The sequence below is a fragment of the Melozone crissalis genome, unplaced genomic scaffold (genome assembly GCF_028551555.1).
Source record: "Melozone crissalis strain CALT ecotype California unplaced genomic scaffold, PUWL_Pcris_2 ptg000110l_1, whole genome shotgun sequence".
NCBI lineage: Eukaryota > Metazoa > Chordata > Aves > Passeriformes > Passerellidae > Melozone > Melozone crissalis.
The window spans coordinates 528,682-650,749 of NW_026535887.1; the positions used below are offsets into that span (position 1 = coordinate 528,682).

Below are 122,068 nucleotides of genomic sequence, written 5' to 3' on the forward strand. Positions count from 1 at the left end.
ATGTACACATAGATAGTGATTGGACATGGCTTTAAACTAAGAGAGACTTAGATTAGTTATTAGGAAGAAAATTCTTTCCTGTGAGCGTGCTGAGGCCCTGGCACAGGTTGCCCAGAGAAGCTGTGGCTGTCCCCCCTGGAAGTGTTCAAGGTCAGGCTGGACAAGGCTTGGAGCACCCTGGGATAGTGTAAGGTGTCCCTGCCCATGGCAGGTGCGTTGAATGAGATGATTTTTAAGGCTCCTTCTAATCCAAACCATTCTATGGTTCTGTGATCTTCCAAATAGCTAAATAGTCATCTTAAACAGATCTGAATTTGAATCACTGTGACTTGAGTGCACAGGGCAAAACCAGCCCATCTTTATGGCCCCCACAGAAATGTATTTGTAGCCAAAATTTGCAGATGAAAGAAACCACAGACACAGAGAATCAAATGGAACAGGATCTGATTCTAAAGAAGTTGGTAGGAAGATGTTTTTCCCAATTCTAATGGATACAAGGGTTTTGCAAAATAGATCCATGTGATCTGATTAACACAAGTAAATTAAGTCCTAATAAAGGTTAAGTGGGTGCACAGCAATGGCTGCTTGAGCTTTGCCATGTTTGCTGTGGAACATACAGGTAGACTTAAAAATCACCCCAGACAGGATGGGCTTGTGGTACATGAAGTTTACATTCAGTAAAATTTGGAAGACATTTCTCCATTGCAAGCTGTCACCGAATTAAAGCATTTTCATCTCACTCTCTCACTGGCTCAGCTCAAGCCATTGCACAGGTCATGATTATATTCCCTAAACATCACAGGTCATGGTTATATTCCCTAAACATCATCTCATGTATTAGAGAGCTACAACTCCTTCAGCGGAGTCCTCAGCATGAAACTGATGAACATCCTTGCTTTGGGAAAGTTTTTTTTGGTGTGGTTTTTTTTTTTGGGGGGGGGTTTTTTTGGTCAGAAATCCTGAAAACAAAAAAATGCAGCATTTAGCCAGCCAAGACTGAGGGCTGGAGGGATGTGGTTCCTCCTGAGTTGTGGCACTGCAAATCCAGCAGATTTTAGAGAGTAGGTGGCACTGAGAGCCAATGGTTGGGTCGGGTTATTAGATATCAAGGCAAAGTCCTGGATTTTGGGCTTGACTGAGCATCTGTCTTTGCAGAAAATATAGAGAACAACAGCATCACTTCATCCACAGCACCTTAATACGTGCCAGCTCCAAGCACCAACGCAGGCATTTCACAGCCCACAAGGCCCAGAGAAGGCAGCTATTGTACGAATTATGAGAGGCGTGTTTTGACGTCCCCAAAGTAATTTTAAGCAAGAAGCTGCTTCTCAGATAAACTCCACCAGATATCCCTGGAAGCAAAGAAGAGCTAGTAGGAAAATAAGTGAGTTCAGCTTGGCTCCTTTAACAGAAAAACTCGAAATCAGTGAAGGAAAAGAGAGTTGGTTTCATGTTGGAAAAGTTATTGGAAGAGGGTCAAGCAAAGCCTGCAAAGCCAAAGGATCTCTGGTTCTGGAGATGGTTTCCAGTTCCCAACCTCAATGAAAGCACGTTTTCAGCTGAGGGGCAGGTTCAAGGACAGTTCTGTCACTGGGGAAGCTCCCAATGGCTCTGTAGTTTTATCCAGCCCTTGTGAAGGGTGTTATTGTTATTTAAACCATGGGAAGGTCTGGGCTTCACAGAGCAGGAAACGTTATCCTCCTCCTGTGGATGGAAACTGGGACACGCTCTGATCCTGCACCTGAACACACCACGGCAGAGCTGAGAGCTGTGCCCAAGCTTTCTTGGTAGCAAGACCAAGTTTTTTCCTTTGAATCCATGCAGCGGTGACCATTTGGACAAGAAAAACCCACAAGCAGAGGTGTATCCCTAAAAAGACAATTCTGACAGCATTTAACAAAAAGTGCTGTAAATGACAACTCAGTTAAAAATAAAGCACTACACACCATCTCCTGTCCCTATTTCCTAAATAATTTTTGTAAAAGGAAAAAAAAAATTTTTTCTAAATCTGGATGCCAGATTTAAAAAAATCCATTGCAAACAGTGACCAATCCCACACCTGGGGAAGGATCACCTTGAAGGAAGAAGGATGAAGGTCACTTGCACACAGTTAAGCAGCAGTGGCATTGGAGGCCCCAGGTGACACCAGGGCTGGTGACATGCCATCACACTTGTCATTAGTCCCACAGCAAGCAAACGACAGGCACAGCAAGATGCTGGCTTAGGGAGGAATTGACAGGAAAGACTTTGGAATTTGTAAACCAAATTCCTGCTCATGATAGGTGATGAAGCCTAAATTTTTGTAAATATGTTCCAAGTCTACTTCTCTGTCATCCCCTTGTTTAGGCAATAAAATAATCAAATTATTTTCTGTTTGGTTTTGTGAAGCTATTTCGTAGTCATTATGGGAGCATTCATATTGAAAACATAACAGGGAGTTGTGTTCACATGAAATTATTTTCTCATTGTGTTTTACAAATTGCATGGAAAATCTTCTACCTATTCTAGGTTTACCTCACATTTTGTTTTCTGAAGGAAATTTCCCTTCTTTATCAAAGCTTGAGGCAACATTAACTGAATAATAGAAAGGTTTGGGTTGGAAGGGATTATTTATGTAAAGATCATCTATTTCCAACCAATGTTGCACCAAACCTCAGCTGTGAGAATGTTTGGGGTCACCATTCTGGAATGGAGTCCCCACTTCTCAAGGCACCCAGCAGCTGCTGAGCTGTGTTGGCTTTGGCACCTGACACCTGAGTTAAGGGGCCAGGACTCTGGAGCAGACAAGGACTAGAAGGAAAATTTAAGGGGTGACTGCCAAGGGGGTCTGGAAGGCCTCAGCTCTCCTCTGTCCATGTGAGGGGTGTCACAGGATTTAGTGTCTTGGTGCAAAAGGTCACTCCATAAAGCATCGTAGAATAATAGAACCCTAGGATGGCTGAGGTTGGAAGGAACCATAAAGATCATCTAATTCCAACCCCTCTGCCATGTCCAGGGCACCTTCCACTAGACCAGGCTGCTCCAAGCCCTATCCAACTTTGACATGGAAAGTTCCCACAGATAGGGCATACACCACCCCTCTGGGTAACCTGCTATAGTGTTTCACCACAAAAACTCTTTTCCTTACACTTAATCTGAATGAACCCTCCTTTTGTTTTGTCCTGCCACCACAGACCCTGTTAAATAAAATGTCTGACCCCCTCCTTCACCCACTGCAAACCTGGGAGAGGCTGAAGCAGCACCTTGGAGGGAAAGCACCCTTGGCTCGGCTGCCCCAGCTCACAGTTAATGGTTTCTGCTCACAAGAGCCAGGTACAAGAGCTGTTTGCTGGCTGCAAATCTCCCGTTACAGCCTCCTCTGCCACCCAGCACACATGGATTAATAGCAGCTTTCTACTTTTGAGGTTACAGCTGATCCAAAAGTCCCCAGAAGAAAGGGCGAGTTTCCTAAGCGGCATGACTGACAAGACGGCGAAGAGGGAGTTTATTCAGAGCATTATCTAATTCATTCCCCAGTGAAGGAAACTCATCTACTTTTGAGACTTAAAACTTCTAAAGAAAACTGCTATGATCTAAAGAGATTGGCCATAAAACTATTTGTATTGAAAACTTAGCCAGCATGCCTTTAGTGAACTTCATTCATTAACATTCTTCCTGGCAAGGTTTCCATATCTCAGCGTTCATTTTATACTTTAATTTGGTTAGTAGGTCTTTGTTTAATCATCCTATTGAAAGGAGAACAAAGAAGGTTTAGGTGATACAGTGAAGTAATACACTATATTTTATCTCTGTAAAGCCCAGACAAAGTCAGCAGGCTCTGATACCCTCCGATTTGGGGGTTTTTTTAAATTCCCTTTCTCTTCCAGGACATTTGGAATCACAAATCAGTTGCAGAGCATAAAGATCCTCACTGTACTTAGCTGTGGACACCTTCAGAAGAGAAACACCTTGTCAAGCAGAGAAATGATGCTCTGAGCACAACATACAGCACCAAAGGAAGATTACCTTGGGAAAAGGGCATTCCCATTACTACAGGGATGGATGCTCTGCTTTTATATCTATGTCCTCCAATAAAAATCAGCTTCTTCCATTTCTGAACTTTGTGCTTACTGTCTCGATATCAACTCCATGTTTTTTTCTGGATGCAAAACTCATTAACAAACTGCAAATTTGCCTAATGACTAACCTGCTTCACAGCCAGCACCCAGCATAGCGACCTACAGGCACTGGATAAAAAAGATGAGAAGGATAAAAAGGATAAAAAGATGAAAAATTCTCCAAACGGAGCTGCTCCCCAGCCCCAACACCGGCTGTGCCAGTGGGCAGCTCCTGGGCTGCTGTAAACTGACACAGCTCCAACTGACTCCCAACTGACTCCAGATAAAAATCTGGCCCCAGAGTAATGGCAGGATTCAACAAGCTTTTCTCACGGAATAGTTTTCATGCTCCTTTCTTGAATATTTACGGCCCATCCTCACTGTCCTGCTTAAATCCACTACACACGGTGCATCCATAAAGGGGGAAAACTGTACCTGTCTACTCTTTAAGTGTAGCAGCTGGTGAGCTGTCTCCTCACTAAAAACTCTTTAATTCTTTACTTTCTAAACTTTACACCAGTTCTATTCCAACTCTCCACTGATGCTTCCCTTGATGAAGCTGCACTTAAGGCAGGAAAACCCTTCAGGGACGTGGATGTTCTTCCACGACAAGCAAACCAACCTGCAGCCCACCCATTGTGCCCTCTTCTCATGGATGGTGATGTCCAAAACACAAATCATAAAAGGACTCATATCCCAACCCCAAAATCAAGCAGTGACTCCTGGGAGCAGCCCCAACTGCTCCCTCATTTTCCATACACAAAGTTTATGGAGAAGACATCCAACCTCTGAAGTTATCAGCAGCAAATACAAAAGTCTGGGCTTGCTCAGGGCTGGGTGGGGCCAGGGGCTGTAAAGAAGGTCCAAGTCACACACACTGGTCAGGGATAACCATTTCTGGAATGATTATTCATTAATGCCACTGATTCCTGATCCACAGCAGCATAAGTGAAAGGGAGGCAGGCTCAGCACCAAGCGTGGCTTCAAACTGATGACCCGGAGGTGAAGGGCCCCTTCTCCTGTTACTAATCCCCTCAGCCACACAAGCCTCCTGAAAATGATGCTTTGGTTTTATTGCCACAGGGGTCATTTATAAAATCATAAAAGCCAGGTTAAGAAACCAACCCAGCAGCAGCAAGGCCAAGCGTGCAGAGAAAGAGCTGAACAACTATCCAGTGGGGCAAGTTCAGCCCTCCCATGGCATCCTGAGTAATTCAGCTGATTAAATGTGAGAAGTTCTGATTCATGGAGAGGAGGAGGAAATGCATAAACAACTTACCAAAAGCTAATTTCTTTATTATTGCAACCAGAAATGACCAAAGACGGTGTATTTTGTATGTCTGCACATTACATGTGGAAAAAACCAAAAATCAGCATTGCAACATCCAACAATTCAAAATAAAATAGAATTAAAAAATCAAACCCAAGAACTTTCTTGACTGGTAATTAACAGGGACGGAATATAAACGAGATGGCATTGAACAAAGCAGGTAACAGTGCACTTGTAATAAACCAATTTCATCCATATCACCACTGATTTGCAATTTAACAGTTCTATCAGCAAAGCCTCATTTCCCTAACTAGACTGGTACTTTTAAAAACATGACTAATTCACTCTCATTAATATCAATTTGGATGCATTTAAAAAATAACTCTTAATATCTGCACAACAGGCTAAAGGGTCATATTTCTCCAACATCAGACGTTCTCACTGCATTGGTTTAAAATACAAATATCCCCAAATTAACCAATGCAATCTAAAATTGATTAGAAAACAAAAGGCATGAATTGTTTTCAAGATTTATTCTTATTTAGCTCTGAGACCCATTGCACCACAATATCTAACACTGACTTTTATTTCAGTTTCTCTGCACCTTCCCCTCACATTTTCAAGGGGGAATGTGTCTGGGATCCAGTTTACTGGTCTTTCCAAGGGGATACACAAAGCAGAGGAACACACCTGCATCTCCTCTACCTAAATACGATGCTTTTGGCAAACTCACTAACCACTTAAAAAAAAAAAAAAAAAGAGAAAAATGAAAAAAAAAAAGCCCATTCCAGCTACAGATTAACAGGCTGTAGCTGCCACCAGAAGTGCAGAGCCCCCCTGGCCTAAGCTCCCAATTCAGAAGGCATTTAAGCACATGTATAACCAAGTGTGGGAACAGGCTCCTTGAAGGCAATAGGATTACTCACTTCTTAAGAAGTTACCACATGTTTAAGTATCTGAATCAAGGCCTAATTATGGTGTTGGCCACCTCCTCGTGCACGCACAGCTGGGGCAGAGCTCACCAATCCCTCACAGCCATGAGGACAGGCGTTTGTCACACGGGCTTTTAGTAGCTGCTAGGTTTGTATTCTCGGGCAAACGACAACAAAAATCCTCAAGCCCTAAAAAATAATTAAAAAAAAATTATTTATAAATATCAGCTATTTACACGTGTGAAAATCTTTTAATGGGAAGTGTTTTTACACACTGATGAAATGTACAAGCAATGAAAAGTTACGTTGACAAAGACTTTAAAAAAAAATCAACAAAACAAACTAAAAATCAATGTATAAAATATATTACAGGTCCACCAAAAGAAATTCACACGGAAGAAAAAAATTGACACAATAGAAACTTTTCTTTTAAAAAATAGAAGATATATCACAAAAGCTTGAACATGTTTATTTTATGTTAGTACTAAAAATCAAGGAAAAAAGCTTCATATATTCTCATCACAAAAATATTTACCAGCCACTTTTTATTTCCACATTATGATTATCTGGCTCAGCAAGAGTCGAGGCTGAACTGTATCCAGACTACAGAAATCATTCCAGAAGGTTGTCTCAGTTTACAACTTACTGCAATTTACATTTTCTCCTCCTCTCAGCACCTTACTGCAAAGGTTCCAGAGGGATTAATAACAAATCCAGAAAGAATAGGACAGATATCTGTATTTACAACATTCATCCGCATTGCTGCCGAGCCACAGGAGCAGAGCGGTCCTGGGAACCACCGAAGCCTTCACGGCGCTCTGTGCAAACTCCCCTTGCCAGGGGGAGGAAACAGCATCAGAATGTACCAAAATCCAACGCCCTGGGCTCGGACTGTCTGTGAAACCCAACAGCCCCTGAGCAAGGGCATCTCCTCGCCCCTGATTCACTGCAGGGACACAAACGACCCTGGCAGGGTGGATCCCTCCTGCAGCCGAGTCGGGGCGGGAGGTGCCGCGGTGACCGCACGATTTCAGTCCCTGCCAAGCCTTCAGTGTGCCCTGTGCTTCCTCTTCTTGTGTTTTTTATCCTTCCTTTTGTTGGCACACTTGGAGCAGAACCACTGCATCTCTTCTGGGGGTGCAGCCGTAAGCCCAACGCAAGGCCTGTGAAGGACAGGAAAATATCACATCACCTCAGTGGGGTAACGTTGCTTTTGTGTCTTACTCCAAAAAATGCAACTTGCCAGTGGGAGACTGGATCTGGCTTCAAATTAATACAGCAATTATCTTAACAAATATAATGATCAAAACCTAAGAACTCTTGCTTTGAAACAAAAGAGAAGTATCAAAAGGATACTCAGATAAAAAGTGTTGTTTTAGTAGAAAATATGAATGCACTTTCAGGTGTAATAGACTAGATTTGAAATAATTTCAAATGCTTCTTTAACACATCTGCAAAAAACCCTTATGATTTTATGTAGCTTTTAAAAAAAATTGCCTAAAAGTGATTAATTTCCCCTAACCTTTTTATAAGAGCTGACATTTATATTACTGTTCATACAATGCTTCATAATTTGAACTGTCTATCTGTATACACTGTGCTCATAATCCTGTAGTTCTCACAAAATTACCGGAATCAGCAATATTTCCCAGCAGTTTCAAAAACAACCGTTATCACCAATGCCCATTAATTAAAAAGTAACTCTCCTTCACAGCTTAAAATCTGCCTTTTCAAATTTCAGAGCAACAGAGATAAAAATATCTTCCAGATTATTAAATTGGACACAGTAAAGCTATTTAAATATTCCCAACGTCATGAACTATTAGAAAAAAAAGGGTTTTTTAATAATATAGCCCCAATCTGCCAGGCACTGGCAGAGCAGGATGGATGAGAGGAACTTACCAGTGATACCAATCATCGCAGTCATCACAGCCTATCATTGGACTGCCATCATCTGGCTTGTTACAGCCAGGACAGATCCAGATCTGGTTACCCCACTCGTCTCGGATCTGGTGCAAAGAAAAGCAAAGTTAGCTGGTGTTCAGGGCTAAGCAGGCAGGAAAATTGACATTTAAAAAAAAAAAACCCACCCACAAAAAAAATGTTTCTTGCTTATCTGACTAAGCCATTCAGCAGCCCCTGTTGTTATGTGTGAATTCTCTGATCATGAGAGCTCAGTGTTACGTCTTAATTGATTTTCCTACACTGCTCATGACGACAAAATCATGTATTTTCCTGCATTGTCCTGTAAACCAGTAAAGCCAGTTACACCACCCAACCTAAGCACAGGCATTCACACACAGAGCCAGGGCTTAAGGACACAATTCCCTCTCTGTCTATACTTTTAAAATTCGACCCTGTTAATGGCAAGCAGGAGCCACGGCAGCCTCCTGCGTAAGATAACAGTTCTTATGTGCGTGTAAAATATACAGGGCCATGTGTATATATTGCTGCATTACTTATTAGCCAAAGTCTTCAACTCCAACGAGCTGATAAGATCAGGATATAAAAAAAGTTGTTACTGAGTAACTTTCCATTCCCCTTATGACATTTATGTCGCAGTACAATTTACTAAAGGGTAAATGAAACAAGAAAGGCAGATCATTTACAGTACTGGGCAGCTGCTCACCGGGTTCATCATATGCATTTTTTTTTAATGTTTATATCCTGCTCGACCCATTGTTTGTATTTTTAGATTTCCAGTGGTTCTTGAACGGCTCTTTGCTAAAAACATACATGCAAAATGTCACAGAATCCACCTAAAGGAGTGCAATTAACAGCACAAAGTACAAAATGTCTGGGGCATTACCCTGACTCCATCACTCCTTTATGAAGATCTGCACATTATCGCTGAATCTCAAAAGCAGAAATTGTTTTGTTCTCAGCTTTTGTGCATTTACACATATCTCAGGCAATAACTTCTTGCTATCTGTACAGCTTACAAACACAATATTAAAAAGTAGCAGATGAAAAGCTCCAAATGTTCTTAGTAAAAAAAAAAAAAGTCACTACACGGTGGTCTGTACATCTTACACCACTTCCTGAAAAATCAATAGGAATGTACCAGAGCTGCAACCAACACATCACTCTTCCCTGGTTCTTCTTAAAGCCTTGAACGTTTTTGTGGTTTAAAAATCAAAACTACAAGTCCCAGGAATACTAACCAGGGAACAATCCCCTTCCCAACAGAGATACGGAGTAGGCACCATCACAAAATTAACTCAATTTCCAAGCTGATTGATTGCAATAATCATTCCTATCTACCATCTAATCTCACATCTGCCAAGTCATTTCAAGTTGCTGGAGAAGCATCTGCTCGCCAGGTGAAGTGTCTGGCTCAGAGTGAAGAGATGCAGAGGCATTTTGGTGGGATAACCCTGCTGGGAAGAGAGGGGATGCTGTGCCACAGCACTGCAGAGAAGGGATGCTGTGGGATGTTGGGCTGAGGGCTACAAAACCTGCCTGAACACCTGGCTGCATGCCCATCATCCCCCAGCACAGGCACCTCATTTCTGGTGCTGCCTGTTTTGGGTGTGGGCAGCACTGCCAGATGTTGCCCCATCAGAAAACAGACACCCCAACTTTTCCAAACTTAATTTTTCAGGTATTTTTTTCCCCTGCAGGACGCCTGCCTCAGGCTCTCAGGGCTGGAGAGGGGCAGCAGGGTGGTCTATAATCACAGAAACCTCTGCCTGTTTGTTAAACAAGAACTTGGGCTGCTGAATAAGGATATTAAAAATATTGCATAACTTCTCATTCTTTAATGAGCCAAGGGTCATGCAAGGAGGCACAGAGTGGGATTGCTGGTTGCTGTGTTAGTACAAACCACTGAGAACTAATGAGCAGAGCACATGCACTGAGATGCTATCCAACAGGGAGATGTGTATCCTTTCTGGTTTGAACTATAAAATCACTCTCCTCTACTCCCCTGCACAAGGGAGTTGGGCACCTCTGTCACACTGGCTCCACTCATCTCCAGAACAGCTTTCCCATGTGATCTGAGCAAAATGATTGTCTCCTGGATTTCCTTTATACAAGAGGCTGATAGTTATTAATCATTTTCTTCTTCTCCAACCTCTCTCTGAGCATTTTGATTTACAAATCTGTCACATCAGGTGTCTCCCTGCACGTGCCCATAGTTGGGTCCTAATGCAGTAAAGCCTCAGTTCCACCTATAATGTTGTAAAACATCATTTTTCACAAGGGCCTGGAGTGACTGGACAAGAGGGAATGGTCTTAAGTTGAAGGGAGGTAGGGTTAGATGGTGTATTAGGAAAAAAATATTTACAATAAGGGTGGTGAGGCACAGGTTGTCCAGAGAGGTGGTGGATTTCCTGTCCCTGAACTGTTCAAGGCCAGGCTGGATGGGGCTTGAATGACCCGGTTGAGTGGAAGGTGTCCCCGCCTGTGGCAGAGGGGTTGGGTCAAGATGGTCTTTAAGGTTCCTTCCAACCCAAACTATTCTGTGATAATCCATGGGTCTGTGAAAAGCAAAAACGACCTGGAGCCTCCATATCCTCTGAATTCTCCATAAAGGTGCTAAGTGTATTACCATTGGAAGTACCTAGGCAAAGTGCTAGGTTTTTCTTTTTGAAACTAACATAATCTCTCAATTATTTCTTTTCATAATTACCGAAGAAAATGGGATGTAGTAGAGCATCGAGGAAATGTTTTTCTCTTAAAGTAAATTTTGAAACCTTTGGGCACTACTGTAATAATATCAATGACAACAATACCAGTGACTGCAATAATAAGAGTGACTGTGGGCTTATACTGTGATACCAGAGGTGAGGCTGTGTCCTGCACCCTGAGGACATGCAGAGCCTGTGTGACGTTGTCCAGTGCTGTAACTAACTCAGGAGTGAAATGTAGCAGCTGTTTAAATAGAGAGCAGTAACATGATACAGCAGTTTAAGTCCAGCAGGGAAGCACCTTTCCATTAGAAATGCAGGGTGGATTTATATTAGAAATCAATACTAAATCAAGATTCATAGAAATTTAAAAAAAAAAATCATGAATATGTTGCAATTCAAGCATGACAAACTCTGTAATAAAAGTAAGCTTTAGGTGCTTTAAATGGTGAGATTTTTAAACTGCAGCTAAGCAAGGTGTCACCAATCAAGCTGGAATTCAGCCAGGACAGGGAGGATAACAACACTGCTACCCTTGTGCTGCTTTTCAAGCATCAGGAATGCTCAGGACTTCATTTCACACAGCATTTAAAGCAGAAATTCTCAGCAGCACAGCAAGCCTTGTCCTACCCAGACATATATCCACATTCTTTTAGGGGATGCAGTTCCTACACCATGGTACTCAAGAGACTTTTCTAAAAGAATGAAGAATGCTGCCAGACACAGGCCAAGCTCAGAGCACGTGTCAAACACACAAATGAAGTGCAGACTAATGAACAATCTACAGACTTCTGAGATGCACAAACATCTGCAATTTCTGTATGTTGAGGAAACCAGGAAAGAGATTAGCGGACTCTACACATTTCAAATGAGGGCTAAGTCAAGTTCTTGATGTTGTATGAGGGTTTTGTACTTTACCCGACTGACAGCAAAATCTATGGTGAGTCTGACATTTGAGGTTTCAATTCAGCACTTTTGAAAGCACCTATAAAAAACCTTCACCTCCAAAAAAAAGTGCTCTAGCATAGTTAGCAGAAAATATCACATGGGATATAGCTGGACTTGTTAGAAGGAACTTAAATTTGGAACTGGGAACCAATGAAAAATTCAGTCCAAGTTGTAGCGTTTCAATTAAATTGTTAACTCCTCAAAACATGTGTGTGGAAACAAGGGCTGGATAAACAGCAGTTTAACAGAGAGCAACATCAGGACTCCAGGAACCATCAGTTTGAGACGATGAGCCACCAGGAGCTCACCAATTCCAGGGAGGAATGCCCCTGGCATGGGACAGAGCGTGGCATGTGTCACCTACCACGTAAGTACTGACGGTCTCGGTCACCACGCTCCGAACGGGAGCCTTGGAGCCTCCAGCTGCTGACACGGCTGGGGAGGGTGGTGGGATGAGGACAGGAGAGATGGTGGCCTGTGGAGGAGGAGGAGCTGGAGCTGGAGGAGGGGTGACATGAACAGGAGCTGGCACCGGTGACGGCACAGGCGGAGGCGTTTTGGGCCGCGCCGCCGGAGTGGAAGGTTTGGCCTCTGGAGCTGACACCACTTTGCTGATGACTCTGTAGGAGCAACATTGAGAATTGTTAGAGCTGATGGGAGAGAAAGCAATGATCAATCACCCATTAGAGAGAAAGAAAATATAGAGCAGCTAATTCATGTCAGCCTGGAGTCACCAAAGAGGCTGTTTCATCCCCACACAAGCCCTGCTGTCATTGCTGCACCCATCCATCTACAGGATAAAGCACAGAGCCATTACAGAGTGAGTGCCAGGACACCCTGAGCCAGTCTGTACCTCCCTGTCTTATAAATATTCTCTGTGCCTTTACTAAACCTTGTTTCGTTAAGTTTTATTGCATTCGCTCAATTTGTGGGAAATATTAGAAAGGAAAGTTAATCAGCTGTGAACAGCACTGATTTTAATCTTCAAACTGAGAGACCATATCATCCTGTTAAGGTCCTACATTAGGGGGTTCTGCAAATATTTGCTAGTTTGGTATTTCTTTGCCCAAATGTTTATGAAATCAGCAGTGGATCTAGTCAGGACAAATAAATGACGCACACTATACACTCAGCAGTTAAAATATTGCTACTTACTCGAGGAGCTGAAGTAGACAGGATGTAGCTCTAGTAAATACACTGTATAGAACAATCCTGCCCAGGAAGGGGGATACATAGAGGACCCAGCCTTTATTAATGACTGTTGATACACAGTGTTATTGATGTGCATGCAATTTCACAGACAAGCCAGAAAAAGCTCTTACTAGAAGGCTCTAGGTTAGAAACATACAGAGAAGGAAAAGGATGTTTTAAAAAACCAGAACAAAAACAACCCAAAAAACAACCAAAACCTCAAACAAAACACAGGATAGGTTGATTTGTTTTACCACATTTTGGTAAATCATTTAACTAATTTATTTATATTTGAATGGTAACTGTGGGAGTGTGATTGATTTGTGACAGGACTGTAAGAAGAGGGTGATTTAAAGAAAGGTTGGACATTCCAGGGACAAGGATCATTTAAGAAGGTAAAAAATTGAGACATCAGTAGAGAAACCATGACAAAAATCAAATTGCAGCAACTCCTGAGAACCAGGAATGTCTGGCTCCACTGTCAATGTGAATTCTGAGTTCAACTTTAGAGTTTATTACAACTCCAAAGGCAGTATCAGTATGATTGGAGACATTGTCTGAATTTCAAGTCAATAAAATTCCAAGCCATAATTTGAGAAAGGCTTGGAATAATACAGTATGTAATGTCTGGCTGAGATAATGGTGTTTTTTCTCACAAGATATGACACTTGCACTACAAAATCAGAACTATGGTGAATTACAGTAAAAACAGACTTGGTAAAAGAAAAAAGAGCAATGAATTTGGTAGTCCTGCCTAACCCCCAGCTGCAGCATCACACCTTCTATGAGTGAAGAGAAGAAGAAAATCAAAGAATGAAATCTAAAGGGTGATAGATGATTCTTCCATCAGCAACACTGAAGAAATTCACACTACAAATAGAACACACTACAACATTCAGGTACCCAATGTGGGGCTCAGGCTCTGTACATGTGTCAGTAAGGTGCTAGACTGTGAGTCCAAGTACAGGAGTCTTGATTTATGTTGTCTGTGACTTGCAGAAGGAAGGAAGTTCTACTATCAGGCCATCCTGGGAGCAACCTACGCATCAAAACCAGCCTCCTTCTCCTGTTGGTGGGGAACATCCAAACCCCCACTGTTATCTCTCACCAAGGAAGTTTTCTCTTTGGCTCATGATGTGTTTCTGGTTCAGTGAAAGTCTCCTGGGGCTCCTGCCAGACTTGCCATACCCAACTCAGATGCTTCTTCTGTGTCTTCCCCATTCCAGAGACAGCCCTGGCTCCCAGTGCTGAATGTCTAAGACCGTGGTTGGTGCCAATGCTCCCCTGGTTTCAAATTTATCCTCACAACTGGAGAGCCATCTCTCAATAAACAAACTCCTAGCTATAATAAAAGTGAGGATAGGGACTGACGGCAAAATATTGGCACAGCAGAAGTCATTTGGATCATTTCAAACATCATTGCTCCTTCTTTCCATGCCTCCCTCTCCTACCTCCTGCTAGTAAACAAAATCCTGCTAGGAGTTCTCCAGGGAGTCAACCCTCCCCAAGTCTAGACTAGGAGATGTATTAGCTAATAGGGCTTTAAACACAACTTTGCACACAGTGTAAACAGTTTGAAAGAAGTATTAGCTAATACAATTTGAATAAGAGTGACCATGCCCGGCTAACACATGAAATTAAATTACAGAGTTTCTTGGTCTAAAGCCAGGTTCTCCTCCTGCACAGGGTCTTCGAAGCCACTCTGCTCCGAACTGCAGAAGCAGCAAGGAACACCACATGTGAAAGCTTCCAAAAGTACAAATATTCATTAGCGAGCGACACACGCTCATGGATTGGCTGGCGTGCCTCGAGTGTGCAATTAGGACATGTTCAGTATATAGGGCAGCTCGTTTATCTTGATTTTAGAGCTCACTTATCAAAACAGGAGATCGGCATTTCGGAGCACGCTTGGGCCTACCACTCCCTTGGGCTAATGGAGTTCAGAGACTTTAGACACCAGAGTGGAGAAATGAATGGTTTTGTGCTGCACCATCAGAGGTGATGGAGTAATCCCAGCGAGGGTGGTTTAGCCTGTCCTGAAGAAGGGGCTGCACACACGGAATATGGAGGTGGGGAGAAATCAAAGGGAAATAGCAGTCCCACGACTAATAATTACTGTTACTTCAGACTTGGAGAGAAACCTGATATCAAAACACTATGTAAATGATGGCAAGATTTATGAGCTCTGTTTTATAGACAGGAAAATTGAGGCACAGAGCTCACTGCAAGTAGGCGGCTCCCACTGCAGCAGAGCCTCGATCCTCCTGGCACCTGAGTCCTGCTGGGATTCAAACTCTTCCTTGGAACATCACCACACACATATTGTTACCTTCTTTCCCAAATGTGTTTTCATGTGTCCAAAATCATCACTTAGACTGCTAGTACAATACTACATAAAACAAATTTTCCTGCTTCTCCACACCAATCCAAGAACTCTGAAACTGAGGCTGAATGAGTATTTTTGTTTGAGAAATCAAACACAAATGAACATCAACCACCACCACCACAATCAGAGTTGTGAGACAAGAACTGAATTTCTCTGCAGGCTGCTTGCCTAGCAATGTACCATGAACAGATTCTACAGTGAAAGATAAAAGGTCAATTAAAAGTTGTTTTTGAATCAAAACAGTTCCTCCAGAATAAAGGTGTGAGAAAACCTTTGGAATAGATGTGGTTATAAGAGCCTTCATAAATTGTGACTACAGGTTACCACTCCCCTTGAAAAAAAAGCCAGAACTGTGTGTTTGGTTGTGTCCAACCTAACTTCACTTTGGATTTCTTGTTGAATGTCAGCAGGAGCTGTCCTGCTGACAGGACCTCAGTGTATTTATCACTGAACACATGCACTGATTTGTCACAGAGTGCCTGGTAGTAACCAAGAAAACATCTAAACATAATAAAAAGGGGAAAAAACCTAAGGGATGTGAAATTTAAAGTGGAAGGACAGAGAAATCCTCAAATACCATGATTGCCAATTATTTTTCCATGTTGTTTCTTTATAACCCCTTTGCTGAAAGAGCAGAGCATAAAGCTTCCTGACAAAGGCATTTTGAAGTTATTTTTCTTTCTCACAATCTGTACCAGTGCAAACAGCATTTCAACCCAATATCAGAACTTAATGAGATGTTCCATTGCCATTTCTGCTCAACTACATCAAGGCTGTGTTGGGGCCAAGACAATAGTGTGTCATACCTGAATCTCAGCTGAGGAGCCAGATCTCATGGAATCAAAGGATGGATTGGCTTGGAAGGGACCTTAAAGATCCTCCAGCCCCAACCCCTGTGCCAAGGGCAGGGATATCTTCCTCTAGACCATGTTTTTCAGAGCCCCATCCAAGCTGATCTTGAACACTTCCAGGGACAGGGAGGCCACCACCTCCCTGTGCCAGTGTCTCACCACCCTCAAAGTAAAGATTAATGTTATCTACTGGGTCAAAACTGTGTCCAACACTGCTCCAAGGGGAAGGAAGAAAAGAAAACTTCAGTGAAGTTTTTCTGTTTCTCAGGAGGGTTAAGTGAATAAAAACCTTTTTTAATCATCACTCCAGGGCAATCGCCCTGTTCACAGTTATAGTTCCAAACCCAAAGAGGATGAACACCAAGTGTCAGCTTGCAGGCAAAGGGCAAATCCTACCAAGATTTGAAGTGTTGCAACAGGTCAGTTGGTTTCTAATCAGCTCTAAGTGGCAGGAGCTGTAACATGCTACACCTGCAGCAAAATGAAGCTCCAATGTGTGAAATGGTTTCCTATCTTTGGAAGTAATTTATTTGATTTAATTCTGATCCTTACGGCTGAAAGCCCCATTGACTGCTTCACCTAAACACAGGGGGAAGATGTGTACCAAAAGGAAATGGTTTTTCAAAAACAGGACATGGGCCACAGGGCAGAATGATTGCTGTGGGCAATGAGCTCCAAAAAATGCTGTATCAGAACTTTGAAAGGTCTAGTAAAAAAATCAACAGTAATCTTTGTTTCTCAGAGGCACAGCTCCCAAGAAGCTGTTTCTCTGCCCAGAGGAAAAAACTAACATTTGAAAAGTCCTAATTCTTTTCTGAACCCATGACCCATTTTTAAGCAAGGAGAAGGAGCTAAATGGGTCTCTGTGTCTAGGAAAATGACACAACTGCACTGACAAAACTGAAACTGGTGCAATTCACTTGGATTATCAGTCATCATATAATCTATTAGCTTTGATAGTCCCTTATTGATACAAATTCCTTGATGATTTGATATTCCCTTATTGATATACATTCCTTCATGTAACTATTTCGTTACTGAAAAATCTCACATCTGGAACTGAGATTGTTGCACCTGAAAAAACCAAAACCCTCTAAGACCTATGGGTAAGAATGTCAAAAACACCTAAGGAAATTTCCATATGGTTTAGATTCTGCAAAGATAAGAGGTGATTCTGAAAATTTTATTCCAGCCCTGGAGGAGAATCAGTGTGATTTAAGCTCTGTAATGTAGGCTAATTCCCATATTACTTTTACAAAGGGAAATTTATTTGCTGTTTCATGCCCTGCTGAATATTTTATTTTGTGCAAACAAGTCATATTGGCAAACAGAAGCTCCACAAGCACACGCTGTGACCAACCTGTGAGTTTGTGGAGTGCCAGAATGCACCAAACCTCCAAGGAAGCCCCAAGCAATTTTGCAAGTGAAAAGACCTCAGCACTTGAACATCACCTGCCATGTGGTATTCCTCTCTATCAAGGAAAATGAACTTTGAGCACTTATTCCAAGATAACATCCACTTTTTTGAGTGCCTGCCCCTCCCAGGTAAAGTGTGTTGACCTTCAGTGGTGCACATGGAGATCAACAGCTCATTCTCCATTTCAACGGAGCTGGGGAAGGATTTGGAGCACCAGGAGCAGCTGAGGGAGCTGGGAGGGCTCAGCCTGGAGAAAAGGAGGCTTGGGGGGACTTTATTACTTTCTAGAATTCCCTGACAGGAGGTACAGCCAGGTGGGGGTTGGTCTTTTCTGCCAAGTAACAAGTGAAAGGACAAGAGGAAACGACCTCTAGTTGAGCCAGAGGAGATCTAGATTGGATATTAGGGAAAATGATTTCATGAAAAGGGTTTTGAAGGCTGGAACACGCTGCCCATGAAGGTATTTAAAAGACAGATAGATGTGACACTTGTCACACAGTTCAGTGATGGACTTTGCAGTGATGGTTGGACTTGATGATCTAAGATACCTTTTACAACCTGAATTATTCTATGATTCTAGTATTCTAACATTGTGGCAAAGCCCCACAAATATCTGGACATTCAGACCAGCTGACATTTCCAGCCAACTCCTTTGCTTTATGGACACATGCACGGTTGAAATTGAATTACAGGTTTTCTACTGTTTATTTTCCCACTACTTTAAGTGAAACAGATTTCTGCTCTTTGCCTTCAGCCTCTGTATCTGTTACACCCAGAGTATTTCTCCCAACAACCACAAGCACCTTTCAGTTGATGACTCCTAAATCTCCCTCCCATTTTCTCACCATTCTGACTTAAACCTCTGGATGGTTCATTGCCAGTCTGACAAAACAAAACTGAGCTGGTAGCGTGGCGTCTTGGTATCTTTCATCTTATTTTTTCCCTTATCATCAATAACAAACATCTTCAATGTTAAAACCACCTGGCACCAACCCCTTCTGCTGAGTTCTCAAGAGCAAAACCAGAACCTGGTAAAACATGTTTATGTCAATGAGCTCTTTGCAAACTTTCTCTTCTCTGTTCTCAGCAAATTGCTTTTATTGTCATTTGTTTTGGGAAATGTTATGGGATGCATGATCTGGGAGTTTGCCCATAAACCAGTCCTATATCCACCCTTTTTGGTGGGAACTGGTAAAGAACATGAGTTGTATTTACTACCAGAAAGTTGTACCAGTATGGGTTTAGAAAATACTTAAAGCTGTAATTTTCAGCTTGTTACCAAGTTTGTTTTTGAAAGAAACAAGTAAAACAGATGGTCCTGGACTTGGAGACTCTGTACAGCAAAAGATCAACTGCAAACAGGACAACTTCACTAAATTCAGGGGGGACCACCTGTTCTTTTGTGGCTATTTCTTTATGGTCTTCTTGTCCACATCCAGTTCCCAGGAACCATCCCACAAATCCTTGGGTCTGTGGAGTTTCCTCACTTTTGTTTAAAATCCTCAAAAAAAGAGCGAATAAAAAGAAGTAATTCTGTCAAAGTCAAGAACAAATCAGTACCTTTCTCTTGCAGTCATCCTCTGTGGAAACTTTATTTTTGAAACAAATATCCATCTGCCTTTCTAATCTTTCACACAAATTTGATCAGTTTCTGTTGTGCTTCATAAGGGCAGCTGCTCATGGCCATTTGCACAAGCAATTCCCTCATGTGTCTAAACCTGCCTGAAGGTTTTTTTTTTAATTGTGGTATACAGTATACAAGTTGTTGTTTTGGTTTTTTTTTACTCTTGAGCAATAAGCAACAAAATCAAAGAATCTCACAGTGTTTTGTTTTCTAATGACTCAAGCCTTTTCATGGATTCACTTTTGGAGTCATCACCCAATGTGGCCAGCAGCAAAATGAAAATAATTTGCCACAGACTACTGCCTACCATAAACAGGATGAATAATTAGTTGGGGTGGCTTCAGTAATTAAATAAAATAGAAGGAAGAAAAAACCTAAGGACTACATCTGAAGTTGTAAATTTAATTCATGCTCAAGGAAGAAAAATCACCTCTAGAAATATAAACAAAAATGATCATTTACTTGCTTTGGTAAAAGGGATATGGTATTCTTCACTTTTTTTTTTTTTTTTCCATGTAAAAGCTGCAATCCTGCAGCAAGGGAGAGGCTGGGGAACCTCCACCAAAGTGAAAGAGCCTTTTGGATGGATGCAGGACCACACATGGGGATTTTACAGCAGGATTTGGGCCAATATGTTACACTGAAAAAGAACAATTGGGAAAGGGATATGAATCATAGCTGAGACAGTATCTTCATTAAAATACATTCAGCATTTCAAAAGGCTCCAAAAATCAGTCCTCCAGCTCTTATAATTTAAAAGACCACAGAACAGAGAAATGTGGGTATGTCAGTAAATACACTCACAAAGATTGATGAAAGCTGTAAAGATCACTGGAATTCCTTCAGCACACCTTGGAGAGGAGCAAGATCATTTTTCATTACTCTGCCTCCTCACTTAGGTGGTCTATTGATCATATCAAAAATGATTTCACCATTACATGCTCTTTTACAGCACAAGTTGGATTGACACTCAGAGCAGCACTTCTGTCAAAGCACATTTAACACAGCCCTTCCCTGCTAAAATAATTGGGATGCCCATTAGCACAGCAATAAACACAGACTTTTACTGCTTGTGCTCTATTGTTTCATTTTCCCAAACAGTGGTTAGCCCTTCTCCATTTTTCTCCCTTGTCACTGTCATATTTTCTGGAAAAATCTCCTCGCCCAGGACTCTTCTCCTGGGAAGCTGAGAAAAAGGAAAACAATATTATTTCATTTGCTTCTCCTGTGTTTTACTGCCTTGGAATGTGGTTGGAGATTGTTTATCCAACAGGTGATTGTTTCATTGGTTTCATGTGAATTGTTTTTGACTCACTGGCCAATGGGGGCCAAGCTGTGTTGGAGAGAGTCACAAGATTCATGAGTATCTTTTTAGCCTTCTGTAAGTATCCTTTCTGTATTCTTTACTATAGTTTAGTATAGGTTAGTTTAGTATTCTTTAATATAATATAGATCATAAAATAATATATTCAATAATAAATTGATATTATTGTAAGTACCCTTTCTGTATTCTTTACCATAGTTTAGTATAGGTTAGCTTAGTATTTATTAGTATAATATAGATAATAAAATAATAAATCAATAAATAATTAAAATAATATTCAATAACAATAAATATTAAAACAATACTGAATATTATTTTACATTAAATAAATATAAATAATAAAAATTAAATTAAATATTAAATCAAATATTAAATTCATTAATAAAATAATAAATTAGCCTGAGAAGATGGAGTCAGATTCATCATTCCTTCCAACGACGGGGGTCTCAGAAAACACAACGCTCCCTGAAGTATCACTTCTTTCTCCCCCCTGCTCTTTAACTCCTCAATGAATTCTCCTCTGGAGCTCCCCCTTGGGTAAGCAGTGTCTCACAGGGTAACCAACACCGCCCACAGCTGTGTCCCACCACGGCCCCACGCTGCTGCCACTCCGTCTGTGTGAGCCTTTGGTCACGGTGCCTGCGCTGCTCCAAACACTGCCCTCATTCATCCCAACGTGCACAGGGAGGGGCTTCCAGCAGGATTCCTTTACCTGTTTCCCCACCACAAAACAGTGCAATAAATGGAATGGGTCATGAGCTACTTGGCTGGTAATGCAAACCTAAGGCTTGACAAGTCAATAAAAAGTCAATCCTTCCCTCCCCAGCCACACGTAGGGAGCCAAGGCTGGAGGCAAACAATTTGGATATGCCTGCACAGGGAGCTTATTGAACCCCATTACTCAGCTTTTGTGGGCAAACACTATGAAGACAATGATGTAAATTATCAAAGTCTGACTAGCACACCACTAAATAGTACCCAAAGTTCAAAAGTTTCTTCACTGATTTATCTGTAGGAGAACAACTCTATTAAAAACTGAAGCTCCTGAATATACGCCAAAGATGATTCTGTAACAATCAGGTACATTCCTGGAAACTGCACAGGGCAGGACTCTAGTTTAACTCAAACTAGCAGAACAGTCTTGGATATCCAGTTTTTTTTCCACAACTCACTTGGAGCTTGAACAGTTTTAAAAGAACAAATATTCATGTTACAGCAGCAACTCAGATTCCCAATGAGCTTTGGGGAGCACCGACACAGTCCTTGCCTAATTTCTTCAGCCACGTCAATAAGAATCATATGGATGTATTTGTTAAAACCTTCTTCTTCCCTTTCTTGGTGCCATGACCTTTCAAAGTCTGATTGTGTATGTGTGTGTGTGCAGTTTTCCCAAGAAAATTCAATCTCTGGAGGGTTTGCAACTCAACTCTTTTGTAAATTAAGCTTGTAGTAGTAGATAGAAGATCCCTCATTAAGGCATCTCTTTTTTGGTGAGCATACACTTGGTGGCACTCTGCACGCTACAGGTGACATTCTATAGCTCTGTGGGATTTCAAAAAGTATGAGTGAAGAACTGATTCACTAAAATTTCGTGTTGCACTTAAACTAACAAATTCTTGAGCAAACAGAACTGAAAGAGGGTAGGGTTACACTGGACACTGGGAAAAAATTTTTCCTTGTGGGGGTTGTAGAAGTTCTTAGATGGATAATCTAATCAAGAAACTTGGTGTAATAAACTAGGTCCTGTCCTCCTAGTCCCAAAAATATTCTTCTGGGTCACTGATGTTAAACAGAGAGGTCACATCTATGATCACAGGATAATTTCTCCATCTAGACCCTTGGTTTTGAGATTTTCTACACAAGACATCAGCTGGTTCTACTCATGGCTTTTGTCAGGGGGGTATAATGCAGCTGAATGAGCCCCCACAAAAAAATAAGTTAACCTTGCACTGATAATATCCTACCAAGCAATAAAGATTTTTAGTGGGGTCAATTAAGTATCTGGGTAACAAAATTTTTTCATCCCTTAATCCTTTTAGGATTTTATCTTACAATCCACAGGGTATTTAATATACATTTTTATAAGCACACACACATAGGTATCTGTGCATGTGTGTGATTTGTTTTTGGAGAAAGTCACGTATCTACTCACTTAAAAAATATAGAAGACAAGGGGCAATTTCATTAGAGCAGCAGGTCAGGTTTACCAGTTAAACATTGTTAAAATGCCTGTCTTTCCCCTTCTTCCTGTCTGCTTTCCAGGTTCCCTGCTGATAGCAGAGTTATGATACGGGTCTGGAGCAAAAGTCTGAAATTTTAAGGTAAATTTGGAGGCCTGATTTCACAAAAAACATATATCCTGCTTCCAGGGCACTGAAACAGCACCCAGTGAGTAGTTCTGTGCTTTGTGGTCTGGCATTAGTGTCAGCAGCCATGTGTTTTTTCTTAAAAGCTGTTTTTAAATGTAGCATAAATTTATCAGAAGTATCAAACATTACAGCATGTACTTTTGCTGAAGTTTATGTCAGCTGTAGCAGTAGCTGGAATGTCAACACTTTATCAATAGACAGAATTTAAAAAAACTTATGTGTATGAAAAATGATAGTGCTTAGGAAAAATAACAAGACAAAAAGAAGCCATGATGTAATTGAATAAAAGTATTAAACTCTACTCATTATTTGCAGTTCATTTAAAATTTAAAAGTCTGTGTTTTTTGTTTTGCTTGTTTTGTTTTGAAAAAAGATAGCATCACTAGTTCCTTCCCATACTAACTCAGTTAGCAATCTACCTTGATAACGCTGGAATGGAAAAAAAAAAGTGAAAAACCCTTCCAACATATCATTCAAATCATATCTAAAAAAGTGGTCATAAATATTTTAGAACCCAAGCAAACCAATAAGAGCAAGGACCATTAAGGATAAGATCTTTTACAACAAATTAAATAAAACAATTTATTGAAGCCTGGACTTGAGATAAACTAGATTTACTAGCTGACCTTTTATTCATTTAAAGAACAAAATTAGCTCTAATTGCATTAGAATGGAATCCAGTAAATTTTTTCTAATGTGGCATCCATGCAAGTATTGCTGTAATTGTTTACAACTAAGATGGAAATGCTTTGATAATAATCTACTTTCTTCTTGTTTTACTGTGCAGTTAAAACACTTGCAAAAAAACTCCTAAGTAGGACAGTTTTTCCAATATTGGCTTGTCCATCCATCAGCAATAATGCATTTTCATGTCTATTAACCCAATGTTGTTAATAGCCACTTCTTGTGAGCTGATGCACGTTGTAAGAACATTTGCACTCCAGACAAGCCTGGATGCAGGTATTACTTTGAATCTGGGAGAAATATGTACTTTTATTCACAAACACAAGAGAAAAGGCTTTCCTGCTGCTGCCATCACTGCTTTGTACATGGGTCCAAGCAGAGGAGTCAAGAAGTAAAATTATAAAATCATAGAATGATTTGGGTTGGAAGGGAACTTAAAGATCATCCAGATCCAACCCCTGCCATGGACAGGGACAGCTTCCACTATCCCAGGCTGCTCCAAGCCCTGTCCAACCTGGCTTTGGACACTTCCAGGGATCCAGGGCAGCCACAGCTTCTCTGGGTACCCTGTGCCAGGGCCTCACCACCCTCACAGGGAGGAATTTCTTCCTCACATCCCATCTAACCCTGCCCTCTGTCAGTTTGAAGCCATTCCCCCCTATCCTGGCACTCCATGCCTTTGTACAAAGTCCCTCTGCAGCTTTTTTGGAGCCCCTTAGGCACTGGAAGGGGCTCTGAGGTCTCTCCACAGCCTTCACTTCTCCAGGCTGAGGAGCCCCACTGCTCACTGCACTGCAAAGGCATTTTGCTCACTAATGCTGTGTGACTCAGCCAGCTTGTGCTGAGTTTATGGTGTGATGTGCATCTCCATTCCATGCACCATCCATCTGACACTTTTGCTTCACACTCCTGAAATCCCTGTGCCTCATGAAGATTTGCAAGTGCTTCTATTAAAGATGTTCTATATGACATTCCCCCCAAATAAATTAACTTCCAATTGAACAGGTACTTGGGTACTTCCAAAGCCTCCAAACATCTCTTCTCTCTAACAGAGAATTGAAATAACCAATTTCTCCACCTAGTTTCTACTCATATCAAATTCTAGGAATCCCTGAAAATTTTCCTTGCACCTTTCCATGGAGATTCATGGTATCCTTAAACAATCCCATGCCACTTAACTCCAGAGACAGGTTAAGTGAAACACAACATTTTTATATGATAATTACCAGATATTTAGAAGCTCATTACCAACACAGGTGAAACATAAGTTTAATTTTCCCTTTCTATAACACATCAAAAACCATTTCTTTCTGCCTGTTATGAAGCCCTCAGATGGGGACCAAGTTGCCACTAAAGATGTAAAAAGGAACCTGGAAATAAAGTGAGTTTCCCAAAAGCCCATGGAATGAGATGTCAGTATCTCAGACCAAGGGCTGGCAGGGATGACAATGATGCACCCACATGATTTGTAGCAAACAGATGGAGCCTGAAGTCCCCTCTCAAAATATGTGAGGGTATGAGAAACACTGCAGTGAGATAAGGTTGGAAGGTAAATGGTGCTAAAATATGGCTTCAGAACTTTAATTCAGAAGTTGAAAATATTAATTAATTTCCCCCATATAAACACTCACAGTCCTTGGAAAAGCAGAATTTAAAAGTACCCATGTCTCCTCAAGGAGGAAAATGCATCTGTGGGTTTTCAAGGGACAGTGTGTCCAGCCATGCACATTCAAATCATGCTCAGCAGGACAGACAAGTATTCTGAGAGAGCTGGAACTTTGTACAGCAACCTGAGGCACAGAAATTTTAGATCACACTCAAATACTGCGAAAGGAAGAAAGCAGAAATGGTTAATAACTGAGGTGTGGGTGCCCCTTAGAAACCAAGCAATGACTGAAGTCCCTTAGCAGCTTCAAACCAGTAAAAGCCATGATTACCTACTGGGGAGAAGTAGGACAGCAGAGAAAAAGAAAGTAATCATCAAAATCCCATTTAACTTCTAGAGCAGAAAAATGAGTGATTAGGAGGTTTGGTTCAGAATGGCTATATAAGAGAAACAACTGCATTAGTAGTATTTAATGTGAGGAATGGAAATGAAAGATCTGTGTGTGCTCATGTTTACCATTGGACATGAAAGTGTGCTTTGTGCCAAGAAATCAACACGAGAAACCTGATTAAAAGAAACCCTTCACATCCAAGGCAGGAGCAGCCTAAAAGCCCGGTGACGCATGGATTCCCCAGCCTCTCCAGCCTCCTGTTTGTGCTGCATGATCTCAGGATAGGGATCACCCTATTTATGCTCATCCAGTACAAAGTAACTATTATTTGTACAACAGCACCCAATAATTAGGGAGCTAATGAAGCAGCACTTGAAATGCGTTGGGCACACTCATGAATAATCATCAACAGTTATAAGAAAACAGATGTGTATAAAGGAATTCCAACTGTTATGCTTTAAAGCATAAAACAACTGTTAGCTGGGGAGTGTTGTGAAACTTAGCTGTAGGTTACACTCAGGATAAGCATCCATTACAGAAACCTCACTAAATGTCACTGGAGGCATCATGCCAGCCCAGATGGAGTCCTGTAATCCATGCCCTAGAAAGACATGGAATGGCACACACAGTAGGATGGATGGAAGGTGATGAGACTCACTTTGCTGTATAAATGTAATTTGCCACTAATTTTTAAGCTTTTCCCACTGAAGAGCTCCCACAAGTGCCAGAGGTGAGCACACACCTCACAGATGGATTTATTTGTACTTACATCTTGTCTTGGCCTGCGCCCACTCTTAAAGTCAGCCGAGGAATAACCGGAGATGGAGCTGGAACAACTGGTTCCACCTTTATCTGTACAGGGGAACACAATCATCAATCAAAGACTGCAAGCAGACTCCCAAAATATATTAATTACATGAAAGCACTGATGGAGTTAACCAGAGCATATCAGCTTAATGAAACAAAACTATGACAGACTAATCACTGTTCTCTCACACTTTGTCCCATGGTGTGGATGGGTCTCAGTCTGCAGGGAGTCCCAGCTGCAGAAATTCACAAATACAAACTCTAAGCTAAAAAAAACCAACTTCAAATTTTGCTCTTATTGTACCTCCAATTTCTTAGCAAATCTTCCTGATTAAGTACTTTTCTAGAGACACAAAACTTCCCAGTTTGTTTCTAAACAATGACATGAAATGCTTTGATCTTAGTGCTCAAACTTGTCAGGCACCCATTAGTGTTTGCACGTTTTTCTGAGATCTAAATTCAATTATTTCCCAGGTTCATCACATAAATGTACCATGAGTCTCTTGAATCAAAAGGAGAGACAAAGGAAGCAAATAAACTCCAAGGTGAATTCACCAATACTGAATACTTTATGAAAGTTCTTATCCACACAGGCATAACAGCCACTGCATTTTACTGCAATTAGGCTGAGGTTTTTAATGACTATTTTTCAAGCGGCCTGGGATTCCAATCTTGGTATCTGGTGGAGTTTAGACCACTTGAATATGTCCTTGAACATGTCCTTGAACTTATGGAACCAGTATATGCCAAAATTACCAACTCCCATTGAGCTACTGGTTTGCAAAACCTGTCCAGGATGACCACAGATGCTACAGCTGACACTGTAATGATTCTCCAGGCATTCATTACTCAACTTATGTCCATATATGACAAGTATATATACATTATATATATATAGATATACACATAAAAACAGAGATGGAGACTGATCTCATTTTGAGCATGTGTGTCACCATATTTAATAAAACAATCTCTTGGCTGAATCCGCTCCAGGGACTTAGACAAAACTAATATGCATACAACTAAATGGAAACCTGATCAAACTTCCAGTTTCATAAAGCTCTCACAGAAAAAGGGAGGGCAATCAATAAATACAAAGCACAGAATGCAGTGTGGGAGAGAGTAGGCCAGAGTGGGAGGGCTCAAGTGGGACTTATTTAGAGAAAGGTGATAACACAATCTCATGCATTTTGAGCTGCTCTCAAGGAGCTGTCTAGGCCAGAGAGAGAAAGAGAACAGCCTGAGTGGTGCTCCTGCTCTGACACAGTGAACTGTGCTTTTAATGCAGCTCTCCATGGATATGGATTAGCTGATTTCACAGGCCCCTCTGCACTCTTTGTTTATGTAGAACCATTTTTTGTTACGTCATTCCCCTGGAGTGTTGCAAGAGCTTTTTTCCTCTGAAGCTTCAAATGCCTGCAACAATTTCACTGCCATCTTCCATAGGTGACAGGTGAGTCCATTCTCAGTTTTCCCAGCATCTTAACCTGTAACCACTCACTGCTTAGAGACTGAAACTGAACCCTGGGTACTGCAGGCTCAGGACTATGGCTTTGCACAGCCTACCTTGCCTCTTTTCCTGCAGGTTTTTTTCTCCTTTTTTAGTGCCTGTTTTGAATATAAAACATCTCAGGACAGGCATTGCTGCTGTAGCTTCCAGCACACAGCACAGGGAGACGCCCACATCATCTATAAAGGTCCTTGGTAATATTCTAAACAAGGGTGGTGTGGGCTCACAGGGCAGGAGAAAAGCACACAAACCACTTCTTTATGCTCAGATACCAACATCACAGTCTGCTAGGAGAGGAAAACAGGGCTCCACCAGAATGAAATCTTATCCTTTGATACAAGAGGATAGGAAGCATCTTTCTACAATATGGGTTTGTGTGTAGGGTTTACATCATTAGACCAGGGAGAAAAGTAAGGAGCATTCACAGTTACAACCTGCAAAGCTTGGTCCTCCTCTACACTGATGACAGGATTTTGACACAGGAGCGAGGGCAGCTTACTCTGGGGCAGCTCTGGCAAGCCCTGATGCAAGGAGGGCTCCATTTCTCATGAAGCAGTTCCTCAACTACTTTAGCTTCCAGCTCAGCTTATTAAGGTTAGCTGAAAGTGGGTCAGCAGCTGCTCCCTGAGCTGCTCAGTCACTCCTACAGCATGCCTGGTAATCTCTGGAGTACAAATGGGTGCAACTGCTCCAAGTGTTTGCTTTTCATCTGGAGGAGCTCACAAGGCAGTGCCCCAGATCCCCTTTTCTGGCTCTGAGGGCAGCACCCAACACCACTGCAGGGCACAGAGCTGCAGGCAAGCCCTGGGACAAAGCTTCTCCTCCTTGGTGCCACCACCAAACACGCCCAGCACGGAGCCTTCAGCTCCTGTTTCCTGCCATTTATGCAGTGCTCTGTTTGCTGCTCTGTACATTTCAGCAGCCTGGGGCAAAATTCCAGGAAAAACTTGATAAAAAGCCTCAATCACCCAACAGGATGGGATGAGCACAAAGGTAATAACTACAACGAGGCTCAAAAATGGGACTATTACAGCTGAGTCAGTTTTTGTTTAACTACAGCAATATTAGAAATGGGACTCTGATATTTCCTCCTGGCCATCAGGAGCTGAAACTGCAGCGAGCCCACAAACTCATCTCCCAGGTTGTGCTTACACCTCCGGGGTGGATGCACTGTGGCAGATTAAATGTCCAAGCTGTAACTTGATCATTTGCTCCTGCAGCACAACTGCTGCCTAAATAAGTCATTGTGTGATCTAAAAGCTAAATTAAGGAAACATGTACTTTTAGGGGTTAAAACGAAAGAGCAGCATTCTGGAGTAATACTGGGAATTGGGGCCAGCAGAAGAGCATTTACAGTGGATTACTAAGCTTCCCAAATCACCAAAGAGGTAAAGTCCAGCAATATAAGACTCCTTTGTAGCTAACTAAAAATACATTGTCAGTGGATTTGTCCAGTTTTATGTATAAGCAATACTTCTTTCACCTGAACTAATACTAGTAGTCATATAAGCCCCTTATTGCCATGTGCTGCATTTTTTTTGCTAATCTTCAAGGATTTAGCTTCTTTGCCACATACCTCAGGGCACCAACTGATAAAGCTCTAACTCTCCATTTTTCCAGGACACCAGCAGTGCGGCCTTGCAAAAAATGAAAATCGCTCAAGAGATTTAAAGGGGAAATTTATTTTTAAAATCCTGACTTGCAGCAAAGAGGTGGATTTAAAAAAAGCTTATCTCTCAAGAATCAGTTTAAATTTTAATTCTATCTGGGGACTCTTTCATGCATTCTAGCTTTAAAGTTTATCTTTTGACAGGGACTTTTTGCCAAGGTAATGGGCAGCTTTGTCAATTTAATTTGTCCAAGTTTTTATTGGTGTTGAACTCCTTTTCCTAATATATATATGGTGAGTCTATACTGAAGCTTTACCAGTTTGTATTTGTTTATATGCCTGTTTATCACTCTAAAAGCAAACTTGACACAGACAACTGCAGAAGAAATGCAAAACTGAAGGTATGGAAAACAAGCAACTCATTGCCTCTATTTTACATACACCCATATTTAACTTAAAAAGAAATCTCAGCAGAAATTCTCAATGAAATACTGCCAAAGCTGCTCAGGCACAAGGGGCAGACAGATAAAATGGGGAATCTGTGAAAGTGTTGCTGCAGTCTAAAACCAGACATTAAATTATCATGGACAAATGAGCCACCACCTTGTTGATCATGAACTCACCCAGACAAACATTACTTCTCACATCACCCAGATTCTGCATGGAAAAATAATTTGTAAACTTAAAAAACATATAAAGTTTTGAAATCAGCACTTTGTTGCAAGTCCAGCAGGTAATGTCAGAGTGGCAACAAAAGGAGAGTGAGGAATGTCCCAAACCTGAGCTTGTACAGACCAAGCATTACACTCAAAGCAGGATGTAAAGAGCATCTTGGTAAAACTGGAACTCACACAGAGCTTCCTAAGGCTAAGGATGGAGATTTAGGAACTCTTGTATCCAAGGTTATCACACAGGAAGACAATCTTCTTTCTTTTCTTCTTTCTTTTCAATGTTAACAATTTAATGCGTATTATAAGGTGAAGTGACAAAAAAATTAGAGCAAATCCTGAATTAGGGGAGCTGCTTCTAATGGGATTTCAAATCTGATAACATGCAAATATGCTGGTTTCATTTCTTAAATATTAAATATATTCTCAAGATTAGGTGATATTGGAAAGAAGAAATTATCTTTGGCTGATGTAAATCAGTAAGAGTTACAAGAATGGAAGCTCAAACCCCTTGAAAATTAGCTCTCCCCTTCTGTCTCTCAAGCATAAGACTCCAAAGAAAGGTGACATTTGAACACTTACATCATAATTTGAAAATAATTTTCTTACTTCAAACAAATTGGAGCAACAAGGGGGCAGATTTGCTAAGGGAAGATTCAGCAACTCTTTATTTGAAGGCACTCTGCTTCTCATTTCTGTCCACCTGGGAATTTCCAGGCTGCTACAAACTTCAAAACAGCAGATTTTTGGAAACAAAATTTAAAGTTCATATGAAAGGTATAGGGCTGCTGCCCTTCTAGTGGAAACCTACAGAACAAACTTCCTGCAGCACAACACTGCATCCCTTTGCTGTGTGTGTTGTTGTGTCTGAGCCTCAGCTTTTCCAAGTGAAAAGAAGGTTGAGAAAAGCTGGACAATCTCACATTTCAAATTCACAGAACTAGAATTCCACTGTTTTGTTCTCCAAAGATGTGGGACAATCTCTGTAGCTCTTGGTGGACACCTTCCTTGGAGCTGTTATCATTAAGAAACACCAATCCTGTAACCACATTTCTCAAAGCTCTTAGACAATGCTCAGCAGCAAACACAGGAATCCATGTGGATTCCTCAAGCAAGTGTGACATCTCACCTCATCCAACCAGCTTACCTTTTCATGTTTGTGTTTCTCCTTTTCCTTCTCTTTCTTTTCTCTTTCTTTCCTCTCCTTTTCCTTCTCCTTCTTTTCCTTTTCTTTGTCCTTCTCCCTTTCTTTCTTCTTCTTCTTCTCTTTTTTGTCCTTCTTCTTCTCTTTAGGTTTCTCTTTGTCCTCAAATAGTTTTTCAGGTAGCATGGGAGACAAGGAAGGTAACATGCTGGGAAGCCTCATGGCAGATGGTGTGCTGAACAAGGGCATAGACATTTCTTTGGGAGGTAACACAAGAGGTGCTGATGGCACCTTTATCTTATCTTCCTTACCCTTATCTTTGAGTTTCTCTTTGTCTTTTTTATCCTTGTCCTTTTTGCCTTTCTCTTTCTCTTTCTTTTTATCTTTATGTTTTTCTCTCTCTTTTTTGGTATTGCCATCTTTCAACTTTACTTTTGTGTCAGTATCCTCAAAGTCCTTTAGTTTGAATTTATACGGATCAGGATCCTCCTCTTTGAGCAGTTCCTTCCACTGAAACTTTGCTTCCTTGTTTCCTTCCTTGTCTTTATCCTTCTCCTTGTTCTTTTCCTTCTCTTTATTTTTCTCCTTATTCTTCTCTTTATCTTTTTCCTTTTGTTTTTCTTTCTTCTTCATTTTAGTTTTCAGCTCTTTTTTCAATTTCTTTTTCACTTCTGTCGATGAAGCCAGCTTGGTTTTCTCCTCATAGACTTTGAGAAGAGGCTCTGGAGTTGGAGGTGAAGCAGAAGGAGAGGAGAAATAAGTGAAGTTGGTAGGTGGATTAGAAGGTGTCCCCATGTTTGCCTTCCGAATGACCTCATCAATTGAGTCATCCATTGTCCATGAAATGTCTGAACTTGAGGTCCCACCCGAGGCAGGAATTGGAGTTGCTCCCGCCTTATTTGCATTATTGGCAGGAACAGAAGGTTTAGGAGTTGTAGACTCTGAAATAGAAAGTCTTTTAGGGCTGGTAAAAATTTCCCCTTCTGATTCAGAGCCAGAGGAGAACTCGAAGGGATCCGGCTCTCGCTCTGCACACGCCCGAGCGATCACGGCATCGATTGAATCGTCGATGGTCTTGTCCATGACCGGCACTTTCTTCACCTGGTTGTCCAGAATTGGCTTGGGGGCAGGCTCAGGTGGGGTCTGTGCCTGTTTCACCTGGATGTTTTCCTTTCCTATCTTCTCACTCAGTGCAGCCAGAGGGGGTCTACTCGGTGGTTCAGGCTTCACAGGTGGTTGTGGAACGTGAGCAGGAACCTTTGGGCTTTTGGGACTTTTTGGGCTCTTGGCGCGACCCGGTGACTTCTTTTCTTTGGATCCAGGTTTTGGTGAACGAATGGGACTCCCAGCTACCACTGGTGAGGGTGTAGTTTTCGGTGATTTTGTCTTTTGTCCTGGAGAACTTGTTTTGGACTTTGTTTTGGGTACGAACGGCTTTGCCTCTAAAGGTTTGGGGGTGGGCACTTGGGGCTTTGCAATGGGAGCCAACATTGGTGGTTCTGGGGAAGGGGGGGCAAGGTCTGCACTGTCCTGAACGTGAACTGGAGAAAGCATTGGTGGGACTTTTTGTGTATTTATTGAGCTAAGAGGCTCACGTTGTTCCACAGTTCCATCCAAGGCGTCCCCTTTGGAAACAGACAGTTTTGGCCTTTTCACAGGTGGGAATTCCTCAGGATCGGGACTTTCTAACGGTCTCTTGCCCAAGTAGTTCTCATCATTAATTGCCTCATCCTCTTCCATATCTCCTTCTTCCTCCAGTGGGACCTGCATGGCCTCTGCAGATGTACCTCCATCGGTAGGAACCTGCTCCTCTTCCTCCTCTGCAACAAAGAACATTTAGAAAAGCATTAAGATAATTGAAATGTGTTTTACAGAAACAAACAAGAACCACAACAAATATTCACATGCAGCTCAATCCAGAAGAGACAACTGGCTACCTTTCTTTCTGGTTTGCTTGGAGGAACATGTGGCAGCTTCTGTGTCACATCAGCCACCACTGGAACTGGCAGGTGCCCTCACTGCAGCGTAACACTGAACCCATGAGCAAAGAGAGGAGGGCAGAGCTCACCAATGGCAGAGCCTGCAGAGCAGGCCCAAAGTGTCAGTTCTACCCAAAACCACCCTAATAACTTCTTCATTAATTTTTAAACTAAGGGAAAGAGGTTGAAGCATTTTTTGCTGTAACACAGTATCAAAGCAAAGTGTCAAAGTAAAACTAACCAGAACTGTGTTTCTTGCCTATATCTCACCCAAGTCTGACTGCAGATTAACTACTAGGAAAACATCTTTCTAAACCTAGTTTATTCTTCCTGAAGCAGCACAGGCTGAAAGTTAAAGCAGAGGACTAAGCCCCATTCACCTGCCAGGTTCTGTCTCTGATACCATCTCAGGAGCTGCTGCAGGTGGACATTATCTGTTATGACTTTATGGGAACGCCCCAGCATTGTGTGTGTGCGTGTTGGTTCAATCAGGAACGTGCCTTTGAAATGCATTTTCCCATCATCTCCCTTACTGTTGTTTTGTTGCATCGTGGGACAATCCTGGAGTGCATATGCCAGCTTCCTGCAGCAGTGAAACCAAAATGAAGGAGGAATCCACCAAGCACACTTCAGAGCAAATGGGCATTCAGGCTGTGAGACCAAAACCCAGCTTTTGAAAACAAGATAAACCTGAAATCCACACAGTGCAGACATCAGACATCAACTATTCCAAACCAGTGTGGGTACCACCTGTGTGATTGCTCTGGTTTTTTGTTTAATAACAATTATTTTTTTTCCCTACATACAACACCATCTTCAGAGCCACACGTGACATTATGGTGCAGAGAAAGGAGAAAATCCACTTGAGATCTCCCAACAAATCCACAGTAGATTTAAAAAGAGAACCTCTGATCTCCACAACCACAGCCAAGCACTTTATCCTCTTTGATACACTTCCTCACTTTCAAAATGGAATTATCCGAGCAGGAAAAAGGATTCTTAGTCCTGAATAAGAATGTCTACACAGGCATTAACCTGACACATTTGTATTTGGAGTAATTACATCATTACACCTCTGCTGGTTAACATTCCTACACACACAACCTCATTTCACTTTACCCCAAGTTTCTGTTTACCCACCTGCAAAAACCCAAGACATTTTGTCTATCAGGGTTTCTGAGGAAAGATATCCAGTGCCCCAAGATTCTCATGTGAAATATGGAGTAAAAAACATTTATGAGGACAGTGGCTAAAACCCAACTTCCTAATGAGCAGGTGGCTTTAATGAAAAAAGCACCAAGAAACTTGAAACATTCCACTAAACACTATTTAAAACTCAGCAAGACAGCATCTTTCTGAAATATCTCTTTTCAAGGAATTTATTTTCAGGTTTTCTGCGCTGGTGTTTCTCTACTGTAATGTGTCAATGCTCTGATTTAGGAGAGTTGAGTCAAGAGCCCTGGGCTGCAGCACAAATCTTGCCAGCATCACAAATTAAGTAAAATGAGCTAGCAAGTCTGGCTTTCGCCAGGGCCCAGAGGATTTACAGCAGCCAGCCCAGAGAGGAGACTTTGCCTGAGGATAAAGTCTTAGCCTTCCGTGAAAAACAGAAATGTTAGGGAGTTAGGTTTTGCCTGGCTGGGCACTGACATTGAATTTTTTAAACTGCAAAGTTAGAGTATAACTGAGAAATCACTCTGGACTGAGCCTGCACCTGCTATGGGGGAAAAAATCTGCTTCCCCATCATGGAAGTAATTTCAATCTCTGTTTAAGCTGCTGCAGAAATCAGCTGCCTTCGCCCGCTCAGGAGGTTTTGGGGATGAAGAATCAGCATTCATCAGATGTCACACAGCACTGGTTGCTACTGAGCAATTCCCTCCAAACCCCATTCCACTACTTCAGAACTGAGAGTTTGTTTTCGTTTTAAATTTAAAACAAACATCATACTTTAAAATTGGGATTTAGAGAAATGTTCTGCCTCAGCCACAAGACGAAAAGTATAGCCAAATTAAAATATTAGGAAAGATAGGGTTTGATGATACAGACTTTACAACAGAATAGGAATATTAGAATAGAGAGAGGAATATGGACCATTTTAATACAGGAAACATGGGGATAAAAAGAGTCAATGAAGTGGATAAACTACTGCAACAGTAAAAATTTACACTTACTAGAAAAATTTACATTTACTAGAAAAAGATTTCTGCCCAGTGTCCATTTTAACAGCTCCTCTCTTATACTGTATCTCACAGAAGGGCACTGCAATATTTCATATTTTTATAACTCCTTCCCATCCCAAGGTGCTTCTCATGTTTTACCTACTCAGGACTGCAGAATACCAGCAGCTGCTGGATCAAAGGCAAAAAAACAATTTCAGAGGAGCTTTGGAGAACAGGGACCAGAGTTCTGTACAATAAAAAAAAGAGCAATGCTTATTTTTTTTTTAGTAAGGCCAAGTAAAGTTTGCAGCGGGCCCACGAAGTTTCTGTGATCTTGTGTGGAGGTGCCAGGGAAGGGCAGAAAAGGTTAAAGTGCAGTTTGTAGAGGTGAGACAAGAAATCGGGGTGTCTTGGCTCCAGCTTTCATGCACATTCCTGCAAGCCACAAAGACAACTTAGTAAGGAAGCAGAAGCATTACCATCCCTTTTATATGGACTTGGATTCCCCAAAACATCTGGAAAAAATTGCCTGGGTCAGTCCTGAACAATCCAGGGACTAAGGAAGTTCATGAGCACTTAACTACTGACACACATTCACCACTTTTCAGACATGCTCAGATGACAATCTGGAATCCTATCGTGGTCAAATGAAATCCAAATTTCTCTTGGAACGAGGCCACAGTCTGATCCTTAGCAAGGACTGCTTTTCTGCCAGGCAGCAGCTTTCAAACCTGAGCCACCACAGCTGTGGCAGAAAACAATGAAGCACTTTTTTTTTTCTTTTTGGTGGTTGAGGGGGGTTTAGTTAATTAGAGAAAGTGAAATTTCTATCTTGAGTTCAAGACCTATGGCTCTTTTTCCTCCCAAAGGATTCACACCAGAGCAGGAACTAAATATGGAAAAACATCAGATTTTAAGTGTTTGCTGCCTGACTTGGTGATGAGCATTTACAACCACGTGGCCACTTCCTCACCTTGTCCATCTCGTTTGCCACCCAGCACTTCTGGATGCAGCATCCTTTGTGCACAGGATTGCTTTTAAACTCTCTTTACTGCCATTTCTCCCCATCTCCAGCCACCTTTATTAATGATCCAGCCCGAGTTAGCATCTACAGGTCAAATGGATATCACCTCAACCATCTGCCCTCATAACTCTCCCCTGTAATGAAAGGAGACTGGAGCTGTTTGGGAGGTTTCTCAAGATAACAGATACATTTTTTTTTTTGTCGTTAGAGAAGTCAGTGCTGGATCAATATTAATGCTCACATTACTAAAGCTATAGAGAGCAATTGTTTATTATGTCAGCAGGCCCCCTGTGCAGAGCCTGGCTTACAGGAGGGATGAGTTCTGCCACTGCAGCACTGAATTTGTCCATCACTGAAATAGAACAAGCTGAGAGCTGTCAGCATGCTGCTTATGAGAAATCTGGTTAGAAAGGCAGCATTTCTTACTTGAGAACATTAGGCTGTGCCAGGGAAGTGGTGGAATCACCATCCCCGGAACTGTTCAAAAATCATGAGGCTGCGTCACCTGGGGATGTGGATTTGGTGGAGACTTGGCAGTGATGGGTTAATGGAATTGATGATCTCAGAGGGCTTTTCCAACCTAAATGATTCAGTGGGTGACAACATCACCTGGGTCTATGTCAGAAGGCAAATTCACTTTTATGAAAGGATGATTTTAAAGTTCGGGGAGGAAGGAATCCACTCCTCTCTTGACACAGGTCTGCAGGGTGATTTGGGGCAGGTCACTCCACATCCTGCTGCCTTCCCACCTGACAAATGATCACAATTCCATCTCACAGAGGTGCTGGAAAAGCTGAACTTGATAAATATGCAGTATCTGAACAGAAAGCATCACAACCCCAAATGCAAACTGTGGGGATCTGTCACCACTTCAAATGCTGGAAAATTTCTTAAGCTGAACAGTTCAGGCAAGAAACTGAAATTTCTGTACCTTTTTTAAGGAAAAAACACTAAAGAAGATCAAACTTTATTTCTTGGTACATCATGTCCCTGTAGCACAGGAGGGACCCCTGACCAAATGTTTATTGAATATAAATTAATTAATTTAGCACAGCTTAGTTTCAGGACAGCAATACCCAACACTTCAGTAATGAATCTCCAGGTTTATGAAAACTGAGGGACTATTTGTCCCTGAAACTGACAGGAGGGTACAAAGGAACAGAAATTCTGCCTTTCTGCAGAAAAAGAAGTGCAATCACATGTACCACATTATCATGCTCACCTGGCTGCCTTGGCAGAGGATGCAGCACAACAGGTCACATAAAAGTGAAGGCAGGAAAAATAGATGCAAAACTCATCTGATTGAGTAGAAATGCACCTATGCATGGGCATTCTTCAAGCAAGAAAACCTATCATATATAAATACATCTATAAAATTAAAATAGTCATCCTCTTGGTCATCACCAGACTTTTTACTTGGTAGTTTCAGTGAGAAAACAAAAGCATTGACAGCTAAATGGGTGTCCTGGAGAACACGGCACAGATTGGGACAGACAAAAATCTCTGCTCAGCTCCTGACCCTGCCAAAAACCCACCCTGTCTGCTGGCTGGCATTTAATTTAAGTTCCAGTCTCTCTTCTGAAAACTGGATTAACATTTCACTCTGTCACAGGGTGGTGACAGGATAAAATCATCTGGGTAAGACATGCAGATTTAAGAATAAATAAATATTTCTTATGTACAAGATGAAGCTGAGTCAGAAATGGTGGCTAAAGCTGGACACCACCTGCTGAAGAAAGAGTAACTTGATTTTAGTAACAGCAGCTCTTACCTCCAGTGCTACCTCCAATGTATGAATTGCACAAAGCTCTGGGAGGTAACAGTTCCTGTGGAAGCCAACTCTTGTTATTATAATAATGTAAGATTTAGGCATTTGGCATTTGATATTAACAGCAGTATGGCAGATAAACAGGATCAGCTATCAGAGCAAACCCATTAAGAATACAATTCTCAAAAAGCAGATGTTTCCATCCAACTCATACATGCCTATTTTCAACTATTAAATTTCTTCCATAATACTTTTCTTTTTAAACAGAACTTGAACATTTTCTTTTCTAAGAGAATGCAAAATGACCAAAGTAAGATCAGGAGATCACAAAATTCTTTCACGCATAGTTCTGTTCAGGTCAGCCCCTCTGCTCCTCTGCACTGCATGGTACCAAATATCTGAGAAAGGGAGTTGGAAGCATCAAGGTTTTAAAAGAAAATTAGGATTTGGGAAAGGAAGTGATCTGGCAGTGCCTGCACTGAAATCTTCAATCCATCTTCATTTCCAAGCATATCTTCCTTAGGACCACATGGATATCAAGGCTGATGGCTTTATAACAGCCAGCTCAGCCTCTCAAATGTAAGGAAGGAAGGGATTGTTCCCACCCAACATATGAAACATTTTAGTGAGGAAAAAAAATAGAAAAAATCTTCCTGCAGACTTCCAGAATAATTTTCCTATTGTCTAGTTAAAGCATGAGATGAAGCCAAAGATAAGTTTTTGGAAATTTTAAGTCATTAAGTCAAGAGCTTACATCCCTATCATATCCTAATAAGCAGGAGCTTTTGATTTCTGTTAAAATTGAAGTCTTTTTCTTGTGCCATGATATGTTTTATCTCTTTAACTTGTAATAACAATGGCCTTTTCCCAAAACAAACAGAAAGTGTGCTTGTAGTCCATAAAGGAAATTAATGGAAAAGGGACAAAATTCAATCCTGATATCCTACAGGCCAATATCCTGATACCTTAATGCAAAATGAACACACTGAGATACCTGTGACACATGTGGGGCTTAGAATACTGGATTTTATAGAGATACTTGTGCATATTTTACACATATATATATTTGTAATTGTATTTATAATTTCTCTGTTGTATGAACACAACTGATCACAGTGTGACCTGTTTACCAAGTAGACAATAAACCAGCAGATTTCTCCTTTACTTTATAAAGATCAACCAATCTATTTATTTCCAAACTCTGACATTTTTCAGTTGATACTTTCTATGGGATGACAGCTAGGAAGAGATCACCACCAAGGATTTAATCATCCATGTGTCTCAGGTTTTTCCACTGACATTGACAGCAAATTCATTGCAGTGCCTTTCTCAGTATGTTATCAAATGCAAAAACCACCAATACATTAAAAAAAAAAAAAAAGCTTTCAGGTATGGCAAGTGATTTGATTTTGCATAAATAACTAAAACATTGTAAGGAAGATGTGAAAGGTGCTTGAAGTTAAACATCTCAATTTGTTAACCACACTGGAAAATGCTGTCCCAAATGGCTGGGTGGTGCCTTCAGTCCTTGCTATTAGCCAGCACTGAACTTCAAGGTGTTCAGCAAGACTGAGACTTGGTGCATACATTAATCAATAATTCCAGAAGACTTTATTAGCCTGTCCAAGAAGCTACAAGAGGTCAACAAAACAGCCCTCCACCCCTCAGGACATAATACATCCAACCATCTGGAAATATGTATGATAGCAATAATCAGGTTCTGGACTCAAAAATTTCCAGATTGATTCAGTTCCTCTCCATCCTCCCCATCTTGGTGTGAAATCATTGGAGATGAATTACTGAGCACCAGTAGGAGAAGAGAGTATTGACAGTTTGCCAGAGACAAACCATAACTCCCAAACCTGTAGTTCTACATTTAATGGAAACTGTCCCATCCTTTCTTTTGTCCGGGTTCAAGCATTTGTGCAGGAGAATGAGGAAATAATTGAGGCTAAAATAAGGAAGATTATCTGCTAGTTTGGGTTAGAAGTGACCTAATGAGATAACTCAAATGGAAATATATCTGAGGGTGAAAGCAAAAAAACCCCAACAAAAATAAAGTACTCTTATAAAAAACCCACCTCAGGATGCCACAGGCATAAAGGAGTGGAAAAAAGCGGGAAAGTTCTGAGGAGCATCACTCTGGGCATCAGATCTTGGATATAATGTGAGATTTTGGCTTCCAATGCTGCTTTAGGATACCAGATTCAATGAGAGTAACACTTCTAAGTAGTTACTAGTGGCTGCCGCCATTCAAATATTTTTCAAAAATAAGGAATTTTTTGAAGCCAAATTATATAGGATTCTTAAAATGACACAGTGAGTTCCCTGCTGAAGACAGAAAAACAGAGTTGGCAGATGGTTATCTGCTACACCCACAATCTCTGTCTGACCTGACAAAATATTAGTCCAGAATTTGTGCTGCTACAGCAAGCAAAAACATGTTTCTGTCTAAATACAACAAGGGAGACTTTATTTTTGCTTTGACTTTTAAGCAGCAGCTCAACATTTCTTGTAGCTCATGCACAAATACACGAACACACAGCAGTGCTGGGCTGATGGGTCTGGAGAGCAGAAACAACCGCAGCAGCATCTTTAGGAAGTGCTGGAATGAGAAATGCGTGAGATCCAGCCAGCTCCCTGTCAGCAGGGCAGCCTTGGCTCAGGCACTTTGGTGTTGCTCTGAATTACTTGGGATTGAGTCTCTCCCCTGAACTCTGCAGAGTGTAATGTGAAAAGCACTGCAGTCAGATCAAAACATAGAGCCAGGGACAGAAAACCTCTACAACAAAATTTTGGCGTTGTCTCCATGATTTTTATTTCACTTTTTACTCCCTCTGAGATGTATGATCCTTAACAGAACCAAGAACTTGTCCCAAAGTATGCGTGCAGGCTCAGAGGTTTTCTCTTTAAAGGAACATTTTGACTTCTAAAAAATAAAATTATTAGCAAAGACAAGGTAATTAGGCAATGACAATTCATAGAGTACAGCCAATCAATAACAGAGTACATTAGCAAGACTGACAGAGGTGTGAAACTGATACATTATAAATGGCTCTATACTGACCTGTAAAAATGCAGCGTTTCCCTAACATTGGGCACAATAAAAAAACCAAAATGGTATATAAGCAAGCCAACCTGAAATGACACCTAGTATTATAAATGGCCTAATCTATATGTTAATACTGTTGTATCACATAACTGCAGCAAGACTAAGATAACAATATGACTTTGGGGTTTCTATGGCTACATCCTGGGCTAACGTGCCTGAAAGGGCTTGCTGCTGACACCACACAAGCTTTCTGAGTGCTTCTCTTTGGTTATTTATGATATGATTTATGATAACGACAACATCTCCTATTTTCTCCCCTCGTCAGATACAATAAATTGCCATCGTTAATCACCGTTCTTGCTTCAGCTATGATTACAATGGTATAATAGGGCCTGGCTATGGTAATACTGTGTATTAAGGTGTTTTTTCCCCCCCTTTAAAGAAATATGCACAAGTAGATCTTTGTAGCTGATGTCAGTACCTGTAGTATTTTAATAATCCTCCCAGGAGTATTCCTGGATGAGAAATTCTGTTACAACTGAGATTCAGCGCTGCTCCTCTTACAAAGATCAAATTTACCATCTAAAGACTTAAAATCCACATTGTATTATCTGTATCTAATAATTCTCAGATATAATAAGAGGGGTTTATATGTATTTTTTTCTTGAGAAAAGGAAAGCAGACCATCAGTCTTTTCACTTTGCACCTCTGTATCTAATCTTCCTGGCTGAGCTTTCCAAACCAGCTTTTCAAGTATCACAAATCTCACTAAAAACAAAAACACCGAACCTATATAAACATCTGGAAGGATTTTTACAGTGCTTTTCCTTTTCTATACTAAAGTCTTGTATAAGAAAATACACTGTTCTACCTTCAATAAAATCCTAGGTTGAAAATCCCTAGGCTTTTACAAATATTTTAGGAAGCAACTATTTGTACCTCCTGGCAAAGGAACAGACTGGGCATTTATTGCACTGGGGTACCTGTACTTCTTCCATATTAATAATTTTTACCTGGCACTGCAGAATTTTAGTCCTTCACAGATTTGCAACCTACATGGGTAGTTGGATTCAGCAGAGAGAAAATACTGTGATTATTTAATGTTTTATTTTGCAACTGAGCTAAAGAAGTCCAGAAACAAGAAGGCACAACTGTCCCATAGACATCACAAATTTCTTTCACTGCATTACTTCAGATCCCACTCTTTCTCCCCAGAAATTCAAAATTTAACCCCAAAATTTTGGGATTTTTTGTGTAGTGCACCTGTGGAGCAGAAATGTGGTTTAAGGCACTTAGAATTGAAGAGTCACATTTCTCATCCTCAGGAGTTCCAGTGACAGCAAGTAAGAGGGAGACATGGTGGCACAATGAGCTATTTTAGATTGCACTAACAAGCATATTTGTGCTTCTATTGCTGCTAAAATTAGCTAAGGTGTCCTTCAGCCCAGAGTGACCCAATTGTTGCTGGTTTTGTGGCCAAGGTAGAGGAGAAGGGAGGGGAGATCACAGCAATTCTGATCAGCACAGGGATGGAAGAAATGGCAACATGAAAACAGTGGTCTCCTATTAAATCATGAGCTCATCTCCAAATTCACAGGAAAAACGGAGACACTGCCAGGTGGGGCACAAAATCCACATGGAGAGAGAATTCCTCTGGCAGACAAGTGATCAGCTGCAATCACCTGTGTCTGCCTTTGACTCCCTTACTCCCTCAAAAGTAGACCTGGGCTATTTTGGGTGTTAATCTCTTATATTCTTATTCACATGAGGGAGCTTCTGCAAAAATGCATTCCCAAAAGGAAGTCTTGGCTCAACTCAGCTTAAAGACCATCCTCACAAATGCAATTTTGCTGTTGTAAAAAAAAGGCTCTGAGTGTTTAGATCACCTTCAAGTAACTTTTTAGTTCAACAACTCATTTGGCCATTAATTGCCTTGCCTCTCCTCCTCCTCTTGTGCATCACTTGCAATTGCAAGGGCATGTTTGAATCCCAGTGATAAGCTGCTCAGGGCAAGAACTGTATCTGTGTTTTCCAAAGTGCTTTGGTTACTTCTGGCACTATAAGAAAAACAAACAGAGCACGTATTTAAGAGACTCTTCCATCCATTTTTTTTGTCTTCATTAGGTAAAAAAGGGAAATTCAGTATTTTCTCAACAATTAAAAAATATTTTCTAAAAGAGAGAAAGATTGGGGTAGGGAGAAGTTTATTTTCAATAGATGAATTGAGAGGTATAGAAAAAGCTAACCAGGGCCTGTGCTCTAGAATAAATTGAAAAAGCTCTGTCTATCCTGTTAGGTGAAATCCTGATCTTTGGTATTGATCCATAGTGGCACAAATTAAGAGAAGTCACAGAAATTTAATTAAAAATAAATTAAAAAGCTCTGCAATTGACTGGAAAACTCTCACTAATGTAAACAGAATTACTTAAGAGTAAAAAAAAGGCACATGTTCACTCCCTCCCTTAATAAATGTATGCACACCATGCCCCAAAGTGTTTACCAGATCTTCCAGCTGTTGGGAATATTTCAGATGTTGGGATCCCATTTCTTTAATGATACCAACAGCAATCATGAATGCTTTTGCACACAGAGCAATGAGTTTATACCCACAGTTGCTAACTCAGAAACACAAGTGCAGTTACAGCTTCCAACTCTGCCTAAACAGCATCCAAAGCCTTCAGAAGACGTGCTGACCACACTTATCCTGGGACTTCAGTGCTCAGAACAGGCACCGGTGTGTCCTGGTACATCTGTGAACCCCCCACTCGTTTGCTGGGAGGAATTCTGAGCCACAATACGAATCCCATAACAAATACAATCTTCTTGATCTAGCAGAGAAGGAAATCACTGATGATAAGGTTTTAATAAAGCTTGACAAGCCTCAAAATTAAATTTGCTGGCAAGGGTTCACCCCCGAAACAGATACTTTCAAGCGGTCTTCACGAAAGAAGCCACGGAGACTTGAAGAGAGGAAAATGTTTACTTTAAGAGTTTTTTTTTCTTACAGCTACAAATCCAATTAGTGACTCTCTTTGTCTTCCAGCTTTATTCTGCAGGGAGCACATGTGTGCCCAGGCTGTCCCTGTTAGCCTGCCCTGCAGAAGGTGCCCATGGGCAGGGAGAACGCTGATCAGGGCAGTGTGATCACGCAGCCAGCAGCACTTCCCCGGCGACATCCACAGCCACGGGAAACCGGATCGGGCAGCACCGAGGGCTCAAAGTGCTGCTGTCAGCACTGCTGGGGAAACACTGCCCCGAGAGCACGGGGTGACCGTGCTGAGCAATAATTCTGTGGGCAGCTTCCCACTCCAGCAAGGAGCCCGATTCGGGAGGCTGTAGGAAAATTTAAACCGCATCCAATTTAAAACCTCCGCTTTTTTTCCGGTGACCTTATAATTTTTCAGGGACAGCTGCTAAAATCTATTGCTTCTTTCTGTAGGACCTCATGGATCACTGCAACATCTTCAAATAAATCTCACTTTCGAGGGAGCTCAGAGGCTGAAAACACAGCACAGGAGTCAGTTAGATGCTCTCACTGTACAAGAGCTTTTTGGGGAGACAACTGGAAAGACCTCGTGGGCTTTTACAAGGCCACAGCCACAAAACAATCCTGCACTTGAGAGGTTGCTGCAAGGCTTTGTAGGACAATTGAGCTAAGCAAAAAACAGTGAAAAACATCAGAGTGAAAAATACAAGGGAGATTCAGAGATATCAGAGTCCTGCATTTGCAGAAGTAGATCTGGGCAAGGATGTGACATGATTGTGATACACTTCTTGTTGTGTCACTTGCAAAGGACACACAGTAAGAGAGGATACTCTTTTAAAAGAGTATGTAGTGATAGAACAAGGGGGAAAGACTTCAAACTGACAGAGAGCAGGTTTGGGTTGGATATTGGGTAGAAAATGTTTACTGTGAGGGTAGGCAGGCCCTGGCACAGGGTGCCCAGAGAAGCTGTGGCTGCCCCTGGATCCCTGGAAGTGTCCAAGGCCAGGTTGGATGGGGCTTGGAGTAACCTGGGATAGTGGAAGGTGTCCCTGTCCATGGCAGGGGAGTGGCACAAGAACAGCTTCAGGATCCCTTCAAACCCAAATAATTCTCTGAGTCTATGGCTTTTGTGGAAGCATTAAGCATGTTTTAGAATATTGCCTCTGTTTAGAAACAGTCCAACCCATTTTTTAAAATAAAAACTCACAGCGCTGACAAGGACCTCAAGGCCCACATTGTGTGATGCTGCACTTTAGATTCAACTCCCTCTTTACACTGCAGCCTTCATTTGGATGCAAGGGCAGCCCCTATGCTCCCAATGACCTTGGCAAAACTCTTAAAAACAAAACAGAAAAAAAACCCACACTAAAAACCTTCAGGACCTCAGGCTCTAAAGCTATTTTAGAATTAGCTTTGAATAATTGTCCCACAATAGGAGTTTTCTTGATTAATTGCTTAAGATAAGGCCTCCTTTTCCTTGCTGGCCTCCAGTGACTCCCTCCACTTCCCATAATCACTTTTGTCTCAGTCTCCTGTTTACTGGGAACAGCTAAGAGAAAAATCAGAGATACACCAACTCCATTACCTGAGGATTAGCCAGAAGATAACCCTATGTATTCCATTACTGACCATTATTTGAGTAATTATTCAATCAAGTTTAGACCATGTGAAAGATGCACTAATTGTTTTGCAGAGCTTGCCCAAGCTGTTTATCTAAGGGATGCAACTTGTGTCCTTTAACAAAACAAAAATGATGTGCTGATTGCAAAGGAAAATGAGAAGTGGCTTTGTATTGAACTCTGTATCCTAATTAGGCTTAACCAAGAGTTAAGAATCTATTTTGATCAAGTTTCCACACGAGCTGGATTGGGTACATACTTGATTACAGAAATTCTGCAGGATATTGCTTTTCCATCTGAATTATTTAAAAAATGGTACATGGCCATTATTTTTCTAGCTTATGAGATAAGCATCCTGAATATAGGGAAAGCAGGGATAGTGGAGAAACAAACAAGCCAGTAACCAGCAGGCTTAATTTAAACAAGAAACTTGTGCACACATCAGTACTAGAGTCAGAAGGCTTGATACTCTGATTTAAACTGAATTAATGCCTTTTAGCTAAGTAATATTTTTCTTGGACACACGAAAGGAATGAAAAAAATCCAACAAAAACAAATTTAGTGAAGGAATTGGCTTCAGTAGGCAGTTTTACGTAACATTAACTTTCCACTCAGACATAAAAAAATACAACACCCCTTCATTTCAGAATTAGATTCCCAGGTAACCTTCCCGTTCCGTGGACCCCAGGCTGGTTCACTACCAGGTGACTCCCTGCTGAGAGGGAGCTGCAATTCCCAGGGACACCAGCTGATGGTCCACAAAGACCCCAAAGAAGGCAGAGACTGAGGACAACTTCTTCACATCCAGATACAAAACTTCCCTTGCTCGTGAAACCTCGCGAAAGCTTTTGCAGCTGACGCAGTTCATCCGTAACTTTATTTGCTCTGCTGCTTGTTGCCACTCTTTGCAACCCCCTGCTCCATAAACTCAGGCCTCTACCACCCCTGTCTTTGTGAGTTTTGGAGGGTGGAAGGGAGATTTATCTCCAGGAGTGAGCACAAACTGTTGGTATTGCTGGGATTGAGGCAGAACGAAGCGCGCTCAGCCGTGGCGATGGAGCTCCTTCCGAGCCAGGATTAAAGGCAGTGGTGAGAAAGCTCCAGTTTTAATGGATAAATTGCTGCAGAACACAGCCAAACACCTCTGCTGATGAAGGGGGCTCAGAATTGGGTGGGGAGGGGATTGTCATCCTGCTGTGCCATGTCATTTTTGAGAACACCCTCCTCTTAATTTAGTTATGTGCCAAACTGTGAGCAGCAGTTTGACCCAAATCCTATTAGCAGCAACAATCTGTCGTTCCCTCCTCTCCCCAAAATGGAATATGCTCTGGGTTGTGTTACACAGAAATAAATTGAAATGAGGGAGGTTTTCCCCATTCATTTCTCCCACTTCCCAATTCAAGCTGCAAGTTCATGGAACAGGGACCTGAATTAGATTTGTAAAGCAGGGACTTCACCCACACTGCTGCCTGGATAACTCTGGAACAGAAAAACACTGAAGATTTTCTTTCACTTTTTTTACTTTTTGTTCTGATTTTCTGTTTTCTTTCATTGTTGTATTTTTCTCTTTTCCACCTCTTCATTGCAGGTGTCCCTGCCTGTTACAGAGGGTTAGAACTAGACAATCTTTAAAATCCCTTCCAAATCATTCCAGGATTCAGTGATTTTACAATTCATTAACTGCTCCTTCCAAAACCCAGAAAATCACAGGTTTTCTATATTAAAGAAATTTTCTGCTTTTTCCTTTCCCTCACTCTGAGCTTTCATGAGCTTTCTCTTTGTCTAGCATTTAGCAGGAAGATAAAAACTAGAAGAGGGAAGAACACATTTGCTGTTTGTGCCACTCAGGATATTTTCATGGAGGAGACTGATGGCCAAAGGCCAGACTGAAGCAAAAGGTAAAGGACAAAATACTCAAAAAGCCCATGAAATATGGAAATATTAGAAGCAGTAAGAAGAGGAAGAGAAGGTAAAGAGGAGTTACACTAAATAAATATTTCCAGACCAAAATAAGGAAGATGGGATAAGCAGGTATGTTGTGGACACATGCTCAAAGTAGCTGTGGGACAAACCAGGATGTAAATGGCCAGCAATTGTTTGCTGGTTTGCTTTTTCCATCACATGATGCTAAAATGCTGTGAGTTTTGGTCCTCAGGGTTTTCTTTAGGCAGGGTCTCTTCACTCCTGAGTTCTTCCATCTCACATCTGTCACTGTAGTTACTGGGGCTTCATTTCTTGTGCACATCCAGAAAAATTAAAAAAATTGCCTGAGGATACTCCTAGATAAAAAGCTGCTCATATGTGACATAGCTCAGCAATTATTAAGAAGTAGAAGACTTATTCAGATCTCTGTCTTTGCAGTATGGCAGAGGATTCTTTTCCCAGCTGGGGTAGGATATACATTTATTTCTCTTATATGGCATCTCTAACTCAGCAGAGATCACTCCTCAATTCACCTTCTAAATTTTTTTCTTTTCCTCTCTTCAGGAGTTGGACTTTGATGATCATTATGGGTCCCTTCCAACTCAGAATATTCTATGACACAATGATTATTCTGACACCACATTATTCCCCAATAAAGAGGGAAATGGCAAACCCTTTTCTCTCTCCCCCACCATGAACTGTCACTGCTCCCAGTGGCAAGAAAGACACAGAGCTTCAGATAATGCCTAGAACTCTCTCTCAAATATCAATGAAATGCACAAAAGAAGACCTGCCACCACTTCTTATGCAGGGAGCTAAAGGAATTTCATATCCAGAAACAGATCTGAATTTGTTTCAAGCTCTAAATAAGACTCTGCAGACATCAGATTCTTCTTGTATTTTGGAGCTCCTTCCTCTCCTCCACCATTTCTGGGCTAGAGAAATATACCCAAAAGGTTGGTGTGCTCTGTGTACACCCAGGAACTCATTAAATTCAACTAAAATGACCTCCAGAACCTGGGATGAAGCAACAAGAAAAATGAAGCATGAGGAATTTTAACATGTTAACAACTTGTTTCCTTTTGCCACAATCTGCTACCACAGGATAAATATCTTGTATTCTGGCTAATAAAGGTTTCCTACAAAAATTTAAGATTTACAAAGATTTCCTATTTAAATCTAAGATTTTACTTATCTGCACAGAAAGCTGTTTAAAAAACGTAGATGCCTTACAGGGAGAAAGAAATATAACCATAACAAGCATAAACAATGACAGCGACTTAATCCTCTACGTAAGAAGGGTGTGCTGTCAGGACTTGCATCTTCTGCAAATTAAAATGGAAAAAAAAAGTCAGTGATGGTCAAAAGAATAAGGAACTGGGAAGAGAAAAGACAAGTTACAATTTTAGTCAGGATACCTGAGAAACTGTAAAGATATTATTTCCATTTTAAATATGCTACAGCACCACAAGAGAATATTACCTTTGACATACACCAGACATGCTGAATGACAGAGTGGCCAAAAATATCATTTATCATAAGCAATATGATTAACAAGCTCTCTGACTGCTCAAGAATAGCAGGTATTTAGGGACACAGGATACCCAATTCAGAATAAAAGTTTAAATTCATTCTTACTCAGGAGTAAAATATTTGCCAAATCATTGTCTGGGGAATTTTCTATTACTGAGATCAGGTATTTCAGGACAACTTGCTCAGGGCATGGCCACATATTTTAACAGATGGGAAAGAATTTGCACAGACAACCAAAATCATTGAATCACAGATTGGTTTGGGCTGGAAGGGACCTTGAAGATTATCTTGTTCAAATCCCCCTGCCATGGGCAGGAGCAACTTCCAATACATCACAGGTTTCACACAGAGGAAAAAACAAGCAGGGCTCAGAAATGATAAGCTATTGATGCATGGTCATTGTCACACAAAATACTGATGGCAAGGATGAAAATTCAAAGTCTAGGATGTTTGGAAATCAAATTCTGAACCTAGCAGCTCGCCTTTTACTTTAGAAAAGGTGTAATCTGGCTAATCAGGTATTTTCAATGTGGTCAGAAGAGGAAAGAGTCCATGTCTCCTTCTGCCTGAATTAGGGGAGACACCTTGTTCATCTGCATTATGATCCTGCATCTCTCCCTAGGAGAGGGAGGCTCCTCCTGCCACTGAATCTGTTGGTTTCTCCTACCAAAAAGAGTAATTTAATTCCTTGTAATGCACTTAAGGCTGATTTGGGAATGACCATCACTTTATGGCTGATGGCCATCCAGAAAAAGTATAATTTTTAATTCCAAAATAAATCACAAAAGGACTGTGAGATTTTAACCTTTGGTTTTTGCACCACATCCTTCTCCTTGCCTCCATCCCCGCTCAGTGCGGATTAGGATGGGGAGAGGGATGAATTATCTCTGGAGAACTATAAAAGATAGAATTGATTTTTGGTAAGAACTCCAAGGAAGTTCTTAAAACCTCCTTATCTTTGTGAGTAATACAGCAATGTTCCTCTGCTGAGTGAGCGCCTATCTTCGGAGCTATCCTTGCCAATGTTATCTCGACAGAAAAGCAGCTTTGAAGGACAGAAAATAATATGTGTTCCCCATTGGTTGCAAAGGAGTTGTGTCAAAACTTGCAATACACAGTTTAGGTTCTACACCAGGTATTTCCATAACTTAGGGGAATTCAACAAGTTTGCTGCTGTGAGGCCGGCATGAGGCAGAGATAAGATTTGCCCATCTCACATTGTGGAATTTAATAACTGGGAAACACTTCAGAGCACCTGCACAAACCTAACAAAGTGACACTGCCCAAACTCACTGGCTTCCATGTTAATATTTTTATTAGAGTGTGAATTTGTGAAGCTTCTTTAAAGAAATTTTAAAAATCCATCGTATTTAAGTATTTCTTGAAGAAAGGCAGCAAATTCTAGGTTTATAAGGGGAAGCAATTTCCCCTTAGAATTGTAAGGAGGAAAAACTAGACATTATTTTGGATGCACAAACTATTTACCAGGACACAGACTCATGTACTGCTGATTTTTTCCTGACCAGAATAATTTGTGTAAGAGGAGATCCCACCTCCTCCTACAAACTGCCTGATCCTGGCTGCAATATTAACAACACAAATACTGGACTGTTCCAGCCATGATAATTTTGGGTAGTCCTCTAAAACTTCTGAGCTTTTAGGTCAAATGGTTGATTTTCTGAGAAAGTAAAGCCTTTGATTGAAAAGCTCCTGTTTCTAAGAGAGATTCATTTAAATGTGCATGGATCTCTCTCCTGTTTCTTAGAGAGATTCATTTAAATGTGCATGGATCTCTGCACGTCACCTCCTTGTCAGACTGGGGTTATGCTTATGTATAATAATTTCCTTTTTATTTTCAGCCCTTGACAACCAGCAAGGAGAACACATACAGAAAGTGTCTTGCAGCTCCTCTAAAAACAATCCTCTACTGCAGCTGAACAGCCTCTCCTGAGAGAAAGAAGAACTTTTTGGTCATCTAGGGAAGGCAGAAATTCTGTTCTTCAGACTCCCAGGATTTCTGCTATCTGATGGAATATTTAAGCAGAGACTTCATTCCCCCGGTGGAGCGCTGAGGGCTCAGCCACTCCACTCCGGTGTTCAATGAGCTCTTGTGTTCTATTACAGAATAAATGGGATTTTCTGCCCAGCTGGAAAATGATACTTCTTCCTAGTGCAGAGATTTGTACCCCACTCTAACCCGCCTAAATAGGTCACAGTCACATTTTCACAATACTACCAATATATCCCTTCAGAAAATGCAAAAGCTTGGTGCACCCAGGGCAAAGACTATCTAATGTTGTGTACTGCAGACTCTCTCCTTAGCAAAGAAAAATAAATCAAACTAAGGAACGTGTTACATCTCTCTATAAACCCTCTCCTTGACTCAAAGGGTTGGAGGAGCCCTCCCATATCACTCTGTCTCATCAGCTTTCCTATTTCCAAGCAGATTTGAAGGCCCTGCTCTGCCAGTGACCAGCTTGGCAGTGCTTGACAAGACACAGCTCCATGCCTGACTCCCACCCTCTATCCAATGGGGATTATTGATATTTTCCCCAAGTGTCTTGAGCTCTCTGAGTGTGCCAAGAAGCCTTATTTATTCATTTGCCTGCTCCAAATAAGACAAGCTCTGTCAGCCCTACCAGCACTACTCTACATGGTGCAAGTCTCCCAAAAAGATGGAGTCTGAGCTCTAGTGAGATGACTTGAGAAAGCAAGAAGGGTGATTTGCTGCTTAGTTTCTTCTTTAGCTGCCTCCTGTGCATGCTTTTCTTAGGCTGTTTTACCAGTCAAATGCCAGGGGAATGTGATGATCTTAAAGCTTTTTTCCAACCTTAGCGACTATATGATTCTATAAAGTAATTAAGCACTATGAATGTGCCCTTCAGAATCACATGTTGTTTTCAGCCACTGTGGTATAACTCTGGAGCAAGCTCAAAAAAAGCCAGGAGAGTTAAATTCTGCATGTGGATTCAGTGTCAAAATACATTTGAGGTAAAATGAATCAAAATGTGGAGAAAGGAGATGCTCAGAATTGATTTTTCCAACAAGGCATTTACAGGCACTCCAAACACGATCTCCACTTCAAACATAAAATAGTCATTGTGCTGATTTGTTACAGTACGACTTGCTCAAGTATTTGATTCCACATTATCTCAAACTCTGAGTTATCCAAGGTCTCATCTTCTTAATGGAAGGGAATGTACAAAAGCAGAGCACTCACTTGAACACACAATATATTATCTATACAAATTGGGACTCATTCAACAGACAAACTTAAAAACCAAATTATGTTTGACTATCAATTTGATACTCTGCAGGAGAAAGCACCACTTAGAGTCTGATGGTTTACAAAGCCTTTTAGCTACACATCTTGGCATTACAAAACATCAGATCTTGACCATGTCCTAGAACTTGCTAGAAAGCTCCTATGAGAATAAAATTTTCGCTAGTTGATTGTTGCAGCTGAGACCTTCCAAAATATGAAACAAATGCAGTGCTGTGGGCTAAGATATCAATATTCAAACAGTGTTTCTTGGCAGAATACCCCACTGCTGATTCCTGCTGAAGCAACAGGCTGGGTATCCCAAAGGAAATTCTGGAAGCAAAAATCTCAGGAACCCTGCCTGAGACACTGATCCAGGAGACAGTGGATTTCAGCTTTTATCTTTGCTTCACTACAGCCACTTCCAAACTAAGTCATCTGCAAAATAAATTCAGATCCTTACCTCAGTTTCCCTACTTTTAGAGGCTGGAGAAGCTACTTGAGAACGGTGAATTCCAAGTCAAACACAGAAACATAATTTGCCAAATACACATGCAGAAATGCAAATTGCTTTTCCATTCAAAGTCAGGTGCTAGAGATGTCATTTTTTATTGAGTTATTTTTATGTGGTAATAAATAATACTTTCTAAAGCACAGGGAAATTTTGCCACCAGCACAGATATTTTTGAACTCATACTTTCATCAGCACTTCATAGGATCTTTAAAGTGACCTTAAAGATCACCCAGTTGCAATCCTCCTGCCATGGCCAGGGACACCTTCCACTAGATCAGACTGCTCCAAGCCCCATCCAGCTGGCCTTGAACACTTCCAGGGATGATGAGATCCACAACCTCCCTGGGCAACCTGTGCCAGGGCCTGAGCACCCTCCCAGTAAGGAATTTCTTCCTCATATTCAATCTAAATCCACCGTCCTGCAGCTTACAGCCATTCCCCATCATTCCATGCCCCTGTGAGAAGTCCCCCTCCAGCTTTCTTGTAAGCCCCCTTTATGTACATTTTGTGATACTTTAGAAAAAAGCCCAACAAACATCAGTAAATTAAGACTAAGTATCCCAACAATTTTCAGCAGAAATACTATTTTTTATGTTTTACTTAGAAAAAAACCTTAATTTGTCAACTCCTTTAATTAAAAATTATTAAAAGCTCTAACTTGCAATCAGAATACTGTAACAAAAATAGTAAGTAACAAAAGTAACCCCCACATCTCATTCTGCAGCTTTTCATCAGGGTACGAGCCAGACTTCAGCTGTACAGCACCAGACACACTATGAACAACACAGCACAGTGCAGTTCACCAAATAAAAATTCAAGTCCACAGTGCAGTGACAGATACTTGGATGCTACTGGGCAGTTCATGTTATAAACAGAGGCATTTCTCTTGAAAGTTCAATAAGGTTGAAAGCCAAAGCAGTGATACGGCATCAGGGATTTATCATCTAATAATAAAAGAGTGTTTGTTCCTCTGGATCTGCTTTGAACAAGTGGAGTCTCATGCTGAAAGAGCAGGTTCAGTAGGCATGCAGCTCTTCAATTGCACCCCTTATTGTATGCTTTATATTAAAGAAAGCAATTTAACTTTTGAGGACAAGAAAATTATCCTGAAACTGAAGTCCTGCCTAAGCTCAAGGCCAAGCTAGTAAAGAGCATATAAAATTATTAAAAGGTCTTCAATTATTAAGATAGCTGGAACACTTGCAACAGCTGTTATTCAGGGTGCCTTCACATTTTAATTATGTGCCCCAGTGTCAGCAGGTTATAGCTAAAATTTATCAGGCCTGGCCTGCCATAGCCTTTAGGGGGAAAAAAGTTTAGGCCACATTGGTCACTCCTGCTCAAACCATGGGAAAGCAGAACAAAAGTGGAAGTAACAAAAGTGGAAGTTTTGCTGCCCCACTGGTGATGAAGCAGAGATAAAAACACTTGAGCATCCTCTCTTAATGGTGCTTTGGAGATTTTTGGTGAAAACTAGGTATGGTGTCACTGAATCCACTCATGTTATTTGATAAAGTACAAAATAATGTGAGAATTTGCGTGACTGTCAAAACAATGTGAAACAGAGAGGCACCATCATCCAAGAATCCTAGGAAGGTTTGGGTTGGAAGGGATGTTAAAGATCATCTCATTCCAGCCCCTGCCATGGGCAGTGACGCCTCCCACTGGACCAGGCTGCTCAGAGCCCCATCCAGCCTGGCCTTGGCTGGAGCTGGGCTGTACCAGGCATAGATGTAAATTAATTGGCCCCACTTCCATAATTAAACAAGGTTTCCCACTTCAGAAAGTCAAGGCCTTGGGATTTGTTCCTTGTTCCTTATCAAGCACAACTGAACACAACTGGACTCTGCAGAAATCATCTGGGGCAGCATTTTCTGGACCTCAAATTCCTACTCATGGATTTTGCTACAGTAGTAAACCCCTTCCCCACCCATGCAAGCTTTGATGCAAGGCACAGCTCGTGGCCACGGACAGAAGAGACAATCTGCTGGTGTGCAGCTAAAATTAATTTTCTCTATATATTTCTTTTAAACATCTAACAAATTTAGAGCTAAACCATCCCAAGACAGTGACAGGGATGTCTGCTAGTTCTTGACAGACTAGAGGAGCTTTGACAGTGGACTGTGAAGTATAATGTAAATATACATGTAAAGTGCAATATCAGAAGTGAGTAAAATTCAAGGGGACAAAAATCTCATATATGTACAAGTACCCACAAAACTACACCAAGGACTAAAGTAAATATTAGGACGTAAATACCAAGCAAAACTAATACACTGTAGTTTTGTAGATCCAGGTTTGCCAAAGCAAGCTCCAGCAAATCACTGCTCTGAGTGCAGGACTTCATGCACCATCATTTCCTGTTTGCAGAGTTAGGGTAAGTCAAATATTAATGATACAGTGCACTAGAAAATATAAATTGTGATGGTAACACCATCATGCAATGACATGTGAGGATTCTATGTCCAGCCTCACCTGAACATTTTTGAGTTCAACAAGTGCAACCTCATATGTGTCAATGTTTAGAAGATGGATGTAACATAGTACTATGACTGAATTTATGATGTTTTTTATTAAAGAGACATCTTGGAAACCCCAGCTAACAACAGAACTCCGTTGTGGTAGATGCTGTCCAGACTTAACCTGAAAAGCCCTCAGTCAGAACAGTTTACAAATCAAATATGGAAGACATACCTAAGCTGAAGGACAGGAAATATTACTGTAATAATACTGATTTATGGAGGAACTGACCTAGCTAAGGTCACAAAGCAAGTGTGACCCCATGTCCCCAATCTCAGTCCATTAACTGCAAACTGCTCTTTGTCTTCCTCCTGAGGTGAGGAGTTGGCACAGCAAGGAAAGCACAGCTCCAACAGTCTGTGCAGGACCTCAGAGGACTTTCAAAATGAGGAACATTATCCTTCATGGTGGATTAAAAAGGTTTATTTTCACACAATATTTAAGAACACAACTGTAGTGTCCCTTCCACACTGTGTTAAAAAATTTACCATTGTCCTACCACCCAACAGCAAATTCTCTCTACATAATATTCTATTAATTTGCAGGATATACTGGTGTACTAGCTACATTTTTAAAGTATTACATCACACAGGCTGTTAAAGCACCCGTTTCACAGGTGAACAAACTGAGATTAAATGATACAAGAAGCCTGTTTGCTGGATCAGCTGGAGGCTTGACACAAATTCAAGGAGCTCTTGAAGTAAGATTCTATTCACAATAATAAACTTGCAAGATGTGCAGAGGAACCTGTTTAAAATTCATTTAACAGGTTCCACACAACAGAAAACAGCACAAAACAGTCACTGCAAAGTTAACTGTTCCAAGACCTTCAACTTACACTGGCTGAAGCTGATGAAGAACAGCAAAACAGATCATTCCTAGGCTAGTGCAGAAGCTGCTGCCCCTTCAGTGGCTCTAAATTCTCCTGGATGCTGAGTAGAATTTTTTAATGTTTTAAATACAACATTTCTATTTAAAATACACAATTCTGAGATACTCTAGGTCAGTCCTAGGAATTTAGGCAGAGGTTTAGCTATGGTTTTACTGGGATTTAAGCTGCTAGTGTAAATCATCATTATGGATGGTTAAACCATGAGCATCACAAAACCCTTTCAACAGACAGCTGGAAAACATCCAGCTCACAGGTGTCCTTGTTCACTTATTTTTGTCTCAATCTCCCTTAAAGAAAGCAAAAAAGCTCCCATTTTGGGTTAGCACAGGACCAATTAAAAACCTATTTTAATTGCGTGGAAGTCAAGCTTTCCTCCAGGGCTATGGGCCTTGTATTCACTGACCAGAGGAATTTCTCCCTTGTGTGACTATTCAGGAAAGTTTCCTTGTGTGTACACAGGAGCTGGAAAGGCTCAGATGTCAAACCTTAATTGCTGGGCCACGTTTTTCTTTAAAATGATTTTAGGTACCTTTAAACTTCTAATTTAAAGACCTAAAACCAAATAATAGGTCAGCTCTTCAAACACGGCCCATGTTAAACAAGAGCATTTATAGGGTTACAACTAAGGAAACAAGTGCATTTATAAGGCTGCAAGAGAAAGGCAACTTGAGCTTCTGCTGGAGGTGAAAGGGCTGGGAGGGAAGGGAACATAAAGAAAGTTTCTGGCAGTTTTTGCCTGACCTGAGTATTTTGACTTCTGATTTTTCTACCTATCAGAGATTCAACAAGTAACTCTCGACAGGGACTGAAATCTCTGCAGGAAAAAATAGTCCTCAAAGTGCAGGTTTGTTATCCTGTGTTGGAGTAGCTTGACTAGAAGATGCTGATGGTGAGGGAGAAGGACAGACCTGCAGGGCTAGGAACCCACAGCAGGTAATGCCTCAAGCTCCCCTTCAGCTGCAGCTGCTCTGCAAGCCCCACACTTCCCAAAACCAGGAAAGCACCAGGATATCCTTCCTGTTACCTGGAATAAACCCCGTTTCATCCAGGGCTGTTACAGAACAAAACAAGGTAAACACAAAAGCAGATGCATTGCTCCTGTGAAATCCACGAGGAGGAGGTTTTTTTTCCCCTCCTGTGCCTGCAGCCTGGCGCCAGGGAACAAAACCCAGGTCCCAAGGACGGATGCTGTCAGAGACGATGCCATTGACGACACACAGCCATGAATGCCTTCTCCTCTTACTGTAAGGAATGAGGGGTGGCTGGGTGGTGTTATTGTTCTCCCCCAACTCCATCCTCGAGCCTGTCATCGGGTACAGAAGCAGCCTTTATGCTGCAGTTGTACCGTCCCGTTTCCTGGCTTCTGTCAAGCTTAACAAAACCCAAGTACTAAACACTTTTTATGCCTTGGAGTATCAAATGTTCTTTGCTATCAGTCGAAATGGAGCTCTGTTAATTTTCATTATTGCTTCATATGAAAATGTTAGCTCTATTCATATTCCATATTCAAGATGTTTAACCTGGGTTCACTGTATGAAAAGTCAATCATGTGTGCATAAATTCAATATATTTTCCCCATTTACTGCAGTACAATGAATATCTTACAGAGAGTGATGTTTGTGTCCTGATTCAAAAATATTATCTCTTTCTTTTGCCCAATTTATTTTGTATTTATTTGAGGTGATGCAGGTATACTTGGGTTAAATAAGCTTTATCATAGCTCAGGGTTTTATTATGTTTAGCACAAGAAAAAAATGTGGTGTAAGAGAAGGAAATAAAAAATCCATCTCCGAAATCATGCCAGCAAGTGGGAAGAAACACTTTTGCTGATAAACAGGAAATCTTTTATTTCTAAAGTTAACATTCTTAAGTAAAAAAACAAACACTTCAGCTAAATTTGTGGGTTTTAAAACAAACTGTGACAAACATTAAGGGAACTAAATAGAAACCATCTTTCAAGATGGTAAAACTAGGACAACTGCAAACAGGAGGTATTAAACAAGCCACGACAACCAACACACACAACAGCCAATTTTAACACCAATTAAACATATCTGTGATCAAAACCTGGAAAAAACAAACTTAGAGAGATGCCAACCAAATTATTATGTAATAATATAAAGCCTTTACTATTATTTCTATTTGAGGAAGTTGCACATGCTCCAAACAGTGTCCTGTGTGCTCAACATACCCTACAACCTCCAAAAAAGATAAATGAAGAGAACCCTTGCTCCAGAAAATGTGGGATACAGTCCCACAGTTAACAGAAAGTGAGGGTAGAAGAGTGAAAGAACAATTAATTGATGCAGCTCATCTCAGAAAACCGGCCAATATTGACAACATTTTGGCAGGGTCCTACTCTACCTCTGCAAAAGCACCAGTTTTGTGCAGCTCATGGGAATTTTTACATACATTTCTAAATTAAAATGTAAAAGCAGAAAACATCAGTTTTTTACTTTCTCCCTCTTCCCCTTTCCTTTCTGCAAGTTTTCTCAATAATTTAAATGAGAGATCTAAAGGGAGTTTTGCATCTCTGTGCCCTGTGCTGAAAGTGAAAGTTGGATTTCAGACACTTTAATAGCAGATCTGTAAAGTTTCCTTCCAAAACGAAAAAGCAACTTTGAAGTATTTTTTTTGAATAAAAAAAAAAATCAACTACACACAGAGTTTCCTTTCATCAGTCTGTCTACTCTCAAGTTTTTTACCTGTTAGGAAAACAGACTGAGCCCAATTAGCAGATTAACACGCAACATGCGGTGACAGCAAGGACTGCCCATACCAGGCACAGGTTTCTCATGGGCAAACATGTTTTTTTCTGCAGGTAAAAATAAGATTTTTATAGTTAGTGAAATATAACACGTGCTAGGGGATAATAAGCACTGCTGACTAATGTCCATCAGGCTGCTGCCCACCTGTGCACCCACCCTGGGCACATTGTACAGCAGTGAGCACTGGGCAGACTGGGACACTGGGGAGATCAGTTAATGCGTGAAAAGTGCTTTGAAGCTGAAATGCAAGAACTGCTAAGTATTATATCTTATTTCAGCAGCTGATCAAGCTTATGATAAATGCAATGTATCTCTAAAAAAAGGCACACAGGTAAGGAAAATGTAGAAATTCAGCTGCAATATTTCTACCTGCAAAATACTCCACATGGTGACACACATTGTAACCAACTCCTACTGTACAGAAGGGATGCAAGCAAGAATAAAACTTTCCTTCAAAATACCAGGGTTGAGACAGCAGCTGTGTGTTTCACTTAAGCATGGAGCATTTAAAGGAACTTAATATTCCTGCAAAGAGGTGACCTGGAGGAAGCCTTGCTCTAATTTCTCTCTTCTATTTAGATTCATAAACCAACGCCAAAACGCCGACAACGAAAATCAACGCCAATATTGGGCTATCAAATTATTTACCTTTGGTGGGGGGAGATAAAGCGTTTTAACGGAGTGAAAGCAAGGAAGAAAAACTGGACTTCAAAGCAAAAACTAATTATGTGTTTTACTAATTACATTTTAGAAAGATACACAGGGCATTACCAACGAACCCTGCAAAACTGAAAACACAACTGTGTCTCAGGCTGCCTTGGCCTGGAAAAGAGCTCCTGAGAATTACCAAGGGATTCCTGCTTCCCGCAAACACAGCGCCACTAATATTCTCCAGATTTGCTGGCCCTGCTACGAACCATCTCAAGAAAATGTTTACATTAAAGTCGGGTTCAGCGAGGAGGTCAGCTAACTTTAAGGCTTTAAGAAATCAGCAGCCGTCTTGTCTCCTGAGCAGTGCAGGGGGATGGGGAAAGTTTTTTTTTTTTTTAAATAAAATCATTAACTTGCTTCATGGACAAAACCTCAGTTTTTCAGGCTCTTTCATTTGCTGTCAGTGATGTGAAAGTTTTGGGGGTTTGTTTGGTTTTTTTCCCCTCCATCTTTAGGTGTCCATCAATAAACTGCCAGACACACGGTGTGATTGTTGGGCTGTCCCGTGCAGGGCCAGGAGTTGAACTCTTATGTTTCTTGTGGGTCCCTTCCAACTCAGGACTATGATTCCATGATTTCCAAAGTTTCTGTGTGCTCTGAAGCTGCTTTTAGCCCAAGCCACACCTCACACTTTAGACTCCTACTGAAAATAAGCGCTACTATCTCACGCAATTAGGCACAATTTTTATCAGGTTTCTGACTTTCAAACTGCACATGTACATTACGTAAACAAGATAAGGAATTTATGTTGTACGTATTCAGCTTTTATTCTTTAAATATTGCTTTGATGAGCACTGATTGGCTGTCAGATGATTTTCCATTTCATTCTCTACCACACAAGAATCAATACAATCTGGTTTTATTTGAGCCAGGCTCCTAAGTTTACGTCTTATTTGCATCTCGCTACTGATAAATGATAGCAATAAAAGTGTGGCATTCCACAGGAAGAAAGTGAGATTACACTTCATCTAATTGTTTAAAGTAGGAGAAATAGTATTCTCATTCAGAAATAAATGCCTTAAAGGCTTCCACTGGTGTAATTGTACTGCAAGGGTCTAACAGCTCTAAGCTGAGCGAGAATGGCTGCAAATATAACAATAAAAAGTCAGTTTTTCCTGTTCTTTATTCTTTTATAGCTATGTATACATGTAAACACATCAGAAAAACACTGCCTTGATTAGAGGTTCTTATAAATAATCAAAACCCCTCGATGGTGGTTCTGCATAAGAGACCTTGTGTGCACTGTTAAATGAAATCAGCTGCGCCTCGGCCAAGAGCACGAAGGCACTGGTGATATTTGCTTCTGCCACAAAACATGTTTAGAGATCAGGGTTATACACAGAGTAGAAAAATCCCAGAACCAGTTCCTAACAGCACACAAACACAGGGAAAGTAAATACCTGTGCCGTGTTCCGGTTCTGTCTCATTAACTTTAATTTATCTCTGTACTAAATGCAGCTGCTTTACCAAGTTAAAAAGCACAAGCATGCATGTGAGAGCTACACAGGGAAAAAGTGAGGTAGAAACAAAAAAGTAAAACCAAAATTAGAAATAACTGGTTACAGAAATTATTTGATTAAGTTAAAAGCCTGAGCTAGCACTGGGAATGGATGCAGAAAACTTTCAGAAGGGAATTGCTGCTGTCCATTTCTAACTTGGGAAGCCAGCCTTTCTGCAGGGTCTGCCTCTTTCGAGCGACTCCTTTTCCTGCTCAGTGAATCCCAGAATGATTTGCAAAGCCTTCACTCATTTTGACACAAAGGATACAGGAGACTGTTTAGACTCCTAATAAGGCTGGAGCCGCTAAAGCTGCACAGTCCCGTTCAACACGGGATGGCGGCAGCCAAGAAAACAATTCCTTGGAGAGGAAAACAGCCAGCGTGTGCCCTCATGTAAAAATCACATTCCAGAGGAAAAGAGCTTCTTTGGGCTGGAGTGTGACGTGACTTTAAGATGCTTATTGTGCACGAAGGGGCTCCATTTCCCTGGAAAAGGGACATTTGGTTCACCCACCCAACCTGGCCATGGTCACCTGCTGAAGAGCTCAGTGCTTGGCAAGTGCTGGCATTGCTGTCATCTGGCAATTGGTAATAAATGTTAGGGATATATTAACATGGAATATTCTGAAAGTTAGGCAGGAAGTTCTTGAAATTCTAAGAGAAATGTTCCTTTTCTTTTTTTTTTCCTCTTCTACCAGAAAATGCTGGATACCCCTTACGAGCTCCTCAGAGGTAAATATAAAAATGTAAAATTACACTCATGTAAAGTCCAGTAATCTCAAACTATGCCATAACAAGGGAAAGAGCACAACTCAGTAATTAACACATCACCACATATTTCTTCCAATTCAGCAAATTTACAGCTGAAAACAATTCCGCAGAACCCAATTTAATTGCATTAAAAATTATGCAACTTATTTTATTAAAAGGGGATTGATTGCTCTACAAAGAATTTAGATCCAACAATGACCTTCTGTGCTACTGTAAAAGGTGTTCAGAACCCAATGAACATACAATAAGGCTCTAAACCAGAAACTAATTAGCTCACACACAAAGTATTAAATCTGTTTCACAAATTATGTAAATCATATAAAAAATGAGGTATAATACCAATGGCAAACTTTATAGTGCCAAAATGGAATAAGCTGTATGTATACCTGCCTTCAAATTAACTAAAGCAATTATACTGTAAAATCATTAGCCCAAGACATAGTTTAAAGTCAAGCTTTAATAACTTAATGCTACATGTATTTTCTAACCACAGAAAAAGCATTACATACATTTACACTTCCCACTAAATTTAGAGGAGGTTATGCTGCATTAAACCAAGCAGGAAAAATAAAGTATTAAAAAAAGAGACAAAAAAAAAAAAAGGGAATGCCAAAAATGTTTACTGCAGAAAATATGCACAAAATCAAACCGTAATTTCCTCTGGAGCTTTGTTTCCCCATATAAACAATATATTATTACGTTTTTTGTAATACTAGCACATTCATTCTAACAAAAAAAAAAATAAATTAAGAATTCTTCGGAATGATGAGAAAATAAAGCACTATTTTACATGATCCTGGCAATACTTTCAAATGCCAATTATCTGCTTTCATGGTTCTGCATTTCCTATGGCCAAAAAAATCTCTTACTACTTCACTTCAGAGTAGGTGGAACAGCCACTCAGGGTCCCAGCACCTCTCTCTCCACAATCCCAAGGGTTGGGCTGAAATGTTTGATTTTTTTTGCTGCTGGGGAAGGCTCAGAGACCCTCGTGTGGAATCCTGATGTGATTTCCAACCTGCTTTTCACCCTCAAGAAAACTACCCTAGGGCTTGATGCATCTATGTGGGAGTGAAGGAACTGCAAATAAGGCATGAATAAACAAGTTTTCTTATTCTGCTCAAAATATTGCCATTTTCACAGCACTGGGGTGTACAAGAGAAAGTTCTTTGTGCCATTGTGCAGGAGGACAGAGTTTAGCAAAGGGCTGGGAATTATCTACCTGCTCCTTCTCATAGGGGTGGCTCTGCTGTTTCTACATGTAACCTCCACGGGTGTGACTTTCCAGTGCCTTGGCACTCCCTCAGCACAAAACCAAGATTTTGCATGCGTGATTCTGTCTGCAAATGCACACATAAAAACCACCTGTGTAACAGTTCTCCTGGCCTGATGTGAGATTAATGCAGTTTTTTGGGTGAAATTAAAAGTTGAAGCAAAACTGAGATGCTGCGTGTGTGTTTAGAAATAAAGATTATACTTTAGTTTTAACAAATAAAGATTCAGACCATTTCAAATCTCTCCTAGCTGTTCACAGCCAAATGCCACTGTCAAACTTTTAACAGACAGGAACACTTTCTGCATTGCTACAATTTATCAATTTATTTATTTTTATGTTCATTTAAAGGAAAACAGGGTTTCTTTTGTGTATCAGCATTATTTGATACATCATGAACTACACAAGCTCAAATTTGGTGCTTCATACCCCTTCCATACAATGTCTTGTCAGAATACACACAAATCCTCAACACTGCTCTAAGAATAAACATGATTTTGTAATGCCAGAGGAACTGCAGAAGATCTTTCGAAAATCAAGTGAGAAAGGTAAGAAATTTTTTTGTTTCCTGAATAACAAGCAATTAAAACTCAACTTTCTGAATTTGCCACAGAACTTTTAAATACTACAAATCCAACGGGAGACTGATCAGCAGCGAGGTCAAGTGGCCAGAGATGTACAACAACTATTTTTATGTGTCTGCATATCTGCAATCACTAATCCCATGTAACCAATACACACAGATTCCACATTTACTAGGGGCTGCTATAATATTGTTTTAATATCACCTTCCTACACACAGTATGGGTGTACCCAGGGAAGAATTACTTGGGACGAAGGAGGGAATGGAAAGAATCACAGAGGGTAGAAAGTGGGAAAATCTGGGCTGTATCTGTGCTAACCTGTGGTGAAAACCAGTAACATCAAAGCAGCCAAGTGAGAAAAGGAGAAGTGCAAGGCAGGATCGAGGACTGAATTTTCTAATAAAATGCATCTGAGTGGAAAAAGAATTTCCTTGCTTCAGAGTCGTACTCCCACGGTGATCATGCTTTATGATAGAAATTGTCCCCTAAATATCTGCTGCCTCTTGATGCTTGTTGGATGACCACCTCCCTCCCCTCTCCCAGACAGAATGTAACCACTCTGGTAATTACAGTGACTGATGACATGTAAATATTTAATACACTTTAGGTTTTGTCTTTAAAATGCGTTTTCAAAAGCAAAGTCAATCGGTCTCCAGATCTGACTCCAGAACTTATTTGTGGAGAATAAGTATTGAAAGGAAGACACTCAAGGCAAGTCAATTTGTCTGCCTGAGACTCTAAATTTGATGGAAAAAAATATTTGCTGCATTTCTAGTTTGTCAAAATAATTCAAAATTAGATCTCCATCATGAAAACAGATGCAACAAAGACAGGTCCCTGACAATTTTTCATCTTTGCCTTTCTGACTCGAATCCCCACATGTGCCAAACGCCACAGCACTTGTGAATCACTTAATCTGCTTCCTTTGAAACCCAGCATCAAATGCTCATTTCTGCACAGTTAAAGGCAGGGTTTTTGTAACCTGTTTTCTTTTTTAAATAGAAATCCTGTGTCTTGGGAAGGTTGGGGTTTTTTGGTTCGGTTTGTTTGTGGTTTTTGTTTTTTTCTTTTAAACACAAACCTATGAAGTCTTGTTCCACGCTTTTAAACAGCAATGTTAAGTATAACACATTAAAGGGAAAAGATGTCATGGATTTGAAAATTCCTTACAGCGTCATATTACCTCTTTTACACACCTGTAACATATTTTTAAATATTTTTAAAAGAACAAAATTATATTTCAGATATTTCTATCTGTTGTTTCAGCAGCACTAAACCCCTTTTTATCATCAGCTTTGAGAAATTTGTATTTTTAAGGAAAAACAGAGAGAGAATGAAGGAATGAATAGGTCATGAAATATCCTAAAAACAAACAGCAAGAAAAACATCATTTCAACTACATTACAGCTCCAATTACTACTTACACCCCACTTTCCTGGGTTAGACTGTATCTTGATCAATGATATCCCAGCTGGTTTTAGTTGAAAAAGTTTCCATTTCTATCTCTACTAATGGTGCCACTGATAAAGAGGGAGAAATCCATCGCGTCTGCCGCAGAACTGAAACTCCAGCGAGGGATATATATTCATTAACACATGCAGGAACTGAAACCGTCAGGGAACATATATATATTTATGAACCCTTGCCTGCCCACAGAACATTTCAGCAGTATAGAAATCCAAACAGGGAAGTGGAGTGCAAGAAGCATACTGGTATTAAAAAATATGCCAGGGAAAGGACGGCAGATCTGCCATCTCTGAACGCTGAATAAAAGATCAGAGGGAAGCAAAGTCGCATGAGAAACTCTCAGCTTTGCCCTATCACCTTGTACTACCATATTTAATTCCCACTTTTAATTTTATTAAGAGCACACTGTCTGCAGCTACAGATACACCAGTCAGACCAAAAGAAAATAAAATATGCAAGGTTAAGCACCCTCAGAAGCTGCTGCTGTAGCTCAGCTGAACCTTGCACCGCTCCTTCCCCTTGTTTTATTGCTCTTCCGATTTACGCTGACGTGCAGGTTTAAAATGCCCTCAGAAAGGTGGCAGGAGGATATTCTCACTCCCCGCTTCTGGAAAACTTCGGCACAGAAAGAAGGCACAGCGTGAAATGAAAATAATGAAAATCATGGCAGCCTCTTTTAAACAACCAGCTCCCTCTCCTACACGAGCTGAGAGCACAACTGCGCCGATTTCTGCTGTGCCTGGGACCTGCAGCCCGACCCCGTGAGTCCCAGCATCCCATCCCCATCCCCATCCCCATCCCCATCCCCATCCAGGAGCCCACAGGGAGCTCAGCACAATTCCCCAAGGCTGCTCCAGCTGGAAATTAGCTACAGTATTGTCACAGGAAAAAAAAAACTTTAATGAAAACTCATCCCCGTTTTGCATGTTTTGCTTCCCTCTCTGCTTGTGTGGAGGGTTTTGTTCCCTTTTATTGGGGAGGGGGCAGAGAGGAAGGCTTGAAAATGGTACATAAACCACAAAAATATCCCAACACATGCACCAAGGCTGCAAACTTTTTGTTTTCTTACATGTTCCTCCTTCATGCTTCAAACAGAGGAGCATGAAGCAAAGCTTTGGCTAAAAGGAGTAAAGCCCAATTCCTTTGACAGGGTCCTTTTCAAATTCCCATTCATCTTCCCAGGAAAGCCAGTCTGGCATCAAGGATTCAACAAGTTATATCGTAACAGAGTCCTTGTGTGTTCTTAAAATAAACATTTCATCTCTTTGCGTGGAAATGGCATCTCCTTCAATTTACATCTCTGGAAACAAAAGGCCCTGAAAAAGTATACAGAAAAAGCTGGAAAAACCCCATCCTAGTTTGCAAAACCAAAGTAAGATATACAAAGGAAATGAACCTGTGATACTATTGCTGTAACACAAACACTCGCTGGCCACCACCACCATTTAATTCACATTACGTGCTTTTTTTTAATCCTGGGTTCTTCAATTTAGCAATGATGAGCCACATTAAAAACCAAGACTTAAATAATTGCATTTCTGTAAACTGTGCAGTGTTTAAGGCCAAAACCATCTGCAAAACTAAGTAGGAAAAAGCCTCCCTTTTTTTTTAACTAATGGATTAGTATAAATGTCTGTTGGAAGAGCAGGGTGGAGAAGAAAAGAGGGGAGAACCCAAAGCATTTATATAATTTTTTTAGGTATATAGTTTAGATATCCAGCATTTTGAAACATCTTCCTTGAGGTGTCTGCCTGTCTGTTCAATGGATTTACAAGGATCTCTGATTCCTATTTGTAATGACTTGCCAAGCAATTTCAGTATCTGTGTTACCCAGTGTAAATATTCCCATACATGTTTAAAGTGGGTCCTGAACCAAACCTCTCCATTTTAATTCAATTTTTTAATATTTAGACATAAAAGTCAGAGCTTAAGTCTGCCTCCATGTTTAATTTTAAAAGTTTATGAGATTACGGCAAATAAACCATACCAAGGCCTGAAAATACACTTTGCAGCAGAAATTACTTTGTTCTGGGTTAGTTTTTAAGTACAATGTGAACTCTCCTGTACTGGCAGCACATCCCCATCTATCCATTCCCAATGTTTTGTGCTCTGTGCATGGCTCTTCCACAACCAAAATCAGATTTCCAGAGTCTAGTGTACCAAAAGCCATATTCATGCAAAGCACACAATTTAACTTGTGGACATTTTATGAACTATGGAGCCAAATAAAAAGAGCTACCAAAACCTCAAGCCTGATTTCCTGCCTTTTCTGACTCTGTATTTCTATTGTAACATGTTAATAATCAATTTTCCCACTGGATCTCCTCCTGTCTAAGGAAGGGACTGACCTCCTACTGATCAGCTCTTAAGACATAATTTATTTGAATGAGCAACATGAAAAGCTAATGCTTGGTGAAAAGAGAAATAGGCATGATCAGCACCTAGTAAATACACAGTTTAGAATTAGAGAAAAACTGGCTAAAAAATGGGAAAAGCCACTTTTTAGAGCCAGAAAGAATAAACCACCCCAAGCCATCAAAATGCTCACAGAGAGGAGACTTTGAGGTTAATAATAAGGAAGTGGATTCCAAGTTCTCCTTCTGCCCTTCACATAAAGTCTTGCTGTCTTAAAAATACATTGCAAAACAGGGTTCCTCCACCACAGTGACAGAGGAGGAAGCCACACAGGCACAGGATAATGAAACAAAAGAATAACTCACTTGGAGTTATCCCTAATTCCAAACTTCTAGGAATTGATGGATGCTTTGTACTGCTACTGAATAAAAACCCAAACACACAGACATATACCTCTCACCATTCAAAGTACCATGAAAAGCCAATTTTATGGTGATATATAGCTTAGATATTTTTCCCAACTCCATTCACAGGCAGGATGAAGCTCCAGCCTGGCTGGATGTGGATGTGGAGAGCAGGCACACACCAGAGCCACTGGAGGGAAATGTGTGGCAGCCCATTGCTACAGCAGCTGCCAATATCACAGAACACCAACAAAGTTGATTAATCTATTATAACTTGGATTTCGCTTGTTTGGGCTAGAGGCTCTGACCAGATGACTGCCCAAATGAAAAAATACACAATTTTAATATTTTTTATTAAAGCCCCTAAGAAAACACCAATTATTGTGCTCTTTAAGGTCAGGTGAGAGGAAAGGAATGAATTCCATGCACAGAACCCAGGTGGGGAAGAGAAGGCACAGACCCAGCAATACCACAGCAGCATTTCCAAATGGAAACTGGTTTCTCCTGTGAAAAGCTTTTGCTGTATCAATCTTTGGCAAACCCACAATTTCCTGGAAAAAGCCAATATAATTTCCTCCTGCTTCCCCTGCTCTCACCCCAGATGTTTTTAAACGTTTTAGGTTGCTGCTGCAAGTGGGACCAACAAGCACAGCTTCAGACAGGAGGCAGGAAAGCACTGAAGCAGCTAAAGCTCTCACCAGCGAGCCTGGAGGCAAAAATACCCTGGCATATATATTTTATTTCATTTTCTTCTTCTTCTGGGGTATGGGGAGAGGATAAAACAGCAAGGACCTTTTCCAGCTTTCAATAAACTTCACATGATGGTGATAGTTTAGCATTTCGTTTCCTTAGGAGTGATGAGAAAAAAATTCTAAGTGGTCTTTGCTATCTCTGCATTTTAAAGCCCAGAAAAGGTCAGAAAATGGTTTTATGCAAAATCTCTTCCCTATAAGGAGAAAAAAAAAAGTTTTCTGGTCTACCACAAAAAGGCAGCTTTCTACAGAAAGGGAAAGCTGTTTCAAGGAAAGTATTAGTGCAATCGAGAATTTAATTTTCTGTTCAAGAACAAACTAAAACTTTTAACCAGCTGTTACAGTTAAAACTGTTCAGAATTGGCCATTGTTTACTGCTCCCTGCATTATCAAACCCAACATCTGATGCCCCAAGACTGAGGCTTTCAGGGCAAAAACTGCCCCTTTCTGTGCACAAAGCACCCAGCAAACACTGCTGGAGCATTAAGTTAGGGAACTAATGAAATTATGGAAATAATGAACTCTTTCAAATGCTATTCTCATTTTTGTTTGCCATACAAAACATCTATTTATGTTCTAAAACTCTACCACCTCTAACTCTAAACCAAAATACTAAACTGTTAACATTTTGTCTATAATACAAGTCAGCTGCCTGTAATGGAAAATACACAGAATGATCACATTTACAGTAAGAGTCTTCAAATCCTCACTGAAAGCTTCACCCTCTGAAGAAACACCTTCTGAAATGCCAATACAGAATATTAGTTTCTATTTTACTCACATGCCACCAAAAATATCCAGACAGTGTAATCTGATGCATTATCACCTCAGAAGCTAAATGTGGTGTCAAGTCGACTGGGCCAGTTTCAATCTGCAGGAAACTGGAACTTTATTACTATTATTATTATTATTATTATTATTATTACTACTACTACTACTACTACTACAACAACAACTACAACTACTACTACTACTACTACTTCTTCATTTTGGTGCCAGTTTTGAGCTCTGTGGTGTATTCAAGGTCCCTTCATAGATAGAGATTAACAGTAAATCCTTTGGAAAGGAGTCAATGGCAGAGAGAAGGTGGCATTTTGGTGGCTTTGATTCCCAGGATTAGCAAAGAGAAATGGTTTAAACCCAATGGAGTACTGATTTCTTTGCTGAAACACCTCTGCTTCTCTCTTCCCACACCTCCTCTGAGACACATGGCTCCATCTGGCTACCACTGCTGGGTCTGGGCAATTCAAGGGACATGCCAGCATGGAGAGAAATTTGATTTCATTTGTTGCAGCATTAACTTTACACCTGGATGTTCAGACATGGATAAAGGAGGTGCCTCAATTTACTGTCCAAGCTTTTCTCCCCCTGGCAAATCTTCCCTGTGCCTCTGAAGGGAGCAGAGCAAATGTCCATGCTTAGGTCACTCCTTCAAAAAGCTTCTTCTGTAAAATAAACAGTTTTCAAATGCAACTCCAACACATCTCAAGCTGAGAAAATAATTAGTTCATGCTACAATTGCTGCAAAAATGAAGAGGGAATAAATGACTGAACACAGCTCGGCACATGCACTGCTCCAACAACTGCAATCATGAAAAACATTCCTCACACTCCTTAGTGCAGCATTAACCAGCAGCAGAAGAGGTAAAATCACAAATACTTCAAGAAAATATATACACTGAGGAAAATAAGCTTCACTTTCCAATGCTGAGGTGTTCTTATATGAATTTGATGATGTCTTTTTTTTATTTGGAGTATGGAACTCTGGTCCCACTGCCAGAGGATCGTTTAAATGTCAAATGGAAACAAAACAGTCATGAGATGGTCTCATCTTGGTAACACAGGGATGTTACATGTGGTTATATATATATATATATATATATATATATATATATATATATATATATTTGTGTGTGTGTATTTCTGTAAGCACATGTTTTATTTTACCATAAAAGACTGGTTACACTGTCAGCCATCTGGGGAAAGATCTAGTTCAAGTCACTCAAACTTCACATTTGGTATCTCAGCTCCCCTGCAAACACAGCAGGGCACAGCACTGCCTGCAGCCCTGGGCACTGCTCTGCTGCTGCTTTTTAGGAAAGTAAACAGCAAAGTGGAAAGATGTTAATTCTCTTGCAATTCATTTTTAAACACCCATGAGGCCAAAGGCCTCTAAACACTAATGCTAAATGCAAAATATACCAAAGCAAAAACCAAGGGGAGTTTGACTCAGACTCTTCTGCAGGCTTTTACTCAAGGAAACATCCAATGAGCAGTTTAGTCCTTGAGGTGAGACCCCTGTGACACCACACCAGGGTGGTTTTAGTAGCTCAGGATCAGAGGCTGCTTGGAAACTTAGCTGGAAAATGAGATACAGAGTGGAATCCTGACTGCAGGTCCCAAACAGCAGAGCAGGGAGCAGCTCCCACCTGCACAGCTCCATTTCACCAGCTGAGGAGGGAACCCAGTGCTGTACTACATGCATCAGCTTTTTGGAGCTAAAAGGACAAATCTTCACCCAAAACATAATCATCAAAGAGCGGGAGAATGAAGAATGCTGTGTATGGGTAAGGGGGGTACAGGATTTGGTGTATTTGAGCAAACTCATGCACTCATGGTGCTGACATCATTCCCATGGTGCTGATGAGCTCCCTGCTCTCTGAAGCAGCCTGGTGTTAATTTCAGGCTTGGAGGAGGGACACAACACAAAGGTGGAAAGGACCAGGAAACTTAGCTGGAAAATGAGATACAGAGTGGAATCCTGACTGCAGGTCCCAAACAGCAGAGCAGGGAGCAGCTCCCACCTGCACAGCTCCATTTCACCCAGCTGAGGAGGAAACACAGTGCTGCACTACATGGAGCTAAAAGGCCAAATCTTCACCCAAAACATAATCATCAAAGAGAGGGAGAATGGAGAATGCTGTGTATGGGTAAGGAGGGTGCAGGATTTGGTGTATTAGAGCAAACTCATGCACTCAAGGCATGGTGCTGACGAGCTCCCTGCTCTCTGAAGCAGCCTGGTGTCGCTTTCAGGCTCAGAGCAGGGACACAACACAAAGGTGGAAAGGACCAGGAGGGGGGAGAGGAGCCTTGAAGTCAGAGGAAATGAGCAAAAAATGAGAAAAAGGCAAAACACGTAAGGAGTAAACGACGGAGTCACTGAAGTGGCTTCAGTGGAAGGTGATCGCCACCTTCTCCCAGCAGCACCTTTAATCATCCTTGATGCAATTTCACTAAAGCAAATTCTATTTAATTTCATTGTGCCTGACCAAGCAGTGCAATTCCTACTAGCTGGACACTTTCTAGCCTTCATCAGGCTTTTGCAATAGCAGTCATTCCCTTGAATTTATCAGTGCATTTATCACAGCGGTTCCAAAAGCGCCAGCTCCATGAGGCAGAACCTGGTGCTCAATACTTTATTTGTATTCAGCAGATCGACCTTTGCATTCTGTCCTGGTACTCAGATAATTTCCCCTGTTTCCAGGAGAACTCCTACTGCCCTGCCACACAATCGCTCCCTCGTTTGACGAGCAGAGCACTTTCCTTCGCATCAGCTTTGGCCCCTGCATATTTATACATCATTTAGCAGCTCAACCAAGTTTAACCCACAGATATTTAATTTTCTTCTGCTACAAGAACAACAAAACTCAGCTGTTTAGTTTAATGCCAAATTTCACAATGTTAGTGATCCCTTTGAGAAACAAAAATAAATTCATGTACAGCAATCAAAGATCAATTTCAGAATCTTTACACACTGGATGCACTTGAAAAAATTAATATGTATATTTACCTTGTAGCAGATTTTTATTGCCAATCTAAAGAACATCACACACACAATAAAAATCCAAGAGAATCTTTTCCTTCCAATTGTTTCAGCACATAATCACTTGCTAGGAAAGCAGCAGGAGATTAATGATGAAAGGGGATTATAAATTACATCAATGTACACAGAAATAGGTAAAAGTTCTACAAAAACACAGCTATTCAAGTTCTTCTCATGCGTTATTCTTAAAATATATTCGTCATCATGTCAGCTCTTCCTCCAGAAGTCAACATTTCTTAAAGTTTGGGGTTTACATTTGCACTGTTGGATATTTTAACAGTAGAAAATGTGATCTATGTGGCATAATTCATCTTTGGCTTGGACTGGATCCAGGTCAAAGAGCTCCATATTTTCAGCCCATTAGTCATGGGAATTACAAGTATTATACAGTTCCTTTTAATTGGTAGTTCATGCTCAACCACTGCGAACCAGTCTATGATTGCAAAACTAGCTAAATTATATTCTCAATAAAACATCATCCAGCCTGCAAAAAAAAAAAAAAAAAAAAAGGAACCAAACCAAAAACAACCCTGTCCCAAAGCAAATTACATCTCATATGCATAAGTAAAACATAACTAGCTCCACACTCAACGATCATGGGAAAAATGTTGATGAGCAGCCCTGACTGGCCAGCAGAGCAGAGCTCCAGCCCAATGCCACGTTCCACCCCAGCTCCCTCTCAAAGGAAAGTCGTTCTCAATGCTCCACTGGTCAAACACAACATTAAGTAGCAAGCACTAAAAAGTTAATTGAATGTTTGCCAGGAGACGTATGTCCCATTTTTATACTGGATAATTAATTTCTTTGTTTTTATAAGAATTTTAAAGAGTGACCAACATGCACCCTGAGGGTAATGATCTTCATTCAAGGGAGACTTCTGACTTTTTGTGGCACAGGACTTATTTGTAACTGGAAACGCTCCAAGACTGTTCTCCTGTAGGTGCTCACTTTTAACATTACACAAACTCTTGCATCTATTCTATCTTAAGCAGCTGGTATCTTTACACACCTCTCCTAAGAGATGATGATTTTAATTCCAGGATCTCAAAAATAAATAAGTTTAGAAGCAAGGTGAGAGAGGCACAGGTGAAGCATCTTGGGCTGGAGGCTCGGTGGAAGGAACTATCTCTACTTCTAGTCATGTATTTTCAAATTACAAGACCTGTCCTTTCTCATCATGATAGTCTCTAAACCCTATTACACACAGTAACAGGGCTTTGCTGTTGACAGTGTGAGTTACTCATTAAGATAAACTGCAGTTTTGGGGTTTAAAAATGTTTTTCCTAAGTTATTATCAACCCTGTCAGGATTAATCGCTTTACAGTATACTTAAACTGTCAAAACAGTTCCATATTTAGAGCCAGAAAGGAAATATGGACTATTAGCATCTCACAACACAGGCCAAAGCTTCAACTTACCTACAGACTTCTGGTCTACTACTGTTTTGGAATAAAAATACAGAATTATCTTTGCCACAATTATGCTTTTGCTCTTTACAATGATAGCTGCTGTAAGTTAAAACTTTAATCATTCCCATGCTGTTGCCGTCTGTAACTTACTGCTTCTACAAACAAGGTCTTTAAACAGTCAGCCCCCTACACTAAAGAAAGTACTGACAAGTAAACAAGCAATATTGTGCCTTTCTCTTCAAACCCTCCCTGTGATGACTGCAGGAACTACTGCTGATTATAGCTGTCAGAAAATGTACTGCCTACATATGTGGTATTTAAGTTTCTTAGGCCTTGCCATTAAACCTGACCAGCTACAAGAATGACCACAGAAACACCAAACTCCTGAACAAGTGAACTCTAAAATCTCTTGAAGTTTTCATCTATTTGTATTGTTTTTGGAATGTGATTTTTGATTGTCATTCCAACTGCTGCGTCATCTAAAATTATCTGAGTTAACATAAGGAGATGTTTTTTAGCACCAATAGAAACAGAACTAGGACAGGAGTCTGAAAGAGTGACAGGGCAATTACATGTTTTAGCTGCTCACCTGGCTGGCTCCTGCAGGTCTGAGCATGCTTCCACTCCAAAGGAATCAACAGGAGCTGCACAGCCACCTCCAAGTTCCACTATCACTACTATAAGATCTTTAAAGAACTTTTTTTCACTGCCTAAATATCTGTATAAGGGCAAATTTTAAGTTATCTGCATCATAAAAGATAACCTGGTGTAAAGGTGAAGCATCTTTCTACCACCACCTGGACTTCTTTGAACTCACATCTGAATTGTTGGCAATAGAAGAGTGCCAGGGAGACAAATTCTGCCATCCACCTCCTTCAGTCTGCTCACTGAGCAGGTCACCCACGTGCTGGTGTGGGGTACAAACACTCACACTGTCATTCAATTTAATTTCAATTTGACTCCTGGACTGCAGTTTTCCTGCTTGAATGAAACTCAGAGAATTGCAGAAGAATTTGGATTGGAAGGGACCTAAAAGAGCATTCACTTCAAACCCTGTTCCACAGGCAGGGACACCTTCCAACAGACCAGGCTGTTCAGAGCCCCATCCAACCTGGCCTTGGACACTTCCAGGGATGGGCCAGCCACAGCTTCTCTGGGCAACCTGTGCCAGGGCCTTGCCACTGTCACAGTAAAAAATTTCTTCCTTGTATCCAATTACCCTCAACCTGCTACCCTTGGACACTGCTCCAAGTAAGCTCCACTGGTGAGACTCAAGGGAAAGGCACAAAGGCTGGTGTGGGTATTCCTACAAGGAAAACTTATCTTTGTGTCCTTTGCATCTGGAAATGCAGCCCACAGTTTTGTGTGTTGAGAGTTTAGGGCTCCTGCCCAGTCAGCAAACTCATCTGAGGGGAATTTGTTTGTCCTCCAGGGAGAGCAGTGGGGAGGCACTGGGGCATCACCAGCACAGGGATTGCTGCCTGCAGCTCATGGACACGTCCACACATCCCAGCTGGGGTGAAGGCAGCACCTGCCCCTAAGCAGAGCATCCTAGTCCAGGGTAAAAGCACCTACAGATCAGACCTGCAGGTGGATGGCAGCAGATTTCACTTCCAATCCAAGCAATGCAAACGAGAAGGAAAATCTCTTCTCTTCACACAACCAAAATAACAGAGAAGATGTAAAGTGAGTGTTCTTTTTGCAGAGCAAGAAAAACCTGTACTCTGCACTCTCCCAGATCTTTGTTGACATGATGACAAATAAAAAGGAAAGCTTACTGTTTCTTGTGTAAGTGAAAATATGTTTAACAGCGTGTGCACACACAAATATTTAGGAGCAGACAAAGCTGTGGTGATAATGAGGGGCTTCCCATGCCCCAGCAGCAGCACACAGCAATAATTCACTTCACTGTAAGAGATCAACTGGAAAGGCTGGAGAAGCTCTTAGGACCTGAGAGAATGGCATGGAGATGTCAGGGGAGATTCAGGTTGGATATTATGAAGAAGATTCTTTCCCCTGAGGGTGGTTGGGCACTCGAAGAAGCTCTCCAGGGAAGGGGTCAGAGCACCAAGCCTGACAGAGCACAAGAAGCCTATGGACAATGGGATTCCTGGGGCTGTCCTGTGCAGGACCAGGAATTGGACTCAATGATCCATGGACTCCATGATCCCTCCCAACTCAGGATACTTTATGATTTTAAGCTAGTGGGCTGGTGATGTCTTCTGCCTGAGCTATACTCTCTCTTCTGCTCTAAGACAAAGCACACGCATTTATTGATCCAATATTAATTAAATGCAAATAATTTCACTTCTGTAGCCTTCCCAGACCATGTACCACCATCCTACAACAGTACCATAGTCGAGTTAAAGCCAATATTCCACTCACACTGGCAATTTTCCACTAACAACAAACCCATGTCTGGTAGATGCAACATTTCAAAACGCATGTAAACTATTTAGATGAATTCTTTTTATTGACAATCCCAGGGGAATGGAGAAAAAATGATTTGTTTTACCCTCAGAGCTCAAAGCTCTCTTGGGAGGTAATTCAATTGAAATTTCACATTCAGTCTAGCCAGGCAGTGATAAACAGATGCTTAAATTAGCTGCATTACACCATAATCAAATATCTTAAGACGGGGGAGAAGTTTCCAATAAACAATGGGGGTGGAGGGAGCTTCCCAGTATTTTTAGAAGGAATGTTTTTCATACCTCTCTAAAGCTCCTGCAGCAGCAGAGGCATCTGACAATGCAGGCAATAAACACACAAACACAAACCCAAACACGACTGGCATTGCTCTGAGATCTCTGGCAGATTGGGTGACCTGCACCCCCAGCACTTCCTTTACCTCCTACACTTAGAAATTTCTAGTCTGAAGTCCTGCTACACAGCACTACCCCTTCTCCAGCTTTACCAAATGCTGCTCTTGTTTTTATTTAAACAAACTGTTGTATAAAACACCCTCACACAGGGAGGCAGAAGAAGTAACCAGACTGGGGCTGCTGCTGAGCATTTTCAGCTTAGACCCAAACCCTCCCTATGGTTGGAACCACACTGAGCATTTCCTCCATCCCCTGCTCCCAACACCTGAGCTGCTTCCTCTCCCTCTCCTTCTTGGTCCTTCCCTACCCTGCTGAGCAAAAAGGCAGCAAGAAGCAGAGGATCTGTGTTTTGTTCCTGCTCCAATAGCTGGAAAGGAGAAATTTCTCCCAAAATAACATGCAGGAGGGTGGCTACTCCTGAGAAATCCCTGGAAGGATGAATAGTGGTGGAGTCACCAACCCTGGAGGTGTTTAAGGAAAGATTGGATGTGGCAGTCAGTACCAGGGTCAGTTTGATTGATCATATGTTGGACTTAATGGTCTCAGAGGTCCTTCCCAATCTAATTCATTCTCTGATTCTGTAAATGGTCTGTTAGAATATTACAAATACAAGTCATATATTGTTGTCCCAACCAAATTTCCTAATTCCAGAAACTAAGGGAAATAACAGGTGGAAAGAAAAAAAGCATAGGAGCCACTTTCTACATTTTCCCACTTTTTGTTTTCTAAAAAGGGTATTTTGCATTTCTCTCTAGACTTTCTGTGCAAGTCTGTGACACTGAATGAGTGATGCTGGCTGTCAATGCACTTCCCACTTCTCACAGTTATCAATGTGATATGCTTTAAGGACATCCTGAATTTCAAAAAGGAAGATAAACAAAATAATCAAGATATTCCCAATAATCAAGACCTAATCCTTGATAAGTTTTCAGTTATGGGGTTTGGTGCTCGCTCAGTGTTGCTGCAGACCCACAGCCACCCCTTGGCATCCCAAACAAACAAAATGCCCTGAAACAGAGGGTCAGGTCAGGCTCCCAAACATTGTGTGTTTCAGGGGTTGATGTTTGGTTTCTTTTGAAGTTCACTGCCATTTTCCTCATCAGTAAGTGCTCCTCAGCCTGCCCTGCCAGGGAAAGCATTTGCCTGCTGCAAGAGCTTCACACAGGCAATACTAGAGGGGAAAATAAGATTTAAAATTCTAAACCTCCTGGACTCCATACAAAGCAAGCTTATGAGAAAACTATAGCCTGTTATACTGAAGGTTGAAATAAATGTCATAATGATTCCTGTGGCTTAAAAAAACAACCCAAAATACCAATTGCAGGTTCAGTCTGATTGAACCATCTTGTGCATTATCACAACTGTAAAATCCAAAATGTAAATGCCGCCTTGAGTTTGTAATGCTCAAAAGCCAAAGCTCAAATTTCACAAAATTTTTATTTTTTTATTGGTCTTCTTGTCTAATTTAAGTAAACCTGAATACCAATACTAGGGGAAATTCTTAAAAAGACAATTTGTCTGTCCTCCAGGCCAGCTACCACCCAAGTTTTTCAACCTTTTCAACCTTTTCCTTTTTGAAGCAAGGATGTGTTTAGTAAATGGATGCTGTAAAAGAGCTATTCCTGCAAAGACTAGATTGTATTTTAAAGCAGTATGGAGCATCACAATCAGAAGAATGAGGGTAAAAGCAGATAGTTACTTAGAGAAAGCTGATTTGAACACTAAGTGAACACCAAAAATGTGTTTTCTGGATCAAATAAAATGTGAAATGTTGCATCAAGTTTTTTATCTGTGATAAAAACAGGCTACAACGTTATACACTAGCAACTCCTATGGTAAGATAAACCTGGCATGCCTAAACATCTCTCTCTTTCAATGGCATTAATTCCATCACAACAGCCCAGGAAAAGTTGTCAGTGGTGTGAAACAAGAAGGTAAAAGCTCCTTCTGCCCAGAGAAGGCAAATCCAGCGGGTGATGAGTTCCCCTCTTCTCTTCTGTGCCAAACACACCAGGAAGGAGCTGTTTGGAAAACTCAGCAGCAGCAGCAGCACAGAAGCCCCGGGCAGGAGCTTGGGGAGCAGCAGCTCACAGGAGAAGCTCGATGGGCTTCCCCACAGCCCCAATGCTGCAGCTCAAGGTTGCCTGACCCCCAGGTTACACCACACTGCAGGTGATGCTGGGGGTGCCTCTCACTGAAACCAAAGGCATCAAAGTTGTTGGTTTTGGTTTTTATTTCCTTTTTAGGGGACAGCTGAGTTTCCAACTTGTTTTTACTTAGAGGGTTAAGAATGTACAGTAAGTGCAGCAGATTAAAAAGCAGCAAGGAAAAGGTCTTGAGTGTGTCTTTCATGACTTACATCTTTGCTTTCATAAACTAGACAGACTCATCTCCTAAAAAAACCTAATAAAACACCCTAAACCCAGACCTTTCAGGCACCCAGTGCTTTCTAGTGCTAATATTTCCAACGAGAACTCATGGCTTTAAAGGCTGTGTGAATGAGAATAATGCCATGAAATCAGTAATTTAAATAAAGTAATATTTTAATTGATTCTGACATTCAGAGACATTTCTTAGCATTTCCACCTCTTTCTGACCTTTCACCCCAAGTGGGTTTTGCTGCAATGATGGGGACCAGAGGTTTATTGTCATCTTTGAAGTTATAAATGCACAGTAGCAAGATCTGCCCCTGAAGAAATAAGGGGGACATTTCCTACTGATCTTACAGAAAACAAGATTTGACCATGACAAGTGTCATAAAAATTACTCAAAAATACTAAAGTAACATATCTAACACAACCAAGGAAAGGGCTGCAGAAGCAGAGGCCACTTCAATTACTGTGGTTTCTCCTTATAGGAGGGTCAGGGAAAAAAAAATAGGTGAGTGCTACATGACAGTAGAAAACAGGACAATAAAATAATAAAACAGGTTCTCTTACATGCTTACTTTAGAAGAAAAAAACAAAGACAAAAGAAGAGTTGTATAGGTAGAAGTACAGAGAAGATAAAGCAAAATTAGGCATTTAATTCCCAAAGACAAAAATATAAAAATGCATCTTTAATTCCCCCATCCCAAAAGCATACTACTAAATGCAGGAAATGCATTGGGCAAAACCTCTGAGGTTCATAAAAAACTTGAACACAATTTCAGATATTTAGTAAGATCAGCCAAAGCTCTTATAAAAAGAAAATTTCTAGGTCCTTATGATTCAGCAAGCCTTACAGAGGAAAATATTAGTAATTTGGGGGGTAGGATACTCTACAGTTGCCTCTCAAAGGACATTTCACACTGTTCTGTGATAAACCTGGAATTTACCCATCACACAGAGGATAGAACACCAAATCCTCTATGAGGATACAGACCCAACATTACAACACCCGGATTTCTGCATTCTTAAAAGCAGTTTCAGATTTCTGCCATTCCAGCTCCTGATGACTCCTATTTTCACTTATGGTAATTACCAAATTCTGAAGAAATTGTTGGCTTCTGACTCATCCTTCACATCCCACTCCTCCTCCTCCTCCAACCTTCATGGAACACACCTTCTTTGGTTCTGCCTAATGATTTATCACTTTTCTGATCAGCTCTCTGGAAAGCACAGAACTATCTATAATCATACACAGCAGTATGAACACTTTCATTCAGTAGCCTGGATGTACAATATTTCAAGTGTTTTGGGTCATAACACAGAACCACCTTCAGCAGATTATTCCTAGAGCAAAATAACCTAACAGACAAATAATGCTCCCATGTTTTCCCAGAGTGAATGCGTAAATATCTCCTGAGTGAAGTGTATTATTGGGAAATTGGACAACAGGGGCAAGAATTCAAGCAACATGTATGAGAGTGTGAAGAATGTGAAGGTCTGTCTGACAAAACCATGAAAGCACAAGAATATGTGAAATGTGAGAAGCTCCATGCAAAGCTTCACAATAGTCCTTTGCTTTCACTTAAAAATAAAAACTATTTTGAAAACTTTGGGGTTTTCGTACTATCTGTTATTTGTATAATCAATTGTTTATTTAAGCAACAGCAAGTCATAATCCTAAATCATTTATCTGCAGCCAGTGGAATATTTTTAAAAACTTATTATTATTTACTGTCTTGGTTTTCTTAAACTTCATTTTCCAAAGCTTTACAACATACATTTTAAATCAAACACACTTAGTGCCATGTCAATTGAACATAAGCAGTCCTGAAATGAATAGCTGAGCACAGAAACCCCTTTACTCCTACCACACTGTGACTGATGTAACCACTGCTGAATGAAGAAGAAAGTTTCTCACCCCATCACATTTCTACCCTGTTTCTCCCTGTTTTTTAATTTTAAGAGTATCACAAGTTATCCTGTCTATTCAAGCAATACCAACACATTCATTTCCACAAATTTGTGACCCAAACAGGCACTTGAACAATTCTACTTCAGATTTCTTTCACCTGGAACTGCTACCAGCACCCTTTTGAAACACAGGATTAAAAAACAACCGTAAAAGAGAAAAAAATTACAATGCAATTTATTTGTATATCCCATCCACATGACAACGTACCTCCTTTGTCTAATCGACTCCCGGGGAAAAAAAAAGGAGGTCAGGAGGTGAGATCTGAAGAGAGGATGGAGCTCAGTGGGACAGAGGAGAGCAGAAAGCTCCCCAGACCCAGGCAACACAAGTGAGATTCTGTGGAACCACAGGAAGGGGAAGAGGAGAGACTAGAGGTCAGATCCTGGTGGTTTTGCACATCAAACTCAGCCAAGGCTGGTATTTTGTGCTCCCAGTGTCAGGCTGCAATCCCAGGACACCGGAGGGGAGGCTGGGATTTGAACAAGGCACGGGGCTGTGTTAGGGGAGCTGAGAATCTCAGGGGCTGCCCGAGCCTGGCCCTAAAGGAATCTGCAGCCAGGGCGCAAAAAATCGACCAGAAATCAAACAAGGACGAGAATGGAGAAAATGAAACACAGGAGCAGTGTGGCTCTTGCTTTCTGGCCTCATAAATCCTTAGTTGCAGAAGAGAAGTCAGATGGAACAAAGCATAAATAAAGTGGGAGGTGAGTTTTAAGCATATTTCAGGGCAGGGAGAAGGAAAGCTAAATAGATTGCACCTCTCCACTCTCATTGAGATGCAAACCACACAAAGGCAAAAAACTCATCTTGATGCACTGGTAGTTACGCATGTAAATTCCAGCGCAGGGAGCAAGATAAGCCCAAAGAATGCAGTTTCTTTCACCAGAAAGATTCAGCTTTGTGTATAATGCTGTAGTCTAACTACTGGAACCATCAGGACAACTCTGTTTAATATCAATAAAGTGAGCAGTGTGTTTGCCTCATGCTAAACGAGCTGAAAACCCGGAGCAACCAATTCCCACAACCTAGAAACACCCATACGTGAAACGGCATCCAACTTTGCTTTGATACAAAAAAACCCTTCTTTCCACTTCAGGCTCTTCTTTCTTAACCAGAGCAGAGAGGCAGAGAGCAGCCTGAAATGAGAGCCCACCTGTGCAGCGCAACGTGAACCTCAGTCTCCTCTCCTAGTGGAAAATAAAGTTTTATTTTAATAAGACAGGTCTGTGACGTGCCCTTGGAGGAGCACTGTATGGTAGCACTGACAATACGACTTGGCAACCTCCTTCTCTCTCCTCTGCCTCATCTATGGCTAATTTTTTTAAAATTTCAGTTATTTTTGCAGCTGCAGAACGCACAAATCTGCACACTGCAGAACACCAGTTTAGTTATCTAGATGCGGAAATTTTTTTTTATTTTAAATCATTAACAGCAATTATGAAGCGTTGCTTTTGAAAGGCCATAATTAGGGATGACAGACAAACAGTGGATGTGGCAGGCAAAGATAGTACCAGTTCTTTGATAGTACAAAGCAAACCACCAAGGCAGCGTGATAGTACTAGTTTCATTCCTTTTGGAGTTCATCAGTTGCGAGCGATTGAATTCTGCCTCGTGACTGATAAATGCATATTTTGATTTGTTTCCCCTTGAAAGCCAAGTACTCTTTTATTGGCAGGCTGATTAAAGTGGAATTAAAATGTTCTCTGAGGAAAGAGGTGAAAACTTGTCACCTTTTCTGCAGTGCTCTTTTTTCCCCCTTTACTAGATAAGGGTTTTTCAGAGTCACAGACACCGGATACTTGGGGGTAAATTAACCAAACTAGTCATGTTTTAAAAGGACAATTGTTCTATTTTTAAAGCTGTCATTTTCTGAATATTTGATTAGGGCTGCTTTACAAAAGATAACTTTTGCAAACAGTCTGCTCTCCCCCAACCCCCCCCCCCTTATTAATTTTACATTAGAGCTCCACTCTGTTCCAGCAAAGCCCGTGGTGACTCCCTGCTCCGTGGAGCCTTCCTTCCCACAGCGATCTCTGCAGGATTTCAGCACGGCAGAGTTCAGCTACATCAGCAAACAGGCAGCCAGAAACCTCAGGCCCTGAGCTGAAGTGCAGCTAAGCTTGAAAGAAACACAAATATTTAAAGACAGTGCAGAGAACCAATAAAAAGAAGGAAAAAAAAATAATTCTGCGAAGCATTTACACGACATAAAGCTACTAGACCAAAATAAATGTGACCCTGGTGAATTTGCTATACCAGAAGTTTATGCTTCCCTCGATTTAAAATTTTCAAATAAAGAGACTAAATACAAAGCCCTGGAGAGAAAAATAGTAGAAAGTAATACAGTTATGAGAGCAACAGCAGCCATTGCGAGTGATATTGTTATTCTCCATCAAGGAAGCAATAACTTTGATGAATAATCCCCTTAATGAACACCAAGATGGGGTTCTGCCTCCCTAATTAAATTAAATTAAAAGTGTCAGGTATCAAACCTCCGCGGTAAAGACGAAGAGAAGCTACAGAGCAGCTCCCCAACACGGTATTATCAATCCTGATTCTGAATCTCAAACTATTAACAATAAAAATAAGCAGTCCCTGGTGCTCTGGAGACAGGAGGGGTAGAAAACAAACCCATGAAAGATGACAGATTAATAAAAGACCCAAAAAGAGGTGGCTGCTATAAAGGTGGAAACTTTCTCCTTAACTTAGCCCTCACCATGGTTGTGTCGTGTGGCCTAAAATATCAGCTACAGAAAGCAGAGAAAGCAAAATGAGTTCAAGCAAGCCATGAAGTAAGTCTTATCAACAAATTATCTTTACCAGATAGAAGGCAGATCTTCATTATTACTTTAGCAGGATTTTTTTGTGGGTTAATTTTCTTACTCTCTATCTGATGCAACAGAAAAATACAAAGCCTGAAGGAAAATAATCCCTATAATTTGCATTTTTAAATGCCCCTACATAAAATACATATTTAAGCAGATGCATCATAATGGCTGGAATTATTAAGTTACATAAGTATTTAGAGAGATTATGAAATACTTATTGATTTAACTGCATAAATATGTGCCTTGGGAAATTTATATCACAAATGAAACTGGCCAAAGCCACTCAGTCAAAGCCAAAACAAAGACAATTATCTTGTCAATAAAAAATCGAAGGTAAAATTCAAAAAGAACTCCCTATTAGTGTGCTAAAAATAGAACAATTTTATAATAATAACAAGTAAGTAGGGGACAAGCCTCATAAATCCCTATACAGACATCCAAGTGAATGGAAAGTAAATACTTATTTTGATGGTGTCCTAAGAATCTGTTAAGATCTGGGGGAGGATGAGCATAAAGCTTTACCTTATCAAAAACCATGAAGTTGTACAATATTTTATTTTCAAAAAGTATTTAACTGTATAATTATATAGCCCCTGTTACAAACAACCATTTAGGGCATCCTCACTCCACTGACAGAGTCTTCCAAGCTTTAAAAATTCATTAGGATCTTGGCAATAAATATTGCCAATGTATTTTACTGTAAGTGTATCGATCCTAATGCACTTGACTTATCTATAGAGATAAAACTTATCTTGACCTTGTCGAATACAAACAGTCTGGACTAAAAACCTGCGATAGCCTCTCGTGGGGAAAACACACAGCAGATAACAGCTACAGGGATGATACAGGAGCAGAACATCAGTATTAATGCTTCAGACAAAACCGAAATTTGCCTGCATATTACCCTACTGAGCTCATGTAAGGAGACACTAATAGGAAATGATATGAAAGAAGGCTGTAAAAAACAAATATGTGCATTTAATTAGAGTCTTTTTGGGCACTGTATTAGTCCCCTTAGGAAATACATGACAGAAATGGTTACAACCAGCTGCATGGCAATATTAGTGAGTGTGCTTTATTTTTTTGGAGGCAACCACCTCTCTTTTTGAAAGTCCAAGCCAGTTGTCTTGCAGTGCACTAAGAAGGAACCCAAGCAACTTTTGCCTTTGTTATTTAAAGTTGCTGTTTCCAGCTGCAATCCCAGCGGTGACTGCAGACAGCGGCATTGGCCTCGAGACATGAACCCCGCTGCAGGCAGGGACAGACCCTGCACTGCCATCCCTATGGATCCCACAACACCAGCAAGGCACAAGGCTGCAGCAGGATCAGCAGCAGGACTGGGATCAGGATCAGGATCAGGATCAGGATCAGGCTGCAGCCCCAGGATTTCCCCTGGAAGCCAAGAGCCGTACGGACCCACAGCGAACGCTTTCATTTCCAACTCTTGGGTGCTCCTTCCCTTGCAATCCGTCTGCCTTCAGCTGCCGAGAACTTAATTAACATTTTCAAGTAGGGGGAAAAAAAATATTCCCTGCTATTTCTAAGGCAACATAGATTTTTGGAGAAGATGTCTTCTGTGGTTGATTTTGAAATTAATGCAAGAGTGTCCTGCCAGTCGGCAGCAGAGCAAATCCCTCGATCTTTAACGCAAACTTCTCCAGGTTGTTCGTGTAACTCAACCAGTTACAAAGAGGCACTTTCTGAAAGAAACCTACGACGTGTTTTTTGCAATTAATGCTCTATGTATCTAACAATTCAAGAGCCAAACACATCAGACTTCCATCTTCCAAATATCTCTCCTTTACAAGCAGTAAGAGAAGTCTCATGTAATGTCAGTGTGAAGTACTCTAGTACCTCAGAAAATTATTTCTTTCTGACACAGTATTCTGTAGCTGGTCTTCATAAATTATAAAAAATTAGGGTGTTTACAGGAATTTGGACAAGATCCTATTTCTAGGTCACAGCAATTACTTTGCATTTGCAATTAATGAAAAATAATTATGCCTGATCACTATAATTAATATTTCAATATGCTAAACAGCACCAGTACAAGTTCTTGCAAAGATCCGAAGGAAAACAAACTAAAGAAGAAAACAAAATCTGCCAAATGAAATCAAGAGGTTTCATACAGAGTTAAGTATTAAATGTTTCATATATATTTTTGACAAACTGCAAGTAGTGACAATTCAAAAACACTATAATTCACATTTGGATACAAATGTAAAATTATTGTGATGCATTATTAACTCTGCTCCTTCCCGGGCCATGAGCAGGAATTTTAAAGGTTTCCTATTTACTCTGAGCAACTAAATGAAAGTAGCTCCATAGTTTTCTATTTCTACCTTTAAATATTGCTTAGCTTTGGGAGATAGCAATAAAACTTTCTACCTTTTGATAGGCAACAGTATTTTGCATTGACTGAGGGCAAATAGAGACAAAAATAATACTATCCACAGCAGTGGCACAAAGAATAAGGCTCCATTGCTAATTATACAGGGAACTGAATTTAATTACATGGAGAACATTAAACACTTTCCAAACAGGAAAAAAAAAATCAAGAAAAGCTGGAGATGAGCCTTTCAAGTGCCTTTAATGCTCCAACAGTGCCCTCTGCCGAGGCTCCCAGATAGTGCTGGATTCGTGCTCCAAACACCACACACAGCCAGGCATCGCTAGTTTGGGACAGTTTCTGCCTAAAATTGAGCACTTCACAAAACCCAACTCAGCCAAACTTCCTGCAGGATGGATATGTCACATTTGCAGTGCAGCACTGCAGTCATGGTGCACTTTGCAGTGAGATGGCAATGAATAATTTCAAAAATTGCTATGGTTGTTCAAACACATCCAAAAAGCAACGTCTGAGGTCTGAATCGCTTCGGTCTCACAAGATCCGTCTAACAAGGATATTCCCAAAGATGAATCTGTTTAGGATTTGGTATTAAAGCACTGCTATTCTTAAAATCCAATTTATTTGCTTCTGCATTGTGACAGATACGACTTGGTGATACCAGAAACACCTCTGAAAGCAAACAGGCTGTGAAATAATCTAAAGCAAATAACAGAAATTCTGTTTCATCACTCAATACATCTTAGTACGAATTTTTTTCAGATGGTAACTATATCCCAAAATATTGCTGTCTGGCTCCTGAAAACAAAGCAGTGAGCTAAACACCGTCCTAGGCACCGAGGAAAGACTGGATGATGTGTTTCAAAACTCCAGTTTCAGGTGGCCAAGTGAAAAAGGGAAAGGGGAAAGAAAACAAGAGGCAAAGGATCTTAGCACTGAAAAGTGCAGCAGAGAAATTCCTGACAGCTCCCTCACCCTTGCTTTTTTCTAAAGAAAACACAATTGCTTTTTTCTTAAGTCACCCTTTGGCTTTCCTACCTTAACCTGGGAGAATAAAATTAGCAAAGAGTTATTTCTTTCCACTTTATTATGTTTTCTTTTTCTTTGACCAAATTTTTAAAATTTCCACTAATACAAATGAACCACACTTTTGAAAGTCTGAGCCTTGCCTTTTCCCCAAATTCACAAGTTATTCCATAGCTCTAATGATTAACTGGCAAATAGTTTTATCACCTGAAAAAAACTGCAGCCACAAGTGCCTAGATATTTCAGATTAGATTGTAGCCATAGAATTTAGATAATTTTATGGCTGCAGGAAGAAGACATGCCAAAATGGCCACGAATTTATGAAGCTGTTTCATACCAGCAGCTCCCTGGAACTCGGCTCTGCTGAGCAGCAGACTCGGCGCTCTCCGGGTACTCAGAGAAGCAAGGGGCAAAGAGACTCAGTTAAAACTCACATCTTTCTACCTCAGTGACACCTTTTAGAACTCTGGGGGTATCTTCCTTTCATTTTTAAATTAGAAATAAATTTTTAAAACTCCTACTTTTGAGGAATCTTAAATTTACGTGGTTTAAAAAACCAGGGAGCGTTCAGTGTAACAACCAAACGCAGGCTGGCAGTCCTGATGTGAGGTTTTTTTAGCACATCCTGCAGATTACAGCAACTTTTCCCACCACCTCACAAGTCCCCTGGGAAGTGGCAAACTGTCAGAGCCTCACCCAGCTGGTGATGCTGGAGAAGGGGAGCGGGATGCTCGCTCAGCCGCTGACACGGACACTGATCTCCCCGACATTTACCGAGCACGGCGGCTGAAATCAGGCTGCTAAAACTGGCTGCAAACATCCAGGGCTGACAGTGCCTAAAGGTGCTGCTGGTTTCAAAGAAATATGTGAGTTCTTAGCAATCCCAACAGCCTTTTTATTTACTACACACTGTGACAAACCCCGGGCTTCCTCCATCCAGCTCTGCCCCTGTTTGGCCTCTGGTTTATGTCAGCAAAGCTGAAATATTTTGTTTAACTGTGTTGAAAAATTAGCTGCTTAAACACAGTAGTACAGAAAAGGCTGAGATCAAAAGTGAGTCTTTTTCAGGAGTCTGGCACCTCTCCTCACATACCACTTCAATTTCAAATCTGTGTTGTGAGCCTAATTTTTATAAATCTCTCTACCCTACTCGAGAGAGATGACTGCACAGATGTTGCAGGTGAGCCTTCACTCTCTTCATATATTTAAGTATATATAAGAATATATATTTTTTATATATACACTCACATATATCAGTATGTATACTTAAGAGTAATATACACCAAAGGTTATATGGAGGTGATAAAATTACTTCAACCCACATCAGTGCAGTAACAACAATAAAAAAAAACACATATTAATAAAGCAATACCAAGGATATGTAACATTACCCTAAGTTCAAGGTAGACAAAAACATTTAACAACTTGCTTACTCAAAATACAATGCAAATGATGGCAGATTTACTGCTGCTGCTGGATCCTAAAGGTCCATTTTCTGCCTGTTTAAATCTATAGCCTTAAAGCAATATCCTGCTTGTAGGTGGCTTGGTTTTGGCTTTCTTAAAGGAATGTTAATTTTGCAGGACAGTTGTACAATCTAAAATCTCAATCCATTGCCTGCCAGTTGTTTTAGCCAGGTAATGCCAGGAGTGATTAACTGCATTAAGTTATTCCTTTTCATTCCCCAAAGGGAGACTTTTAAATTCAGTATGTATTTCTAAGAAAACCCAACACATTCTGATTCACAGAAGTTCTCTGGCATAAACTCATCTCCTTGTCAACAAATCTTCAGAGATGACTGCATAATCTTCTGAATAATCACAATAATGAAGAACAGTTCAGGGTGAAAAATACACAGATGCAGCAGGCAATAAAGGCAAAACCAATTTTCTTCCACTTGGGGTTAAATTAGGAATTTTTAAGCAACATGGTAGCTAAAAGTGGGAAGCTTTACTCTCCTAAAAATGTAGGAAGCTTAAACTCTCTGTGGGGACTCTTTTGTCCTCACAGAGAGTTTCAGTAGGTTAGTGTAATCAAAACAGCAAACAAATAATAAATTTACTACAGATCTATCCATTCACTATTCAGAAAATCCAGATTTTCAGGAATTTTCAATTCAGATGCCACAGAAGGACATTCCATGAACTTTGAGATCCATCTCAGGAGACACCAGGCTCTCTCCCTTCCTCAATACAACAAGGAGAAGAATTATGAGGCAGCAGAGGGGGGGAAAGAGGAAGGAGAATGAGGCAGCAGTGCCTGGCATCCCCCAAATTATCAGTGTTACCCAAATAAACCCAAAGCTATCTGCCAATTCAAGTCATTTCTAGAACAAGGGACCCCATTTCAGGAACTTTTTTTTTTCTTTTCCCTCCAACAAACACAACTTTTTTTTTTTTTTAATCAGGGGGAAAAAAATGAAATCATATTTTACTCAGAAACAATCTGTCCACAGATTCCTGTGAAAAGGCAGAGAGGATGTAAGATGTCAAAGCCAGCTAAAATTGGGGAGCACAAATCCACCTTCCCCTGAATGCCCCACAAACTCTGCTGCACCTACACAGATTTCACAGCACACAAAAGGCACTTTGCAAAGCAGTTTTCTCCCTATCTCAAAAATCCTTGCCTCTGCCCTAAAAGTGGTTTTTTTAGCATTTAATCAGGATATTTAGCTCTCTGATCAATAAAAGTGAGAGAATGCCTTAATTTCTGTGTGTAAGTTATCTCAATAAATAACCAGTTGACAACAGCTGGCATGTACATGGTAGCTTTTGTGATTAATATTTACTGGGATGAAAAATTCAGGCTTAAAAATGAAAAGCAGGGTTTTTTCCACAAATAAATTTAGGTTTTTACCAGAAATTCATGCATTGCATCAAACTAATTTTTAAATTGCATTTTCTACAACACGAAAATCAATATTAGATTTGATCTTCCAGAAACAATTTTGTACATTCAGTATAAGAAACTTCTCCCAAAACAGTGTATCACTAACAAGCACTAAAAGGAGAACTTTTTACCCACAGATTGCTCCTATAAAAGGTAATATTATCAACACATTTAAACTTTGGTCTGTAAGGGAAACAAAGTTTTCTCTATGTATGTAATTTTAGCCCAAAAGATGCTTTGAGTTGGGTGATTTAAAAATTATTGAAATGCACTGAAATTTCACCTCCCCAAAAAACTCAGCCTAAAACAGGACACCAAATAAAAAGGAACTAGAACAGCTTACTATTTTCAAATAAAATTATTAGCCAGATTCAGAAAATAATATAACTCCAAAAATGCTCATTTCAGAGTATAAATAACTTGCATATATAAGTAGAAGACTCTCGCCAAATAGTGATGATTATCAAACAGATCTAAATTGCATCATTCTTCTATGCAAAATTTCTACAAGATTCAGAAAAAAATCTGAAAGTCGAGAAAACAGAGAAGAATCATCACAAATGTAAAAAAGTAACTGGAAGAGAGAAAACTAATTGTCTGTGAGAACTTTAAGAGGCATTTACTATGAACATTTTGCCTTTTTGGTACCTTAATTATTATTTCTGTCCTTTTAGATTTCCACACAGCACTAACAAATGCTGTTAACAAAAGTCTGTTCATCAGAGCAAACCCCTCTCAGCACTGCAGATGCAGTGAGAACAGCAAGAAAAGATGCTCAGGGAAGATCATCAGCACCAGGAGAGAAATCAATCTTTGCAGGACACATCCAGCTTTTTGCATTGTTACTGTCCAAGCCTCAGAAAGCTCCTCTAGGACCTGATCAAGGTGATTAAATACGCTGCTCCACCGGCAAAGTCGTCACATTTTTCTTTCCTGCTACCCATCTGCACAAAAGTTCTTTATAAAAATTAAGCCAGATGTTCATTTAAAAAATCCAACCAAAATCAAAACAACAAGAAAGCAACAAAACCATCTGCTGCTGTAACATTTTAGCTTCAGTAAAAATGACATTTCAGCATTTTCAGCTATTCTTCCTTGTCAGTATTGTATCCTCAATATCTCACATCAGGCTTTACTAAGGAAACTGATGAATTTTACTGAAAGGATAAGGGGTATGTAAGCCAAGATAAGCACATTTAATAGGGGAAAATAATAGGATATAACAGTTATTTGATTTTTTAAAAATGCAGTTAGCACTGATGCAACAGTGTCAACATCCATGTCAGAACTTTTTTCATGTTGAGGAAACATAAACATTCAAACTTCTCAGACTTAAGCCACAGCAGCCATCGAGTTTGGGTGTAAAACCAGACAGAAAAATTAACAGCCAAAGACTCCTGCACTGTCCAGCTCTGCAAGGAAAACCCTTTTGCCATTTCAGACAAACGCAAACTAGGGAAATAAAATTAAATTCTAATGAAAATAGACTGAAAATTATTTTCTTTTTATTCTTCAGCAAGAACTTTTGAGAAAAATATTTCCATGTAAGGGCAGCCACGGGTTACAGCCACACACAGCTGGTCCCAAGTACAAACCCAGGGCAGGCTTCCTCAACAGCAAACAGGGATGGAAATACAAACTGCAAACAACTGAAGCCTCCTTCTTTCTCTGCGCCTTGTGCTGACTTTTCAGAAGTTCTTGAACAGTTTCCCTTTCTGTGAGAAAATTGCTTCTGCTCACTTATTGATACCTTTACAATTCTGTAATAAAACTTGTAGAGAAGAAAAGCTTTTACAGTGATATAAAACCAACATATTTTATTTTTGTTTCACCTTTTATTCACTCTCAGTAACTGGAGATTTTAACCATCACTACCAAATTTTAGAATTATGAACAGCCAGTTGGTAAAACATGTGTGTATCCCAAACCCAAGAAATATGCACATAGCACGAAACATTCCTTTAATACTGAAACAAAGAGCATCTGGATCATTTTGTCTTTCTGTTTGAGACAATTAATGTCTCAAACTATTGTGCTGCCTCTATCAGGAGTTCACTAATTACTAAAGCTACTTGTTATTACATGTATCTAATTACTACTATCAGTAAGTCCAGAATATAGTCACACTTCAAAAGAATGACCCTAACAACTACCACTTCTACCCACAACAGATTAGGATGTATTAAGAAAAAAAACCCACCACAAGATTAGACAAAAAAAAAAAACAAACCAAACTTGATCAATTTTCAGATTGTTCTGAAAGAACTAAAAAAAATAATAGATAACTGGAAATCATAATAGAAGCTTTAAAGTTCGACATCTGACAGTATCACAAAATCTTACTTGAAAAGTCTTGGACAAAAAATTAAACATGCTGAAAGAAAGCAGGCAAGTGGTAATGAACAAGTGGGGAGAGGGGAGAGCTAGGAAGGAAGTGAAAGAATATCATTTAGGCATGGTTTTATTGTGGCATATTCCAAAAACAAGGCTGATCCCACTGAATGGAACTTGTCAGAAAGTGTCACACTGCAAACGTGGCACAAATGTTCACAGAAAATGACAGCTCTGAGAAACAGACATATAAATAAAATACCATGCTTAGAATGGTATTTTATTGCTTAGAATGGTATTTATGCTTAGAACAATGTAAGCTGATCTTGGCATGCAGATATTTAGTGTATTTCAAGAAACTTGTTTATTAGGTATAAAATAATGGAATACTTAGGAGTGAGAAGCACTGGTACAAGGCTCTGGCAGAAAAAAGGCAGAGCACATTTGACCACAGCATTTAGGTCAGTCAGTATTAGAATATCCACAACAGAGCATGGAAACAGCATAGAACTGTTTGACAAAATCAGGTTCCACTTCCAACTGGGAAATGGCACACAAACTGGAAGGAGCTTAGGAAAATTAAATATTCCAGAATGATGGAAAGACTGAACTTTAAGGGAGGAAAAAAAAAAGCCCCTAAACATCCCAGTTGCACAAAGTAATCCATGAAACAGGGTCAAGAACACATGAGGTTTACAAAAACATAACAGAGAAACCAAAACTCACTGAGCACCAACAGTATTTAGTCTCTTTAGTCCATTTCATTAACATCACAGGCACATACAGAGTGCTCTCTTTGCATTAGGAGTAAAGCACATTTAAACAGAAAGGCTGTGAGATCCTATCTGATAGCTCCACTGAATCTATTTCATCTCCCTGAATGGTTTAACTCTACCAAATTACACAGTGTCACAGCAGTGAAGGCTCTGATGCTATTCCCACTTTAAATCATGCCTCAAACATTTATATTTCTCAGAGGAAAAAACCCAAAGACAACTGTATCTATTAGAAATACAACATCTTATGCCTGGAATCCATTTAGAAACTGAATTTCTGGGACAAAGTTACCACAAAACTTAAGCTATTCAAGTTCAAAAAATATTTCCCCCACATTCTTTTTTTTTATTACCTAAATGCAGCTAAAATATAAAAAAATGTTTTAAATCAAAATTTATTGAATATGTCATTGTGCATAATAACCAGGCCTTTTGTTGCACGTGAAGAAGGGTTTAAAAATAGCAGAACTTGCAGCTGTCTGAAAATTCCATGTCCAATAGCCTAAAGTCATGAACTCCTCTCAACTTGAGGCTTGGAACGATGCTGTAAAATTTTTGCACGTGTGGTATCTGAAGGGAGAAGAGTGATAGAGACCTTTTGGGCTTTTACACCTTGGGATTTTCTAGCTCATAAAAAGCTCACCACACTTTCAAGTTGGAAATTCCTCTGAAAATAAGAGTGCAACCTTGCACCTTTCTGCAGTGATTTGTGAAATATTACTGTTAAAACACTGATGCTAAAACTCAGGGTATAAGAATGAACGAATATGATCACTGAATTTGCATTAAGCAGCAAATCAGATATAACAACTAGGGTGAAAAAAACCACAGCTGTGTTTTTGGAAAACACCTAATCTCATCTGATTGAGTTTTAACAGGGAAGAGGAAAACATCTAATTTTCCAGCATATCTAAAAGATCCATGAAGAGAAAAAACAGTGGAACAGAGATTTTCTGTGCAAATGGCTCATGAACAGACTCTAACACTGACCAAATTCCTTGTTTTGCAGGGAGAAATGACATCTGCAAACCCATTTAAACTGAGTGGTGTCCCAGTATCCTAAATTCTTGCTCAGCTAGCAGCCCTTTAGCACGGCACTCCACCTGGACTGATGTATTCTGCTTCTCAGCAGAGATTCCTGCTCTTCCTTCGGTGATCCAGACAGGAAAATGAGCAATAAATGTGGATGTAGCCTCTGAATAACGAGGTCCAAGCAGCCATCCTGACATGCACGACTGTAACAAGTCTGTGGGAAGAGCTTGGCTCTCCAAGGCTCTCTCATCTCCTGTCACCCAGCACCACCACGTCCCTGGCACCTCAAACTGATCAGGGTGCAGACTGGGGACAGATGTGCTGCTGTGCCCTTCCCAGAGCTGCAGTAAGGGCACTGACACTGCCCTGATGGCTCCGGTTCAACTCCACAGCGTGGATTGGTGCTTCAGTTATTTTCCTTTTCCCCAAACTCTAGCACCTGCTACAGCCCCTCTGTGGCTCCACTGTGGTGTCTCTCCTGTTTTTGTCTCCCAGGAGCAAACCCCTGGACCTTGTGCTCCAAACTGTGCCACATTCATCACACACCAAGCCCTTGTTCTTCAGCAGAGATCACTGCAGAGGAACTGCTAATAGCACCTCCAAGGAGATCCACCACGAGTGCAGTTACCTGATCTCCACTGCTCAGACTGTCCTGAAACATTTAATTTTCCTTGCATGTGCTCATCTGGCTCCTCTCGGCTTCCCTCCTGAAGTTTCCATTCTGACAGCAAGTAATCCCTCCCTCTGGATAGATGCTCCTTTCTTTTCTTTTTGAGTGCCAGTAAGCAATTTCAAGTAAACTTAGAAATTATCACATTAAATTAGTTTTAATTAAAATGAATTTAACGTTGCTAATATTTTAGTGCTTCTAAAGTTTAAAAAATGGTTAATAATTTATTAATTGCATATATATAATAATTTAAAATATTCCATTTGTGCAGTGCAATTTATAGCCACATAACATACAGCAATATAAGATGCTACATGGACTCAGACTAGGGAAAGCCTAGATTTTTCATCTGTATTATTTCCTTTGTCATATGTAACCAGATTATGCTGTTTTTATTTAAAGAACAAATATTTTGTTGCAAATGAGACATGAACATAAAAGGCAAAATAAAAACTGGAGAGGAATTACTGGGGTTTTGCAGAATAAAAGTTGCAGCTTTGATACAGCACAGTGAAGGTAGGTAGGTGGCTCAATACAGACAGCATTAAAGAAATATAAATTCTTGATAAGTATAGCAATAATATGCTCTCCAACAGAAGTGTGAGGGGAAAAAAAATCTTGAAAATTTCCACTTATATCTCTAACTTTCCTTAAATTACATCAGAAGGTGTGATGACAGGGCAGCTCAGGTGTCTCGCTCTGCAGCAGGAGGCAATGAGGCTGAATATTGCTCTGGATTTTTGCCAAATGTCATTCTTTGTCAGCTCTGTGGTAATTAGGATTCCGACTCTTTGCATGAAGAAGCCAAGTCTCCTCACAGACTTTCTTACAGAGGCTGAACTGCCTTAGATATGTCCATGTACCATGTACCCCTGACCAGGAAAGGTTCCAGGTTTAACAAAGCTTTGGCTCATTAAAATGACAAGGTTACAGCTCTTTGCTAATGCCACAGAAAGCAATGACCTACCCTTCACAGAGAGAATGGCACTAATGCAGCTGCTCAAAAAGCAACCCTGACCTCCGCAGGATGCTGGGACAACAAATGCAGGGAAGGAAACAAAGCCATCTAATTCTGGAGAATAGTGTTCAGGTGTTACCTGATCACTGTCCTCTTCTGCCCCTGTTAAATTGATACTAAGTGGACACAACTTATGGCTGGGATCTCTCCCTCTGGAGCTCACTTGTCCTTTCAGAAAAGATTATCTGGGAAAGCCAAACTTACACCAATGAAGGCAGCACAGAAACTGCAAAACTGGACATGGAGAGGCTGCAGTAACTCCGAGGAGTCTGAGCTGCAGCCAGCTTGAGACAAGCAAAAAAGCAAGCAGGTTTTTAATCCACATCTAAGCTTTTCCTCAGAAAACCAGTATCTAGAGTCTTCCCCTCGAGACACAACCAGTATATTTCATCTCTTCCAAATGACATGAAAAGGTAGTAACAGCTTAATGCAAAGATGTGCTGCACTGAGAAACAGATCTAAGACAATGAGACTGGAGCAGAAAGCTCCTCTGCCGCTTAACAATAGAGAGTGAGAATACTTTCATTTATTTCCACTTAAAAAGGAAGTCAGAGTCCTGTGACTGTATTGATAGGAACGATGTACACACACTTCTTTGCCTTGAACTAAGGAAAAAGGAGCTGGTTCTTTCAGATGGAGTGGCAGTGCACAGAAGTCTTCCGCTCTGCCTCTCTTTGCTCCCGATAAAAGCTTGGAGCAATGAACTCTCAGGAGATTAGCACACACACAGGCCAGCTCCAAAAACTTTAGGCAGCATACATGTTCCTTTGAGTCTTGTACATATGTTGTGCATAATGTGCTCTTTTTGATATTAAAAAGTTGCTAAGTTGTTCTCAAGCTGGAAAGGGTTTTTCCATTTAGATAAGGCCAAAGCTACTGCACAGCACAAGGCCATGTGTAACACTGGAGTCTGAGAGCAGCACAAGCCTTGGCCGTTCCACCAGGGGCTGATAAGAACAATTCCATTTTACACAAATCCTACTGGAAGTTATTTAACCCCAACATGCATTCTTCTGATGGCTCTCAGCATCACCTTCCCATGTCCCACACTTTTCTTTCACAGCAGATTGTAACCAGGTGTTCTGACCCTCTGCTTGGCTCTTTGCATTTATTCACTCTACAAGTCCACACCTTTTCTATACGTTGGCTGCTAAAAACACCACATGGACATTACTCTCTATATTATGCACAGAATCAGCACTTATATATATGAGAAAAGAGAAGAAAGAGAAGAGAAGAAAGAGAAGAAAGAGAAGAAAGAGAGAGAGAAAGAGAGAAAGAGAGAGAAAGAGAGAAAGAAAAAGAAAGAGAGAGAGAAAGAGAGAGAGAGTGAGAGAGAGAGAAAGAGAGAAAGAGAAGAGAAAAAGAAAGAAAGAAAGAAACGAAAGAGAGAAAGAGAGAAAAGAAAGAGAGAAAGAGAGAAAAGAGAGAAAAGAGAGAAAGAGAGAAAGAGAGAGAGAAAGAAAGAAAGAAAGAAAGAAAGAAAGAAAGAAAGAAAGAAAGAAAGAAAGAAAGAAAGAGAAAGAAAAAAAAAGAAAGAAAGAGAATTACTGAGATTAAAAAAATAAACACTTCTATTTGCCTCACTTTCTTCACTGTCATGGCAGCATCTTTGGATCAAACATGGTTCTCTCCTCTGCAAACACAGATTTGACAACAGGATGGGCTCTACTCCCTGTTGTTAAATAACCTTGCACTTATTTATCATCATTCACACATACAGGTCCAACACCAAATTAGAAAACACATATGCAGTGCTGGATTTACCCTGAAAAAAATAAACAGAGGCTTGCTGGATGTTTTCAGTGAATGGGACTGCCTTTAGCACAGCATCCCTGCAATTGCTGCTGAAACTCAGGAATTGTGGTGGGAGGATGTGGCGGCTACTTGGCGGCACAGAACAGCACTGAGCTGTTTCTCCTCCACGAATTTGAAACTGCTTGGGGCATTTAGGTTGGCAGAACTCTATAACCCAACTGGAACCACGCCAGCAGGGTTCACATGCTGCTCTTGAAAAGTGAGCCACCGAGGCTTTAATCACCACAAGTGGCAAGGACTTAATTTTTCATCTCATTTGAAATATGCCAGGCTCGGCAGCAGACCGAGCCTCTTATAGACTGCCATCTATTAATCAACAGCTTCCTGCTTCTCTGGATTGCCTTGGATGCCTCCTGTTAGGAGTCCTGCAGCAGCCCTGCTTGGCTTAGCCTGTGACCTAGGAAAATCTTAGCCCCCAAGAGCAGGGCACAGGAGACATCCCACACACAGGGTGTATGGATCATCGGTACTGCAAAATTCAACCTCCAATTTCATCTGGCATTCTTCACTCTCCACACCAGCAGGAATATTTTGCCTTTGGCCAGCCGGCTGGGCTAGATTTCAGGACCACAGCTGTACCGAGGCGTCCCATCCATGTGACATTCCACCAGGAGATGTAGGAGATGTGATGGGAGAATCCAAACATACATGCAAGGAGCTCAGCTTGGTGAGCTCACGTCAGCAGCAATATCTGTGTGAAGGAAATTCTCCCTGACTAGATGTGCTCCTTCTAAAACCGAGGTTTTGTGGAAACTCAGTGTTTCAGCCTGAATCACTGGAAATTTTAAACAGATACGAAGTAAAAACTGTTCTCTGTGAAAATCAGCTCATCTGAGGGAAGTTTGTTGTTTGCAATATCAGCATTAAGATACTTATCACTGTTTAATTCACGCAAAGGTTACTTTCCCAAGAGTCCTAAAAAAATCCTGAATTGTGTCAATACATGCAATATTGTGACAAACCCTTCACATGCTGGAGTTTCTAAGTGTAACTGAACTATACAGCACCACCATGATAATGAAATTCCACTTTGTTTTTTCAGCTCATCACAACCAGTTTGATTTAATATCATGGTTTTAAGGACTTTGGAAAGAAAAGTTAAGGTCTGATGCTACAGGAGGATAAACAAATGGCTAAATCTCACCAAAATTCAAAAAGATTTTCACTTGTAATTCTAAAGCTTCTTAAAATCCCCCCCAAATATCCCAACTCAAGATCCCTGTCCAAAGATATTTAACTGCACCTTTTATATTAAAAGACCTCAAAGAACATATGTACATGTTTTGATCACATCAAAAATATTTGTAGAATATTTTATACACACCCCAATAAAAAGCAACTGAATGTAAACTTTGCTTTTCTGAACATGGTAAAGCCTGTAATACAGAAAAGTAAAACTCTATGGTAAAAAATCATCAATTTTCTTTAAAACAGCAAAAGAAACAAGTTCTTTCTGAAAGATTACAAATAAGCTATCACCTCCAGCAGTACTGTGATTTAAAATACTCAGAGCAGAGAGAAAGCCTCATGAGTGACTGTGCTAAAAAGTTTCCCATGCAAAACCCAATGCATCCTTGTTTCATATTTAATTTGCAATAGGATCCCCAGCAGCTGAGCTGTGAGAGCTCTCCTGGCTGGTGCCTGCTGAGACGGCTCCACACGAAGGGAGCACACGATTGAAGCCTAAATCCTCAGAGCTGCACCTCAGCTCCCTTTAAAGTTAATCTGAACACACTGGACTCCAAAGGAAATGAGAAGTGAGTTTCTCTCCCTTCCTATGGCACCAGGACTTCCTGTGTTTTAGTGATTGGTCAAGAACTATTATTTCCTCCTTGCTATTCCCAGTTGTGACTGTCAGACGTAATTAGCGTTACACACACACCAGTGTGAAATATGTGTTTAAATAAGCCTGGAACCCAAGTCCCACATGCACAGGAACCCAGAGAAACGTGGAGAAACTCTGAGAATATTAAGATTCAAATATGCTGTGCCTGAACCAACATGCTGCTCTAAATATTTAGAAATGCAAAGTTCGTTTGCTGAGATGAATATCCATAAAAATCTATGCAAGATAAGGGGTATTAAAACTATTCGCTCTCCAGTTCAGGATGGATTATTTGGCCAATCTGTTAAGCTGCACTGCTCAGACACCCAGAATCTGTACCATCCTCCTCCCCTCAGGGAAAAGAGCTCATAACGTTTGAAGAAAAATATGCTCCATCCCAACTGTAGGAATACACATGAAACACAGAGCCTTCCTTTAACACAACCCTTTGGAATGGGAAAGCTGCAGACATCAACAGCGGGAATGCAGAGGGCAAACAAGTTCACCAAAGAAAATAAATTAAGCAGAATGTTGCAGATTGAAAAGTGGCCAGAAGAAAGGCCATTTAAGTTGTTATCGACCTCTTTCAAACACACACACACAGAGCTGAAATTCAGTTTATCTCTCCATACAAAACACCACCCCTGGCAGCGTGGCGTCATCGCTCATAACCACCACCAAAAAATTAATCTCAAACCAAGTCAGAGAAATTTGTGACTTACTGTGTTACCACCTGAAGACCCACTGTTTTCCAGCCTTGGGCTAAGTACAAGCCAGATCCAGCCCTGCTCAAGTTTAACAGTGCTCCTCAAAAACACAGGTATGCTATGGTAGGCTTTGCTTAACCCACCCAAACAATGCACATTTATACACAACATGCACACGGGGTTACATTTTACCCAGTCATGCTGTTCAAAGAAACAGAATCCAAACTAGAGAAATACAGAGAAATACTGTCTTGTCAAGTCATCAGAATACCATTAATGTTTCTAATGAGTGCAATTACGAAAATGAAAGATTCCGAAAAAACACAGCCAAAGATGAACTGTAATTATCCAAACATCTGGCTGCATGAACCAGGGTCATGTCTCCAAATGCCTTTGCATTTGAACTCTCCCTGTTATCCATCCAACTTTGCATTTCTCCAAGTCTTCCAGAATTAACTGGAATTGCCTACACACAAAAATGAGTTATCCCTTCCTAATGACTTACCCAGTCACTAGCATTCTCTTTAGCTGAGAGCTGCAGAAAACAGGAGCATGTACCAAAGGTGAAGACTGGAAGAAGATGATCTCTAAGGCCCCTTCCAACCCTAATTCTAGGAAGACACTGAAGTCAAGAGCTGTATGGTAAAGTTAAAGTGCTTATCTGTGTGTGGCAAAAGACAAATAATTCAAATGAGCTTTCTTAGTCATAATTTTAAAAATTAGGAGGGAGAATTCCTTAGACTTAACCTGGACGGTACCACATGCAGAGGCTTATAATGAGTCATTCTCCTGATTAATGCAAGAGAGATAGAGGGTCCTGTAATCCACTCATGATCTTTGTCTAGACAATGTTTTTTCTGATGCTGAGATCAAGGTTAGGCTCAGCTATGCTTGAAAATGTGCACAGAACACCAAGCAGTATCTGTTCCCAAACAGCTCCAAGAATGGATATTTTTCACAGGAGGTAAGAAACATTTCAGACACTTCAGAGGTGTTAAACTGAGAAAAGTTACTGTGCAAGCAACAGTTCTTGGGCAGTTGTGTTATTCAGAATAACAGCTCCTGAATTCCAGGTGTGAACCATTCCCTGTGTCCCTGTAAATGCCAGCATGGCTTAAATAAGCAGCAGGAGGATGCTGGCATTGCTTAAGGCCACATGTCTCAAAATCAGACACACGTAGGAGGTCTCAACCAACATGTTCTACTTCTACATCCTTGTACAAAATTAAGGCTTGCTTGGGCTGAGATGATTCTCCAGAAGTTTGGCACAAATTCCCACACAGGGAGGTAAAGATCAAATTTGTGGCTTTGCTCCCAGCAGCTAAATTGATTTTTATTTGTTTTTTAAGTGCCAGGAATTGTTAGCAATCACTAACATGTTCATTAAGTTAAAGCATCCTTGGTGGCAGAAGACAGAGAAAGAAAGAAAAGCATTTGATTAAAGAAAAATAGGAAACATTCCTGCATGAACTGAAAACACTGAAAAATAATAAAGTTATGTGGTCAGCCCTTAAAACAGGCCAGTTGTGCTTCTCTTTTATCCTGCTTAAAGAATCAGGCAGACTTTCCATTTCCCACTCTCTTCCCTCAAATCCCAAAACCACTCAGAGCAGTTAGGGGAAGTCTGAAAGGCCCAAGAACAGTAACACCCAGCTATCAGATGATAACCTAATTTGAAACTTATGCTTCCAAAGGCACAAAGGTGTCTGATGATCCAGCTGAAATAAAATCCTCGAGCATAGTTGCAGCAGACAGTGCAGGAAGCAACACAGGCACTAAACAAAGTCACACATTGTCAGAAAAGGGAAAAAACTGATCTGACGTGACGAGTCAAGACAAGTGACAAAAGTTTTGCTGAAAAAGGATCAGTAGGAAATTAAAATCATGACAGCATTTCTGTTCAAAATACACAAGACAATAGGATCCTTTTATCACAAAGTCCCATTTTCTCCTCCAGTTTTATTCGAACCAAAACTGCAATTTGCACATCACAATGCAGTGAAAGGATCCATGACTTTCATTCCCATTCCATGTAAATAATTTACTGCAAAAGGCTGCCTTTTATCAGGCAACTTCTGTGTTTTGCAGTTTTTATTTCTGAATCCTTAAGAATCACTAACTTGTAAGTTATCTAAACAGGTCTGAAAAACAGAAAAATCTTTGTGAGAAGGTTTTAAAAGGATGATATCCCCTTGAAGTCACATTAGCTTCATTTCAATTGCTATATGCAGCAAATAAGACTAGATAGCTTAAGAAACTAAAAAAATAAATTTTCACAATGCTGAATTTTTGTAGTTAGTTTTACTAACTCCTTGCTATTACTTGTAAAACAATGGAGGCAGCATCTTTATAAAATTTATTTTCTGATTTGTTTCTTCATGTATAGCCAGGTTCCACCTGGTTTATTTACTCTGAAGGATAAAACACTTATAAGATCCCAACAAATAAAAACATGAAATTCATCACAAGCCTCTCCTACAATTTAAAAATAAAATTTTAATCTGTGTCCTCCATTCCCCACTTCCAGCTGCCATTAAGTTTCTTTAAAAATAGCAAGAGTTTTGGGCCTTTTTCCAAAGACATGAATTATCAGAAGTTAGGTACCAGTCTCCTAGACAATATAAAATAGTGCATGTGTCTGTCTCCACAGTCTACACATCCCAGCTATGTGAGTTAGTTCCTTCCACAGAAAAAGTTTTACTGTGGCACTTATTACATTGTGGGTTTTTTTTCTCCAAGTGCTGTAAATTAAAGAAGTTCTCCTGCAAAAATCTATTTAACTCCACATTTAAAAAAAAAAAAACAAACTTCATTAAATCCTTTTTTGCAGGATTTCACTGGAAATTCTGCTTTCGATTATGATACAGCTTCTAAAGAATAGGCAGAGATACAGTTGTGCTCCCAACTACAGCTTTATCAGCACGCCTTGCACAAAAATTATTTTTCTGTCTAATGGCAAGATTTAAACCAGGCACATTTTCTGCACACTTTTTTTTGTTCCTGTCTCGTATTTTCCTTTTTTCCTTTGAAACCTGCCTCTCCTATTGGCTCCTTCCCAATGCCTTTCTTCTGGCTGCATCTCAAGCTCGGCTGCTTTTCTCATTTTGTCTTTTTCTCCTGTTGCTCCTTCCTTGCTGGGCTGCTGCAGACGTGAGGATCCCTCCTCACAAAAGCAACCAGAGTCTGACTCACTGCACACACAGGTAAAGGATGCCTGTGAGTATCAGCAACCAGGAGCAAAACCTTCACACTCTGGTAGTGCTTTAACTTTTCAGAGTGCTGGGAAAGTTAAATTTTGTTGAAGAGTGGTGGTTTGCTAACCAACTATACTGGAAAAGCTCTGTTGAAAAGATCACTGCTGCTTTAGAATCACTGGTGCAGCTGCTAGAATGAGGGTGAGTGGGATTAAACTAGAGCTGGCGAAAGGCAGAAAGGTCAAAAAAATGACACCAGCAAGACCTGTGCTACCAAAATGGCAAAGTGGATACCCCAGGATCCCTTTAAAAGCCCATCACATTCTGATTTACAAAGAGGGATTGGCTTTGTTTAACCCTTGGAGAAACCAGAGACTGAAGTCACCCTGGTGTGAGATCCATGGTTTGCTACATTCCCTTCTGGCCCACGGCCACAGAAAGCACTGCCAGCCTGAAGGGACAGCGACAGTTTTTAAATTCTGATCTATTTCCCACTGGAGCTCAACACTAATGCTTTCTGTCACCCTGATACTTAATGCTTTATACAATTCTAGCACTGCTAGAACCTAAATACAAAAATGTGTTCTTTTGTTCAGCACCTTGCTTTGCCAGCACCCCCAATTCTCATCAATTCAAATGAGATTTGCAGATTGCTAATCTCAATGTCCTTGAGATTAGCTACCATGGCATGAAAAAAACAAACTAGAGATGTGCTGAGATGAGCTGCAATTTGACAGCTGGGTTTCCATGCTTCCAGGTGGCTGGAAGCATCAGGTTTTGGTAGGTAACAGGTCCTAACATCACATCAGCAGCAAAGAAGGGAAAAGGCAGGACTGTAAGAAGATCAGCAATTTCAGGCTTTGATCTGACAGGCAAATAAAATGCTCTGACAGAAAAGGCTACAAATAAATCTGAATTTGTAAACTGTGCCAAGAACTTGTCCTGACTCAACGATCAGAAATACAATGCCACTCTTGAGCACACATTACCAGGAATGAAAGACAACAAAATTTAATGCCTGGTAAAAATTACATTTGTTCCCAGATCGTTTTCAAGGGAAAGGAGCTGAACCTTGAGGAGTGGGAGTGAAGTGGTATGAAGCAGAGGACAGCAAAAAACACAGCTGGAACTGCAGAGAAAATCTGACTCTAAAAACTACACTTCTCCCCACAAAAATATCTGAACTAGTGGAAGAGCCTGTCCTGTCTTCTTCCTAATATCCTGCTCACATGCACCAGCACAACTGGAGTGTAAGAGAGGAATGAGGGTGTAATGCAAATACCACAAACTATCAACAGCACTGCACACACAATGTGTTTTCTTCAGCTCTCCAACAGAGAAGCAGGGATGGACTGCCTGTGACTTCAAAAAGTCACAAAAAAAGCGACATAAAGTGATTATTTTAAAAAAGTAAAATAAAAATCATTATTATGTTTTTAAAATGAAGTGATAACAAGAGGCAGCAAGCGCAGGTAGAGATTAATTCCAGGATGATTAAAAATAAGGATCCCGTGGCACATGCAGGATTCACACCTCACTGTTCTTTGTTTTAATCATGGAGAATGGTACATGTTCTTACAACACCAGGACTCAGGCCTCTCAGCATTATCACAAAATGTAACAGTGATGATTATTAGCTGTGGAGAAGCATCTGGGCTTTCTCAGCTGGCCTAGTTTCAGCACATACTGTCTTGCTTCAAATGCAATCAACAAATTCTATGAAGTTGATTTATTATTGAAAAATGTATGTTCTCTTGCATTAAAGCAGAAGAAATAAAGCATGACCATCATGTTTTGTAACTAATTTATTTTTTTCTCCTTTTTTAATCTGTCTTACAAGTTTACCATGACATTTTAGTGACAACAGTGCTAAACTAACTCACAAACAAAAAGGAGACTAATTAAAAATAGGCAGACAGCAAACATCATGATACATTGGCATAAAATTATCCCTTCAGTGTCCTTTGTAAAAATACTGCTAAAAACCCAACATTTTCCATGGCAATACTGAGTCAGATTGTTTTATAATATTTAGAATTATATATGCAGATCCTCACAGCTCAAGCATTTGGTTAGGGTTTGCACTCCATATTTCAGGCAAGAAAACATTTTCTGCTTTCTTGAACAAAACCTCTATTACTGAACTGAACTTCTGACCTACACAAATTATGGATATTGAAAACTTATTTGCCTTCCTCCCTTTCCCCCACAAGTTCAGGAATCACTGAGAGTTCTTTCAGAATTCCTTACTGCTGAGCACAATGAAGGAGATGGCTCCTCTCAGGCTGGAAGGGCTTTCTGCTCCTATGGATTCTCTGGCAATGAGAACTAAGACATCTCTGCACAGCCTGAACCACCACCAGCTCTGGAGTCAGTGGAAATAAGAAGTTGGTTACATGTGCAGAACTGAAGGACTTTTGGGAAGGAGGGCAGCAACACCTACTGGTCGTGGTGCAGACTGAACATTGCTTTGGTTTGGTTTTTAAATTAACAGTACTGAAAAAAGAGTTTTTTCTTGCTAAAAGTTGTGCCTACATTATTGCTAAAATATATCAGCACTCATAATTTCTAAACCCTAACAATAAATAAATACTCATAACTGAGCTGAGCTCTAGGCTTTGATATAAAACAGGATATAAGGAGTCCTGCTGATGATTCCTTAAAGTCACTGAAAGATTTACATCACACACCTTAATGTGCACAAAGCCTTCTTCCATCTCTAATTATTGCCTACTCAAAGCAACTCAAATATTTTGGACTGAACAATCTGAGCAGTCTGGTTTTTTTGTACACTATAAAATACACTAATAATAATAATATATATTGCAAAGTATTTAAACGGCTTCTGCAATTCTTCAGTATTTTACCATGCATTCCTTTAATGTCCAAAAGTAAGTTTTCTCCCAAATTTTACTTGGAATAATATAGAACAAAACATATACAGAAGTTTTATGATCCACCTCATCCTTTTCAAAAATAAACCACAGAGTACAAACTCCATTTTCAGAAAACACTTAATTCAAAATTAAAATGTTCTCAACTGTAAATATTTTAAATCAACTATAACAAATCTGCATTCAGCAACTGTATTTAATGCTTCCTTTAAATTTCCATTTAAAAAATATTTTATTCATTTTTTCAAGTTGTGTGTGTCTATAGGTCCTCTGATACACTACCCTTAGGCATCATGAGTTTTCCTGGTTCTCATCCAACTTTGGAAATAATATCTTCTTGCTTCAGGTGTTAAAAGGATTCATACATTATTTATAAGGACTGCTAAAATCTAACTCCTGGATCTAACTTGCAAGAGAAAGAGTATAAAAAGTTACATACAGAAAAAAAAGAAAAAGCCCAACTGTCCCCATTTCAATTTTTAGCCTCTCTTTGTACATTGTGCATTGCCAGGCTGAGTCTGTAACTCTCCTCCCTCCCTCCCCAAGCTCAGGTATTTGTCTGCAGCTGCTTTGAGCCTTGCTGGATTTGACTTTTCTTGCATATTTTAAAATATGATTTTCCCAGGGAAAAAAACCTAAAACAACTACAACACTGCTGGGCAACTTATTACACTTCAAAGATGCAGGATTTCTCTGACAGAATGGTGTTTGTTTACCTCCTGAAGAACCAGGCTAAAGCAACAGGGCAGCTAAAATCCTCATTCACCTCTCAAAGTCTTCTTCCTCAGTACTCTTCTTTTATATATGCTGTCTACACATATGATATTTACATTTTGTTTGCCTCTTCCTGGTTTGAGAGAGTGCATTGTTAGATTTTTAAAGCAACCCTTTTAACAAACTTCACAAGGGTGAGATTTTAGGATCTCCTTACCAATTTAAGAAAGCATTTCTGTTTTGAACAGCAGCTTAATTTCCTGGCTTGTATTAAAGCAAGAAACACTGAAATGCTACTGATCTATAAAATACAACTAAAGGAAACAGAAAATTAAAAGTACACCAAGCCGCAGAAATACTCACCAGGATGAATAAGTCCTCAGCCTGTTACTGGAATGAGCAAATTTGTTCAGAACACACCAAACCCAGCACCTGCTCCTCAGATCCCTGTTCCTGACCACAGTTTCACTTGCTCTGACTGGAGCACACAGCAATTGCATCTTTAGCTGAACATGATGTTAGAAAGCTGAACATTCACTTCCTAGAGCTTGCCAAATCACTGGGATACTGCCCCTGGCCACACTTGTAGCACAGCAATGGATTTCTTTTCCCATAAGGTGATGTTGCTGATGTTCATCCTCACATGGGCAGAGTTTTTACACCTATTTCACCAAGCAGAATTTGAACCCTTAGTTCTTAAAAAAGAGCAATATGCACAATAGAGCATGATATCCCTTCTGTCCCCAAAACATTTTAAATTAAGTATCTTGTGCAGGTTGCACCTGCTCATTACACTCTTTTGGAAAATTAAGTTCTTCTGTCTGGAACTTTTAAATCCACAATCTTACATATATTTATTTCTACACAAAGTGCAGTTGTGTGCTGTTCACTATTCAAAGGGCAAGTCAGACTAGGTCATGTTTCTTAAAGGTTTATCTTATTAGCAATCAAGTCTCATCTAGCTGAAAAATAGAGAAAACAAGTATGCTTTTTCCACTGCCACAGTTAAAATTTTCAGGTCAACTGCATCTCACAGCACTTGCATAGCTGGTTTCACTCTTTCCTCAACCTTTCCCTCTGTGGGACAAGAAAGAGAAGGAGCAGCTGGAACAGTGATGATGAAATCCTAATCAACATTAGCAAAGAGATTTAAAAGACAGCCTTCGAAATACTCTTACTTCCATATTTTAAAGCTGAATTCATTTTAATTGGAAAATTAGGATTTTCTGTTTGGTTGGGTTGGGTTTTTTTGGTGAAATTTGTTACAAGTAAGGAGAAACAGCTATCAGGAGCAGGAAATGCTGTGCCAGTCTCATCAGCCTTCCTTCTATCTTTACCAAATTACAGAAGCTCTTGCAGGATGCATAAGGGGGAGGGTGACACACAAAAAGTAATGCTAAGCATTTATTCCTATTGTCACCTGAAAACTTAAAATTTAGAATGCACTATTGAAACATGACATAACACAGTGAATTTTTGGCACGAGTTGATCTGGAAGGAAAGTAAAAACAGTGAACAAACCTGTCACAGCACTGCTACCTGTCTGGCAACCCTGCTTTGGCAAAACCCCACAAGCCACAAGCTGGAGCTGCTGGGGGATGCCCACAAACACCCAAACACACCAGAAGTGAAAGCAAAGTGATTTCCCACCTTCCTGAGAGGAGACAATAGGTGGCAGGTAATCAGGGATGTACTCCTTCCTCTCCTCTGCATCCTTACTTCCCAGCTGGGGGAACTGGAGGACATTGTTCTTGCTGACAGGGAACGAAGGGATTTGATGTGCAAAAGTGACAGGTTCAATATTGTGGATGTAATCTTCCAGCTCATGCAGGTTAACCCCCATAAGCTTGAAGGCATCGCCTACGTCATCCAAAATCGGATCTGTGCGGCCATCTGGAACAGAAAAAACAACAAAAGAACAATATTTTCACAGAAATCCAGGTTAAAAAATTCAACATGAAGATTCTTTGAGGTTACAGTCCCCCAGCTCACCAGCAGTAAGAGAAATGGATTCACTGCCCCACAGTTCTACCAGGTTTACTTTCAGAAGAGTTTTGTTTTCTTACTTTCAGAAGAGTTTTGTTTTCCCTTCCCAATCTCATCACTTTGTTTCAAATCATACCATTGAAAAACTGCACTCCAGGAAGCAAATCAAGCCCAAAGGAGGGAGCAACAACAGGCAGCTTTACCTGGCAACAGTCAATTAACACCACACAACCCCATATGCAGAAAGTGCTCTTCATCAGTTGGAACAGATCAAATATTATTGCTCAACCTAGAAAAGGAACGATTTCATTTTTTTGAACTGACTGTAGTTTACAGATAGAAAAGAAAAAAAGAGTCTCTTGATTTAAAAAAAACCTTCACAAAGTATCTTTCCATCAGAAGAAATCCACAGCTTTCATAAACTATGAGCCACTTTATCTACTGGTTAGCGACACCTCCTGGATAAAAGACAGGAATATTAAGCAGTGGTCTGATGAGGAGAGAATATTTTATACTATACTTCAGGGGCTGATTTCCTGGGGACAACACTTAAGTTTGATTCTCCAGCAAAAATTGTATTTTCTTCATAAAAAGCACAGTGAAACCTCACTGGCCAGGCAGTCAGAATCTTTATTTAATAGGATTTCCAAGAAAACAGCCCAACAGAGGATGCAGTTTGTGCCATACAATTAGTTTGGCACAGAGCTTTAAATTACACTTGCAGAAGTCCAAGTACCTCAGTTTCCCTGACTTGACAGAGGAAAATCCCTCGAAAGGCCTCCAGAGGGAGAAGTGGGCACCTGGCTTTGGCAGCCAAGGCACCACTTGGAGTCTACTCCTGACTTTTCATAACAACAATAACCCAAAAACAATGCTGTAAACCCCAAACATGACTTTTAATTCAATAAAATCTGAATTATTACAATTCTGTAGAATTGGCTTATGAAGATATTACATCCCTATATGATGATAAGCTGTAATTTCCTTTAAAAAGTAATTATGGAAAAGCAGCCAGTGCTTATTGAAGGAACACACTGGCTATTGTGGAGCCCTGGCTTCAGAGAATGGGGGGATGCTCTTTTGTTTGTCCTTTCACCTAATCTCTTCTTGGTTTATCTTGAAGCCAAGGCAGCTGGTTCTCACATCACTGCCTGAATTCCACCCCCCAGCCAACCCACGCCTGCAGGTACGTTTAGAAAATGAGAATTTTGTTCTAGAATTTCCCTTCTTAAGTACTGTGGTGAAGATAAGGATAATACTCAGATTATGGGGTTGATTCTCAGCTCTCCAACACTAGCCTCTTGTGTGACTCCAGGCAAGTCTTCCTTGTGTTTTAATTCTTTCCACAGCTAAAAGGGAGAGCAGACCAAGTTTTACCCTCCTGTATCTGGAATGTGAACTCTGCAGCGTGAGAAGCACCTCACAGTTTGTGTTTGTGCAACACCTGAGTGTTTGTATAACCACAATACCAGTCTGCTCTGCAAACTCCAGGCTTGCATGCACATAATTACATGAGGATATCACCACTCCAGAGATCCTTATACTAATTAGGGGGAAAAAAAAGAGTGCTTTATGCTTAAAAAATTAAATTCAGGCAATTGACACCACTAAGAAATTTTGTGTTGTTGCTTTTAGTTGCTCTGCAGGCTATGAAGGTGCCTGTGAACTCACTGAAGCATTTTCTAAGGTGTCAAGATTTAACAGGTACAAGTTTGACAGACAGCTGAAAAGAAAAACTTGAGGAAAACTTTTCAAAGGTCTTTTCCTAGATCTGCACATCATCTTTTTAACCTCCAGAAAAGTGTGCTGACATGATCAGCAAGTGATAAATGCTAAAAAGGAATTTTCTACAAGTGCTTTTTAAGAACATGTGGCAGAGAAGCAGCTACTATGTGTAACTGAAGAATGGAAATATTTAACAACTGTATCATGAAACAATTATGTGTATTAGAAAGTGGGTTCAAAAGGTGACCAAAAAACCCCAAAGAAGAATCAATTTTCTCACAGCTTTGACATTTGCCTCCAAAGAGACAATGCCAAGTTTAAAGTTTGATTGAAAGCTAAAAATAATGTTTAAACCTGCAACTGTCAGAGGGATGAAAGGATGCAGCAGTTAACCCTTCTTTTCAAGGGAGTGTCCTCAGTGATAAAAGTGTTTGAAAAAACTTTCAGGTCTGTATTCTGTAAATAGTCTTTAAATATCTGTATTTAAAATCAAACTAGTTATCAACTGGAAATTATGACAGCACAAAAATACATTAAGTGTATTTTCAGGTTATTCATCGAATAATGACTTTACACTTTTATTTCAACATTTTAGCATGTCTCTCCTTTCTCTGGCTTAATAAAAAAATCAGTAAAATAGCAGAAGCCAGACACACAAAAGGGAATGCTGACAAACATGCAATACACTCTCCTGGTGTTTCATTTAGTCTTAGGCTTTTTTCTGTGAGCAGATGATGCCAAAAAAAGAAGTTTAATCTCTTCATACTGAACTTATCTCAATGTTCTCTAAATATCTGTGCTATCCTCTGTTTAAAAATTCAGATGCTGAAGCCTCTCAGTGAAATAATTAATCTAATGTCACACAGCAAGTCAGTGCCAGATCACAGAAACTTCAGAGCTTTGGTTTCCAGTCTCTTGTTCTTTATACCACAACACTTTAAATACTATCACCAATACTATCACTGTTCAGGGAATGAGACAGAAGGAGGTGGGAATAGTTTATCCAGCAACTCACAACTCTTCTCCTTATGCCCCATGAACAGTGAACTAGGAAAATACAAGTCTCACAAGATTTTAAACTGCATTATCTCCCTGAATGGGAACTCTGCTCCAAAAGTGGTAAAGCTGTGGCAGCAACAGAGCTAAATTAAGATCATTTGGTCTGAAAACAGCTCACCAGAAACCCAGGGAATGGCTGAAGATACTCTCAGCTTCCTTGGGCATGAGAACAAGCACCAGGTGAGGAATCTGCACATGGAATTGCATCCCAAAAAGTGCTGGGCTGAAGTGATGGGCAAAGAGAATCCAGGCAGAGCAGAGTGTTTGTGTGGAAAGTTACCCAGCCCTCAGCCCCACTGCTCAGCATCACCTGCTCCACAAGGAAAACCAAATCAAACAGAATGAGGATGGAGCACTAAACTCCCCTACAAACAAGAGTCTGGTTGTGGGGAAAAGGAAGTTTCAGAAGCTCCTAAAGCTGAGTTATTTTTGCAAAAGTCACAAGAATTCCTCCAGCAAAGCTGGCCAGTGCTCATGTCATCCAAAGGCACTGTGAGGGGCTGTGTGGGAGTTGGGGAATTGTCTTACTTGCCTTAAAGTCAGCCTCAGGAACAGGTGATTTCCTTTTGTCAAACTCACCCCCTCCACCTCCTCCTTCCTGGCCCAAAGTTTGTATGAATGAGTGAAAATTGAACAGGCAAGTAAGCACAGAGCAGAAGAGCTATTAGTTTCATGCCAAGTTTCTTAAAGGAAACAACTACAATACTGTAATAAATATACTGAGAAAAATTAATGAGTCACCACCCATGCAACATGTACATGTGTTATAAATAGCTCAGCATTCCCCCTCACGGCTGCTATAAAAGAGATTTTTTTTAGATTTTATTTTAACCAGCAAATTATTAGGTATAGCTCCTTGGTATTTTAATTACAGGCTCTCTCACAGATTCCTGTGCTTGTCACACAAAGTTACTCCAGGATAACTGTTTCAAGGAGACAACACAGCTTCTATCCAGCTAAGGCATAAGCATGCACAATAGGTTATTTAATAAGTTTAGATGCCTTAATTAAATGCACTTAAGTGGGGGAAAAAGGGTCCTATTAATGTAGCTAGCAGTCAGGGCAGAAGCATCTTCTTGCTATTGGTGCTCAGTCTGCTCCTTTTCCCAGTAATTTCAGAAACATCAAGCAAAAAACCCACATTGTCCTTCTTTATATTAGTTGCCAGTAAGTTAATTAGCTTAAAAGCATCAATATTTAAGGTTATCAGGACATAAAATACACACTTATCATCAATGTTAGAGGACCAGGATCCTTGTTACAAAGTCATTCAAGGACCAGCAGAGAGAATCAGCTCATTTAAGCTGATCACCAACAATCTAATCCTTTGATAGAGGTTATTACTGTACAGTGGTAAGAATGAAGTAACTAAAAAAAGAACAAAATCAAAGAAAACATATGAGGTAAATTTGACATTATAAAGAAATAAAAAATTGGCTGATGCCAGGTGAATCCTCTCCTCTGTGGTAATTATCAATAAAAATATTGGTAATTATGCTGTTTGCATTCTCCCTTTGCTATAATGAAGTTTACAGGAGAGACTGTCAGGCATTGGAGCAGTTTTGGAGCCAGTTCTGCCTTGGAAAACATTTTGCAATACCAGCACTTTTTCCTTTTAGTTATAATACTGCTCTCACCAGATTAAACCTGCCTTTCAACAAAAATGTATTAATAATACCAATTTCAATATAGTCATTAATATTTTTATGTGTATATATAATTAATATGTAGTCCTGCAAGGATAGGAACTTAGATTCAATGATCCATTGAGGGATCACTGGGATCAGGGAATGGGTCCCTTCCAACTTGAGATATTCTATAATTCTATGTTTGCATAAAAATAATCTTCAAGAAAGTAGTGAAACAATATGAAAGTAAAGATCAACTTTTAAATTTTATTTCCTAACAGTTAGCAAATTTCAGGAGTAAAAAAAATCACAGTATACAAGTTCAACACTGAAAAATGAAGGAAAGCAGAGGAAAATCCACCTCTGAATTTAAAAATTAATTATCCAACTTATTACGCTTCAAGTTGTAGCAGCAGGTAACCTAAATTTGTCCTGTTGAAATATGCCCAGGTGCCCTCAGTGATAGAAGTTAAGTAGCTTCTATCTGAGTGGTTTTTAGTAAAAAAAAGAGGAAAAAAAGAGATTTTAGGGGGTGTGACCAACAGCTGCCCTCCTCATCCCTCCCATGAACTGCCCCACTCACATCAACAGCCTGGGACCTGAACTCCCTCACTGGATGTGTTAAGAGGTAAAAGATGATATATTGTGCATGTCTATAACCCACTGCCAAGCTGCATTAGCTAAATTCATGGCAAACAAAGCAGATTCTGATCTGTCCCCATGGGCAGCTCCCCAGTATAAAAACCCCAACCTACACAACCCAGAGCAGATAAATCCAAGCACCCCTCTAAAACCACATGGAACAGGAGTGCAGAACAAAGTGGCACCTAACAGGGAGCCCTTCCCTTTTCACCTCTGCTGAAAACCAACACCAACACAGAACTCTGCTCTCAGAAACCACTCTACATCAGTTTGTTTTGTAGCCTGATACCTTAATTACGTACTGCAACGCTGGCTTTCAAATATTTAATTTAAATTTGAGAATTAAACAGCTCGCAGCATATTGAATGGTGTTCCTTTGACAAGCTTTCCACAAATTCGAGCAGCATAATGTGGTGTACTTTAGGAGGAAAACCCTGATTTTCTCCCTGTAAGTTCAGCCTCTCCTCCAGCCCCCAACACAGCATTCAGAAGCATTTCACAGCATCAAACACATCTCAAACCTTCTTTGCAAATCCTTTTGCCTTCTCTTTGCAGCCACAGAGGCTCCCATCAACTACAGCTACAGCAAATGCAAAGAAACAACAGCAGAAAAGTAATGAAAATCTTGAATGTAGCTCTCCTAATGGGATGTAACAGCTGGAACAAAGATGTGACCCAGCTGGGAGAGGCATCATTTTCCTGTGCAAGGGAGGGAACACGTGAGCAGCGATGACAGGCTTTTCACAGCCATCCCATGGTGTCTCAACTCTGCCAGAGGAAATCCATTCCGTTTGGAACACAAAGATTATGTCCCTCAGCTGACAGCCCTGCTAACTCAAACCCCACTGGTCTGACTCCGAGATAACGCCCTGACAATGAAGATGCTACAATTGGAATTTAATTAATTCTACTTATGCAAAACCATGGCAGAATTAAGCTCATTCATCCAGAGCTGGGTTTGTACATTAACTTATTTCAGGAGCAAAAGGAAACAATTCTGAAATTGCAGGGAGATGTCAGCTCAGTATTAAGATGTCCTTTTACAAACCTTTTTAAAGAAAGAAATACAGGGATCGTTTTAAGAGATGTTGTACAAAAACCAGCACATCACTGGCACAAACACAGCATATTCCCCTTCTCCTCAAAGAAAACAAAACAAAAAACCACCAAACAAAAAGACTGTGATACTTGTGGTATGTGCTTCACCATTCATAGAGGGGAAAAATGCCTTTCTCCATTTTTCAGTAAGCAAACCCAAAGAGAGATATACCTGAGATCTACAAACTCTGATCCTCAGCACAAAAAAATTTATTTGCATCAGCTCTCATCTCTATGTCTTTTCATCCCAGTCTTAGAAACACTGCAGCACCAGAATTTTCCCCAGAAATTTTAACAACCCCATGAAAGGACAGCTCTGGCCAAACCTGGGTGAGCTTCTTTTTCACCTCATATCTCCATCCTCCAAAATCCTCTCTGTTGTCTCCTTTAATTGCTTCAAAAATAATTTCTGTGTGGATTGTGATACAAACTTCAGAGCTGCACTTGTGCTGCTGGGACATATGGGTTAATATTGCACAGTCCCATTTCTAGACTGACTTGCTCTGAAATTTGGGGAAAGTTGTACAAATAAATCTATTTAACCTGAGAAATCCAGTTTGCAGCACACAGTTTGAGTTTGGTTACAGAGGCACTGCCAGACTTGATCTCAATTATTGCCGAAATGATGAAGCAGAGCCAGGACCAGGTAGAGTCACTTTGCTTCTTGAGGGATCCCTGCAGCAGTGAGAATTTCTCTTCCCTTCTTCAGAGAAGGGACACAACCTCCAGCAGCAGCACTTCCAGGCTGTGGTTACTCCTTTCCTGACCAAGCCATTCACAGTGCACTTCTCAGCCCTGCACACTCTCCAAATCCAACACACCCAGCCCTCACAGCCCTTGGATCTTGCTGCAGCATCCAATCCACCACCAGCCGACAGCAACACCCCTCTGGTGTTCCTCTCACCTGTGGCTGATACGTCATTAGCACAGTGGCCACAGCTTGGACACAGGTACTGCAAACTTTCCCAGGGGTGCATTTCAGGGCTCCCATCCCTGTTACCTTGCCAGTCACCTCCTGCAGGTCCCAGCACAATCTCTGCACTCGTGGTGGCCACAGCAGCCCCCAAATCCACCACCAGTGAGTCAGCTTCTCCCTAGCCAGCACTTCAGGCAGTGAATTATCCACCCCAGCTCCAGCCCTGCCAGACCCAACTGCTCTGACCTCTGCCCCAGGGGCTCTCCAACACTTTCCTCTCCATATGGAGCAGCAGCTGCCCCCAATGCCACAGCTCCCCAGCATGCCAAAGGAAGGGGAACATGTCCCTCCTGGCACAGGAGGCACAAGCAGCCCTGTTGTCCCAGGCACACAACATCCACCTCTCCAGGGTACCCCTGCTCCTCCAAGCCCCTCCACTATGGAGATCCCTTCAGTTCCTTCCTGCTACCCACAGATGCATCAGGAGCACTGGCAGCCCCATCACTGCCACAGGAGACCCTCCCTGCCCCATGTAGGGCAGCAAAAGCTTCCACACACACAGAGCCAGGACCCTCCACCCACACCCAGAGCCTGAGCCCTGCTCCTCATTGCCCACATTTCCTGTGTTTACAGCTGGCACTGACCCTGACAGCCTCCCTCACCCTGCAGACTGTCACCTCCCCACCCCTTCCTGACCCACCAGCATCTTTTCCTGACATTCCCAGACCCAGCACACCCGTTAGCACCCTCTCAGCCCCACTGACCAAGCAAGGCACCATTACTGACCAAGCAAGAGGACATGCCACCCTCCAACCCCCACGTTCTGCAGGCACCAGCAGGACATCCATCCCCTCCACTGCAGGGACACTGACAACCCCAAGGGACACACAGCTGCATCCCCTGCTGCAGGCCGAGCCAGCAGGGGTGCTCCCTTCCCAATCCCATCAACACCCACATCCCACAATCCTGGGCACTGATTCCCAGGCCTCTCCTCTTTCTCTTCTCCCACCTGCTGTAAACTCAGCCCTTCCATGCTCCCACCCCACACCACTCACCCCAAATCTACTGGGGCCCTGGGCATCACTTCCAGTGCCCCCCACCATCCTTCTGTACCACCTCTCAGTGGCAGTGCTGGCTAATTCCAGTCCCCCACATACCCCGCCAAACCTCCTCCTCTGCATCCACACAAGGACACCCACACCTCATGCCACGTGCACTAAATCATCCCCAGCCCACCCCTCCTGCACTCCACAATTCCCATGTGCAGCCCTGCCACGCTCCCACACCCTGTGCACTACAGCTCCACTTCCCCCAAAACACATTTAGTGCATCCCTGCCTTCCCACACTCCCCATACACATGTTCCCAGTCCCACGGCCCCACTGCCTCCCCCCTGCACACAAACATTCCCAGAGCACCCCAAAACAGGGCTTCCAGGCACACCACTCCCTCCCCAGGCAGGAGGGAGCCCAAGGCTGCACCCTCCATCCTCAGCACCTCCCCTTGTGCCAGAACAGGGAACCCCACACACATCCCCACCTGCAGTGGGCCCCCACAGCCCCCTCAGCACTGGCACCCAAAGATGAGCCATGAAAACACAACACCACCCTCCCAGGGACACATCCCACCAGGAAAAGAGGCTGGCTGCCCCTTCTCCCTCCAGTTCATCCCCTTCCCAGACTCAGAACATCCCAGCAATGGGGCCAACAGTCCCCTCTCCCCTCCTGTACTTGTGTCTCTCCCTCCCCAGCACCCTGCAGCCAGAGAGAGTGGGACAGCACCCCCATGTCCCCAGACCCACTGCCCTAGAGCCTTCTTTTCTCCAACTCCAGCCCCACAGTCCCAGCTCCTCACCCATACCCAGAGCCACTGCCACCAGGACCCCCTTGCCCCAGCACTGCCCCATGGTTTCCCTTCCATCCTCCCAGTCCTGTGCCCTGCCCCACGGCCCAGCTCCCCTTCCCCACAGCCCCCAGCCCATGGGCTGATCTTCCCAAACCCACCCCTGGCACTCACTGACCAGCACTGCCCAAATGCCACCTCCCTGCACCCTCCTACCCTGCCCAAATGGCCACACCTCCACGACCCTCCCCTGCCAAGCATCCCCAGCTCCTGACACTGCCCGGCAAGCAGCAGCTCCCAGCTGCCCTCCCCACACCTCCACAATGCTACCCCACAGCCAGGGCCCCCAGTGCTGCCCAAACCCACCTCCCTGTGCCCTCCTGCCCTGTCCCTCAAACCCCAGCACTACCAAAATCCCACCTCTCTGTGCCCTCCTGCTCTGTCCCCCAGAACCCTGCCCAAACCCACCTCCCTGTCCCCTAGACCCCTGCTCAAACCCACTTCACTGTGCCTTTCTGCCCTTTCCCCCAGACCCCTGTACTGCCCAAATCCACCCCTCTGTGCCCTCCTGCCCTGCCCAAGCCCCCCTCCCTGTGCCCTCCTGCCCTGTCCCTCAGACCCCTGCCCAAACCCACCTCCCTGTCCCCCAGACCCCTGCTCAACTCCGCTTCCCTGTGCCCTCCTGCCCTGTTCCCCAGACCCCAGTCCTGCCCAAATCCCCCTGCCTGTGCCCTCCTGCCCTGTCCCCCAAACCCATCTGCCTGTGCTCTCCTGCCCTGCTCAAACCCACCCCTCTGTGCCCTCCTGCCCTGTCCCTCAGACCCCTGCCCAAAGCCACCTCCCTGTCCCCCAGACCCCTGCTCAACTACACTTCCCTGTGCCCTCCTGTCCTATTCCCCAGACCCTCGTCCTGCCCAAACCCACCTCTCTGTGCCCTCCTGCCCTGCTCAAACCCACCCCTCTGTGCCCTCCTGCTCTGTCCCCCAGACCCCTGCCCAAACCCACTTCCCTGTCCCCAAGACCCCTGCCCAAATTCACTTCCCTGTGCCCTCCTGCCCTATTCCCCAGACCCCTGCACTGCCCAAATCCACCCCTCTGTGCCCTCCTGCTCTGTCCCCCAGACCCCTGCCCAAACCCACTTCCCTGTCCCCAAGACCCCTGCCCAAATTCACTTCCCTGTGCCCTCCTGCCCTATTCCCCAGACCCCTGCCCTGCTCAAACCCACCCCTCTGTGCCCTCCTGCCCTGCCCCCCCCGAACCCTGCTCAAATCCATTTCCCTGTCCCCCAGATCCCTGCCCAAACCCACTTCCCTATGTCCTCCTGCCCTACTCCTTAGACCCTTGCTCTCCCCAAATCACACCTCCCCATTCCCCACACCTCTCCTGCCCTGTCCCCCAGCACTACCAAATCCCACCTCTCCGTGCCCTCCTGCCCTGGCCCCCAGCAGTGCCCAAACCCCTCTCCGTGCCCTCTTGCCCTGGCCCCCAGCCCCAGCAGTGCCCAAACCCCTCCCTGTGCCCTCCTGCCCTGCCCAAATCCCCCCTCCCGTGCTCCTGCGTGCCCCAGCAGTGCCCAGCGCTGCTTCCTTGGCGGGATGGCCGAGACCGGCAGGGCTCAGGGAGCTCGCTCAGCCCGGACTCTGCTCAAGCAGGGCCCCTCACAGAGCCCTCCGAGGGCCGTGTCCAGCCGCATCCCCCGGCCCAGCCCCAGCCCCAGCCCGCACTCACAGAGCTCGCAGTAGCGGTGGCAGCCCCGGCCCAGCCCCTGCAGGTACCGCTGCAGCACGTCGGTGAGCAGGTCGCAGGCCGAGACCTGCACGGAGTCCCAGCCGAGGGCCTGGCAGATCTGCGCCACCGACACCCGCAGCAGCCAGCGGGAATAGGTCTCGCACATCCCGCCGGGGCCGGCGCCGCGGGAGCTCTCACGCACCGCCCGCCACCGCCGCCATCGCCGCCGCCATCTTGGCGCCGCCCCGCCCCCGCCAGGCAGCGCCGCTCCAGCGCCGAGCGCATCGAGCGGGGCGGAGCGCGGGATGCGCGCCCGGGGCGCCCCAGGGCCGCGTCCTGCTGCTGAGGGGACACGCGGGAAAAGGTAAAAATATCAATATTGGTACTGGCTGGGGGCGGCAGGAGGTAAATATATCAATATCGGCACCTCCTTGGGGGCGGGAGGAGGTAAATGGACAAATATTGGTACCTTGGCATCGCTAAATGTCCCCCAGTGCCCCAAGGGATCTTATAGGAAGGATGCGACAAGGCTCTTTCCCAGGGCAGGGAGTGACAGGACAGAGGAATGCCTGCAAGCTGAGTTTGGGATGGGATGTGGGGAAGAAATTCTGCACTGTGGGGGTGATGAAACATCCCTGTGCCCAGGGGATTGTCCCAGTCGTGGCAATATTCAAAGTCAGGATAACGGGGCTCTGAGCAACCCGGGATAGTGCAGTGTGTCCCTGCCCATCGCAGCATGTGCAACAAGATCATCTTTAATGTCCCCCTTAACCCAAACCATCCCCTGATTATATGATCTCTAGAAATAATCTCAATATCTCTAAAGAAATATCTCAATTAATCTATTTAATTAATATCTCTTAATCTATTAATCTAATTAATATCTCTCAAGAAATATCTCAGAGACAGCTGTCAAGGGTTTGGTGCCAGACTCAGAATTCTAACTGATGTCCAGTGACAGGATGAGGAGCAATGGCCATGAACAAAACCACATCACAAGAAGTTTCACCTCATCAAAAGAACTTCCTTACACAGAGGGTGCAGAGCACTGAACAGGCTGCCCAGGAAGGTTATTTTCCTCTTTTTTTTTCTTTCCAGCTGGATGGAACACCAAACTGGCAGCAATAAGGAAAAAGTGCTTCTGGGTGAGTTAATTGGGAAAAAAAAAAAACCAAGTAGGAAAAGAATGGAACTCCAGTGGCAGAAAGGATCCAGAAAGAAAATTTACAGTAACTGAGTGGTGTAGGAGGTGCAGGGAGGAGCAGCAGAGCTCTTACAGTGGTGGCTGTGCAGATACACAAGAGCTAAACTAAGAAGTTGCATGTAACTAATCAGAGCATGGAGGACAGAACTGTAAATAACAAAACTCTAGTATGAAAACCTAATTAGTTCATCAATTAGCACTTTGCTTTATGAGTAGTCTGTTGTATCAGTCACATTCACATCTCCCATCTGCAGCCTGAAGATGACCTGGACCCTGAACCAAGTCCTGAAGCTCCTGGTTTGGTTAAAATCCACCGAAGTGTGAGCTTCTCTGGGCACCTGTGCCAGGGCCTCACCCCCCTCACAGTAAAGAATTTCTTCCCAATATCCAGTCCATCCCTGCCCTCCATCAGTTTAAATCTGTTGCCCCTTGTCCTGTTGTTCCATGCCCTGATCCAGAGTCCCTCCCCAGCTCCCCTGGATCCCCTTCAGATGCTGAAAGG

General features: G+C 41.3%; 1 protein-coding gene across 1 annotated transcript; it reads right to left on the reverse strand.

Annotated features, from left to right (window-relative positions):
- Positions 1–6,142: 6,142 nt before the first annotated feature.
- Positions 6,143–120,601, reverse strand: TAF3 (TATA-box binding protein associated factor 3). Its single transcript, XM_054292400.1, has 7 exons — positions 120,363–120,601; positions 109,390–109,632; positions 31,463–33,279; positions 26,491–26,573; positions 12,243–12,498; positions 8,202–8,308; positions 6,143–7,462 (listed from the first exon to the last, which is right to left on the reverse strand). The coding sequence occupies exons 1-7, from the start codon at positions 120,526–120,528 to the stop codon at positions 7,348–7,350; spliced, it is 2,787 nt and encodes a 928-aa protein (XP_054148375.1). The 5' UTR covers positions 120,529–120,601; the 3' UTR covers positions 6,143–7,347.
- Between the last annotated feature and the right edge of the window lie 1,467 nt (positions 120,602–122,068).

Bases quoted from the DNA above. Each gene is read 5' to 3' on its own strand.
- TAF3 (XM_054292400.1), bottom strand. From the start codon at position 120,528: ATGTGCGAGACCTATTCCCGCTGGCTGCTGCGGGTGTCGGTGGCGCAG. The intron at 26,574-31,462 runs GTAAGCTGGTTG...TCCCCTGTACAG, and splicing joins AGAAACACAAACATGAAAAG to ATAAAGGTGGAACCAGTTGT. The intron at 12,499-26,490 runs GTAAGTACAAAT...TTGCTCCTACAG, and splicing joins GGCGCAGGCCAAGACAAGAT to AGTCATCAGCAAAGTGGTGT.